The sequence below is a fragment of the Lynx canadensis genome, chromosome E1, assembly GCF_007474595.2.
Source record: "Lynx canadensis isolate LIC74 chromosome E1, mLynCan4.pri.v2, whole genome shotgun sequence".
Taxonomy (NCBI): domain Eukaryota; kingdom Metazoa; phylum Chordata; class Mammalia; order Carnivora; family Felidae; genus Lynx; species Lynx canadensis.
Window position 1 is genome coordinate 2,570,842 of NC_044316.2, and position 137,900 is coordinate 2,708,741.

A 137,900-nucleotide genomic window follows, 5' to 3' on the forward strand; every position below is an offset into this window, starting at 1 on the left:
GACGTCGCAGCCCAGTCTGGGGAGGTCAGTGGAGGCTTTCTGGATCCGGCCGAGACCTGAAGGACCAGGACGAGGGAGCCGAGGGAGGAGGCAGGGGAGGGTAAGGAGAGTGGGGAGGACAGGCTTCCCGTGAGGAATAAATAGCACAGACACTGCAGGGTTGGGGGTGGGGGTGCAGAGAGCTCAGGAACAGAAGGCAAAGCTAAGAGACAGGAGGCGGGGGAGGGTGGGCGACGAGGGGTGTCGAGGCCAGACCAGGTCGAGGGAGGCTTTGTGCACCTGGCTGTTGTTTGTGTGCTGAGATATAGTTCACACACGATATAGTTGCACGCCTTTCCGAGCGTGCAAGTCAGCGTTCAGGGTTTTCCAGGGAGAACGGCACGATCAGACTTGCATTTTAAAGACGTGACTTGCCTACAACGTCCAGAGAATGGACTGGAGGGGGAAGAGGGAGGGGAGAAGAGGGGAGACGGGAGCCCACGCCACTGCCGCGGTCCAGGAGGGACATGGGGGTGGCTGGGACGGAGTGGCGCAGGAGGTCGGAGAAGACGGACCGAAGACAGAATTGTGCGGCTCAATAATTTCCCGGGAGCACGTCCGGGGCAGAGGGAGGAGACAGGGGAGGATGACGAGTGTGCGGGTGGACAAGGGGCTCCGACTGGGGAAGAAGGGGGTGTGTGGTGAGCCGGTGTCGGGGGGTAACTCTGGGGCGCAGATGCAGATGTCCCGATCTTCCTGGCTGCGTGGCTCTGGGCTAGACTCATCGGTGTGGGGACTGTCAGCTGAGTCACTGTTGCCAGATTCAGGGGTGAAGTCACCTTGAGGAATGACGGCGAGGGGCCGGGGGCGGCGGAGGAAGAGACTCGGAAGAGCCAGAGCGGCGAGAGTGACCGGGGAAAATGGCGCCACGGAAGCCAAAGAGAGTATCTGATGGGGGGTTGGGGTAAACAGTGTGAAACGTTCCACGGAGATCAAGGCGAGGACTTGATCGTCCGTGGACGGAACAAGCAGCAAAACAGGAGTCCGGCTTCGGTTGGATGAGGCGTGAACGGCCCGGGGGCAGAAGGAAGCCGACCTCGGAAGGCTCTGTGACCGTGCACAAAATGCGTTCCTGTCTTGAGATTACGTTTCTTTAACTGTAAACTATGAACAGTAGAAATAAGGTTTCGCTAAGGATAGCAGGCATGCGCCAGGGCGCGGTCCCTCCGAGAGGGAGATCAGAGAAGGTAAGGTATGGAAATGTGCCCAGCAGCACGAAAGGCCCTTCGAACAGGCACCCCAAAATGTGAGTTGTCTCTTCCTTTCCTTGTGCCAGCCGCTATATATTTAGTAACACACGCTTCCTGTGGGATTTCCTGAGACTCGGCATTATTCAGCATCCAGGTGACCTCGGTCAAGTTCAGGGAATGGGTCGACCGTATCTGCGACTCACATTTGGTTGCCAGCCCAACAGAAGTGCGCCTCCATTAGGAGAACTGGGTCCAATGACCCGTGGATTGTCTCCTGTGGTTCCCGAGCGGGGCTTATGTCTGGGAAGCGGGACAGAGCCCGGATCGGGGCCAGCTGTCGGGAGCAAGAGAACTAGAACCAGCCCTTTGCTCCCTCAGTTTAAGGTGCCGTTCATACCTCAGGTCGCCGACGCTGTCACCTTGAGTCACCTCCAGTGAACCTCTTGGAAGTGAGAAATGGCCAACAATGTGACTGTTTAGAATACTAGCTCCCAACTATCGAGTGTCTTCGAGTCAGCACTTTCTTAAGTGAGCTCACGGAATCCTCACCACGACCAGGTGAGGGAGGCAGGGGTACCCTGCCTCACAGATGCGGGGCTGAGACCTGAGGGCTAAGGAGTTTGCCCGAGGTCACGTAGTGAATGGAAGAACTCGGGACACCAGGTGCTACCTGACCCCAAAGCTCAAATTCTAACGGGGTTAGGGGTGGACAACTTCATTCCTTGGCTCTGGAATATATTTTTGGAGTTACACAGTTTGGGGATGTAGAATCTTAAAAAAAAAACAAAAAAAACAAGTGATTTTAAGTTGCCAATCGTATCTAATTTAGTCTAAAATTAAAATGACCCTCATTCAGAGAGCTAGATGGCGAGAAGGCCCACGAACGGGCCAAGGGGCAGGAAAAAGCCGGCTTGGGGTCAGCATATACCATGGCAAATCTAGAATCTGAGGGACAGTCAGCCAGGAAAGGTGTCAGGGCAATTCTGCTCCAACAGCCAGGGCTTGACATGACATGGCATTTGCAGCCGGCCAGCCAAGGCACAAGCGTTAAGAATTGTTAAAAGATGGGGCGCCTGGGTGGCGCAGTCGGTTAAGCGTCTGACTTCAGCCAGGTCACGATCTCGCGGTCTGTGAGTTCGAGCCCCGCGTCAGGCTCTGGGCTGATGGCTCGGAGCCTGGAGCCTGTTTCCGATTCTGTGTCTCCCTCTCTCTCTGCCCCTCCCCCGTTCATGCTCTGTCTCTCTCTGTCCCAAAAATAAATAAAAAACGTTGAAAAAAAAAAAAAGAATTGTTAAAAGGGAAGCGTCAAAAGGGAAGAAAGGTTTGGTTTTTGTCGTTTCATACAGGACCATTCCGTTTCCATCACGGTGGTCAATCAAAGCAGGTCTAAAGGAAGCAGAGAAGAGAAAGACAATGGTTTGTGGGAAAGGCAAAGAGCAAGGGAGAGGATTTAGCTAAAAAGCCAGCAATTGGGGCGCCTGCGTGTCTCAGTTGGTTGGGCGTCCGGCTTCGGCTCGGGTCATGATCTCGCGGTTCGTGGGTTCGAGCCCTGCCTCGGGCTCTGTGCTGACACCTCGGAGCCTGGAGGCTGCTTCGGATTCTGTGTCTCCCTCTCTCTCTGATGCTCCCCTACTCACACACTCTCTCTCTCTCTCAAAAATAAACATTAAAGAAAAATTGTTTTTAAAAAAGCCAGCAATCGAAGTAGAGGCAGATGTGAGATCACAGAAGGCAAGCAAAGACCATTTCCAGAAGGGCGTAGCAAGTTAAGAACTCAGAAACAGCCTCTCTGTCGGCAACCAGGAGGCGGTGGATAGTCTGGTGGCAGTGGCTTCAGAGGACCTGGAAAGCGAGAGTGGTCCAGTAGGACAAAGAGGATGCGGCGAAATACACAGGCTTCGTGCCCATGTCTCCGGGGAGCTCTCTCTGATGTTCTGTCTCCTGGAGAGAGCTGATAAGGTCTCCTGCCGGAGTGGAAGGTGGAGGAGGTGTGGCAAATGTGAGGAAGCTTTGGAAAAGTGGCCACGGAGACCTGAAAGAAAGCGGACCAGGGAAAAGGATTTCTGAGCCGGGACGCCGGTGGGCACGGTCATGGTGTTCTCTTCAGCAGCACTCTGCACGCTGGGTGTGAGGGTCACAGTTAGAGGTGCGCGGGCAGAGGCTCAGGAGAGGACACGACACTGGCTGAGATGACAGACCACAGACACTACGTTGGACAGGGAAGGAGGTGAGGACCCGGTAGAGCCCGATGAGGGAGGGACTAGAGTGTCTTATGGGTCCAAGAACAACAGAGAAATGAGCTAGAGGGACAGAAAGTTGTGGGCAATGCGGGGGGGCTTGAACCCAGTTATTTCAGAAGATGTAAGTCCTGAGCCACCTCCACCGGTGTGGAATGGACAGAAAGGCCTCTGGTCAGGGTGTCAGGGGCAGGACTGAGCCCGTGTGAGTCTGTAGTGAGTGAGGGGAAGGATGAGGGCAAGCAGATGCAGCCTGAGAGTGAAGTGCAGGGCTATACAGCCCATAGGAGCCTTGGACAGGGGCCTGTCACCTGACATGGGGGAACCTGGGATCAACTGCTGGTGTAAAGAAATAGATTCCTTTACGTATGTGGTTTCCAGACTTATCTGCCACGTTACCGAACTTTGTAACCAAATGTTTGGTCCATTCTCCTATCTTCTCTCTTTCCATATACTTTTAATTTTTTTTAAGCGTAGTTTTCTTTTTCATTGCAGAACATGTGTTCTTTACAGAAAATTCCAGGTAGGCAAGCATAAAGATGTCAAAACAAAAGCACTCTTATTCCTATCACTCAGCAGAAACCAGTGTGAACATCTTAACCACTTCCTCCTAGTACTTTCCTATCTGGCTGCGATTATACTACATGAATGACTTTATATTGCTTTATGCAACTAACGTTAGATCTTAAGTTGTTAAAAAGGAATCAGGATAGAAGAACAGTGGTTTTCTCTAGAAGGGGCACAGACTGGGAAGACGCTGGAAACTTCTATGGTGGTAGACATATATATTAAAAAAATTTTTTTAATGTTTGTTTTTGAGAGAGAGAGAGACAGAGCACGAGTGGGGGAGGGGCCGAGAGAGAGGGAGACACAGAATCGGAAGCAGGCTCCAGGCTCTGAGCTGTCAGCACAGAGCCTGATGTGGGGCTCGAACTCACAAACCATGAGATCATGACCTGAGCTGAAGTTGGACACTTAACCGACTGGTGCTGGTGCTTGACGTATTTTATATCTTTACCTGGCTGGTGTTCATACAAGACTACGCGTATGTAAAAACTCAAAATGTACACCTGAAAAAAAACCCAACCAAACAAAAAACAAAAAGAAATTAGATCATAAGCATTTGCTCGTGCCATTTTGTCAATGTGGAAAAAGCTTAACAATCACTAAATCTAGAAGAGTATACAGGTATCAGCAACGCAAGAAATGATGGGTGTTGGCAAGGGTCTGGAAAAAGGGGAACCCTCACGCGCTGTTGGTGGGTGCGCACACTGATTCAGCCACTCTGGAAAACAGTATGAAGGTTCCTCAGAAAGTGAAAAATAGAACTACCCTACCATCCAGCAATTGCACTGCTAGGTATTTACCCGAAGAATACAAAAATGCTAATTCAAATACCCCGAAGTTTAGAGCAGCATTGTCTACAATAGCCAAACTATGGAAGCAACCCAAGTGTCCATCGACTGATGAATGGGGAAAGAAGATGCGGTACAGGGGCGCCTGGGTGGCTCAGTCGGTTAAGCGTCCGACTTCAGCTCAGGTCACGATCTCGCGGTCCATGAGTTCGAGCCCCGGGTCAGGCTCTGTGCTGACAGCTCGGAGCCTGGAGCCCGTTTCAGATTCTGTGTCTCCTCTCTCTGACCCTTCCCTGTTCATGCTCTGTCTCTCTCTGTCTCAAAAATAAATAAACGTTAAAAAAAATTTAAAAAGAAGATGTGGTACATTGTAGATACAATGGAATATTACTCAGCCATAAAAAAGAAGGAAATCTTCCCACTGGCAATGAAATGGATGGGGCTAGAAAGCATTATGCTAAGCAAAATAAGTCAGAGAAAGACAAATACTGTATGGTTTCACTACTATGTGGAATTAAAAAACAAAAACAAATGAGCAAAGGGGAAAAAGAGAGGCAAACCGGGAAACACACGCTTAACTATAGAGAACACACTGGTGGTTCCCACAGGGGAGGGGGATGGGGGTGTGTGTGAAAGGGGTGATGGGGGTTAAGGAATGCAATTGTGACGAGCACAGGGTGATGTACGGAAGTGTTGAACGACCGTACCGCACACCTGAAGTTAATATCACGCTATCCTGGAATTTAAATTAAAACTTAAAAAATAAAAAAGAGTACACGGGGGTCCACAGCACTCTTTCAACTTTTCTGTTGGTTTCCTTCCCACCTCGACTCACCCGGTATCCTGAATTTTATGTCATTATTTCCTTGCTTTTTCTTTGCGATTAGTTCCCTTCCACCGAATTGGAAAAATTGGAAAATTTTCAAACCTACAGAAAAGTTGAAGGAGGGCTGTGGACACCTGCATACTCTCTTTGTTCGTTTAAGTTCAAAAGGTTGAGGTAACATAACATCAACCACGAAGAATATCACAATGAACACGTGTGTCCATCATCTGGTTTAGTAAATATAACAATAGTCATATTTTTTAAAGCCTTGTCTGACCTTCTTTTGAAATTATGAAATAGTTCTCAATAATAGGTAAAAATTTTAAAAACCTCCATAACATTTTAATGGTTTCTAAAAATTCACCCATAGAATTCATGATTTCTTTTGAAAAACATTTTTTAATGTTTTTGAGAGACAGAGACAGAATCTGAAGCAGGCTCCAGGCTCCGAGCTGTCAGCACAGAGCTCAATGTGGGGCTCAAACTCACGAACTGTGATGTCGTGACCTGAGCTGAAGTTGGACACTTAACCAACTGAGCCACCCAGGCACCCCTAAAATTCATGATTTCAAAGTGTACAGGTCAGAAGCTTTCAGTATAAGGTTTACAAAATTGCATGGTTGTCACCACTACCTAATTCCAGAACATTTTCATCATGTCCAAAAAGAAATCTCATACCCGCTGGCAGTCATTTCCCCATTTCTTCTCCCCTCAAATTCTGGTCAATCACTAACCTGTTTCCTATCTCTGTGAATTGATCTATTCTGGGCATTTCATGTAAGTAGAATCATACAATATGTGGCCTTCCGTATCTAGTTTCTTGCACTCAGCATGATGTCGGCTAAGTTCTTCCATGTTGTCGTGTTTATCCCTACCTCACTCCTTTTTATGGCTGAATAATATTCTACCGTATGGATATACTGCCCTCTGCTTATCCATTCATCGGCTGATGGGCATCTGGGTTGTTTCCACTTTGGGGTTATGATGAATAATGCTCCCATGAAGATTCACATACAAGTTGTGGTGGGGACACACATTTCAATTCTCCTGGGTGTACACCTAAGATTGAAATTGCTGGGTCGTACGGTAACTCTGTAGTTCATGTTTTGAGGATCGGTCGGCGATCTTCTTGCCCTCCAGGAAGCACCTGGCGATACTGGTCATGCTTCCTTCCAGAAGCTGTCTCCTTGTTCCACGATAACACTATCTGGTGCACCTACCACTCTAACAACTTCTGTTTCTTCCTTTGGCTTCTCTTCTCCCTTGCCCATTCTTCAAAGTACCCCCAAGTTCTGGCCTCTACTCTTCACTTGATGTGCTAACCATTCTTACTGTTTAAAGAGGTACCAACACCTACTAGAACTTTCTACCATGAACTTACCCCCCCCCCCAGCCTGATGGGGTCAACATACTACTCGCTAAGTACTTTCTCAATCAACATAGACCACCCTTCTTCCCTCTATCTGCTCCAAATTTTAGTGATCTTTTGGGGCCTACTTCAAATACAACTACACACGAAAGTTCTTCAGTGATCCCCCTCTCCCTACCAAGATCTTTCTTCTCTGAATTCTCAGATTTTATAGCCCATAGCAATTATCACGACCGCATATTGTTGATTAGTGTTTCTGATCTCAAAGGTCTCTCCTCCCTCCACCTCGCTGATCCTTTGGTCACTAAAAAATTTACAGGCTGCTTTAAAAGATGTACAGTGAAAAAATAAGCTTCCCAGTGTAACTACTACAGTTTCTCGTATATTCTTCCAGGAATATTCCCCAGATATTTACATATTTTTTTTTCTTTCATCAAAGCTATCATTATAAATATGTTCTTCTATACCTTTCCTTTCTTCTCGTTGTACCCCAATTAGTTTTTTTCTTAATTTTTTAATGTTTGTTTAGTTTTGAGAGAGAGAGAGAGAGAGAGAGAGAGAGAGAGAGAATGAAGAGGGGAGGGGCAGGGAGAGAGGGAGACATAGAATCTAAAGCAGGCTCCAGGCTCAGCTGTCAGCACACAGCCCGATGCGGGGCTCAAATTCACGGACCATGAGACCATGACCTGAGCCGAAGTCGGACGCTTAACTGACTGAGCCCCCCAGGCGCCTCTACCTCAGTTTTTAAACTAGAACTGCACTAATGTTTTCAAAAGTTTAATTTCCATTACATCCGCTGATTATACTTTGCTTATGTATTTTTCTCCTCAAAAACCTAGATTAATGAAGAATAATTTCTTTACAGAAATCATACTACTTTTTAAGCCATTTGGTTTCATTTGCTAAGGTGATCACGAGGCTACTTAAATTTGTTTACACAAACAATAAATATTTTCTCATTGTAAAAGTTCAGAATTCTTTAAAAAAAATTTTTTTTTCTTAAACATTTATTTATTATTGAGAGACAGAGAGACACAGAGCATGAGCAGGGGAGGGTCAGAGAGAGGGGGAGACACAGAATCTGAAGTAGGCTCCAGGCTCTGAGCTGTCAGCACAGAGCCCAATGCAGGGCTCGAACTCACGAACTGTGAGATCATGACCTCAGCCGAAGTCAGTCACTTAACCAACTGAGCCACCCAGGTGCCCCTAAAAATTCAGAATTCTAAATAGAGGTAATTATTCCCCTTGACTACTCTTTCCTAAAAGTGGCCACTATTCCCTATTTGATACGTCCAGAATTTAAAAAAAAATTTTTTTTTAACATTTATTTTTGAAAGACAGAGCGCAAGCAGGGGAGGGGCAGAGAGAGAGGGAGACACCGAATCTGAAGTGGGCTCCAGACTCTGAGCTGTCAGCACAGAGCCCGACGCGGAGCTCGAACCCACAAACAGTGAGATCATGACCTGAGCCGAAGTCAGATGCTCAACTGAATGAGCCACCCAGGTGCCCCTGTCCAGAATTTTTTTTTTTTAATTTTTTTTTTCAACGTTTATTTATTTTTGGGACAGAGAGAGACAGAGCATGAACAGGGGAGGGGCAGAGAGAGAGGGAGACACAGAATCGGAAACAGGCTCCAGGCTCTGAGCCATCAGCCCAGAGCCTGACGCGGGGCTCGAACTCACAGACCGCGAGATCGTGACCTGGCTGAAGTCGGACGCTTAACCGACTGCGCCACCCAGGCGCCCCGCTGTCCAGAATTTTTAAAGGCATTTATAGATAGGTTAGATAGATAGATGACAGATAGATAGAAACGTATCTGTAGAAACATACAGCATTTTGTTTCTTTGAACATAAACTAAATGATATGATAATGTATATATAGTTCTGCAGCTTGCTTTTTGCCATTCAGTAGTAAAGAATCTTACCATATAGATGTAAATCGTTTTCTTAATTTTTTTTAATTTTTTTACATTTATTTATTTTTGATAGAGCACAAGTGGGGGAGGGGCAGAGAGAGAAGGAGACAGAATCCGAAGCAGGCTGTCAGCACAGAGTCCGACGCGGGGCTTGAACTCACAAACTGCGAGATCATGATCTGAGCCGAAGTCGGACGCTTAACCGACTGAGCCACCCGGACGCCCCGTTTTCTTAATTTCTTAATTGCCGTTTTCTCATATTTCTTAATTGACTTAGCTGGTCCTCACTGTTGGAGATCTGGGGCATCTCCAATGTTTTGCTATTCTAAGCAACGCTGTAATGAATATGTCTGCATGTTTGACCTTATATACACCCAAGTGCGAGGACTGTTTCTCAGGGTAAGATGGTAGAAGGTGGAATTCTGTGTCAGACAACATGTAACTTTGCAAGTGTCCTAGAGGGGCAGGGCTGGCTCAGTCGGGAGTCAGCGTCATGAGTTTGAGCCCCGAGTTGGACAGACACATTATGAAGGAGGAGGAAGAGGAGGAGGAGGAGGAGGAGGAGGAGGAGGAGGAGGAGAATGAGGAGGAGGAGGGGGAGGGGGAGGAGGTGGGGGAAAGTAGCGGCGGCAGCAGCACAAAAGTGTACTAGACACAACTGAATGGACTATTGCCAGTTCTGGTACAGTTGTAACAGGTAGTAAGTCATATACGTGGCCATCACTTTCACGTATTAGCTCCTTTAAAACCCAAGGGCATCTCATTGGCCTTGACATCGTCTCATCTCATATATAGTAGAAAGAACACCAGACTAGAAATTGGAAGATAGGCTCAAGTCCTGGTTCCGTCCCTACCAACCAACTTGATCCTAGGCACTCCTTTCAACATCTGGGCCCCCGTTTCTGCACCTACAAAATTAGATGGAAGCGATGTTTCCTAAAATATGGTACCTACACCATCGGTAGCGGGCAAGATGCTGTTATTTTCACTGATTTTTGTTTCAATAATGACTTGTATTTTAAACTAAGTTAGGAAGTGATTACCCCATCGAATCAAGGATTTTATAGATATTATTTCTCAGTAATATGAAATTTACTTTATTTTTTTTAACGTTTATTTATTTTTGAGACAGAGAGACAGAGCATGAACAGGGAGGGGCAGAGAGAGAGGGAGACACAGAATCTGAAACAGGCTCCAGGCTCTGAGCGGTCAGCACAGAGCCCGACGCGGGGCTCGAACTCACGGACCGTGAGATCGTGACCTGAGCCGAAGTCGGGCGCTTAACCGACCGAACCACCCAGGCACCCCTGAAATTTACTTTTTAAAGGGTATTTGTTTGGGGCGCCTGGCTGGCTCGGTTGGAAAAGCACATGACTTGTGATCTCGGGGTTGTGAGTTGGGAGCCCCACGTTGGGTACAGAGATTACTAAAAAAATAATAATAAATAATAGAAAAAATTTAAAGGACATCTGTTTAACTTAAAAGTGAACTGGCTTGAAGGAAAATAGCCCTCATCTAACAGTGTAGGTGGTCGGCAAGTAGGGCACATCATGAATAGGATACATTAAGAACTGAAGTTTCTTTCTTTGCCAAATCAAGAGGTTAGATTAAAGCTGTAGGTCCCGGGGGCGCCTGGGTGGCTCAGTCGGCTGAGCATCAACTTCGGCTCAGGTCACCGTCTCGTGGTTTGTGGGTTTGAGCCCCACATCGGGCTCTGCACTGACAGCTCGGGGCCTGGAGCCTGCTTTGGATTCTGTGTCTCCTTCTCTCTCCGCCCCTCCCCAACTTGCGCGTGCGTTCTCTCTCCAAAAATAAATAAATGTTAAAAAAAAATTTTTAAGCTACAGATCCCAGACTTTTGGATTTCAATAACCAGAAAAAATGTAAAAAGAAAACAAAAAAGTTAGTGATCAACATGGAGTTGGGGACTTTTTATTGTCCTAAACACATCAATGACAACAACAAATATATGCCCATCACCATTATTTAAGACAGATATTTAAAATGTTTTGGATTATAAAACAAGTACATGTTGAAAAATTCTCCAGTTGTACAGAAGTATGAAAAGTCATTCCCTTTCTCTGCCTTCATAAAGTCTATTATGGACCTCCTTCCATTAGAAAGGACATTTTTAACAGATTTATAATTAAATACATAAGCATGCATATACGTAACATGTTAATACATATGTTAGTATATGTATTAATAGTATATTATATAGTATATTATATATATAAAATGTATATAAAATTATATATATATGTATATATATGTGTGTGTATATATATATATACACACACACACATATATATATGTGAAATGTATTATCTCAGGGCACCTGGGTGGTTCAGTCAATTGAATGTCCGACTCTCAGTTTCAGCTCAGGTCGTGATCTCACAGTTTGCGGGATCCAGCCCCGTATTGGGCTCCCTGCTGATGGTGTGGCGCCTACTTGGGATTCTCTCCCCGCCTCCCTCTCTGTCCCTCCCCCAGTCGTGCTCTGTCTCTCTCAAAATAAATAAATAAACTTTAAAAAAATGTATAATCTCAAAACAAAGGACAGATCTTCTCCGCAAAGGGCAGGTGGCAACCTTAGCCATTTGGAAGCCACTGGTTTAGATGATCTTCTCTCTAAAATTCCATGACTAAGTCTAGGATATCCTCAGTACTTCCACGACTTCCATTATTATCACCAATCTATATATTTCAAAAGACAATTAGGACCCTCTTTAACACTTCCTTGAGTGGGAAATCACAGATGGCAAAGCGCTTTTTCAGTCCTTTGACCTGCCTGTTCCACGAGCGCACGTCTGTGCTCTACCAATCACTGTCACTGGTTCCCTACGTCAGAGTTGTAACCTGGGGTCCACAGATCTCAGGGTGTTCGTAACACTGTGAAAACATATGTGGTATTTTGCATACACCAGCTGATCCTGGAGCATGAAGGTCAGGGGCGCTGACCCTTCGTGCTGTAGGACATCCGCGTACGACTTTTGCCTCCCCGTAACGTAACTACCAATAGCCTACGGTTGACCAGAAGCCTTGCTGCTACCATTAACGGCTGATTAGCCATGTTTTGTCTGTGTGTTATATACTGTGTTCTTACTATAAGGCGGTGAGAAAATAAAATGGTATTAAGAAAATCATAAGGAAAATACGTTTACAGTCGCGTACTGCCTTGATCGGTACCGTAAGTTTACGTCGCCTGTTTACAAGATGAATCATCTGTCAGTCCCTGCATCAATGCACGGGACTAATACTGGGCGTCAAAAATGAAAACGTGACATATGGTCTCTAAGTGTTTTTGTGCATAAGTTTGAACTTTTAAAAATAGATTTGTGTAATATTTTAAGGTAGGAGATGATAAAATACACTAGTAGCTACGTGTATTTTGTGCATTCATCTAATGCCCTTTTCTTAATTTTGTCGATGTTTCTAGGCCATGCAGTGCATCCCCAAGTTTTCTCAAATGATCCCACATCTCCAAAATATCTTCGATATACTTATTGAAAAAATCCAGGGGCGCCTGGGTGGCTCAGTCAGTTAAGCGTCCGACTTCCGCTCAGGTCATGATCTCACAGTTTGTGGGTTTAAGCCCGCATCCGGCTCTGTGCTCACAGCGCAGACCCTGGAGCCTGCTTCGGAGTCTCTGTCTCCCTCTTTCTGACCCTCCCCCACTCGCCCTCTGTCTGTCTGTCTCTCTCTCTCAAAAATAAATATTAAAAAAATAATTAAAAAAATGTACATATAAGTGGATCCGCACAGTTCAAACCCACGTTGCTCAAGGGTCAGCTGTATACTGTTTTTCTGGGGGAAGGGCTGATAACTTTCTATGAACCAAAAAAAGAAAAACAGAAAACAAAAAACAAAACTAGAAACACTTGCATTGGGTAAGTTTCTTGCTTTGGCTTTAAAGAAATAATCTTCTTATGGCTTAGGAGTCCCTTACAATTTTCTTCTAGTTCTTTCTCGGGGAGGGGGCCCTCCAATTCTGGTTTGCATTGGACAGGCCGCGTGCCTAAGGTCCTTTTTCTCACCTCAATGGTCTTCTCATTAAAAACAGGGACCCTTCTCCTCTGCCAATTAGTTAGTCATATGGCACCTTAACTTTGTATTTGGTTTTTATTTTTTGAAGCACAGAAAGATAGAAAAAGGCAGGGAAGTGGTGTCCACTTGGAAAGCGACTAGCAGCCCAGAGACAGTGAGACATACAGGCACAGAGCCTACAGACAGACAGAACAGACAGGTACGGACGGACAGAACAGACAGATAAGAGAAAGAGAGGAGCCTGAAAACGCAGGAGAGACACGAGAGTGGTGTAGACAGACGATGGCAGACAGACAGGCTGGCAAGGACAGAAAGGAGAAGGAGTGACAGAGAGGCGGGAGAGAGCACCAGGCAGGCCGGCAGGCGTGGAAAGAGAGGGAGAAGGCCGAGCAAGAAAGGAAGAAAACAATAAGGATGGCGGGAGAACGACGTGGGAAACGGCGTTCCATGCCACACCGGGCTCTGTGGCTGAGAAAGTGCGGTCACATACATTACTGCAGGCAGACAGGGAGAACCCAGCAGACAGATGGGGTGATGGAGGGACGCAGGCCAATCAGACAGAAGAGAGGGAAGGTGGCCAATCAGAAGGAGGCTAGAAGGCAGCCCAAGACAGACACTTAGGAGGAAAGACAGAACCGAGAAAAGAGAGGTGAGAGATGGAGGGAGGGGAAGAGGGGAGAGACGTGGACACGGAGGCCGAAAGAGTTAAAATCAGGAGTCCAGGCAGTGAAAAAGCAGACAGGGAAGAATAGCGCATTCTCAGTAAAAGTTTCACCACGGTCTTTCCGAAGGGGCCTGGATGGAGCCTGTGCCTTTGTTTCCCCCCACCTCCCCCCACCCCTTCCCAGGAGTTAGCGTCACCATCTCGGAGGTGGCGGGGGAGAGGACCCAAGGAAGGAAGAAGAGGGAGAAAAGTTTTCGTGAGAAGCAATTTCTTAGACTAGAGGAAGACAGACCCCTTGGACGGGCCGAAGTCAACAGCCTGAGGGTGCTGCTGGGCCTAGAAGGATCTAGAGTCACATGCCTGTAAAGACTTGGGGGGAAGGCAGAGCAGGCCCCCATGCACAGGAGCCTGTGCTGACTAACCGGACCTGTGCGTGCACCTGTGGGCGCTTCCCCGTTTTTTTCTCGCTTAATCCATGGTCGGTGATGAAGGGCCGGGGAGCTGTGCCCTCTCCCAGATAGCCCGGCGTGCAGACGAGGGCCCTTGGGGGGAGCGGCCCCTTCCAGAGCGCGCCGCACTGGCAGGAAAAGCGTGCTTCTAGCGACCGATCAAAAAGACAGGTGCCCGAGAGCAGACTCAAAATGATAAGGAACAAGAGGTGGCAAGCCAGGGGAGGCAGGAAGGCCTATGGACAGACTGACAGAGAAAGAAGCGTCCAGCAGAACTGGGAGAGGAGGAGGAAGGAGCGCGGCCCAAAGCGAGGAGACTTGCAGACGTGCAGCCCCTTCTCTGGAACAACGTCCAAGAAATGAAGAGTAGTGAAGCCGGCCTCAGGGAGAGGAGCAGGGCCCGGGGGAGAGGGACAGGAGGGAGGCTTCCTCTCCACAGGGTACTTGTAGCCCTCGAAAAATTCTGTACGTGTGTGTGCGTGCACGTGTGTACCATCTACTCAAAAGTGGGGGCGCCCAGGTGGCTCAGGTGGTTAAGTCTCCGACTCCCGATTTCAGCTCCGGTCATGATCTCCCCGTTCGTGGGTTCGAGCCCCGCGTCGGGCTCTGCGCTGACAGCGTGGAGCCTGCTTGGGATTCTCTCCCTCCCTCTGTCTCTGCTCCTCCCCTGCTCGCTTAACTCTCTCAAAAGAAATAAATACACCTTAAAAATCAATAAAAATTTAAAAAGCTGAGTGATGAGAGAAGACGAGAAAAGCGAAAGTGAGCGGAGATGTGGACAGCCAAGAGGCCGGCAGGCAGACAGCCGGGCCAAAAGGCAGGCAGACGCTCTGAGGGACCAGAAATACAAGAAGGGAAAGGGATGGCCGGCAGGAGGGCGAGAAGCGAGAAAAGGTAGGGTTGGAGGGGGTGGGGTACGGCCAGAAGGCAGGTAAGGCTTTGGGGCCTGGGGGTCACTGACAGGTGCGGGCAAGAGCGACCAGCGCCACTGACGGGACGCTGATACTGCTGGTATTGAGGAAGCCAAGGGGGAGGAAGCCGACGCGCAGTCAGACTGAAAAGATACAAGCATTAACCAGTGGGATGGCAGCAGGCGAGCGGGGTAGACAGGCGAGCAGACAGACATAAAGGGCGGCAAGGAAAAATCATGAACTTAACAGGCATAAATAAGACGGGAACAAGTAGGAGATAAGAGGCAAACCGAGATAGGGAGCCACGGCAGGGCCTGGAAGGTAGACAAACCAAGAGACGAGGGCTAAAAAAGTGACAGAGACAGGCAGGCGGGGAGACAGATGGCTAGAGAGAGAGAGAGAGAGAGAGAGAGAGAGAGGGGTGGGCAAACAGCCAGAGAAGCAGACAGACAACCAGAGAGAGGAAGAGGCTGCCAGGCAGTCGGGGAGGAGCAGACAGGCGGGCAGGCAGACACCAGAACAGGACCAAGCAGGTAGAGGGGCAGGCGGAAGCAAGGAGAGCAGAGGGGAAACGGAGAGGTCGGCAGGAGAGGAAAGAGAACAGGGGAGGCGGGCGGGCAGAGGGGACACGGACAAGAGGGAGAATGGAGTGAACGAACAGATCTGTCTGCAAAGCACACGAGAGGGTGACGGACGTGTGGCCGGAGATCCACACCTGCAGCTCACGGGCACAGGAGGGCAGGCGGAGGCGCTCGGTGCAGGGGGAGAGGGCACCGAGGCTGGGGGACTGTGGCGCACATGATGTGCAGGGCTGTCCACATACACGTGGGGACACTCTTCACACGCACACATGCGCGCGCGCACACACACACACACACACACGGACCAGAAAGAGGAGGGAGGCAGGCACACGCGGGGAAGAGAGAAGTAAACAGAAACAAGACAGGGCTGGAAAGTCACTTCGAGGTAGAACAGCCTGAGCGGCCAAAGGGACGAGAGAATCAGTCTTGGAGAGAAAACACAGACACACACAGAGAGGCCCACACACAGAAAGAGGGGGACACCCACACGGGCTCGCACAAAGACACCGAGGGAAGGGATGGAACAAAATGGAACAGAAGAGGGACAGCAGTCAGACCCGGGCGCAGGGATGATACAAGAGCGGAGACGAGAGGATTCCAAAGGCCGGGTTCAGAGAAGGCTGGAAATCAATGCTCAGTCTAGTGCGTTAGTGTGTGTGTCCGGGGAGGGGGGTGTATGTCAGTAAAGAATGTTTCAGCCTCCCAAGCAAAAACTGGCAGGGTATTCCCTGTCCTGAATCCTGTCCCCCTTGCCGCCTACCTACCCCTCCCTCGTAAGGTGCTCCTGAACACTGTGGGGGGGGGGGGGCTGCTGGGTGGCTCCAGGGGGAGAGAAATAACCCAGGAGAGAAACTATCCCTCCGTGCCAGGGGCATGGGGTGGGCCTCAAGGAAGGGGCAGAGTGCGATAGAAAGAACCGGGAGGGAGGTGGAGTTCGGAAAGGTGACCAGAAGAAACAAACAAAAAAAGGGTAGAACGGAACCACTGTGCCTCCTTCCGCTAGCACTGCTCAACGGGCAAGTCCCAGGACTTCTGTGATCCAGTCTCTGGATGAGGCAGCTACTTTGGGGGACTCCTTTTCAGGCTCCCACCTGATCCCCCGAAGCCACTGGGGTACAGTGGGAAATCCTGGGCCAACCGAGTCAGAGGGAGACGTGAGGGTAACCCCTACCTCTTTCTCTTGCTCAGTCCCAGTACTTTTCTGTGGCAGGGTACCCGAGTTCCTTCCACTTTACCAGTGTCGGAGATCACGGAGGAAGGGAGGTACACTGCAACGCGAGAAAAAGAGAAAACAATTTCACAATTCTCAGACTTGACTCTTTCCCCCCTTATTCTAAAAATCTGTTCTACCAACCCCTAAATTAATTTCCCAAGTCAGATGAATTTTAAGAGTCCAGCAGTTGGGGGAGGGGGAGGGGGAGGTAAAGCAGCAAAGAGTGAAGATAAAATTTACAACAATTATAAATCACCGAAAAGGCTGGGCAAAGGGGAGAATCAAACATGGACTCCTTTGAAAAAAAAAAAAAAAAAAAAACTCAATCATCGGATCTATTCATATCTCTCCCCCCCCCCAAGTCACTGGGATTTCTATCACTTTTTTTAAAAGAAAGGGGGAAAAAATCCAGTACCGCTCCTCACTTGAAAGATACGTACACAATTAAATGCGTTTTGACTTCAGTGAGGTATGGAGAAACACAGTTATATATAAACATATATTTCATCTTTTCCTTTTCAATGCCTGAAGGGGAAAAAAAAAAAAAAAAAACCCTTCACATCAAACCACTCCCTTCTGAAGTATTCAGAAAAAAAAAAAAAAGCTTTTCTTTAAGAGAAGGGAGGTGGGGAGGAAGAGACTAGTAAAGAAAAGAAAAATATTTAAATCTAGTTGGACTAGTATCTAACTAGTTAACCTTTAACAATTTATGCTGATGTCAGACTGAGCATGAGTACTGATTAATGCCCCCCCTCAAATATTTTTTATAGGGGGGGAGTTAGAAAGAGCAGCCATTTTTGTTTTATGCAGAAATCCTTCATGCCCCCCCCCAACGCGCGCGCGCGCGCGCACACACACACACACACACGCGCGCGCGCGCACACACACACACTCTCACACACACAGTACACAAGGAAAATATCTCTATTAATCTGTGCACTAATCAGTTATGAAAAAAGGGAGAAATTTGTGGGTTTCTGGGTAAGGGCTTGGAGATGGGGGTGTAACAGGGAGGAGAATGGGGGGGCGAAAAATGAAATATTAAGCCAGCCATTTTGTTTTAAAAGGGGATTTTTCCCCCCTCTCCCTTTCTTCATGGAGGGGGTGGCGGTGCTGGGGGGGGGTTGTTTTAAAAATAATTTCAAGGCGGCCATCTTAGTGCCTCAGCTCTGAGAAATATTTCTGAGCGCCCCCCTCAGAATTTAAATATATTTAAAGCAACGGAGAGGGGGGCCGAGAGAAGTCGAAAACTTTTATATATATATATATATTTTTTTAATCCCCCTTTCTTGTTCTCTTGGGAGGAAGGGGAGGGGGGGGAAAGTCTCTCAATTTTTTCCAAGACAATTTTTGGGGGTGGTTCGGCCCCCCTCGTGAGCCGGCGGCCCCGAGGGGGGGTCTGGAGGGGGGTGGCCCGGGGGTTTGGGGGGCTGGGGGAGGCGGTGGGGAGGAGGAGGAGGACGCCGCCGCCGAGGAGGAGGAGGAGGAGGAGGAGGAGGAGGAGGAGGAGGTGGTGGTGGTAGCGGTGGGGGAGGCGGGCGGGCGGTGGGTGGGGGGGTGGTGGGGGGGCCAGAGCCACAGGATGGCTTCCCCTCTGAGGGACGAGGAGGAGGAGGAGGAGGAGATGGTGGTGTCGGAGGAGGAAGAAGAGGAGGAAGAAGAGGGCGACGAGGAGGAGGAGGAGGTGGAGGCGGCCGACGAGGACTACGAGGAGGACGACGACGAGGGAGTGCTCGGGCGCGGGCCGGGCCACGACCGGGGCCGCGACCGCCACAGCCCCCCCGGCTGCCACCTCTTCCCGCCGCCGCCGCCGCCGCCGCCGCTGCCCCCGCCGCCGCCGCCGCCGCCCCCGCCGCCAGGTAAGCGGCCGCCCCGACTCCCGCCTCCCCCCCACCCGCCCCCCAGCCCGAGCGGGAGCCGCGGGCGCGCGAGGCCGGGCGGGGGCGAGGCACCCACCGCGCGGCCGAGCCGAGGCGAATCCGGGGCGCCGTGTCGGGCCCGTGGCCCCGCGGCGGGCCGGGCGGGCCGGGGCGGCGGCGGGCGGCGGCGGCGGCGGCGGCGGGCGGCCGCGGGGCCAGGCCTCTTCCCCTCCCCCGCCGCACCCCTCCCCCGCCGCCGCCGCCGCCGCTGCCGCCCGCCGCCGCCCGCCGCCCGCCGCCGCCGTCTCCGCCGCCGCCCCGGCTGGAGAGCGCTGGGCGCGAGCTGCGCGCGCGGACCGGGCCACTCGGTCGCGGCTTTCGGGGGAGGAGGAGGAGGAGATTTTTTTTTTTTTTTACCCTCGGCGGGGAGGGGGTAGGCAGGAAACGGCCGCGGAGAAGCCAGGGCCCCCTCCCTGGCCGAGCGAGGGACCGCGGAGACCCTGGCGGCCGGACGGCGGCGTGGAGGAGGGGCGCGTGGGGGAGGGGCGGCCGCGCGGGCGCCCCCCGAGCTCCGGCCCGAGTGGGGTGGCACTGAGGTAACGGGGGCTCTCCGCGTGTTGTGGAGCGGACCGTGGTGCCACCCCCCCCCAGGAGTTGGGGAGACGGGGATGGGGGGGGTCGGTGTCCGTCGGACCCCCACCTGCGGGGACCTCAGCGCCCGCCAACTCCGGGGCGTGCGGTGGCACGTGGGGGAGGGGTCGTGTGAATGTTTGTGGGCGGCTGGCGACCAGGGGCAGGTGGTGGCCACACTCCAGGCAGACCACTTCCTGGAGTCAGACCTGAGCCTACCGCCTCTCCCGCCCCCCCCCCCCCCAGCTCGCCATAGGGAGAGCACTCCTTTAAGATTCGGGAGCGAGGGGAGAGTGCCTGAGAAACCAGATGCCCCCAACTCCACCCCCTCTATCTCCAGTCTGCTCCGGGCTCTTTTGTGTCAAGTGCGGGGGGTGGGGGGGGGGTGCCCAGCGTGACCCCGGCAGTCTGGGGTGGCCGAGCTGCCCAGCTGTGACTCTCACGTGGCTGCCATTCACTGTCACTCACTCTCTCGCGGAAACCACCCGCACCTTGATCACGCTGGGGGGCGTGAACTGCCCACCCAGCTGTTCTGCAGCTTGACCGTCACTCAGCACCCCTCCCCCGGGATAAGTCCCCCAGCTCGCTCTGGGCATTTCCACCGGTGGTGGAAGGGACAGACTGCCGCGTCGCATGGGGGGGGGGGGAGACAGCAGTGGCCCCACTCAGACCACCCTCCTAGTGGACTGATTTTTAATCTTCTTGTGGATAGGGGAACATCCTCAGGGTGTTCACATTTTCTGCTTGGGGATGAACGGGGACATCCGCACCCCCAGGCCCCTGGGTGACATGAAGCACAAATGCACCAAACTTCAAGACGTCTCACATCACGCTCTTTGTAAAACTGTCATATTGATCTGCGTGGTTTAGGTAGCAAATGTTCCCCTTGAGTTGAGACAAGCTTTGAGGGAGTGTGGGGTGCCTTCTTGGGGGGGGGCGGCAGGAGACTGCGTGTCTGATGGAAACAGGACCCTCCCCCACCCCAGGCTTGTCTGAAAAAGGGAAAAGTTTTTAGAGAGTTATCCCAGAGAACCCAGGGATTTGCAAGAGGGGAAAGGAATAAAGAATCATGGGGAGGGGGGCGCCTGGGACACAGCAGACGAGCTAAGAAGAGGGAAAGGAAGGATGTCAGGTTGTGTTAGGGCACTGGCGGCTCTCACCTATTTGTACTGCGAACTTGGAATGTGGCATTCGGGTGTCTTTGATCCCGGATTTGGGTACGGGAGAGAGAGGAGCATGAAAGAATCTGAGGTCGAGGTGGGTCTTTGTGTCAGTTCTCCCTCCCCCTTTCCCCCCTGCTCTCCGAATAGCCGAGGAGAAACGTCAAAAAAAAAAAATTTTTTTTTTTTAATTTGTATTTGCAGTGAAAACCCACCTCCCCGCTCTCCCAGGGCTGTCTTACCCTCCCCCTCCCAGCCCTCCGAGTCAAAGGAGTGACCCAGATGCACCCCCCCCCCATGACTTTCTGAGGCAAAACTTTGGGGAAAATATTTTTAGTTCGCTCGTTATTTCTGTCTGCCTGAAGTGTGGGCAAAAGAAGCCTCCTCGAAGGAAATTTGTGCGGGCCGCCCCCCCTCAGCCTTCTCCAGAATATGACTTTGGACGTATCCGAGGTCTATTGTTTTTCATTCTGCTTTGATTCTCACCATTTTGTTTTACATTCTTACCCAAGACCAGTTTGATCCCTTCCCCCCTCTCGGCTCCTTACATTGTTAAACGTCTAAAATAATAGCGCTCGTGTTGGTGGGGGAAGGGAGCAGGAAGCCCAAAAACTCATTTCTTCTCCCTCCCCCTTCTGGCAAGTCTCGAGAAATAATATAACATAATATATAGATGTGATTCCGTGGGGGTGGGGGTGGGGAATGATTGTGGGTGGTGCGGAAAATTCTGGTAGTTTCTTTGCAAAAGGTCTGAAAATACAAACCCACCCCCTGCGTGCAGTACGCATGTGCAACAGACCTATTATGGTGGTGCGTTGTGGGGGAGGGAGGGGAATTTGAGAAAAAATAAATATATGTGTGAGAGATTGATGGCGAGATTAGGAGGGGAGCGGGGCGGGCGGGAGGCGCGGCCCGGGGCCTGGCTCCTCCCGCCTCCCCCCTCCCGCCTCCCTGGCGCGCCTGGCCCCGCCCCCGCCGCGCGCCGCCCTCCGCCCCCGCCCGCTCCGGGCTCGGAGCCGGGGTGTGGGAGAGTCTGGGCGCCGGGCCAGCATTGAGTGGCTGCTGAGACCGAGGTTGGGACTTGGATTTGCTTTATTGCCCTCCCTTTCCTTTCCTCGCCGTTGCTCCCCGCCTCTCCCCGCCGCCGCCGTCCTCCCCCCCCCACCCACCCCGAGTCCGGGAGCCTCCTGCCGGGGCGGGGAGTGCGGTGAACTGGCGGCGAGGTCCCGGGGCAGGTGCCCCCATCCCCGGCGGGGCGGGTGGCGGCCCGGGGCCTCTTCCCTGATGCGGAGCCAGTTGGCCTGCCCTCGCCACCGCCCCGGCGGCCTCCCGTTTCCATGTTCACATTAACCCACGTCTGGGGGGGGGGTGGTTAGGGCGAGCTGGCCACGGGGCAGGACGGCTCGGTGACTTCCTACTCCAGCCCGCAAGCGGACTTCACGGCCCCCCGGGGCCCTTTACGGGCTCCCCCCGCCCCCAGCCCCGTCCTAGAATGCCTCCCTGCACCAGGGGGACACGGGATGTTTTGAGGACAAGTGACATTGAGGAAGGAGGTGCTGGGATCCTGAGGCAGTGGAAGCCCTGTTAATTGTGGCTAATTTCCCCTTGGCCCTTGTGCCACGAAGGATTGTGTGTCCTAGAGCAAGGGGCTGGGCCAGGCCCAGGCCCAGGCCCAGGCTTTCCTCCTGCATGGCTGCCTCGGCCCAGCTGGGACAGGTCTGGCTGGTTAGGCTGGTGCTTGCTGGAGGGGGGAGGGAGGCCATCAGTGTCTTCCCCAGACTGGCAGAGGTCATGAAGAAGGGGGGGAGCATCAGGGAAGCACCCCCCCCCCACCCCGCCCCTGCCTGGGGAGAAAGCCAGGGACCTAGCCCTTTGCAGGTACAGGCTGTCCTCTGGATTTGCGCTCACCAGTATGTTCGAGTGCTGGTGCCTTGGAGGACGCACGTGCAGGGTGTGTCTTTGTCTCGTATCTTTGTTTGGGTCTCCCTCACGGCTTCTGTGTGAATGGGACTAAATTTGGAGACTAAGGGTGAGACCAGGGGACAAAGGGTGGGGCCCCTGAGTTCTCTAAGAGAGCAGGGGTGTGGAAATAGATCTGAGGGAGGGTTCCAGGCTACTTGGGAAGAGGAGGAATGTTCAGGGAGTTGTGGAGACTTTCGCAGGGTTAGGGTGTGACGAAGGAGCCAGACACTGAGGTCCTGTGGGCAAGACGTGAAAATGACTGGCGAGGACTGCTTTTCCTCCAAGGCTGTGTTGGGGTGACAGGAGGCTTGGCGATCGTCTGCGGAAACATAAATAGAGGCCTCCCTCGTGGCAAAAAGGATGTGAGGGCCCCGGGGTGTTAGTGTGAGAACCCAGGTGTCCACCTTTGGCTCTCCCCTCTCAGCATCTGGCTTAGGGAGCTGCCAGCTTGTGTCTCCCCACTCCAAGTGCTGGGGTCAGGCCAGGCCAGCAGCTGGGCATGGCTTCCCCGGTTCCCGGGCAGGATGCCAGCTGGCTGAGCGAGGGGGAACGCAGGAGGGGCCCTGGCGGCGTCTGAAAGGACCTGCCACAGTCAGAGCCCATGGCCTAGAGCCTGCTCCCTTGTTAGTAGGAGGGGAGAGGAGGGAGTGGTTTGGCTGCTCTACCCTCCTGACCCCTGACCTCCCATTCAGAACCCAAGCGCCCCAGAGTACTCGAAGCACTCTCTGTGCGCATGCAGCGAAGGGAGGCAAGGTTTGGAGGAGTTCATGGCCGAGTTCCTGGAGAGTTGGGAACAGAAGAGGTGAGGGAGGGTGAGGTCTAGGGGCTGCCGAGACTGGAGGCTCAGGGTTTCTGGTGCTCTCCGCTCCAAAGATAAGGACGACCTTCGGCTGCTGCCTTCGGCCTTGGGCGTGAAGAAGAGAAAACGAGGACCCAAGAAGCAGAAGGAGAACAAGCCAGGGAAGCCCCGAAAACGCAAGAAGCTCGTAAGTGTCGAGGACTCCCGTCTCCACAGCGAGGCTCGGCAGACCTGTTCTCCGAGGCTCGGCAGACCTGTTCTCCGAGACCCGCGTTACCTCTGGTCCCCATTATGGAGGGCGGGGGGATCCTGAACTCAGGGAGGTCTGACGCCCCTCCCCGCTCTTGCTGGCCTGGAGCTCGTGGATGGCGGGGACAGGGGGCGGCAGGGGTGGGGGTGCTGACTAGCCTCACTCCCTACAACCCAGTAAGAGCCCAGCTGCCCCCGGGACTTGCCTTAGCAGCAGGGAGTAGCAGTTGAGAGCAGAGGCTGCGGAGGCCAACGGGAGCCTGGTAGTTCTGTGTCTTCTTGGTGGCTTGTTTAGTTGTCCGTGCCTCAGTTTCCTCATCTGCCAAAAAAAAAAAAAAGTGGATAAAAATAGATGAGTTACTATCTCCAGGGATCTGTCGGGAAGACGAAAAGAGAGACGGTGCACGTTGTGTGCTAAGAACAGTTCCTGGCACGTGGTGGGACTGGAGAAATGTTATTTTTACTTCCCCTCCCTTAGGACAGTGAGGAGGAATTTGGCTCTGAGCGAGATGAGTACCGGGAGAAGTCAGAGAGCGGAGGCAGTGAATATGGAACCGGACCAGGTCGGAAACGGAGACGGAAGCACAGAGAAAAAAAGGAGAAGAAGACAAAGCGGCGGAAAAAGGGGGAGGGCGACGGGGGGCAAAAGGTGAGTGGGATTCGGGAGCGAGGGGGACAGGCCCCGGGAGCGAGGGAGGGCCGCAAGGAGGGGTGCGCAGTGGAGAGGCTGTACGGGGATGGGCTGGAGAGCCGGTGGGTCCGTGGGATGGTGAGGGCGGGGGAGGGGGGCCAGCGTGGGGGCTGGGGAAGCACCTGCCTCCCAGAAGCTTCGTGTCTCCCAGCAGGTAGAACAGAAGTCGTCAGCGACTCTGCTGCTGACCTGGGGCCTGGAGGATGTGGAGCACGTGTTCTCCGAGGAGGATTACCACACGCTCACCAACTACAAAGCCTTCAGCCAGTTCATGAGGTGTGGGAGGGCTGGCGAGTCCTGGTGACCAGACGCGTTCACTTAGGGAGGCCCTGAACCCCTCTAGAGTCAGATAAAGGCTAAGAAACTGCTCCCCAGAGAAATGCACAGCGCAGACACGCAAAACTGCGCACAGAACTCCAGAGATGTCCCAGACTCCTACAGACCCAGGGACCGCAGGCAGGACCCCTGCACGGGGTGGGGCGGGGGGGGGGGCGGCTGTCATTCCTGCGCTAGGTGAGAAAACTCTCTAGCGACAGAGCACAGCGAGGGCCAACAGACCCAGTTTTCCCGAGTCACTTCTCTCTAGACTGAGGCTCAGAGAGAATATCAGTGTGGCCCGATTGCCTGGTTATCCAGGCCCCCGGCCCTTCCTCAGGACCCCGTGAGCATGGAGAACACATCGCTGGCTGGGGAAGCTGAGCTTCAGTGACTCCCCAAGTAGAACAGGCCAGAGCGGACAGGCCTTCCGGGGAGCAGGCGCTTTAAATAGTGGAGTCCTCTGCGGGTACAGGTCCTGGCTCCGTCTGGGGCCCAGTTTCTTCTTTAATGTTCAGTTTCTGAGTCTGTAAAATCAGCACCGTCACACCATGTCTCTCATAGGGGGTCTTGCGGGGAGTTGCTGGGGTAAAGAAAGCCCAGGGCACTCTCAGGGTCTTCCCCGCCCCCGCCGGCCCCGGCCCCTCCGGGGCGTGTGCCATACTGGGTAGCTGTCCTCGGTACTGTGTCTCCCCTGCCTCACTGCTTAGGACAGTGCTTTTGTGATCACCGAGGTCACCTGTGTCCTCATGAGACTTTAACATCCCACCACAGAGCTCCACCTGCCACCCTTTGGGCTCCACCTGCTGGCACCCATTCATCAGGGCCCCTGGAGCTTACTAGAAAAATGCAGAGGATCTTGGCAACATGCAGTATTCGTTAAAAAATAGTTCTTTCTTAACGTTTATTTGCTTTTGAGAGAGAGTGTGAGCTGGGGAAGGGCCGAGAGAGAGGGAGACCCAGAATCAGGCTCTAGGCTCTGAGCTGTCAGCACAGAGCCCAAGGCAGGGCTCGAACTCACAAGTTGTGAGATCATGACCTGAGCCGAGGTCAGACACTTAACTGACTGAGCCACCCAGGTGCCCCCACATGCAATGCAGTATTATCTTGAGTATGAAAGGCATGATGCATGAGAAAGTGTTTTATGAACTATCAGATAGTCTAAGTATCTTTACTGACATCTTTTTTTGTTTGTTTCATCCTTTGTTATTTCCGCGAATTTGTTTTCTTTTTCCCTTTTTTTATATTTTTTTTCTTTTAAGCTTCTTATTTATTTACTTTTAAAGTGACCTCATTCCTGGGGCACCTGGGTGGCTCAGTCGGGTGGTTAAGTGTCAGACTTCGGCTCAGGTCATGATCTCGCAGTTCATGGGTTCGAGTGCCGCATCAGGCTCTGTACCGAACACTTGCTCAGAGCCTGGAGCCTGCTTCGGATTCTGTGTCTCCTTCTCTCTCTGCTCCTCCTCCGCTTGTGCTCCGTTTCACTCTGTCTCTCAAAAATAAGTAAATGTAAAAAGAAAAGCAAAAAACTTAAAGTGACCTCATTCCTAACAGGCCGTATTTTCGCCACCCAGGAACTCTAGCTCGTTCGCAGACTTGGTTGCTGAGGGGAAATGGCAGTGTTCCCGGACCATCTGGGAAGGTTCCGAGTCTTCTGCTTCTATGTTTCCAGGCCCCTGATTGCGAAGAAGAATCCTAAGATCCCGATGTCTAAGATGATGACCATCCTTGGGGCCAAGTGGAGAGAGTTCAGTGCCAACAACCCCTTCAAGGGGTCGGCAGCTGCCGTGGCGGCGGCCGCGGCGGCGGCGGCCGCAGCTGTGGCTGAGCAGGTGTCAGCTGCCGTCTCCTCGACCGCCCCCGTAGCACCTTCCGGACCCCCCACCCTTCCAGCACCTCCTTCTGCTGATACCCAGCCCCCACCCATCCGAAGAGCCAAAACCAAAGAGGGCAAAGGTGAGGAACTCTTCGCTCAGAACAGCGGTCACCCCGCTGTCCCGACTGCGCAGCCTCAGATTAGAGCATACAATTGTCTCCTTGGCCCTGACTGTCACCGCAGAGACGCTTTCCAGGAAGAGGCTGCAGGGAGACCAGAGGCCCCCGTGACCTCCGTTATTCCAGGGTGTCGTGACCTCTGCTCTTTCTCCCTCACCCCACTCCTCGTTCAGGTCCAGGCCATAAAAGGCGGAGTAAGAGCCCCCGAGTGCCCGACGGACGCAAGAAGCTTCGGGGAAAGAAGATGGCGCCACTCAAAATCAAACTAGGGCTGCTGGGTGGCAAGCGGAAGAAGGGAGGCTCGGTGAGTGGCCCCTGAAGTCCGCTGAGCACTGGAGGGGGGGGGGGGGTGTCCAGGGCTGGGGGTCCGGACGCAGGGGTCCACGAGGGAAGCCGGAACAGGAGCCAGGAGCCAGGGGCCTGGGGCGGGCGGCGGCGTGAAGCCGGCCTCCCTGACCACCACGGGGCTATGGGCAGTATGTCTTTCAGAGCGACGAGGGCCCCGAACCCGAGGCTGAGGAGTCAGACCTGGACAGCGGCAGCGTCCACAGCGCCTCGGGCCGGCCTGATGGCCCTGTCCGCACCAAGAAGCTAAAGAGAGGCCGGCCAGGGAGGAAGAAAAAGAAGGGTGAGGGGTGCTCGCTGTGTGTGGCTTTGACAGCCTGCCTTCCTGCCGTTCGTCCGTGGTCTTCATTTTTCCACGCTGTCTCCTTTATTCAACCCTTCTCTCTCTCCGTCCTCCCTCTCCCCTCCTCTCTCCGTGCCCCGTGCCTCCCCTGGTGTGCGCAGCAGTCCTGGGCTGTCCCGCAGTGGCCGGGGAGGACGAGGTTGACGGCTACGAGACGGACCACCAGGATTACTGTGAGGTGTGCCAGCAGGGCGGGGAAATCATTCTGTGCGACACCTGCCCTCGTGCCTACCACCTCGTCTGCCTTGATCCTGAGCTTGACCGGGCTCCTGAGGGCAAATGGAGCTGCCCCCACTGCGTGAGTACGCGGTGCCCTCGGGGACCCCAGCCCCACCCCCCATCTTCTTCCTGCCCACCCCCCCCCTCCACCACGCTTGGGTTGTTCGGTGCCAGATGCGTGAGGTCCCGGGATCCTGGTTCCTCGCCCCCTCCGCCTCCGCCACCCGAATCCACGGCCTCAGAAACTGAGGCGTCCCGCCCCTTCGTTCGCACCCACCTCCTCTGCGCCTCTAGGGTTCAGGTGGCCCGTCTTGGCCTCTGGCTCCCGGTCTCGCCGCTCACGTCCTTCCTTCCTTCCACCTGTCTCTGTCTGTCCCTGGCCTCCCAGGAGAAGGAGGGGGTCCAGTGGGAGGCCAAGGAGGAGGAGGAGGAGTACGAGGAGGAGGGAGAGGAGGAAGGGGAGAAGGAGGAGGAGGACGACCACATGGAGTACTGTCGCGTGTGCAAGGATGGCGGCGAGCTCCTGTGCTGTGATGCTTGCATTTCTTCCTACCACATCCACTGTCTGAACCCGCCCCTGCCTGACATCCCCAACGGTGAATGGCTGTGTCCCCGATGCACAGTGAGTGCGCCCGCCCCACAGCGTCTACTGGCGGCCTGACTCCTCTCCCCCCTCTGGGATCCAGACATCCAGCGCTCTCCTCTCCCCTCCCCTCCCCTCCCTTGCCCTTTGACTCCCCTGTGGGACCCCTTTTCTCCTGCTCTAACGGTGGGCTGTGTTTGCCTCTGTGTCTCCTCCTCGCGCGTGTCTCCCCCCAAGTGCCCCGTGCTGAAAGGCCGCGTGCAGAAGATCCTGCATTGGCGGTGGGGGGAGCCACCCGTGTCAGTGCCGGCGCCCCAACAGGCGGATGGGAACCCGGATGCCCCACCCCCCCGCCCCCTTCAAGGCCGATCCGAGCGAGAGTTCTTTGTCAAGTGGGTGGGACTGTCCTACTGGCACTGCTCCTGGGCCAAGGAGCTTCAGGTACGAGGCCCCTCCTTTCCCCCTCCTGTCACCCCCTTGGCCCCTGCTGTCACTCGCTCGCCCCTCGGGCGCCGTGGTCCCACACCCCTCGCTCGCCCTCACGCTAGGCCTCTGGCCCTCCTCCTGCCGTTGTCTCCACGTGTGGTTCTCTGGCTCTCCGATCCTGTCCACGTCGGCCTCCCTTAGCTCTCCTCCTTCGAGAAAACCTAGCCTTCCTTAGCTCACTCTCCTTCTGTGTCTGTAAGCACGTGTTACCAGCACCCTCAATCTTGCTGACCTCTTCCCTGCGTCGTTTTGCTCGTTAGGCCCTCCTCGCAAGGCCCTGCCTGTCCTGCCTTGCGCACTGTCCGTTCTCCCGCTTTGGCTTTCCGCGTGTCTCGCCCCCTCTTTCACAGCCCCTTCCCCGGGCCGCTCCCCCCCCCCCCCGGGGCCCTTCCCTGACCCCCCACCCCCCCACTTCGTCCTCTTCGGATGCCGGGACCATCTCTCCCCCGTCCTCTGCGTCCCATCAGTTGGAAATCTTCCACTTGGTGATGTACCGGAACTACCAGCGGAAGAACGACATGGATGAGCCCCCGCCGCTGGACTATGGCTCTGGCGAGGACGACGGGAAGAGTGACAAGCGCAAGGTGAAGGACCCACACTACGCAGAGATGGAGGAAAAGTACTATCGCTTTGGTATCAAGCCGGAGTGGATGACCGTCCACCGCATCATCAACCACAGGTGAGCCTGTGGCCCGTGGGCGGGCCTGCCGGGCTGGGCCGCTCGTGGTGGCGGCCGTGACCCCGCGTTCGTATTTGTCCGGGAACCAAACGCCTGCTCCCGTTGGATGACTCCCTTTGGGCCTGTGTCCTCAATGGGACAGACCAGGAGGAGAGTCCGGGCGGGCGCGACTCTTCTGTCGTCGCCTCTAATCTGATGACACGCGAGTCTGGGTGTCGGGGCATGAAAGCAAACGTGGGAAACGTGGTTTAGCCAGGCCGCTGTTTGTAGTAGCAGTCCTTTCTTGCCGGGACTTGTTACCGCCCGGCGTTATTCTAGGTGTTTACCCATTTCGTTGCTGCCTTCCGCAGCAGAATGTGAGCTCCGTGAGAACAGGGTCACTTGTCTGTTTTGTTCACTGCTGGATCACCCCTGCCCAGAACGGTGCCTCACCCCTCACAGGCGTTCAGTCGATACCGATGAGACGAACGAACGATATAGAAGCCCAGGGATGTTTTCTGATAGTTGATTTTTAAATTTTTTTTGAAGTCTTTATTTTGAGAGTGAGCACGAATGGGGAGGGGCAGAGAGAGAGAGAGAGAGGGACAGAGAGAATCCCAAGCGGGCTCCGTGCTGTGTCAGCAGAGCCCAGCGTGGGGTCTGAACTCACGAACCACGAGATCATGACCTGAGCCGCGACCACGTGTCAGGCATTTAACCGACCGAGCCACCCAGACGGCCCTGATAGTTGATCGTTAAGAAGCCATCCGGAAAAAGTTAGGGCGGTCCTCGGCCATCCTGAGTTCCCCTGCAGTGTCCCGCCGTTGAGGATTAGGTAACATATGCTACGTGTTTGCTGCTGACCGCGTTTGTTAACGATTTCCGTCTATTTGGTCCGTGTTCTTTTTCTCCTCCTGCTCCCCCTCTTGGCCTTCTGCCCCACAGTGTGGATAAAAAGGGGAATTACCACTATCTGGTGAAATGGAGAGACCTGCCGTACGACCAGTCCACGTGGGAGGAAGATGAAATGAACATCCCTGAATACGAGGAGCACAAGCAGAGCTACTGGCGACACCGGTGAGGGAGGCGGGTCGTGGGCTAGAGGGAGTCTGAGGCCGGGGCGCGAACGCTAACCCTCAGGCTGAGCGGAGGTACAGTAGGGACAGGCGCCCCACCTGGCGTGAGGGCAGGGGGAGCCCGCGCGGGGTTGTCCGGGGTGGGGCCGGTAAAGAGGCGGCGTGAGGAACAGAGGGAAGATCCTGAGTGATGGGGAAGAGGGTGCTGGGGCCGGGGGAGGGTCGGCTCCGGAGGTGAAATCTAAGGGGTGATGGTGAGGAGCCCTGGGGGAAAGGAAACGTGAGGAAGTCAGGTTGAGGGGAAGCGGGATGTAGGTCTGGAGGGGTTCAGAAGAGGGCGAACCCTCGAGGAGCAGGCCTCGCTCAGACCCGCTCTGTCCCCAGAGAACTAATTATGGGGGAGGACCCGGCCCAGCCCCGCAAGTACAAGAAGAAGAAGAAGGAGCTGCAGGGCGACGGGCCTCCCAGCTCTCCTACGAATGACGTGAGTCCTCCCGCCTGGCCCGTCTCCCGTTTCTAGAACCACGCTGATGGACAGCTTCCCAGGGGCTGTGGACAGGACTGCCCAGTTTCTGCGAGCTCTCTGAGCGGTAGCCCCTCCCTGCGGTGTCCAGCCTTGTCCCGGGAGTGGCGGGGAATTCTGGCAGTTTGCGAGGAAGCCGCTGGAAGCAGCGGCACGCAGGGCTCTCCCGCCGCCAGCCACCTCTGTCGTGCTGCCGGGGCTGGCTTTCAGGAACGAGGGGGAGGTCCCGGAGACTAGAACGTTCACAGGCTCGGGCCTAGTGGAGGGAGTCGTCGTCCACCTCCACGTCGGTGCCAGGGCGAGGGCGGAGGAGACCAAGGACCCGAGGGGCCCCGACCGTCCCCCTTGAGTGTCCGGACTCCTTGCCTCCGCAGCCCACGGTGAAATACGAGACTCAGCCACGGTTTATCACGGCCACGGGAGGCACGCTGCACATGTATCAGCTGGAGGGCTTGAACTGGCTGCGCTTCTCGTGGGCTCAGGGCACCGACACCATCCTGGCTGATGAGATGGGGCTGGGCAAGACCATACAGACCATTGTCTTCCTCTACTCTCTCTATAAGGAGGTGCTGGATGCTGGGGCCCCCGAGGGGAAGAGCGGGGAGTGGAGGGCCCTCGAGGGCAGAGGATGGCAGGGAGGAGCGTGGCAGCCAGAGGACTGGGGTCACATCCGGACTAATGGTCCCCCCTACCCTCGACCCCCAGGGCCACACGAAGGGTCCCTTCTTGGTGAGCGCCCCACTCTCCACCATCATTAACTGGGAGCGGGAGTTCCAGATGTGGGCACCCAAGTTCTACGTGGTGACCTACACGGGGGACAAGGACAGCCGGGCCATCATTCGGGAGAACGAGTTTTCCTTCGAAGACAACGCCATCAAAGGTGGCAAGAAAGCTTTTAAGATGAAGGTAGGCCCCTCGACCTTGTCTTCTCTAAGAGCCTCAGCTCCGTTATTTCTCTGCCCCAACCCCAATTTTAGTTTCTCGGCGCTCTCCCTCCTTTCCTCCACCTACTCTCACGCTTCTGCTCTCCTGTCCTGGAGACGTAGGGCGTCCATTCTGTCCTCACTGGCCATGTGTTGGTGGTTCGGGGGCCACGTTCAGTAATCCCTGCGTGGAGTCAAAGTTGGAGGACAGGCTGTCTGGCTCCTCTTTGGCAATCACGGCCAGGATGGGGTGTCTGGTAAAGAACAGGGGTGGAGGTCTAGGCGCCTGGGTGTCGGGTGGCAGCCGAACGGACGATGGCTGTGTTGGCAGAGGGAGGCCCAGGTGAAGTTCCATGTGCTCCTGACATCGTACGAGCTGATCACCATTGATCAGGCAGCACTCGGTTCCATCCGCTGGGCCTGCCTTGTGGTGGATGAAGCCCATCGGCTCAAGAATAACCAGTCCAAGGTGAGCGAGATACCCAGAGCTCAGAGTTTTGCTCTACTTCTAAAAAGGAAAGTTCTGGACTTTCTGTGGTCCGGAAGGCAAGATGCCTGGGGACCTCCGGTGGGGAGAGAGGGACAGACTAGGGATTCGGGGCCTCTCATCCTAAAGGGAACCGGAAAAGTGGATACCGTGGTCCAACCACTTGCCACTAACGGGCCCGTTCTCCTGCCTTTCCTTGCCCCACTTTCTAGTTTTTCAGGGTCCTCAATGGCTACAAGATAGATCATAAGTTGCTGCTGACAGGGACTCCATTGCAGAATAATCTGGAGGAGCTTTTCCATCTGCTTAACTTCCTCACCCCCGAGAGGTTTAAGTAAGTGACTCAGCAGGGCGGTCTGCAGAGATGAGAAGTGGAGGGACGGGGAACCTGAGTGGGCAGAGGATTCATCTAAGTGAAGCATGGAGCCTGAGGTCAGGGGCAAAGAACCTGATGGGCATTTCAGTTCCTTATCTTCTTCTGGCTGCTAGCAATCTGGAAGGCTTCTTGGAGGAGTTTGCTGACATATCCAAAGAAGACCAGATTAAGAAACTGCATGATTTGCTTGGGCCGCACATGCTGCGGAGGCTCAAGGCCGATGTCTTTAAGAACATGCCAGCCAAGACGGAGCTCATCGTTCGGGTGGAGCTGAGCCCCATGCAGAAGTGAGTTGAGAGCCGGGTGACCTGGATCCGGGGCTGGGGTTTGGTGGCAGCTTTCCAGGACGTGGCGACCCAGGGCGCCCTCATCACTGCCTCCTTTATTGTGTGTCTTCCGCGCCCTGGTCTTTAGGAAATACTACAAGTACATCCTGACTCGGAACTTTGAGGCCTTGAATTCACGAGGTGGTGGGAACCAGGTGTCGCTGCTCAACATCATGATGGACCTTAAGAAGTGCTGCAACCATCCCTACCTCTTTCCTGTGGCTGCTATGGTGACGCACGCACTGGGGGCTGATGGCGCGCTAGCTCTGTGAAAACGGGATGGCGGCGGGGGGGGGGGGGGGGGAGTGGAGGCGGGGCGGGGGGCGTGGCACGGAGTTTCTGGGAGGAGTGGGAATGTGCAAGTCGTGGACGCTGGATTTGGGCTTTGGGCATTCTGGGCACAGTCAGAACACGGGGACGGGTTTCCTGATCTTCCCCTCCCTTCGCAGGAGTCCCCCAAACTGCCCAGTGGGGCTTATGAGGGTGGGGCACTTATTAAGGCATCTGGGAAGCTTATGCTGCTGCAGAAGATGCTGCGAAAGCTGAAGGAGCAAGGACACCGAGTGCTCATCTTCTCGCAGGTGAGCCGGTCTGTAGCTGTGTTGACCTCGGGCCGGTCCCTTACCTCGGTCCTGTGGCCACCACGGTATGAGAGGCTAGGAGGTCACACCCTGGAGGGCGTCTGGTCTGGCTGCATTCATCTTGGCCTCTGATCCCTGTTCTTAACTAAGGTTGTGGAAAGTCGTCGGCCGGCTTCTTTTAAGCCAAATGGGGAAAGGCGGAGGGTGGGTCATCTGTCTGCTCAGGGTCGTCCCTGGGACTGGAACTGTTTCTTTTTTTTTTTTTTTTTTAATTTTTTTTCAACGTTTATTTTTTATTTATTTATTTATTTATTTATTTTTAAAAATTTTTTTTTTCAACGCTTTTTATTTATTTTGGGACAGAGAGAGACAGAGCATGAACGGGGAGGGGCAGAGAGAGAGGGAGACACAGAATCGGAAACAGGCTCCAGGCTCCAAGCCATCAGCCCAGAGCCTGACGCGGGGCTCGAACTCACGGACCGCGAGATCGTGACCTGGCTGAAGTCGGACGCTTAACCGACTGCGCCACCCAGGCGCCCCTATTTTTTATTTTTGGGACAGAGAGAGACAGAGCATGAACGGGGGAGGGGCAGAGAGAGAGGGAGACACAGAATCAGAAACAGGCTCCAGGCTCTGAGCCATCAGCCCAGAGCCTGACGCAGGGCTCGAACTCACGGACCGCGAGATCGTGACCTGGCTGAAGTCGGACGCTTAACCGACTGCGCCACCCAGGCGCCCCTGGAACTGTTTCTTAACCAGGAGCGGGACAGGAGAGCCCAGAGCTCTTACAAATCCGATGAAAGCGATAGGTCCGCTCTCTGGAAATCTGCAAGGACAGACAGTTATGTACAGATTTTCTGGGCATTCGTAGGTTTCCCCGAAACCTTTTGTGGGTCTCAGAGGAGAATCTCTGCCTCAGGAGACACAATCCTGAGCCCAGCAAGTATGACCAGAACGTGGGGCTTGAAGAACGTGAAGAGGGACTGGGCGGGGGGGCAGCACCAGTGGAGCACGGGACGGGGCTGGCGGAAAGTGGAGGGATCGTGGTTGGGGTAAAGACGGGGCCCATCCTGCTGCTCCGTCATTCCAGACTCCGTCCTCTTCTCTTGGCATAGATGACCAAGATGTTGGACCTGCTAGAGGACTTCTTAGACTACGAAGGCTACAAGTACGAGCGCATCGACGGCGGCATCACTGGGGCCCTGAGGCAGGAGGCCATCGATCGGTTCAATGGTGAGCGGGAGAGGCCTAGGCCCCACTTTGCGGGCAAGGCCCATGCCTCCTGTGCCTAGGTTCCCAGCATGGCGGGCATTTATTTACCACCCCGCTTCCGAGCTGGGGGTGCGGTTGTCTGCGGTCAAGGAGTGTCTAGTTAGCAGGTGCCCAACCCCTTTCTCTGCCCCCAGCTCCTGGCGCCCAGCAGTTCTGCTTCCTACTGTCCACCCGGGCCGGGGGCCTGGGCATCAATCTGGCCACTGCCGACACTGTCATCATCTTCGATTCCGACTGGAACCCTCATAACGACATCCAGGTGGGAACTCGCCTCCTGGAGCCTCTGCCCCAGTTAGCAGGGAAATGTGGGCTCTGGGCAGAGAGTGTTGTGTCCTGCGGTCAGAAAGGAACCTCTCGGGAATAGATGAGCCTCCGTTCCCAGGCACGTGAGCTGCGTCACAGGCCCTGCCACCCCCCGACCCCAGTTCATCCCCACTGTCTCCTTGCCCCTGCAGGCCTTCAGCCGTGCTCACCGGATCGGCCAGGCCAACAAAGTGATGATTTACCGGTTTGTGACTCGAGCGTCCGTGGAGGAGCGCATCACACAGGTGGCCAAGAGGAAGATGATGCTCACCCACCTGGTGGTGCGGCCTGGGCTGGGCTCCAAGGCGGGCTCCATGTCCAAGCAGGAGCTGGACGACATCCTCAAGTTCGGCACCGAGGAGCTGTTCAAGGATGAGAACGAGGGTGAGAACCTTTTCCTGTGGTTTCTGGAAAGCAGCCCCTTGCCCTCACGGGAGCACTTGTCTTCTGAAACCCTTCCAGAAACGCTCCCCTGTGCAGCCTGGGGAGGAAGGTTGGCCTCTCTTCTTACACGGAGGGTTGAAGACAACCACAAATCTCTAGACTCCCGGGGAAAGGGTCTTCTCCCCTTTGAGCTCCTGGGAAAAGGAAGCAGATTGGAGGGCTTTTCACTGACCCTTTGCTAAAGTTCTGCCCGAGGTTCTGGTTGGAACTCAGGGTCCCCTCTCGTTCCCGGTCTCCACCAGGGGAGAACAAGGAGGAGGACAGCAGCGTGATTCACTACGACAATGAGGCCATCGCGCGGCTGTTGGACCGGAACCAGGATGCGACAGAGGACACCGACGTGCAGAACATGAACGAGTATCTGAGCTCCTTCAAGGTGGCGCAGTACGTGGTGCGGGAGGAGGACAAGGTGAGAGGCTTGGGGTCACGACGCTGTGTAGCCCGGGCCACCTCTGAAGGGTAGAGTCCCTCATTGGACCTCGAAGTAGGAGGCTCCCCTTCCGCTCTTGTCTTTTATGTGCTCTCTTCCCGTTGCACCCAGCCAAGGGCAGTAGTGGACCTCAGACAGGTTGTTTCCCTAACGGGCGAGAGCAGACTTTGCGGAAGACTTAGGCGAAGAAAGTACCGATAAACACAGAAGGCGGTGCCGCGGTGGCTCTGGGTGAGAGCGAGAGGGACGCAGAGGGCGCTGGAGGAGAGGTTTAGGAGACAGGCAGGTGGGAGCAGAGGAGAAGCACGTCGCTGGTAAGAAGGAAGGAAGGTGTGCGATGCCCGGGACATTCACGCAGAGTCCAGGAAACCGGGCGGCCGGGGAGCAGGGGCTTTGTCGCGGGGCAAGCACCGGGCGGGCGAAGAGGGAGGCTGCCAGCATTCGTTCTGCTGCCCTCCAGATTGAGGAGATCGAACGAGAGATCATCAAGCAGGAGGAGAACGTGGACCCCGACTACTGGGAGAAGCTGCTGAGGCATCACTACGAGCAACAGCAGGAAGACCTGGCCCGGAATCTCGGCAAGGGCAAGCGGGTTCGCAAGCAGGTCAACTACAACGACGCCGCTCAGGAGGACCAAGGTGAGGACCGCCCCCGACGGAGGAGCTGGAGAGGGCCGAGGAGGAGTCTGGAGGCCGGGGTGCATTTAGAGCGCCGTGGAGGGGCAAGAGGCTGGGAAGGGTCCGCGGGACCTGCCAGGAGGCCAGGCGGTTCATGGGCGGCCTCAGCCAGCTGGTGGCTGCAGAGGCCCCGTGTGGGCACCCAGGGTCCTCGCCTAGTGCAGGACCTGCGGGAGTCGGAGGCGAGCAGGGATGAGGCGAGAGGCGAGCGGCTGTTCGGGACGTGGCCCCCCAAGTCAGACTGCGGCAGTCACCTGGCGTCACCAGGGGGCCCGGGGCCGGAGAAGGGGAGGCCTCCAGGCAGAAAGGGCTTATCCCGGGAGCCGTCGCCAACCACTGTGCTGCCTCCCTACAGACAACCAGTCCGAATACTCCGTGGGATCGGAGGAGGAAGATGAAGACTTTGATGAGCGTCCAGAAGGTGGCACCTGTTTTCCTGATTTTCCACCTTAACCCTTCCTGTTTCCCTCCCGGAGCCCTTAAGTCCCCTGCTTTTGTGCAAACAAGTGCTTTTCTGGAGACGCGGTAAAAGGACGAGATTCCACCGTTAAAACTTGGAGTATGTGAACACATGGGCTTAGATGGCTGGATGAAAAATCGAGAAAGCTTTACATTCCCACGGGTAACCTGGCTCGCATCGAGTGTCTGTTGCCAGGGTGTTAACGTGCCTGGCTTCTTCCAGGCCTGCTGGGTTGGTAGGGCTGAAAGTGCCACGTGACCCAGGCCTTGCCTGGGTTCTGCGTCTTGTGGGCCTGGGGTGCTGAGAAGGACTGAGGGGTGGAGGAGGTGGGGGGCCCACTAACCAGGTCACCCTCCCCCTCCACGCACACACCCAGGGCGTCGACAGTCCAAGAGGCAGCTCCGGAACGAAAAGGACAAGCCGCTGCCTCCCCTGCTGGCCCGAGTTGGGGGCAACATCGAGGTGAGAGCCGGGCCCAGGCCCCCGCGTGTTCCTTAAGGAGAGGGTGAAGCCGGGAGTGGGGGACCGAGGCCGAGTCGCTGAGGGGAAGGACCAAGAAGCGAGATGCCGGAACGCTCACGGCCCGCTGCCCGCTCGCCCCGACCCTCAGGTGCTGGGATTCAACACCCGGCAGCGGAAGGCCTTCCTCAACGCCGTGATGCGCTGGGGGATGCCACCACAGGACGCCTTCACCACGCAGTGGCTGGTGCGGGACCTCAGGGGCAAGACCGAGAAGGAGTTCAAGTGAGTGCGGGCACCCGGGGTGGAGCTGCACGCGAGGGTACGAGCCGTGCGTGTCCGCTCCTTCCTCTTGGCCGCCACGTGATGTGACCTTACTCAACCGATTCATCACGCTCCCCTGCCACGCGGCGTTTTCCGGCTTGGTTTCCTGGGGCGTGGACTCAGCCTGCCCACCTCCCCTCAGCCGAGCCTAGAGCAGAGAGGCCTGGCTTCCTCCCCCACAGGGCAGGTGGTTAAGACAGGAACCTGGCCCCGGGCTGGCCTCGCCTCACATTTACTCGGTAGGGGAGCTGGTGGACAGGATGAAGAGCTGACTGATGGGGCCTAGGAAGGACGCACCAAGGCCACGGAGACTGTGGAGACACAAGGGGAGGGGCGGAGGCGGGAGATGGGGTTTGGAGGGCTGGTTGCGGTGCGATTGAGCGGCCCTGGGAGGACCCCTGGGGGCACCCTGGAGGCACCGTGGGAGTTTAGGGTTCAGGGGATGAGGGTGACATCCTCGCTGGCTGCTCGGGCCCCTCCTGAAGCTCTCCTAACCTGCGTCCCTCCCCACGCTCCCCAGGGCCTATGTGTCTCTGTTCATGCGCCATCTGTGTGAGCCCGGGGCAGACGGTTCTGAAACCTTTGCTGACGGGGTCCCTCGGGAGGGCCTGAGTCGCCAGCAAGTGTTGACCCGAATTGGAGTCATGTCTCTCGTCAAGAAGAAGGTACTCGTCTCCTTGGCCAGAGTCAAGCTGGCCACCTAGGCCCCATGCCCCCCTCTGCCTGGCGACCCCGCGTTCTGGATTCAGGCTGGCGGGAGAGGAGACCCGGACGGGGCTGAGCTTCCTGTGTGTCCGGCGCCCGCAGCTGACCCCTGTCCCCCACGGTCCCGGTGCCCCTCTCAGGTGCAGGAGTTTGAGCACATCAATGGGCGCTGGTCGATGCCCGAGCTGATGCCCGACCCCAGTGCCGACTCTAAGCGCTCCTCCAGGGCCTCCTCTCCTACCAAAACGTCTCCCACCACCCCGGAGGCTTCTGCTACAAACAGCCCTTGCACTTCTAAACCTGGTAACGGGGGCCGGGACGCAGGAGGGGTGGGCAGGGAGCCAGCGCCCCGCGGACAGAGGAGTGGGAGACAGCGTGGGGTCTCTGCCTCCCCCCTGCAGCTACTCCGGCTCCAAGTGAGAAGGGAGATGGCGTCAGGACACCTCTTGAAAAGGATGAAGCGGAAAACCAGGAGGAGAAGCCCGAGAGGAAGATCGAGAAGATGGAAACAGAGGTGTGTGGCTGCCTGGCTCCCCCAGAGAAGGAGACAGTCAAGGTGTCCGGAATCTCTGCTTCATCCTGACCCCATGGTCGTCTTCTAGGCCGACGCCCCTAGCCCAGCCCCGTCGCTTGGGGAGCGGCTGGAGCCAAGGAAGATTCCTCTAGAGGAAGAGGTGTCTGGAATAGCAGGAGAAATGGAGCCTGAACCTGGGTACCGGGGGGACAGAGAGAAGTCAGGTGGGTTCATGGGCTTAGGGCTGATGAGGGGCTTCGAGTGTGGGAGTTCCCTCTTCCGGGGTCAGGGGATGAGGGTGACATCCTCCCTTCGTGTCCCCTTCCCCCTCCCACAGCCACAGAGTCAACGCCAGGAGAGAGGGGGGAGGAGAAGCCATTGGATGGACAGGAACACAGGGAGAGGCCGGAGGGGGAGACAGGGGATTTGGGCAAGAGAGGTAATGGGTGGAAGGACTGGACACCTGCGTCCCTGGGGAATCGGGCGGTGGAGTCTGGGGGCCAAATGCCTGGGTCCTGGGGGCGGGGGTACCGTTCCAGGGCCTGTCTGGTGCAGGGCGGGGTCTTCGGGGCTGCGAGGAGCCCCTGCCGAGGTGTGAGCTCTGCCCCGTCTGCCCCAGCAGAGGATGTGAAAGGGGACCGGGAGCTTCGACCGGGGCCTCCTCGGGACGAGCCACGGTCCAACGGGCGGCGCGAGGAGAAGGCGGAGAAGCCTCGGTTCATGTTCAACATCGCAGACGGCGGCTTCACAGGTGGGGGGCTGTCCCTGCCGCCTGCTCCTCACTGGGATGCGCTCATCCTCGTGGGCACTGTCCCCTCCCGCTGTCCACACTCCGCACCTCCGCCCGGCTGCCGTTCCCCGAGTCCTGACGCCCGTCTCTGTCTTCTGCCCGCTTCTCAGAGCTTCACACGCTGTGGCAGAATGAGGAACGGGCAGCTATTTCCTCGGGGAGACTCAACGAGATCTGGCACCGAAGACACGACTACTGGCTTCTGGCTGGGATTGTCCTGTATCCTTTGATACGAACGCAAGAAAAAAAAATAGTTCTCCCAGCCCGGAGAGGGGAGTCACGGAGAAAGAAGAGTCCGCACCCAGGGAAGGGGGGGCCGTGCCACACTTTGGGGGAGATCAGGTCAAAGGGAAGGAGTGTTTTTTGGTCCTTAAAACATTTTCTTAATGTTTGTTTAAATTTTTGAGAGGGAGAGAGACAGAGCACGAGTGGAGGAGGGGCAGAGAGAGAGAGGGAGACACGGAATTGGAGGCAGAGGCTCCGGGCTCTGAGCTGTCAGCACAGAGCCCGACGCGGGGCTCGAACTCCCAGACCGCGAGATCGTGACCTGAGCCAAAGTCAGACGCTTAACCGACCGAGCCACCCAGGCATCTCGAAAGAGGCGTTCGTGGCGCAGCCCATCCCTGTTAAATTCCTTGACGGCCCCTCCCTCGTCACAGCCATGGCTACGCACGGTGGCAGGACATCCAGAATGATGCTCAGTTTGCCATCATCAACGAGCCGTTCAAAACCGAAGCCAATAAGGGGAACTTCCTGGAGATGAAAAATAAGTTCCTGGCCCGGAGGTTCAAGGTGGGGATCGGAGAGAGAAGGAACAGCGTCGAGGAGGGGGTTGGGTCAGAGGTGGGACCAGGTCTGTGGGGAAGGTTGACGCCGTGAGGGTGGCAGCGATGCCGGGGGCCCAGAGCGGAGCGCGACCTCGTGGCCGTGCTGGGTTGTCACGGTGCATCCCGGTGTGAGGCTGGGGTGCTCTGGGCCGGCAGCGAGGGCAGCGTGGGGCCGCGGCGCTGCCCCCCCCACCGTCCCGCGCTCACCCTCCCGCCGGGCCCCCAGCTCCTGGAGCAGGCGCTGGTGATCGAGGAGCAGCTTCGGCGGGCGGCCTACCTGAACCTATCGCAGGAGCCGGCGCACCCCGCCATGGCCCTCCACGCCCGCTTCGCCGAGGCCGAGTGCCTGGCCGAGAGCCACCAGCACCTCTCCAAGGAGTCGCTGGCGGGGAACAAGCCGGCCAACGCCGTCCTGCACAAGGGTAAGGGCCGCGGCGGCCCCGCGCGGGGGAGGGCCCACAACGCTGCGTAAGTCTTCACCCCGCACCCCTCAAAATCTTCCCACCCCTCTGACCCCCTTCCCCTCTGAACCACCCCCCTCTGACCTCTAACCCCACCCCGACCCACCCGGCCACCCCGTGGTTCTAGCCTCTAGGGTTTGTGCGAGCCAGCCCTCGTCCGCGCCCACTAGCGGTCACACCAGTGCCCAGTGGAGGGACCCTCCCCCCTTCCCCAAACTCCGTGAGACTGTGCCGCGTCCCCTCCACAGGGCGGAACTTCTTCGTTGACCCACACGCCTGCCATACCGCTAATAGCACCCTCTCCGGGGCCTTGGCCTGTGTGTAGCCCCCAAAAATCCTTCCCGCCCCCGGTCCCAGAAATCACGTTCCTCACGTCTCGCTCGCCCCACAAGACAGAAACTGCCACCGTCCCACCCTCTGACCCTGCCCCACGAAGCTTCCCGTTGACCTTCACCCCTTTCTCCCCAAGCCTCTCACCCTACTGATAATAGATTAAGTTCCAAAGCCCTCTAACCATCTAATCCTGTCTGACGTAGTGACTGACTCCTGGCCCCCTTGATTCCTGTTCTAATTCCTTGAATCTGTAATGCTGATCCTCTAACCTCCCTCCCCCTTACATATTAAAACCCTGATTCCTCGAATCTTCGACACCACTTACCACCTCCCACACCTCCTGACTATTTCCTCCCCGTCCTCCCCACCCCCAAAACCTCACTCTTGCAGTATGGGATGTTCTGACAACTCCCCGCCCCGTGTCTTCCAATGTCTTCCCCCCCCCCACCCATCTCCCTTTTCTCCGTATTCCCGTTTCCTTTCCTCTCTCTCCATCTGTGTTCTGGTCTCTCTGATTCTTCACCTGATGCCTTTTCTCCCCCCGCCCCCCCCCGAGTCACTCTTTCTGTCTACTCTGTCATTTCCTTGACCTCTGGTTCTTTGGTATCTCTGACCTCCTCCTCTTTCTGTCTTCCTGACTGTGTCTGTTCCTCTGACTCCTCGTCTTTTCCTGGCTCCACCTCTCCCTTTCCCTGTCTTTCTCTTGCCCCTCTTTCTCCGTGGCCCGGGCCCCAGTTCTGAACCAGCTGGAGGAGTTGCTGAGCGACATGAAGGCGGACGTGACCCGCCTGCCCGCCACGCTGTCCCGAATACCCCCCATCGCAGCCCGCCTTCAGATGTCCGAGCGCAGCATCCTCAGCCGGCTGGCCAGCAAGGGCACGGAGCCTCACCCCACACCGGTAACCCTCGTTGTCCCAACTCCACTTTTCCCCGTGGGCACTCTCCTGCCCACGTTCCCATCGACTCTAGACCGTGCGGAAAACCGCCTTGCTCCAACACGCTCCCCACCCTCGAGGCTCCCTGCGTCTATGCCACGCGCTCCGTAGTTCTGGAGTTGACCCGTGTTCACCCGACGGCGTCTTTTCTCTCTCAGGCTTTGGCGCCTCTAACGTGGGCTTGCTCTCTCTTGCAGGCCTTCCCCCCGGGTCCGTACGCTACACCTCCGGGGTACGGGGCGGCCTTCAGCGCCGCACCCGTAGGGGCCCTGGCCGCCGCAGGCGCCAATTACAGCCAGATGCCTGCAGGGTCCTTCATCACAGGTCAGCCGGGGACTCCTCCCCGCTCTTCCCAGTTCTCCTCTCCGAGCTTCAGCCCCGCTCGGCTGCCCGTTTACTGCTCCGGCCCATCCCGCTTGCGGGCACGTGTCCACTGTTCCACGGAGTGGAGTCGTGCTGGGCTCTGGCCTTCCCACCCTCTGATTTCCCTTCCAATCCCGTTGCCAAAAACCTAAGGCTTTCAGTGGTCCTGTGGCTTGGTCCTGCTTACCCGAGCCTCCCCCGTCTGGGTTACTTCTGGGGAAGAGAAGGTGAAGTCAGGAGGGTGGGTAATGGAGTTGGAACATGAGAGGGGTTCGCCCTCGTCTTCCCACCCCTGCTACCCTGGAAGATCAGAAGGGGCACGAGGTAACCTAGCAGTGAAGTGCTCTGGGCGGGAAGCCATGTCTGGGAGCGGAGTCAGGATTGACCCTTCCTCACCCCCTTCCCACACAGCCGCCACCAACGGCCCTCCGGTGCTGGTGAAGAAGGAGAAGGAAATGGTGGGGGCACTGGTGTCAGACGGGCTGGATCGGAAGGAGCCCCGAGCCGGGGAGGTGATCTGTATAGACGACTGACCGGACCCCAGGCCTGCCCATCACCCAGGCCTCGTGCCCGGGGCCGCCCCCCAGCTCAGGCTCTGGGACCTGCGGCCAATTCTCCACCTTCCCCACCCCTGGGGCCACCTCTGGGCTAGGAGCCCCCCCACCCCTCTCTACGACTCCTCTCTTCAAGAAGGGCCCTTTGTCTCTCCCTCCTCCCGTGCACCTTTCCCACCACGCTTTGAAGGCCATGCTGGTGCGAAGAGGTCTGGGTGGGAGGCGGTTAGCGGGGTCTTCTGAGTCCCTTTCTCCCCCCCCCCCCCCCACCCAACACACAGCTTCTGGATATGTGGTTGTGGGGAGGAAAGAGGTGGAGCCTCCCCAGTCTTTACTCCTGCAGTACGAGCTCCATCCCCTGCGGAGGTGGGGGTTAGCCTTGCCTGGCCTTTAGGAACTTTGTGGGGGGTGGGGGGGGGGACAGCTCTGAAGAGAGGAGGGGGACTTGAGAGAGGGAGGAAGGGAAGAGGAGGGGTGGCTGCATGTTTCCTTCCCTACCCCCCCCCCCCCCCCATGCGGAGGGCGAGCAGTTAAAGGGAGGGAGCCCACTCCCGGTCAGCCTCGGAATAAAGCCTCAGAATCACTGGCTGTTACCTCCTGCGCACCGGCATCTTGTGTTGGGAATCTGCCCCTCTCCCTAGGGACCAAGGACCACCCCCACAGAGAGAGTAACGGTTGGGCGATACTCCCTCAAGCCAAAGAGGAGCTCCCCAATCTGTTCTAGGGATCCGGGTAACCTAGAAAGGGTGGGAGAAAATACTACAGGCCAGACATGGGGGAGCCCCCGGCTCTTGGGTTCAGGTTCTCGGAGGACTTCTGCCCTCCCTCCTGAAGGCCTGAACACGGACTACATTTGAGTGGGTCAGGCAGGGGGCCTCGTCAGGGGGACGACCTTGCCTTTGGGACCAGAGCGAAACGGCGGGGGGCAGGCTGGGGAGACACGGGCATACCCTCCCCCCCAGGAGGGGCCGGGGAGGGGGGCAGTTTGCATGGCGAACCCCTACTTCCTCTTCGCTGCCCCTCACTTTCTTGCTGCCCCCTTCCCAGTCTCTTCACTCCCCACTCCTGGGCTGTCCCCATCCCCTCTTCTGTATCAGGTGTATTGGTTGTACATATAAATTATACTTTCCTTTCTGTGTGCTCTGTTATTTTTGAGTGGGGGACTTCTTTGGTGGCGGGGGGGGGGATAAGGAAAGAAAGGGTACTGCTTTCTGCCATTTCGTGTTACCCATCTGTCTTTTCCTTTCTTTTTTTTAAACCTCCTGACTTCCTGTTTCTTATTGTTTCCTTGGATCACCAACTAAAACTCCGAGGCTCTTTCTCCCACCCCAGCCCTGGTGCGATGAACTCGGTGTAGAGATGGAGGGTGAGGGAGCAGCAGGCTACCGCGCTGCCCTCAGGCTGAGATCAGAGACCAGGTAGGGCTTCCTGGGCAGGGGCGAAGTGGGGGGAGGGGACCGGGCACGATTCCGAACTGCCTCCCGTCCGTCCTTTTCATCGCGCTTCCCACCTTCAAGTTGCTGAGTTCCTGCAGGAGTCGGTAGAGGTCAGTCCAGCCCCGCAGGCTCAGTTCCAAGTGGGGGGCAGAGCACCTTTTTTTTAAAAGGAGTTGGAGGGGTCATACTTGCCAAAGATCTGAACTGCTAGATCTCTCCTTGACACGTACTGTTCGTGACCAGCGACGCTCAGAGGTTGAGACCAGACACTTAGGTTTTGAGGCTAATGTGTTAAAAAATAAAAGATCTACCCAACAAGCATTTATTGAGCACATACTATACATTAAACACTGCTTTCCGCCCTGGGGGATACAAGTCACAAGTCAGCCATTGCTCTCCTGGAGCTCACACCCACGAAAGGCACACACTACCTGAAAACAAAATAACAAGTTGTGCAACAGAGCACCTGTGAAGGAAGGGACCGCATTAGGTGGATGAGAAAGGCCTCCCCAAACAGGGAACATTCAGGCTAAGACAAGGACAGGAAGATGCTAAGATACAGTTATAAAAACTGAGGTTTGATATTTCATAAATTCACATTTTTAACTCAGGAGAAGTGCAACATAATAAGTGCGCACGTGAAAGATTTCTTCAGCAACAGAAAGTCCCTTTACGACCTCCAATAAAATGCAGATCGCTTATCCCAACTGTTTTCAATACTCCACCGCAGATGGTGATAGCCTCGCAAGTCTAGGATGTGGACCGCCGTTCTTAAATGTTTCTATGCGTACAGATCACCTAGGATTCTTGTTAAAACTCAAAAGAGTCTTGGGGCACCTGGGTGGCTCAGTCAGTTGAGCGTCCGACTTCGGCTCAGGTCATGACCTCGCGGTCCGTGAGTTCAAGCCCCGAGTTGGGCTCTGTGCTGACAGCTCAGAGCCTGGAACCTGTTTCGGATTCTGTGTCTCCCTCTCTCTCTGACCCTCCCCCGTTCATGCTCTGTCTCTCTCTGTCTCAAAAATAAATAAATGTTAAAAAAGAAATTAAAAAAAAAAAACAAACACAACTCAAGAGTCTGAAGTGGGGATCCTGAGATTTTGTAATGCCACTGATGCTGCTGTTTCTAAACTATAATTATACTCTCCTAACGTAACTTACAGGATTTTAAAATAGAATCCTGGCATAGGATAGAAGCTGTCCAATTATGGGGCACTAGTTTAAAATTCTGTGATGAGCATCTTTTTTATTTTTTCAGTAGCGACCGTGTTTTCCCTGTGACTGTGACAATGACAGATAATATCACAAGATTAAAATGTGATGCCTTCACCAAATGGCTCTCCTACCCTTGATAGGCCCTAATTGGGTGCCTCAGATAAAAAACGCCCTCTGGACCTTCTGATACCTGCCCTAACTGGTTGAAGGGAGATTGTGAAATGAAGCAAGGCAGACAGGCATCTCAATAATTTTACCAACACACCACTGGGAATGGGGAGACAGGCATACCAGCACTGGGGGGCGGGGGGGGGGAGGGGAGGGGAGGGGAGAACCAATACGTCTTATTTTTCTCAGCTTTCTAAGGTGCCAGAGAGACGGGATTATTAACAGCACACAAAAACCGGCCTCCCCTCTTCCATTATGTCTTAAAAAAATTTTTTTTTCAACCCCATGGGGCACCTGGGTGGCTCGGGCAGTTAAGTGACCAACTTCAGGTGGAGCGCCTCCAACTGCAGCTCAGGCCGGTTCTTGGGTTGGAACCCGGCGTCGGGCTCTGTGATGACAGCTCAGAGCCTGGAGCCTGCTTCGGATGCTGTGTCTCCCTCTTTCTCTGCCTCTCCCCTGCTCATGCTGTGTCTGTGTGTCCCTCTCTCAAAAATAAGTAATAAACATTAAAAAAAAATTTTTTTTCAACCACTGGACACAGAATCGCTAAAATAGGACCTACTGTGCCTCCACGCTTCCCTGGACAAAAGCCAAAGTCACAGCTAAGGAAACAATGTCTCCTTCCCCCGGGGATGTAGATTTTGTTTCCACCTTCCCGGGAACGAGGCGGGCGCAGTCCGCAGAGAGAGGGTCGATTTGCTACAAGCCTCCCAGCTCGGCGTCCACACGCCTCGATGCGGTCCCTCCTGCCCTGGGCTCAGCCCCGGGAAGGGGGACGGGGGTAGCCTTGGCATCCCCCCATCCCCGCTCTAGAGCGTGTCCCGAGAATGCGGCTCCCACCTTTCTTCCGCCGCAGCTTCCAGGCTCCGCCGCTACAGCGTGCAGCGGGTCATGCGGGCCAGGTCCTTAATCTCCGGGCAGTACAGCACTAGGGGGGACAGACGGAGGGTCAGTGGCGGCAGGGGGACGCGGCCGAGGCCCTACGAACCCGGGCGCAACCCCCTCCCCGCAGCCAACCCCCCCACACACACACACTCAGGCGGCCCCTCACCGTTGCTAGGCAGCGGACGCCGCCAGCGGCGCGCGGGCGCCAGCACCCGATGCCACAGCCGCCGGAGCGCGCGCCAGCCCGCGCTCCTGGGTCCCGTCCCCTCCTCGCTCTCCTCCTCGTCGTCGGCGTCGCCGCCTCCCCGCACCGGCCCGCCCGCCTCGTCCGGCTTGCGCTCGGCCCGTGCCCTTTCCTCCAGCCGCGACCACAAGTCCGGGTCCACCGCGACCTCCGCGGCCCCGCCGCGCGGCAGCGGCGTGGGCGCGCGGCAGAAGGGGCACGTGACGACTCGGCGCAGGCGCACCACGCCGCCGTCGCCGCGCGCCGCCAGCTCGCGCAGGCACGCGGTGCAGAGCGTGTGGCCGCAGCGGGCGCGCGCCGTGCCGGGCAGGCGGCGGGGCGCGCGGCCCGCGAGGTTGAAGGGCCGGTAGCAGATGCTGCAGTCCAGCTCGCCCCGCTCCGGAAGGGACGGCACCCTCGCCAGGAGCTGCATGGTGTCCGCCGCGGACTCGAGGGCTTCGCAGGCTCGGCCGGCTCCGTGGGCTGGACGAACAGGCCCTCCTAGTGGCCTGGGTCGACTCCTGGGGCGGGCGCCGCGGCCTCTCGCCGGTTTTAATAGCGACACCCCGCCCCTCGAGGCGTCACCCCGGTGGTTGGGTCGCTCCCCGCTGCGGCACGCGTGGGGGCGGTGGAGGCGCGAAGCCGGGAATGCAGGTGACGGCCGAGCGGGGTAGGTAGGTGACGCCCCGGGTGGCGCGGGGACTGGGCCGGCGGGAGGCACACCACCCCGCTCTCCCCGCGCCTTCCTTCGTCCCCCAACACTAAGCCAGCGCCCCCTCAATTCTGTGTGCAGATCTCTAGGCCCCTTGCGGCGCTGGCCCTCAGCCGCTGGCCCAGGGCGCTGCCCCGGTCTCTGCTGCCCGCTGGGCCTGTTGGTTCAGTTGCTCAGGCTCGTTCACAACCCCACCCGGACTTCCTGCCTAAGTCCATGACACTGCCCATTCTGCCCAGTCTTTAGGGGGCTCCTGGGCAATCTGCACGGATGCCGCCCTCAACTCACTTTATTATGCACGTCCTGCCTGTGTTCTTGTAAGGCTGGCCTCCCAAACTCATTCTCTTCAAACTGCTCACCTCTCAGCTGACATCTCAACTTAAGGAGGCACCTAGATGCCGGGACCATGGATGGCCTTCCTCCTAGGAATGCTGGGAATCCTTTCCTTCCTGAGGAGCCAGGCCTGTCGGACACCCACACACCGTGATGGTTTCAGCAAAGCAGCCCAGCATGAGTTCTGACTCAGGGGTCTGACTTCCCCCCACAGGTAAACAAGACATAACACAGCCCACATTCCCTCCTGGGACCACACCCACCCCAGCTGCCTCCTGGCCCTACCGTTCAGGTTTTGCTTGGAAGGTAATAGCACAGACGCTAAGGCCAGCTGGCTTGAGTTCAGATCCTACCTTGCAGCACTTAGGAGTTGTGACACTTTGAGCAAGTTACTTAACGTCTCTGGGCTGATTGCTCTCCTCGTCTGTAAGATGTGGATAATAATAGTGATGAATTTGTATATGTAAGGTGCTTAGAACTGGGCCTGGCCCACAGGAAACACCATGTGTTAGCTATTTTTATCCCGTGCCCCCAGCCTATGTTGTGTTGGCTTCTCAATACCCAACATCTTCAACACCCATCTCTTTTGATCAATACAGGTGGGGGGGGGGGGGCTGCTATATGCCCATGGCATTTGCTAGTTTTGACAGGCAATGTAGAGCTGCTTTTTTTTTTTAAATTTTTTAAATGTTTTATATTTGAGAGAGAGAGAGACAGGGCATGAGCAGGGGAAGGGCAGAGAGAGAGGGAGACACAGAACCCGAAGCAGGCTCCGGGCTCCGAGCTGTCCGCACAGAGCCCAACACGGGGCTCCAACCCACGAGCAGTGAGATCATGACCTGAGCCCAAGTGGGACGCTCAACCGACTGAGCCCCCCAGGCGCCCCAAGCTGGTTTTGTTTTTTAAGTAGACTGTTAAAGCTCTAAAGGATACTCTTTTTGCGAGGAGGTATATTATTACTTGTAAGCAAATATTTGAGAACTTCTGAGTTGTAGTGTCTTCGTGGTCACTTGGGGGAAGCTATCTACTTACGCCAACGATGCTGTCATAATTCACAACTTTTTTTGGAACTTCTCCTTGGACTGTGGTTCAGAGGCCTCCTCGCATCCTTTCTTATTTGCAGTTGTTGATTACGTGTTAACCATTTCGGGCAGATGTGATTATATAAGTGATTCCGAAGTGTTTGATAGCTAAAGCCTTAGACTCTAAGCTCCCAGACCTTTCCTTTCTCATTTGTCTTCAAAAACCCAAAGTGGTGCTTTCCTTGTCCAAATCAGCACCTCTTCCAGTGTTTCCCACCTCTTTCTTTACCCAGCTCCAGAAACCCAGGTGTCTTCCTTGACCCCACCCACTTCCTTTCACCTTCCTTTGGCAACTTCTCAGCAAGCCCTATAGCTCTGTTAGTCTTGCCTCCTAAATGTCTCCCTGACCCACCTACTTTTTCCCCGCCTAGAGAACACCGCAGCAGTCCCAGCTGCCCTCGTCTCTTGCCCAGACCCTGGGAGGAGCCTCTTGGTCAGTCTGTCCACAGCCATTCTGGCCTTCTCCAGGCTTCTCCCTACATGGCTTACAGTGACCTTCCCAGATCTCAAGCCCAACCAGGTCCTAACCACGCACCACTTCCATTCCTTCTCAAAACCTTTTAATGTCGTGATAACTTAGTGGCCTCACGTTCCTATGTCACGTGACTCTGCTGCTTCTCCCGGCAGGAACGGGAGTCTGTTCCCCTAGCCCTTGAATCTGGGCTCACCTTGTGACTCACTTTGACCGACAGAACATGGCAGAAGTGATGTCGTGGTCCTTCAGAGGCCTTGAGCCTCTGCCTTCATCCCCTCGCGCTGCCCTGAGTCTGTTATGTAAGGGAATTTACCAGCAGATGAGGCCGCGTGGAGAACCGAGGAGTTCCAGCCAATAGCCATCTGATCTCCCCACTCAGCGGACCTGCCAGCTGGATCCAGCCACGTGAGTGAGCCCAGGTGAAAACAGCAGAGAAAACGGCCAAGCTAATTTTGGGGGTGAATTGTGTGTCAGTGGATAACTGATAGGGTTTCCTATTGCCCTTTGGATGAAAAGAATATTCCAAAGTGCCCTATAAGGTCCTGTATGCCCTGAACCCACCCATGTCTCTCAGGTGGCTTCCATTCTCTTTAGACCCTCTAGCTTTGACCTTTGGCATGCATGTTCCTTTCTGCCAGAAAGCTTCTATTCCCCTAACCCTCTTACTTTCATGTGAGTAACCCGCACTCCTCCTCCAGCGCCCCGTAAAGCCTCCTCACCTCGTCAAATACCACTGTAGCCTCAGGTAACACCACATGCTTGCCTCTGGACTTTGACCAACAGAAATTTGTGTTTTTGGAGGGGGGTGCCTGGTTTGCCTCTCCCATCTGTAAACTCCATGCAGGCTGTTCTGGGTCTGATTTTGTTTACTGCTGTATCCCTGTGCCATACCGCGGTGGGACTCGATAAATAAATACTTGTTAAATTAGTGAACAGGGTGCGTGATGAATATAGTAAATGAGGTGTGACTACAAAGGAGGATTTCTTATGACCGCTTTACAGACAGCCTCTGGAGGGAATTCCTAACAGGGTTGTTTGTTTTTTGTTTTTTTTTTTTTTTTTAAATGTTTTGACCAAGGGTTGGGGGAGACATTATTAAAGTAAATGGATAATCCTCCGAGGTAACCATTTAAAGAGAATACTATTTTGAATTTAGAAATCCTTGCATGTTTGTTACAGAATAAATAATCATCACGGTTTAGTCATACGGTTTACCTCCTTGTTTCCGTCAGCCTTCCAAAATGAGTGGGAGATGTTAGGCGTGGATGTAAGTATTCATTAGTGGATCCGGTTGGTTGCTAGCCAGCAAAGGGGAGGCTGCTGACTCTTCTCTTTTTGGAAATGGGTTTTACTCTGCTCCCTCCGCTTCAGGATCAGGAAGGGGCGAGGATGGGTAGAGAGGAGATGGTGAGGTTGTATTTTAAGGCAGGCAAAGCTCATCTCCTCCCCTGTCTTGTGATCTGTGGAACTTTCCGCCCACTTTGTGTCCCAGGGAAATCAGAGTCCTGGGGGGGGAGGGGGGGAGATTAAGGGGTAGTGTCTGACATAATCCCATCTGAGTCTGCTTTTCTGCCACCCTCGTGCCTGATCTTTCACTGGTTTTCTCTTTTCCTTTATGATGCCTCCTTCCCTCCCTTTCTCGGCATCATCTCAACCGTAGACCGGTTTCCACTGCACCGTTTCTTCACCAAATCCCACAGCTTCAACCTCAGAGGAGCCCCTGCCGTTCAGCCACAAGAAAACCACCCAGGTAGTTCCTTGGCACACGTGTGCGTAGCAGGAAAAGGGAAATGAGATATACAAGAGGTGTGGCTAATGTCAGCTTTAAACACAAAGGCATGGGTGTCAGAGGGAGCGGCGACAGAACGATGAAGCCAGAAGGCTGGGTTCTGAGGCATGCAGAGACCGAAGGAAGGAAGGAAACTGGGGCCTGGGGTGTCGGGGCCTGGGTCCCCGGTGAGGGCAGTGACTGGAAGTGACTAGCAACGTGACGTCTCGGTCAGTGGAGAGAAAGCTGATATTGGACTTTCTAAAGGCAGGGAGCTAGGTGAAGGCCTGATATCTGAGACTGAGACCCCTTGCAATTTCAGACACCGTGAGCGGGGATCAAGCTGAGATTTTATTTACAAGTTCCCTGGGAAGTCTTACAGATGAGGGGCCATCATTATTGCTTTAAGATTATTGCCAGAAGGAGGACTGCAGGCCTCCACTGCCGGGTAGGAAATCCTACTCAAGGCTCAAAAGTCTACCCCCGGACATTTTTATGTCAGCCCCACGTCTTTGCCATGACCTAAAGGCTGTCACTATGTCCCCCTCCCCCCGCAAAGCACAGCCCAACTTTTCGGAGAGGCCCCCCCAACCACTTTCGCCAGCACATGCTATACGTATACATCTGCCATCGAATTTCCTTTGATCTGCGTCAGTGCTATGTCACAGTATTTCCCACCAGACCCCCTCTCGGCAAGAGCAAAGTACTGACACTGGTGCTAATTTTGAGCCTCCCCCCCCCCCCCCAATCTTCTGCTGGGAGGCAGCGTCCTCAAAGATGATCATTTCCTTCCCGCCAGGACCAGCCTGGCTGCCTTTGTACCAGATACGGTCACAGCCCCATTTCCTTTGTCCCAGATGACATCACAACTCACTTCTTATTAGGTTATTACCCCTTGATGACATATGAAGGAACACTTTTGAGGTAATCTGCATGTCTCCGGGATCTGCCCTGTTTTTGTGTCTCCCCCTCCCCCGGGCCTCGGCGGCGACTAGGAGAAGAGAGAAGGGAGCGAGACCAAGTGGCAGAGAGGGGATGGCTCGGTAACTCATGCCCGGGGTCAGCAGGAAGGCCTAGAAGGACGCAGCGGGCGGCGGCGCACTACTTGCCCTGGCGAGCCCCGTCGCGGAAGGATATGGCTTTGTTCATGCGCAGCGCTACTCGAAGCCGGGACTCGTTAGTGGGCGGGCCTCATTAGTGGGCGGGGCCTCCCGGTTCCGGCCGGCCGCGGCGTGGAGGGATCCGGGGCGGGAGGGGGGCGGCTGCGGGGAGGCGCTCGTCGGCGGGGGGCGGCGGCCCCGCTGTGGGTGCCTGCGCCCCTCGACGGACTATTTCTTGGAATGCGGTTTGTTCCCCAGAAGCCCGTCTATCTCCGTCACCGTCTGCGGCGTCAGCTGGCTCAGCACCTGTAGGGAGGCAGTGGTGGAGAGGGCGCTGAAGGGCGTACGGTTCGGTTCGAGGGCCAGAGGAGCAGCACAGCGGGGCCAGGTGGCGAGAAGAGAGTCTCAGCCGCGCCCCTGCCTCGCCCTGTGTCCCTATGGGGCCTCTCCTCTGCAAAGTGGGGCCTCTGTAGTGGTTGAGCTCCCAGGTCCATAACGGGTTGGACAGCGAGGCCCTGACTGTTGGGGAAGGGGACAGAGATGGGCTCCGCCTCTGAGTCCCCGGCTCACCTGTATGGCTCCCAGGTGTTCTATCAGCTGCTCTGCACTTGACACCCCCAGCAAGACCGAGCTGACACCCTCGCTGCGGAGACACCACGCTGGGGCCAGAGGAGATAAGAAAGAGAACTGATGGAGAACAGCGGGCGTACACACCTCAGAAGTGTCTCTGGGGAAGAGGGTCCTCCTTAGGGACAAACCAGTCTTGGGTTTGGGGGTTTCCCGGCAGGAGGTGAGGCCCGGCGGGGTCCAGGGCTGGCAGTGTCTCACCGATAGCAAGCTGTGCCACAGTGCAGCCCAGCTGGTGGGCGATGGGAAGAAGGTCCATGACTTTGGCTTGTCGCTTCTTGCCGTCCTCACTCTGCGCTTTGTCCTTGAGCCACTGGTAGCCCTGGGGGCCAGGGACAATGGGCAAAAGGCCACTCCCCCACCATCCAGAGCGGCCCAGATAGCCCAGTCCTGCCGTCCTGAGCCCCCAGATCTCACCTTGATGGCCCTGCAGGTATCTGGGACTCGCCCATCATACTTGCTCGTGATGAGGCCACAGGCCAAAGGGGACAAGGTGACTGAGCCAACACCTAGGAGGAAGAGGACTGGATGTGGGGAAAGGGATCTAGGTGACGGTTAGGCCAAGGGACAGGCAGGGATGGGGGGCTGCGAACCGATCTTGTGGTAGAGCTCTGGCAGCTGCAGCTGCACCTTCTCTCTCTGAAACAGACGGTGCTCCGCTTGCTCACACACTGGAGGGATCAGATTGAACTGTCTGGCCATGGAGTAGGCCTCCTGGGTTGGGGTGGGGAAGAGATGGAGATCAGAGCACTCTTTTCCCTGGGTTTCCACTCCCCCTCCCCCGGTGCAGTGGGGTTTGGAGCAGCCGCGTGAAAGGTGGGAACCAGTCGTGGGACGGGGGGGAGGGGGTAAGCGGGGCGGCATGCTCACCATGATTTCTGCAGCTCCCCATCGGGATGTCCCCCAGTACAGGGCAAGGCCCTGGTCAATGACATAGGTCATGGCCCGCACGATCTCTAGGCACACGGGAGAGAGGGCATCTCACTGTCAGACCCCTGGCATCCAGGACTCCGTATCTGTAGCCCTCTGCCTACCCCACCGAGACCCCAGGCGTCTCTGTGTAATCAGAGAGGTTGGTAACTGCACTTCACCTCCCTCCCCATCTAAGACCTGGGGTCTGAGCCTCCACTGTGCAGATTGGGAGGCCTCCTGAGCAGGGGCTGGCTTCCTGCTGAGAGTTTGAGGAAGTGCTGCTTTGGGGGATCGTCAGGGCTGGGGTGCTGGTTTTACCCTCCATGGGACTATTGGGGTCTGAGCGGTTGGCAAAGACGATGTCCACGTATCCCAACTGGAGGCGCTCCAGGGATCCTTGCAGGCCTGGGGAAGGGGTGGGGAGAGGAAGGTAAGCACTTCAGCCTCAGTTTCCCCGAAGGATTTAGACATTACCCCCTTGCCATGGCCACCTAGCTCCCCACTCCCCTACTCAAAGCCTCCAACTCAGAGTCTCGGAAGACGTTCCCAACTCCTCTGGCTTCTGTACCCAGCCCCGGCAGATTCCCAGCCCCTAACTCTCACCCTCAATGATGTGTTTGCGGCTCAGGCCTCGCTCGGTCTCTGCCCTGCAGAAAAAGATAAGTCAAAGATGAGGTGTGACAAAGATAGGGGACCAGGCCTGGCCTGGTGCCATGAGAAACTGGGACAGCGTGGGTCCTCACGGGCAGGACGCAGACCTGGGGTGGCAGCCGTACCCACACCTCTCCCATGCACCTGCACGCATTCTCTGTAGATCTCCCCACATAGAGTGTGGCGGCCACTTACTGTCCTCCCCAAAAAATCTTGGTGGTGACGACATAGCTTGATCTCCTGGAAAAAGCGAAAGAGAGACAAGCAAGAGAAGGGATGTTGGATGATCATTTCCCCAGCAACCCCTCAAAACACGGTCTCACCTCCATCCTTTGCTCTTGAGGATGTTGCCTAGGGTTCTTTCAGCCCTAGAAGAGAGACAACGCAGAAGCACTGATCCCGCCAGCGTGGGTCAGTTCCTTCCCCTCCTCCCGACCTTTCCCTTCAATGGATTTCCTCTCTCGTAAAGTGGACCATAAGCCAGGAGCCCATTAGGCTGTCAGACCATCCTGGACAAAATAAGAGGGGCTCCCAGAAGGAGGGGTATAGTCCTTTAGCTTTCATTCACACCACAAATATCAGTTGTACATCAACTGTGTACCAAGTTCTGTTCCAGGCGCCACAGGGATAGAAGAAGATGATGAGAGAAGAACAGAGTAGTAAAGTGGGGGGGGGGGGTGGAGACACCGCGTCATCTGGTCTGGTTCCAATCATCTGCATTGCCCTCTCCCTTCTTCGATCCTCTGCAAAATCCCCCACAGCGTCCAAGGCTCAGCTTGGATTCCGCTTCATTTTATTGAAAGTGTTCTCTGATTGCCACAGTCTACGGTCAGCCCTTCTTGTCACTTTCCATAACTTTTATTGACCCAATTGTTTGGCACTTAATTAGGAGCTAACCAACACGTGACAAGTCTTAAATGGTCTCGGCGGACTATTACTTTAGTTTTCCTGTTATTTAACCTTGCGTATCTCCCTGTGTCTTGGGTTTAACCATGTCAACCGTGAGCCTTAGGAGGGTGTGTTGTCATCCCACAAGCAGTGACTGCTCTGTGCTAGGCTCTGCGTAGCTACGTAGGTGACATGAGGAAGAGGAAGACAAATTTCACGGAAGGAGGCACCTCCCAGTTGGGCAGCAAATATGGCTACATAAACCAGTAATTGACAGATTGTGCATCAGAGGGCAGTATAAAGGGCTTTGGGACCTGAGGTGAGTGGTGACCAGTTTGGGGAGCTGGACAATGGCTTCTCGGAGGAGCTGACATTTGGGCCAAGTCTTGAAGATAAGCTGAAGAGTTAGCCAGATGGAGAAGAGGCCAGGGGGATGGGGGGGGGGGGTGTTGGTGAGGGAGCTCATCTAGGGTTTAGCTACTCCCAGCGTGAAGCCATGGGTATGTGACGCGTGGCCTGGCATGTTTGAAAATTCAGCTTTGTAATCCTCACATCGTTGCATATAACGGATGCCCAGGATATAGGTGTTGGTTTTATTTCAGTTTTATTGCACAGGACGCCCTTCGCCCTCTAAGCTGAAGATGAACTTGTTGGGACTACAATTCCCATAGTGCTTTGGGGGCCCCTTGGCCGAAAGGTTGGAAGTTCGCGGTTACAGAATTCCCAAGGTCCCCCAGAGGGAAAACAAGAAGCCCCGAGGTTCTCTTAGCCTTTCAAGGGTAACTTGGCTTTTTCACCCCAGTCCTTACTTTCCCGCTGCGTACACTTCAGCCGTGTCAAACAGGTTTACACCATGCTCATAGGCTACTGTCAGCACGTCCTCTGCTGTCTAAGGAGGTGAGAGAAAGAGATGAAGACCAACCACTGGCCCTCAGGGACCCCCCTCACTGCACTCCCGCCCATGGCAGCTCAGCCCTGGCCTCCACATTCTCCCCCCCGCCCCCCGTCCCCAGCCTCAGGTCCGCCATTCTCCCTGTTTGTTGTCCAAACCGCTCTCCACGTCCACATCCCTCTTTTCTGGCTCCCTCACAGCCCCTGGCCCTGCTTCCAGGTCCCATCACTGATAGATACCTCATCCGAGATTTGAGAACCAAATGTGACCCAGGTGCCTGCAAGAGAGAAGTCAGGTGGGAGGCAAGCCACGAAGGCCCCCTCCCTTCATTCCTCTTCTTTCGAACTCACCTAGGCCAAGACAGGATACTCGAAGACCAGACTTTCCCAGGTTCCTGCAGGATACAGAAGCGGCAGGAAGGGGTGGAGCCTCCATTAAGGGCATATATTCTCAGCCCCCAGCTCCTCTCCTTCCAGAATCAGAAGCCCTCAGGGTATCTCAGTCCAAAGGAACTAGATCCAGTGGGCCTACCGCAATGGGCAGTGCTATGCCCAAAGCCTAAGTGAACAAATAAATGACTCTGGAGCCGATGTCCAGTGCCCCTGTCCCTCCTAGCACATGGGAGGTGTGCTGCCCGGTTTGTATTTCTTCTGCTGGGGTCTTGTGTGCGTTCCAGGCATCTCTGGGATGTGGGGAGTTCAAGGCTGGGAGGAATGTGACAGGCTGATTGTGGTCAGTTGGTGAAATCAGACCCTTAGATAGAAGGTGCTATACCACAGGGCAGACACTGAGGTGGAAGGGGGTAAACCAAGTCAAGTTCAGGCACTCAGGCAGGCAAGGGTCCTTGGACAGGCTAGGCTGATGGGCCCCCAAAACGCAGCTGGGACCACCTGAGTGGACTATGACAGGAAAGGCCAGCTCTGTCTCTTCCTCCCTCCACTGCTGTGGGCTTGTGGAGTCTTGTCTCTGAACCAGAGAGCCCCCTCCTCCCAAGGCCTCCTCACTCAAAGCCAACACATGGAGGAGATCAGATTGCTCAAGTGACAAAGTCAGGTCAGATCAGTGACCTCTGCTCACTCCCAGGCAGGAGCCCCTCCCTTCTGCCCTAATGCAAGTTCTGAGAGCCCAGTGGGTCTCCGAGAAAGTCGGTTATGATTCAGTCCACCTTCTCCACCAAGCCCCTGTCCCTCAGCAAGGGGTCGAGAGATGTGCCCCATGCTTCCAAGAGCCCCACTCCCCTCCCCACCAAGAAAGGTGGCAGGAGACCCAGCCCTTGGGGCAGGGAGGGGGGGTAGTATCTGGGTCAGGCATCCTGAGCAGGCCAGAGTGAGAAGCCGTTTCCTTCCCCCCTCTTCCCAGGACACGGACCCAAGGACACTCCATCCCAGAGGGGGCCCAGCCTGGAGATCCGTGCATCCCTGGACTTCCTGGGGGTATGGAGGGGAGTTCAGGGGCATCCCTTGGCTCTGACAGGACCGGTCAGCCTTGGTAAAGTTGGTTTTCTCCTACTCAGGGGATCGACGAAGACAAAGAGAGAGGGACCGAGTAAGGGAGAGCCCCGGTGAAGGGAAGAAGAGGTGGAGTGAACTGGGATCTTCTTAGCGAAGATTGACGGGTCCTGGAGGCATCCCAGGAAACCTCAGGGGTCCGGAAAGGGGAGCAGATGGGGTGGGCTGCTCGGCCACCCCCATACCTGTATTTCATGCCAGTGCCTCGGCCGGTGCTCTCTCGGAGGGCCCCCGCGGGCGCTGGGGGTCGGGGCACCAGTGCGGCCCGGGCCTTAGGGACCGACCCTCCTCCCCCTGGAGGATTCCCATGCCCCCCGCCGACCGGCCCGCCGTTACCGCCCCCGGGGCCCGGCCGGGGTCCACACAGACGGTCCTCACTGCTCCGGCTGCGAAGGTTCTGCTCGGTACAAGCGATAGACACCTGCATGTCTGCTGGCCAGGGCGGGGGAGGGGGCTCCGAGGGGGCGGGAGGAGGAGGGAACAGGGAAGCCCGCGCGCGGACGGCCGGGGGGGTGTAGTGGCGCGAGCCCTGGGAGAGCGGGAAGGCGGAGGAGGCTGCGGCGGGAGCCGCGGGGCGGGATCGGGCCCACGGGGGCGGGCTGCTGGAGGTCGCGGGGTTTGCGGCGGGAGGGGAGAGACGCGGGGGGCGGCACGAGTGCAGATACTCAGATACGGGGGCCCTGGTGCGGGGAGGAGGGGGAAATGGGTGAGGGTAAAGGTCGAGGGCGGTCCTCGGAGGATGGGCACCTGGGGACGAGGGGTGGCGGTGTAAGAGAGATGCCACCCACCCCAGCCCAAACCGCAGCGGGACCGCTAGGCTCCCAGTAGCGTCGGCAGCGGGCCCAGATAATCAACATGCAGGCACCGCCCCCTCATCTGCATAAAGCCGCCCGCCTCCCAGCCAAGCCCGCCGTTCATCTGCATAAGCCCCTCCTCCGGAGGCTCCGCAGCTTGAATATTCTGTGTGCTTAGCGAAGCCGGGAGGAGGGTGGAAGCCGGGAGGAGGGAGGCTGGTTATCGGAGCCCCTGGGACCCGCAGCAGGTCGGCCTTCCTCGGCACTGTGGGTCTCAGTTGGGGGCGATTTTACCCCTCGGGGTCGTGTGGCAAGGTCTGGCGACAGTTTTGACTGTCACCCCTGGGGTTGGGGGGTTGGGGATGTGCTATCAGCAGCTAGTGAGTGGCGGCCAGGACAAAACGCAGGACAGCCCCTTTGCCCCTAACAAGGGTTTATCCAGTCCAAAATGTCAACGCATATGGTCCCCACTTCTGGTTTGACTTACATTTTTTTAAATTTATGATGGTGCAAAAGCAATAGGCATTCAGTAGAAATCATACTCTGAATTTTGATCTTTCTGGGCTAGTAACATACTGTATGATACCTCTCTCCTGATGCAGGGCTGTGGCAGGAAGCCTCAGCTCCCAGTCAGCCACTGGATCACAAGGGTAAACCACTGATACACTTACATCGTGCTGGTTTTTACTTTCAGTATAGTATTCAGAAAATCACATGAGAGGCACCTGGGTGGTTCAGTCTGTTGAGCGGCAGTCCAACTCTCGATTTCACCTCGGGTCATGGTCCCAGGGTCGTGGGATTGAGCTCCGTGCCAAGCTCCACGCTCTGCGTGGAGCCTGCTTAAGAGTCTCTCTTTCTCTCCCTCTGCCCCCTCTCCCCTACACTCTCTCTCTAAAATAAAAACATAAATAAAAAACATAAATAAATCACATGACCTACTCAACACTATTATAAAATAGGCTTTGTGTTAGATAATTTTGCCCAACCATAGACTAATGTAAGTGTTCTGAGCACATGTGAGGTAGGCTAGGCTATGTTATGATGTTTGGTAGGTGTATTACATGCATTTTCGACTTACGACATTTTAAACTTACAACGGGTTTATCTGGACATAACCCATGACAAAGCCTCTTTACAGGCTCAGGGGATGTGGCCACCCTGGTTAATGCCTTCGTGAGTGGGGCAGGACCCCAATCAACCACTCAAACTGACACGCTTAGGCTGCAAAGGGTTACCAAAAGTTTATTCTGTACTTTTGCAGCATCAGGTAGGAGATAAAACTGGAGAGGGCCTGGTTTGGAGGTGTGAGGATTCCTGCGGGCTTCCTGCCTGGGCCGGGAGGGCACCAGGGAGGGCTTTAGGCTGTTGTCCTGGGAGGGCTGCTGGGGAGCTTGAGGGGGTAGAGGGGCATGCAGTGGGAGCCCTCACGTCAAACAGGTTAGGCAGCGCCCCAGGCAGACAGCGATTCTCCTGGCGGGTGAGGTAGAGTGCTTCCTTCAGCCAGCCCGGGCAGAGAAGAAAGGCAGAGAGCGGACGTAGGAGTCCAGTCGGGAGCGGAAGAGCTCACTTTGCACAGTTTGGCCCAGCGGGCACAGGGGATTCTTCACCACCAGCTCCACATACAGCTATGGAGGGGAAGGGTGTTAGAGCCAGGCTTCGTAACTTCTTATTTTCAACCCCAAACCTAGTATATAACCTCAGGGGTGTGTGAATGCAAAAGGATTAAGGGCTGGGAGTCAAGCCCTTCCTGAGGAGAAAGCAGTGGTGTTTAAGGACATAAAGAGTCCCCAGGAAACTCCTGACTTCAACAGAGCTATGATACAGTAAGATTAGGGCAGGGAAGCGGAAGGAGTCTTGAGGCTCTAAGTGGCCCTGGCTGTTGAGGAGCTTTAGGGGAAGGAAGGGTCCCGGGGGCTGGCACTGACCGCACTGTAGATGTGATGCAGTACATCTCGGATGGGTCCGACGCCCAAGTCAGTATTCATGACAACCTTGATCCCAGTGGGTGTCTCGTAGTAATGAAGTTTGTAACGGCTAGTTTGGAAGGCCAGGAAGCCGTCCTTCCTGCAGAGATGATGAGGACGTTAAGGAATGGGAGCATAATCTCTCCCAAAGAGATACTTTAGATCCCGTCTAGGTGGACTCCCTAAACACCTCATTTGTAGGAGCCTCATTTGGTAAAGACACCTCCCATTTTCACCCCTCAATTCAGCCCCTGCATGCAACCTCTCTACCTTCAGATCTTCCCCCCCCCCCACCCCCCCGTTCTGGCCAGCCCCAGCACTCTCGCTCCAGACTCAGCCCCTCTCTCTCTGTCTCCTTCCCCTCTCTTGGGGTCCAATGTCTCTTCCACTCCACAAAGTCTCCCGCACTCCCAAATTTCCAAGACTGGCCCTCCTTCCCTCAACATCCCTTTTGACTCAGCGTACATGTCTAGCGGGGACATCTTGCTGACAAAGGAGCGGATAGAGAAGAGCATGCCGTACATCAGCTTGTACTCCTAGGGGAGAGGGACAGAGTTAGTTAGCTCTCGGTTGTTGAAGGAGACGGGGTAGGGGTGGGAACCAGCCGGGGTTTGGAGAGGAAGGGCTGGGCTGGGACTGTGTGCGTTTGGAGATGCGAGGTCACCCGGATTGCGCGGGGCCCTCTCGTCACCTCCTCTTTGGGGATCCCCGCTTGCTTCTTGCGGTGCCACTCGCTGTAGTGCAGACACACTCCATTCCGGTCAAACAGGTACAGGTTGTGAACAGTCATCTGCAGGGCAGGGAATGTAAGCCTCGCTCCGAGACCGCCCACAGCCCCGGTGCTCCAGCTTTCGGCCCCTGACTCCCCCAGCTGGCGGGAACCCCTCCCCCGGACTCACCGGAACTGCTCCCAGTGCCCGTCACTAGATACTTCCGGTTTTTTGCGGCGCCCCGCCCAACCCGCTCCCCAACCGCAGTGGCGGGGCGCTAACTCCGCCCCATACTTCCCCCAGCCAATCCGTGCCGCGGGAGCCGCGCACGCGCGTCTTGGGCTCCCGGGCTCCAGAAGCCGTCCGAGCCGCTGCGAGGAAGAGCTCTGGGCTGGTGACGTCATCAAGCCGTGCGAGGCGGGGCTGCGGACGGTGGGCGGGAGGCTGCCAACGGTTTTGAGCGCAGGGAGGGCGGTGAGGGTGGGTGTGGAGGCGTCCTTGGTCTCCCGGACCGGGGCTCAGGGGAGGGGGATAGCCCCTTGTCGACACCGTGGCAAACTGAGGGGGCTGAGGTCCGGCGGTGTGGCGAGGAGTCGCGAGGGGTGGTCGGGGTAGAGGATCGCAGGCTAGGCTTGAGGGCGGCGTACCTTTTAGAGACGTCTGAGGAGGTGACCGAGTGTTTACGAAGTTTCTCTCGGGAGAGCGAGGAGGGAGGGAGGCTAGGGAAACTTACTATGGTTTTCTTGCCAGAAGGGGTCGGAGGGGATATACAAGAGGGTTGACCGTGGGTGGAACAGGTGCATGGCGGAGGGGTGTGAGCCGGTGGGGAACCTGAGGTTCCTGCCTCTCTGAGACCGGGACCAGGTGAGGGGCACATAAGGCGGCTGGAGGGAAGTTAGGCCCTTACTGGGTTTGCGCCCATTTCAGTTTGCACGTTGAGTTCAGTTGACCCGTGATGGCCGGTGCCAGAAGTTGATCTACAGCTTTCAGCCCTCCAGGGAACTGCAGGGGTGCTGTCGCTCCTCCGTCTTCTGTCCCCACCCACTCCTTGCTGCACCCTCCTTTTCCACCGTTCCCAGGAGCTGTGGAAGGAAATGCTTTTGCCCTCTCCCATGGCCTCTGAAACCGCCAGAAACCTTTCCTCTAACCAGAAAGCCTCCATACCGTTAGTCACCAAGGATCCTGGGCTTGGAGCCTTCCTCCTTTCTCCCAAATCTTCTTCTTCCGTGTACTTCCCCCCCTGGCCTGTCCTACAGCAGGACCAGAAGTTCCCAGCTGTACTGTCTGCAGTTGTCTCTTCCTTGTACCCATGGCGACATCAGCTACGGTTCCCAGTTCACCCCTCCGGGCTGAGGATCTCCTGAGTGATTCATCAGAAGCCCCTGGGCTGAACCAAATGTCCTCTGAGGTGACCTCCCAGCTCTATGCTTCTTTGCACCTCAGTCGCCAGGCAGAGGCCACAGCCCGAGCCCAGCTGTATCTGCCCTCCTCCTCCCCACCTCCTCATGAGATGTTAGATGGCTTGGCCCAAGAGCTGAGTCGCAGCTTGTCAGTTGGATTGGAGAACAACTTGAAGAAAAAGGTGAGAGAGGTGTGTCTTGGGGACCTCCAGGGTCTTGGAATTGGAGGTGGTTAAAAAAAATGGCTTTGCTGAGATTTGAACCCCTCTTGTTGGATTTCACATTGCTTTTTTTTTTTTTTTCCCAACGTTTATTTATTTTTTTGGGGACAGAGAGAGACAGAGCATGAACGGGGGAGGGGCAGAGAGAGAGGGAGACACAGAATCGGAAACAGGCTCCAGGCTCTGAGCCATCAGCCCAGAGCCTGACGCGGGGCTCGAACTCACGGACCGCGAGATCGTGACCTGGCTGAAGTCGGACGCTTAACCGACTGCGCCACCCAGGCGCCCCTCACATTGCTTTTAACTAGAGTCCTTTATGCTCGTTCCTGGGAGCAAATGTTTATGAGGCAGAGAGTGGCCCAGGGACACCATACTTGGGGAAATTATGAAACTTAACTAGTGTTTTTTGGTCAGAGACACCTGCACTGTGCTTTGATTGGCCCCCCGGGCACTAAGAGTGAGGATAAGGACAGCAAAACGTGCTAAGCTCCTCCCAGCTCAAAGCTATTTTGGTTGTATGGTGTAAAGTTTGGCATCTAAATCATTAAAACACAGCCTGATCAATCACACGTGCTACAGAAAGGATAGTTATGCGTGTTGGCTAGAAAAAGTGTCGTAAACAATTTGCAGACCAGTTGGGTCTCTCGCCACGGACTGTACGGTCTTCGGAGAAGAGGTTTGCTCTCTAGCTGACAAGCGTCCTCACCAGTCTTGTCTTAATGTGCCTAGTTAATTCATTCCCACTACCTGTCTGGCTTCTGCAGACATTTGAGTTGAGTCAGTTCTGTTTTTCTTAGCTCTCCCAGGTGCCGGAGTAAAAATTCTTGGGTTGGCGGGGCGGGGGGTACCGGATGCCATCTGCCCTGGCGGTAGGTCGAACATAGGTTTTTCAGTGTGCATCTGATTTTCATGTTGCTTTTTTTTTTTTTTTCCCCCTAGGATGGTTCGAAGCATATCTTTGAGATGGAAAGTGTTCGGGGTCAACTTCAGAGCTTGCTCCAGACCTCCCGTGATACAGCCCATCGTGAGTAAACCCCTTGACCATGAAGAAGTGCACAGACGTAAGGGGCGGGAGAAGGTGGAGAAAGGAAGACTCAGGTTTCAGGAGAGGCTCCGGTTCTTTGGGAGAGGGGCCAGAGGAGTGGGTGCAGTAGAAAGGAAGGCCCTCTCCTCTCTTCTCCTTCAAGTGGTCCCTGTTCCAAAGTCTTACCTGACCCTGGCTCTGGGGTCTCTCTGGCTGCCTGCAGGGGACCCCCTCACTCCAGGTGCTGGCTCAGAGAGACGAGAAGAGGACTCCTTTGACAGTGACAGCACAGCCACCTTGCTGAAGTGAGTCTCCCTTGGGTTCTGCTCACTTGCTTGCCTGGAAAGCCAAGTGTTCCGTTCCATAATTCTCTCCTTCCTGCTTCTGAACCTCTTAAGGCCCTAAGATGCTTGTCCCTTACCTTTCAGTTTTCATCCTTTCTCTCCTGGCTTCTAACTCCTTTACTTCAGGAACGTGGGCATCTCCTGCCTGGTACCTGGCTTTCTCCCAGGTATCTTCTTCCCCCGGAAGAGTTGGCTTGTTTCTGCTAAGACTGTTACTGCGGGGAGCGTGGTGTGCAGGAAGGAGCGCTAGAGAGTGAATCACAGGACCTAAGTGCTGTTGAGGGCCCTGTCACTGTCTAGCTCCGTGACTTTGGGCAAGTCTCTGGCCCTTTCTGAGTTCCAGTTTCCACGTTTGTAAAACGTCACAGTTGGACTAGGGGATCTCAGAAGCTTTCCCCACCCTGACATTCTCTACCTGGTTTGCTCAGCACCCGGCCCCTGCAAGACTTATCTCCGTCCAGCTCGGCCCAAGCCCTGGAGGAGCTGTTTCCGCGCTATGCCAGTCTTCGGCCAGGACCCCCGCTCGATCCCCCGGATTTCCAGGGCCTGAGGGATGCCCTGGATTCAGAGCATACCCGTCGCAAGGTGAGTTACCGAGGCTTCCTTTTGAAAGCAGCGACGATTAGAAATAGGCCGGGTGCTGAACAGGGCTGAGGGTTAAGGGCCTGCAAGCCGAGACTTTGCCTTCAGGGTGGTCGTCTTTGACCATCTGACCTAAAATGGCACATTCCTCCTCCCGGCGTTCAGTCGGGTTGCTCTGTTCTTTCTTTCATATAGCTGCTTACCACAGCCCGGTACATCTCATTTCTCCCCTCTGAAATCTAAGCTCCACGAGGGCCATACCTTATCTCGTTCCGCCCTGTCTTCCTAAGGTCTAGAACATGCCTGACGCAAAGCAAAGCAATGTCCCATAAGCGCGTGGTGAATGAACAAGCCTCGCTAGCTTGTGCGAAGGCTTTGCAGTTGTCGGTGACCTAGCAAGCTTTATCTCCAGCCTCTCTGAGGTGGGCAGAGAGAGGGACTAGGCAGAGGAAGCGTCAGAATCACTGGTTGTGTTGTCTCTTCCTTGATCTTAAGTCACTGGGCATGGATGAAAGGCTTTCTCCTGTCTTTGCCGTGTTTCATCACTGTGCCCGATGAACTTCTTGAGGCAGGAGTGACCTCCCACTCTTTGCCGTGTGGGCTGTCGCGCTGCTACCAGAGGGTTCATGGGAATTCTTCTCGGGAGAGCCAGGAAAAGGAAGAGCCCGGAAGCTAAGCCCCTGTCTCCTGAGATGGTAGGGGAAGGCGTTGGAGGCTTCAAGTTTCCTGCTCCAGAATTCCTGATTCTTCTTCTCCAAACCTCCTCTGTTCTGGGGACCCAAGCTCCCTGTGTCCAGCCCGTTTTCACCGAGAAAACCTGGGAAGTTTGATGCTTTGGTCAGCTTAGGGACGGTCACCCCCACTTGTCACCCTTCTTCCCAGCATTGCGAGCGCCATATTCAGAGCCTCCAGACCCGAGTGCTGGAGCTTCAGCAACAGTTAGCTGTGGCTGTGACTGCCGACCGCAAGAAAGATGTTATGATCGAGCAGTTGGACAAGGTGCCAGGGGGGCAGAATGCGGGCGGGGCTCTCCACGGGGGGAAGAGTAAACGGGGTGGCCGGCCGGCATTTCTGTGCTCACTCTGGGAGCTGGGGCCCGGTGTGGATTTCCCGATCCTGGGAGAAGGTGGCTGTTGACCCCGCTCCTGCGGGCAGAAAGAGGGCAAAACAATGATTTTGAAATGCCATCTGACTCTCCTCTCCTGAGACCCTGGCCCGCGTGGTGGAGGGCTGGAACCGGCACGAAGCCGAGCGGGCAGAGGTCCTTCGGGGGCTCCAGGAGGAACGCCAGGCAGCCGAACTCACCAGAAGCAAGCAGCAGGAGGTGGGCAACCTGGATCAGATGGCATTAGAACCGGGGTCACAGATTGGCAGGTGGAAGGGGGTTGAAGTAGCTCCGAAGCAGGGTTCCCGACCGATTGAGCCAGGGTTGCAGAAACCGACCTGCTCTCTTTTCACCATTTTTACTGTCAGAATTGCCTCATCTGTGTCTTCCCAGCTTTCCCCACACCCTGTGGTCTTCTCTTTGGCCCTCAAGTCATTTAGTTAGGTCTTCTTTTTCTTTTTTTTATTAAAAAAATTTTTTTTAATGTTTATTCATTTTTTGAGAGAGAGAGAGAGAGAGAGAGAGAGCGCATGCGCAAGTGGGGGGAGGGGCAGAGAGAGAGAGAGAGACACAGAATCTGAAGCAGGCTCCAGGCTCTGAGCTGTCAGCACAGAGCCCGACACAGGGCTCGAACCCATGAACCGCGAGATCGTGACCCAAGCTGAAGTCGGATGCCCAACCGACCGGGCCACCCAGGTGCCCCAGGTCTTACTTTTAAAGTCTATCTCATTGACGCTTTTTGAACTATGAGTTCGTCAGTTCCCCTGTCTTGTGTCCCCCTGTCCCTGAAAGACAGTAACCCACCTGGAGCAAAGCCTTTCTGAGGCCATGGAGGCCCTGAGTCGTGAGCAGGAAGGCGCCAGACTGCAGCAACGGGAAAGAGAGACGCTGGTGAGAACGCTGGACTGGGTTGATTCCGGTGGAAGCCGCTAATTACTTCTGGAGGGGTGCTTGCCGTTGGCGGGTTGTGGGAGCTGCACTGGGGGAGTGTTTCCCAAAGACTGATCTTAGAACACTTGTTCTGCAAACAGGGCTCTGCCACCAAGTTAGCTTAAGAGACTCGGCAAGTTATTTCCTCGTTAGAATTACCTGGGGGATTACTTTAAAATGTAGATTTCGGGGACCCACTGCCAGGGGTTGTGATTCAGTAGGCATATGGTGGGGCTGGGAGCCTAAATGTTTTCAGCAGTTTCCTAGCTGATTTTGCTCAGCCAGGCTTGGGAACTGTGGTGTAGGGCATGGCGAAGCCGGGTGTGGGACAAGACTCCGTCAGGTTTCTTCCTGCTGAAGTGACAAGAGGATTACCCACGTGAACGAGCAGCCAGGTTTGGAAGTCACCGTGTGCATGACATGTGCCTGCTACGTGCAGGCTGGTACTTGTCATCTTTTAGTTTTTTTATTACTTTTTTTAATGTTTTATTTGTGAGAGAGACAGAGAGAAACATGAGTGGGGGAGGGACAGAGAGAGAAGGAGACAAAGAATCCAAAACAGGCTCCAGGCTCTGAGCTCCCAGCTGTCAGCCCAGAGCCCGACACGGGCTCGAACTCTTGGACCGCGAGATCATGACCTGAGCCGAAGTCGGCCGCTTAACCGACCGAGCCACCCAGGCGCCCTTGGTACTTCTCATCTTAACAGGCTTTGTCCAACAGTATGGGTGACGGGTGCTGGTTGGCTAGGACATGACTTTGCGGGCTGGATTTTCTGGTCTCCGTGGAACTTCTCTTGATGATGATAGTGATGGCTGTTGTGTACGGAGCGCTCACCGTGTGCCGGGCCCCCGTGCTAATTACTTCCTGTGCGCTTTGCACCGTAATCCTCACGAGGTAGACCCTGGCATGATGCCGTTTTGCAGATTGAGACGCGTGCCTCAGAACGCATAGGAAGGGACAGATTTGAACCCAGATGTAGCTAATTCCGGAACAGAAGCTCTTATTTACTATATCCTAATCCCGTGGGCTGGCCAACTGCTGTGTTTCTCGTGGACGTAATTCTCAGGGCGCTGGTCCTCTGTGTGGGGCGAGGGGACAGATTGCTGGCGTTGGACGGGCTCGTAAGGAGCTTGGTTTCCCCTGGGGCCATAGGAGGAGGAGAGGCAGGCTCTGACCCTGAGCTTGGAGCTGGAACAGCAGCGGTGCCGGGCTCTGCAGGAAGAGCGGGACGAGGCCCGGGCGGGGCAGCTCAGTGAGCACCGGCAGCTGGAGACACTGAAGGTGGCCCTGGAAGGGGAACGGCAGGCGTGGGCCGAGCAGGAGCGCCAGCTGGAGGAGCGCCACCGGGCGCTGCGGGACGACGTGCAGGCCCAGCTGGAGCAGGAGACGGTAAGAGTGGCAGGCGGGGAAGAGGGAGCAGGTGCGGGGCAAGATAGCGGAATGAGACGCGATGTCGGAACGTGGCGTGTAGGGCACTGGCACGGAGAGCGCAGGGCTGTCGCCGCGGGACGAGGCTGAGGGTGTTAGGCCGGCGCGAAGGGCTGGGGGGCGGCCACCACGCGGAAGGCAGAAGGGTGAGCTGGAACAGATGAGGAAGTAGTCACGTGTGAAAGGGAGAGAAGCAGCTTGGGTTTCAGCGTGGGGGAGGCTGACGCGGGGCCAGGGGTAACGGGGCGCGGGGACACGCGGCGCGTCCTTAGGTTTGATGTCCTCCCGCAGGGGAACACACAGAGGGAGGCGCAGGCAGCGCGGGAGGCCCAGCAGCAGCTGGCGCTGGCGCAGTCCGAGGTGCGGCGCTTGGAGGGCGAGCTGGACACGGCCCGGAGGGAGAGGGACGCGCTGCAGCTGGAGATGAGCCTGGTACAGGTCAGGGGGCGGGGCGTCTGGGGCGGGTTTCCTGCTTAGGGGAGGAGGGTCTGAGGCACAGGGACTCACGACTCCCAAGAGGAGCCCTGGCGAACGCTCCTCCCGGTTTTAACCAGAATTTTGACCTGAGCTTCTGCTTTTACAGCAGCTCCCCCCACCCCCAATCACAGGATGCAGTGCCTGGTACCCCAGGTGGTACTAAAGCCCGTGTGTGCCCCGGGTTTCTTGCCCACACGCACCTGCCACGGGGGTTCCTTTACAGAGCAGTCACAGTAAGAGACGAGCAACAGTAACTCATTATAAAGTTGAACGCTCATGGGGCGCCCGGGTGGCTCGGTCGGGTGAGCGTCTGACTCTCGATTTTGGCTCAGGTCAGGATCTCGGGGTTCGGGGAGTTCGAGCCTCGACTCGGGCTCTGGCTGACAGTATGGAGCCTGCTTGGGATTCTCTCTCTCTGCCCCTCCAAAATAAAAAAAATTTTTTTTTAAATTGAACACTTCTAAGTACGTACTGTAATAAAGTCATGTGAATGTTGTCTCTCACTTTCTCAAAGTATCTTAATGTCCTGCACTCACCCTTCTCCTTTTTTTTTTTTTTTTTTTTAATTTTTTAAAAAAGTTTACTTTTGAGAGAGCATAAGCAGGGGAGGGGCAGAGAGAGAGGGAGACACAGAATCCAAAACAGGCTCCAGGCTCTGAGCTGTCAGCACAGAGCCCGACGTGGGGCTCGAACCCATGAACTGCGAGATCGTGACCTGAGCCAAAGTTGGCGCTTACCCAGCTGAGCCACCCAGGCGCCCCTCACCCTTCTGGTGAGGATGGGGGAATGACAAAATGCCCCGGGATGGGGTGAAGGAGGTGGATGGCACAGGCGTTGTGACACAGTGTGAGGCCTCTGTTGACCTGACGATACTGTCCGAAGGGGGATCACCTGCTTCCCGACCGCGGGTGACTGAAACCGCCGAAAGGGAAACCATGGATGAGAGGGGACCACTGTGTGTGTAAAATGTGTGTTAGGGGAAGATTAATGAGGATCTGAGACCAGGTCAGTCTGCGAGGTTTTCCTTATTAACGGTTGACCTAAGGGGATACACCCAGTTTCTCCGTCAGCCAGACCTGTGTTTGGAAAAACAAACTCCTTTCACTTTGCACCAGCCGCTTGAGTTGGTGGACTGACCGCATGGAAACCAATGTCATGAACGACCAAGGGTGTTAGTTCCGTTCTGTAGCTGTTTGTAAGCTGCTGTCACCTTCTGACCTGGCGGGTGTGTGTTCACTGAGCCTGCCGAACGGCCCCTGCACAAGCTCCGTGCTGGGAGCTGGGAGCAGTCCGGGCCCACAGGAGCTCGCCAGCTAGAGCGGGAGTCTGTCTGGCACACAATTCTCGAAGTAGCATGCTAAGTGATAGTTGAGGGACAGGAGAACTACTCTTCACTCGGATGTCGTCTCGTTAGTGAGGTCTTCCCCAACCACGCTGAGTGAAACGTGCAACCTCTCACCGTCCTGTTCCCCTTCCCTGCTTGATCTTTCTTCTAGTACACTACATACTGTACTTTAAAATCTTGTGTATTTTTTGAAGGCAAGGGTTTTTGTGTCTTTGTTATTGAATCCCAGAATAGTGCCTGGCTCTAGTACTATTCAAGCCCTTGATTTCATATTCTTCTATCCATTTTTTTTTTAGGTTTATTTATTTGTTTTGAGAGAGAGAGAGACAGAGAGAGGGAGAGACAGAATCCCAAGCAGGCTCCACGCAGAGCCTGGTGTGGGGCTCAATCCCACAAACCATGAGATCATGACCTGAGCCAAAATCAAGAGTTGGATTCTTTTTTTTTTTTTTATGTTTATTTATTTATTTTTGTGTGAGAGAGATCGAGCAAGCACAAGCAGGGGAGGGGCAGAGAGAGAGGGAGGGAGACACAGAATCCGAAGCAGGCTCTGGGCTCCGAGCCACCAGTGCAGAGCTTGGTGTGGGGCTCGAACGCACAGACCGTGAGATCGTGACCTGAGCCGAAGTTGGACACTTAACCAACTGAGCCACCCAGGAGCCCCGAGAGTTGGATTCTTAATTGACTAAGCCACCCACGTGCCTCTGTTCTATCCATTACTGAAAGGGAGGTGTTGACGTTTCTAGCTATTACTGTAGAACTGTCCATGTTTTCCATCAAGTCTGTCAATTTTTTCTTTATATAATTTGGGGTTCTGTTAAATGCATATATGTTTATATGGTTATGTCTTCTTGATGTAACTGTTTTTTTGGCTTAAATTTTTGTCTGATGATAACATAGCCCCACCCTAGCTCGCTTGGTTGCTGTTTGCATGGACTATCTTTTTTCATCTTTTTATTTACAACCTCTTTGTGTCTTTGTATCTAAAGTGAGTTTGTAATCCAGACAACGTATGGGTGGATTACGTTTTGTTTTTTAATCCATTCTGCCAGTTTCTGCCTTTTAATCGGAAAGTTTAATCCATTTCCATTTAAAGTAATTACTGGAAAAGAACCACTTATATCTGCCATTTAACTATTTGTTTTCTGTATGTCCTGCTTGGTTTTTGTTTTTTGTTTTTTCAATTCCTCCATTACTGCCTTTCTAAGGTACATTGATATTTTGTGTACCATTTTGATTCTCTTCACTTTTCCTTTTCTGTACATTTTAGAAGTTTTCTTAATGATTACCTTGGGATTACAATTAACATCTTAACAGTAACCCAGTTTGAATAATACTAGCTTTAGTTTCCATAGTCAGTGATCACTGTTGCTACACATCTGTGTCCCTCTGCTTTCGTGGTGTTATTGACACAGATTTATAATTACTGTTTTATGCATCCGCCTTTTATATCATATAGGGGAAAAAAGTTCCAAACTGAAAGTACAGTAATACACGGGGCGCCTGGATGGCTCAGTCGGTTAAGTGTCCGACTTTGGCTCAGGTCATGATCTCACCGTTCATGGTTCTGTGCTGACAGCTCAGAGCCTGGAGCCTGCTTCAGATTCTGTGTCTCCCCCCTTCTCTCTGCCCCCCCCCTCTCAAAAATAAACATTAAAACATTTTTTTTTCAAAGAAAGTACAGTAATACAGACTTTTGCATTTACCTACATAGTAACCTTTACCACTTTTCTTTATTTATTCATATAGCTTCAAGTTACTGTTGAATTTCATTTCATTTTAGTCTACGGGACTCCCTTCAGCATGTTTCTATAGGTCAGGTTTGCTAGTAATGAGTGCTCTTAGCTTTTGTTTATCTGAGAATGCCTTAGTTTCTCCTTCATTCTTGAAGGATTTTTTAAAATGTTTACTTAGGAGAGAGAGGGAGAGAGAGCATGTGAGCGAGCAGGGATAAGGGGGTAGAGGGAGAGGGAGGGAGGGAGAGAGAGAGAGAGAGAGAGAGAGAGAGAATCCCAAGCAGGCTCCACACTCAGTGTGGAGCCTGACACCGGGCTTGATCCCACAACCCTGGGATCGTGACCTGAGCCGATAGCAAGAGTCAAGATGCTCAAGTGACTGAGCCCCCCAGGAGCCCCTTGAAGGATTTTTTTTAGTTGACGGTTGATGTGATTTTATTTCAGCATTTTAAATATATCATTCCACTACCTTCTGGGCTCTCTCACTTCTTACAAGACCTCAGCTGTGTTACTGAAGTGCTTTTGTAAGTGACAAGGTCCTTCTCGCACTTTCTCCGTTTGACTCTTGACAGTATGACTGTGATGTGTGGTAGTGCAGATCTCTTTGAGTTCATTGTGCTTAGAGACTGTTGAGTTTCTGGAGTGGGTGGATTTATGTCTCTTATCAAATTTGGGAAGTTTTTGGCCATTTCTTCAAAAAAATGTTTTTCTGTTCCCTTTCCTCTCTCTCATCATTCTGGGACGTCGCTGTTGCAGATGTTGGTATGATGTCCCTCGGGTCCCTCAGGCTCTGTTCATTTTTCTCGGTTGTTTTTTCTTTCTGCTCATTAGTTTGGGTAACTTCAACTGCTTATCCTCAAGTTCAGTGGCCCTTTCTTCTTCTTGTTGAAATCGGCCATTGAGCCCCTTCAGTGAATTTTTAATAGCTTTTATTTTTGAGAGCGGTTTTATGTTCCGGGCAATGTTGAGCAGAAGGCAAAGAGACTTCCCACATCCCCCCTACCTCCGCAGGGACATAGCTGTGTCTGTACATGGTCAACATCCCCACTAGAGTAGCGCGTTTGTTACAATCCATGAATCTACACTGACACGTCATTATCACACAGAGTCCATAGTTGACATTAGGGTTTTCTCTTGGTTTTGTACATTTTATAGGTTTGGACAAATTTATAATGACACGTATCCACCTTTACAGTATCGTAGTTGGTAGTTTCACTGCCTTAAAAATCCTTTGTGCACTGCCTGTTCATCCCGTCTTCCGTCCGACCCCTGGCAACCACTGACCTATTTACTGTCTCCATAGTTTTGCCTTTCCCAGAATGCTATACAGTTGGAATCAAATGGCTTGTAGCCTTTTCAGACTGGCTTCACTTAGCGCTCTGCATTGAAGTTTCCTCTGCGTCTCTTCAAGGCTTGAGAGCTCGTTCCTTTTTAGTGCTGGATAATATTCCGCTGTCTGGCTGGACCACAGCTCATTTATCCATGCACCTGCTGGAGGACATCTGACCGCCTCTGACTTCTGGCAGTTATAAATAAAGCTGCTGTAGGGGCGCCTGGGTGGCTCAGTCGGTTAAGCGTCTGACTTCGGCTCGGGTCGTGATCTCACGGTTCGTGGGTTCGAGCCCCGCGTCGGGCTCTGTGCTGACCGCTCGGAGCCTGGAGCCTGCTGCGGATTCTGTGACTCCCTCTCTCTCTGCCCCTCCCCCTACTCGCACTCTGTCTCTGTCTCTCTCAAAAATAAATAAAACGTTAGAAAAAAAAAGAATTAGGGGCGCCTGGGTGGCGCAGTCGGTTAAGCGTCCGACTTCAGCCAGGTCACGATCCCGCGGTCCGGGAGTTCGAGCCCCGCGTCGGGCTCTGGGCTGACGGCTCGGAGCCTGGAGCCTGCTTCCGATTCTGTGTCTCCCTCTGTCTCTGCCCCTCCCCCGTTCATGCTCTGTCTCTCTCTGTCCCCCAAAAAATAAATAAACGTTGAAAAAAAAAAAAAGAATTAAAAAAATAAATAAAGCTGCTGTAAACATCCGTGTGCAGGTTTGGGCATGGACCTAAGTTTTTAGCTCCTCTGGGTAAATCCCAAGGACCGTGGTTGCTACATCATACGCTAAGAGTAGGTAAGAGACCACCGCACTGTCTCCGGAGGGGCGGTACCCTTTTGCCCTCGCGCTGAGTGAGCGTTCCTGCTGCTCTACACTTTCTCCAACATAGGTTGTGCCCAGTGGGTGTTGGTCATTTCAGTAAGCGTATGTAGTGGCATCTAAGGAAATTTTCGTATCATCGGTTGTACTTCGCAGCTCCCCGGGTTTCCGTTTGGTTCTTTGTCATCACTTATGTCTTTTTAGTGAGGTTTTCTATTTGCTCCTATATCATTCCGATTTCAGTTTGTTGTCCAAATAGTTCACGGAGCATACTTAAGACTGTTGACTTAATGTCTTTGATTAATCATTCCAGTGTCTGGGCTTCTCCAGGAAATGTTCCTGTCAGAGTCTCTTCTTCCTTTGTCTTTTATTTTTAAGCAATCTCCACACCCAACATGGGGCTCAAACTCACAACCCTGAGATCAAGAGCCACATGCTCAGGGTACCTTGGGTGGCTCAGTCGGTTAAGCGCCTGATTTTGGCTCGGGTCATGATCTCGTTGTTCGTGGGTTTGAGCCCTGCATCGGGCTCTGCACTGACAGCATGGAGCCTGCTTGAGATTCTCTCTCTCTCTCTCTCTCTCTCCGCCCTTGTCCCACCTGTGTGCACTCTCCCTCTCTCTCAAAATAAATAAAAAGAAAAAGTTACCTCCTCTACCAACTGAGCAGCCAGGTGCCTCTAATTCCTTTTTTCCTTTGAATGAGTCATATTTTCCTGTTTCTTTCTACATCTTGTAATTCGTTGTTGAGAACTAGACTTTTTTTTTTTAATGTTTTTATTTTTGAAGGAGAGAGAGAAACCGAGCATGAGTGGGGGAGGGGCAGAGAGAGAGGGAGACACGGAAGCTGAACCAGCCTCCAGGCTCTGAGCTGTCAGGACAGAGCCCAGTGCGGGGCTTGAACCCACCGACCGTGAGATCATGACCTGAGCCGTAGTCGGAGGCTCAACCGACTGAGCCCCCCAGGCACCCCAAGAACTAGACATTTTGAATATTATAATGTAATTATGGAAATCGTATTCTCTCTCTCCCTGGATTTCTTTTGATGGCTACAGCCGTCCAGTTGTTTGGTGACTTTTTCAAATTATTTTTGCAAAGTCTGTATTTCTTGTTGTGTGTGGTGACTGACAATTCTGTTCTGTTATCTGTGTGATTAGCCTGTGACTTGACAGATTTTCTTAAATGTCTGGATTCCTCTCCCAAATAAGTATATACGTCTCTTTAAATCTTTTTTTAAAAAAATGTTTAACGTTCATTTATTGGGGCGGGGAGGGGCAGAGAGGGAGACACAGAATCTGAAGCAGGCTCCGGGCTCCAGCTGTCAGCACAGAGCCCGACTCGGAGCTTGAACTCATGAACTGTGAGATCACTGAGCCGAAGTTGGACGCTTAACTGACTGAGCCACCCAGGCGCCCCTCTTTGAGTCTTATAACTGATGCCACCAGGGAGGCCTCTGCAGCCCAAGGCACGCAAAAGAAAGGTGTTCGTTTGGTCTGGTTCCTCAGGGAGCCGTCAAACTGATCAAAACACACAACCCCACGTTTTTGGAGGACGGGGTCCTTACTCCCCCCGCCCCGCACTTCAGTCAGCCACTCTAGTTTCCCGGACCACAGTTTCCCTGGCTGCGGAGGGGCTGAGCGCTGGGGGATGGTAGCAGGTTGGCATATCAGCTCTGGTACCAGAGTTCAGCAGCCTCTGCTTTCGTCAAGCACTCTCCTGGTTGCTTAAGTGTCTGATCTGGTTCCAGAATTCCCAAATAGTGGATTTTGATCATTTTTTTTTTCTCAGCTTATTGAAGATGTTTCAGCGGAAGGACCGACCCCTGCATTTTCCTACCCTGCTGTTTTCTGTGACATCACTGTTTTTAAATTCTGTTTCAAGTAAAAAAAAAAAACACCATACAACGTTATTAACGTTCTCTAAAGTCAACAGTCATTTAGAGGGGTTCATGTTATTTACTATTTTCTTTGCTGTTCTAACTTTCTTTGAACTCGGACCTCCTATCTGGATCTTTTTCTTGGTGGAAAAAATCTCTCGTATGTATGTGTATGTGTGTGTTTTCGGTTAGTTATTTTAGTTTGAAAACGTCTTTATTTCACATTCATTTTTGAAGGAATTCCTGGATGTAGAATTCTAGGTTGGTAGTTATTTCAACATAGAGAAAATACCATCCTGACTTTCATTATTGCTGTTGAGAAGTCAGCTACCAGTTGACCACTGTTGCTTTTAAAATTTTCTCTTTGTAGTTTTTATGTTTTACCTGGGTGCATGCATATATATACATACATATATATATGTATGTATATACACATATGGATCTTTTTAGGGATTCATTTGGCTTCTTGAATCAGTATGGTGTCTTTCATCAGTTCTGGAAAATTCTCAGTCATTATCTTTGCATTGCCTCTGCTCCATTGTCTCTGCCATCTGTTTCTGGAACCTGATTAAACCTAATGTACCTTAGCTCTTCTTCTAGATCTTGTTGTTCGGTTTATATTTCCCATCTTTTGTGTTTCATGCTCACTCTGGATAATTTCCTATCTTCCAGTTCACTAATTCTCTGTTCAACCTTGTCTAATTTACTGACTGCGGTTTTAATTGTATGTATCGTACTTTTTCATCTTACAAAGTTCTCTTTTTATCTTCAAATTTTACTGTTTCATAGTTTCTTGGTTTCTGATATTTTCACATTTGTCTTTGATTACTTTAAATAGTTTTATTATCTGTAGATAATAATTTCAGTATCTGAAATGTTTGAGGATCCTTTTCTGTTGTTTCTTGTTCTTGCTGGTTCCCATGGAATTTCCTCGGGTCCTTTTCCTTTTTCTCTCTCCTTCCTTCCTTCCTTCCTTCCTTCCTTCCTTCCTTCCTTCCTTCCTTCCTTCCTTCCTTCCTTCCATTTTTGGTTTAATTTTAAGTAGGCTCCACACCCAGTGTGGGGCTTGAACTCATGACCCTGAGATCAAGAGATGGACCCTCTACCGACTGAGCCATCCAGGTGCCCTGGGTTCTCTTTATTTCTGATCGTATGTTGGAACTTTGTATTTGAAAGATTGTGGGGATAAGTTGAGGCCTGCAGTGAAGATTTGCATTTGCTTCTACCTGAAAGACACTACAAAACCAGGATTTAAACCACATTTTAAAGGTTGGGATTGCTCTATGATTAAAGCTGAGCTTTACTTTCATATAGGCTATTCCACTTCTGTTCACCTTCATCCTGAGGATGATACATACTGGAGTCTCAATTTATTGTGGGGAGGGTCTCCACTTAGATATCAACTAATATGGGCCTTGGCTTTTGATTTCTGTTCATGTGCTCTTGAAAGACAGTCCAGACCGGATAGGCAGATACCTCCAGGGCAAAAGTGACTGTCTACCCTGCTGGCTAACCTGGCTAGGCGCCCATTTCCCTTTGCTTTGGCCTAGTAATTCCATGCTGGTACATCTTTGGTGCTTTTTATATATACATACACACACACACATACATATACATACACACACATATGTACACACATGTATATGTATACATACAGATACATGTACCCATATACATATATATGTATATGTGTGAATATGTACATATATACGTATACATATGTATATGTATATCTGTGTGTGTGTGTGTATGTGTGTGTGTGTGTGTGTGTGAGTATACATACATATACACACACACTCTCTTGAACAACTTCCCCTGCCAGTATTAGGAATGTGAAGATCTCATGCCTGTCTTGTACTCTAAAGTAGCTTGTAAGGTTGGATTTCATATGTATTTCTTTTCTTTTCTTCTTTTTTTTTTTTTTTCAACGTTTATTCATTTTTGGGACAGAGAGAGACAGAGCATGAATGGGGGAAGGGCAGAGAGAGAGGGAGACACAGAATCGGAAACAGGCTCCAGGCTCTGAGCCGTCAGCCCAGAGCCTGACGCGGGGCTCGAACTCACGGACCGCGAGATCGTGACCTGGCTGAAGTCGGACGCTTAACCGACTGCGCCACCCAGGCGCCCTCTTCTTTTTTTTTTAATGTTTATTTACTTTTGAGAGAGCGACAGAACGTGTTTGGGGGAGGGGCAGAGAGAGAGGGAGACATAGAATCCAAGGCATATTCTAGGTTCTGAGCTGTCAGCACAGAGCCCCACATAGGGCTCGAATCCACGAACCCTGAGATCATGACCTGAGCTGAAGTTGGATGTTCAACTGACTGAGCCACCCAGGCGCCACTGTTTGTAAATTCTTACACATTAAAAAAAAAATTTTTTTTAGTGCTTATTTTTGAGAGACAGAGACAGACAGAATGCAAGCAGGGGAGGGGCAGAGAGAGAGGGAGACACAGAATCTGAAACACGCTCCAGGCTCTGAGCTGTCCATACAGAGCCCGACGTGGGTCTCGAACTCACGGACCGTGAGATCATGACCTGAGCTGAAGTCAGATGCCCAACCAACTGAGCCAGCTGGCTGCCCTCATATGTGTTTCCTGAATATTTGATATTTGACGGCCAATGTCCTTTCTTTAACGTTTTTGGAAATATTTAGGCTTTCTGTTTGTTGAATTATTTTTGGCTTTCTGTTTCTGTATATCCATCTAGTCTAAACTTTCTAATTTATCGACTTAAAGTTGTACTTAATTTTATTTTTTTTAACGTCCTTGGCATCTTTTCTACTCTTTCTTTCCTGATACTGCTCTCTTGTGTCATTTCTCTCATCCTTTCTTTTTAAAATCATCTTGGGGCGCCTGGGTGGCGCAGTCGGTTAAGCGTCCGACTTCAGCCAGGTCACGATCTCGCGGTCCGTGAGTTCGAGCCCCGCGTCAGGCTCTGGGCTGATGGCTCAGAGCCTGGAGCCTGTTTCCGATTCTGTGTCTCCCTCTCTCTCTGCCCCTCCCCTGTTCATGCGCTGTCTCTCTCTGTCCCAAAAATAAATAAACGTTAAAATCATCTTTGTTGTAGTTGAATTGAATGAGTTTTCAGAGAATTAACTTTTTTTCTTTGGTTTTATTCTGTTGTTGTTTTAAAAATCTTGTTAAGATGGATGCTTGCTTATTCTTTTTCAGTCTTTTCTAAATTTCTCTATGAGTATTCATTTAAGTGCATCCTACAACTTATGCTATATGGTATTTTCCTTACTGTTTGGTTCTGAATGATATTCAGATTTTTAAATATGATTGATTTTTGACCTCCTGGGTTATTTCCAAACATACAGGCTTTTTCTTTTTATATTTTATTGTTGATTTATAGCTTAACTTTGTGATTAGAGAGCATGGTCTTTTTAATAAATTACGTATGTGTATTCCACACAGCTTTTTGTTTTGGAATATTTCTGTCTCAACGAAATGTTGCATGAATGGTATAACGAATGGCACTTAGATTCACCCATTGACATTTTACGATGTTTGTCTGTTGTCTGGTTCACTGTCCCTCTCTCTCCCTTCCTCCACCCCAGCACTGGAGAGTTTGTTTTAGACATGAGGGAATATGTTAGTACAGATAGATAGACACTGTGATTTTTAAGAGTTTTATAACGTCTCAATGAATGGGTGAATCATAGTTTTCTTAAGCATTTTCCTTTCTACGAGAAGTCTACATTGACTCTGGTTTTTTCACTATTAAGAGCAGCACTGCAGTGAACATTATTGCAAGTAGATGTTTGGCACCCCTTCTGTAGGATAGATTCCTTAAAGTGGAATTGTCGGCCCACAGGCAGTATATATTAAATTTTCCAATAGAAGAATTTAGGGGGGCACCTGGGTGGCTCAGTCGGTTGGGCGTCCGACTCTTGATTTTGGCTCAGGTCATGGTCTCAGGGTTGTGGGATCGAGCCCTGAGTCAGGCTCCGCGCTGAGCGTGAAGCCTGCTCAAGATTCTGTCCCTCTCCCCTTCTTGCACTCGCTTTGTCTCTCTCTAAAACAAAAATAAAAATCAGCTTGTAAGAAGGTAAGTTTTATACGATGTGGGGCTTTCTTCCCCACAATTTTTAAAAACTAAACACAGAAAAGAACGTGTGTTGTTGCGAAGGGTTGATGCAGAATTGGAAACTGTCTGGGAGAGGGGAGGTGGGTGGGCGGCAGGAAGACACGAAGGGCCGTGTAAGCCATTTCAAGCAGCCAGAACTTTATTCTTCAGGCCGTGGGGGGCATTTGGACGGTTTCAAACAAGGAGATAAATTGAGCCCATCTGTATTCTAGAATATTCACTCAGGCACAAAGTGGGAGATCTGCTGGGGCCGACGTGACTGAGGGTGGAGGGTAGAATAGACGTGAGGAGATCAGCGAGACGCGAAATCATACTGAATTACTGTAGTAGCGAGTGAGGAGTAAATTTGCTAGCGTTTAGGAAGTAGAATGGAACGAGCCGGTTGGAGGCGGAAAGAAGCAGGAAGGGGCCTGGGATGACTCTGGGTTGAGACGGCTTGGTTGTTTCGGTGGAGAGCCGTGCCACGAACTAAGGCACGAAATACATCCTAGGAGGGAAAGGACTGAGAGTGGAAAACCAAACAAGCTACATGTCGAATGTTTTATTTGGGGTGTATCCAAATACACATATTCAGTAGGCCTCTGTGTGAGTGGGCTTAAAGCCTGGAAGAATGGCCCAAGACAGATTAGGAAGTGTTTTAGGGTAGAAACAGTAGCAAAAAATATGGCCTAGAGGCCACGTGTTTATTATTGACATGTGACCCGGAGCGTCAGCTGCTGTGTGGTCAGGAAGAAGACCGAGGACCTTTCTGGGCAGCTGGGGCCGAGGAGCAGTCAGAACGGGGTCACGGAGCTGTGGCGTCGGGACCGTGGCTTCGGAAGGAAAGGTGGACGTGGGTGGTAGGTGTTCCAGAGATATCACCGGATGGGCTGAGACCCAACCTCTGTGGGACTTCGGAACGGCTGTGAGCGGAAACGAGGTTTCAGCGAGCGGGAGGAGGACTGTGAGGTGACAAACCAGAGACCACGCCGCAGCCTGATTGTGCTTTAGGAGGAGGGGACGGTGCCTCCTGCCGGGCGCCCGCTGAGCGTCAGGCCCTGGGCCGCCTCAGACACATGAGAGGTCTCGTCATCCTGCCCGGCCTTTCTTTTCGTTACGTGTAGATTTTTCTGCCCGCGGCCCTCTTGACTTGTGTGTGCCACGTGCGTGGTGTGGGAGGACCTCGTGGCCCCGGGAGGAAAGGGGTCCTCTTTGAGTCCTCGTGACAGAAGTCTTGTTCTTTGGCCCTTAGGCATGTGAGGGGGGTGCCGGTCGGTGGGCTTTCTGTCGCCTGGCGCCCTCCGTCCCGGGAACCGAGCCCTTGCCTCACCCTCCTTCACCACCAGGCCCGGTACGAGAGCCAGCGGGTCCAGCTGGAGTCGGACCTGGCCGTGCGGCTGGAGCAGCGGGTGACGGAGCGGCTGGCTCAGGCCCAGGAGAGCAGCCTGCGGCAGGTGGCCTCGCTGCGGGAACATCACAGGTGCGCGGCCCTCACCGGGTCCCCTGGTGGGCACGTCACACGTCCATGTCCCCTGCGGTCCCTCTGCTGGCTCCCAGCCTGCTGGCTGCCTTCGGGCCCGGACCGCGTGTGTCCGGGGCAGAGCTGCCCTCGGGTGAGCGGGGAGGGCGCGGGGGCCCGTAACTGACGGGTGCGACAGATCTCCAGCCCCCCGGCCTTGGTGGGGACAGTGCCGAGCTGTGACCTGTGCCGTCTCCAGAGCCGCCCCGAGGCCTCGAACCTCCTCCTGTGCCAGATCCCTTCTCCCCTCCTGGATTTTTCTGGAAATGCCTCTTCAGTGAATCACCGTCCCGTAAATCTTCGCCGCGGCGTCTGCTCCCGGGGTCCCCGTCCCAACACGCCAGCTCTGTCCTTCCCCCTTTCCCGAACCCACCATGCCTCGGCCGGGCCGGCCGGCTCTCGGCCTGTCACACGCACGCCTTCCGCCTTTTCTCCCTTGATGGCGTTCGTCTCCAGACTCCGTCCTCCTTCCTCCCCCTCGTCCCCCCAGGAAGCAGCTGCAGGACCTGAGTGGACAGCACCAGCAGGAGCTGTCCGCCCAGCTGGCTCAGTTCAAGGTGGAAATGGCGGAGCGCGAGGAGAGGCAGCAGCGGGTGGCGCAGGACTACGAGCTCAGGTACCGTCCCCGCCGGGGCCCTGCCAGCCCGGAGCCCGCTCCCCCCCCCCCCCGCCCCGCCCCTGCAGGCCCGTGGGCGCCGCCACCGGACCCCCGCCGCCCGGCCTGCCGTCTCAGAGGCCGCGCGCCCCCCGTCCCGTCTCTCTCTCTCTCTCTCTCTCTCTCTCTCTCTCTCTCTCTCTCTCTCTCTCGTCAGGCTGGCCCGGGAGCAGGCGCGGGTGCGGGAGCTGCAGAGCGGCCAGCGGCGGCTGGAGGAGCAGCGCGCTGAGCTGGTGGAGCGGCTCCAGGCCATGCTGCAGGCCCACTGGGCAGAGGCCAGCCAGCTGCTCGGCGCCACCACCCTGCCCCCGGACCTCCCGGTGCGCACGGCCCGCCCTCCCGCTGCTAAGTTCTGTCCTAGGGCCTGCCTGGGGGGAGGGGGACCCGCCTGTGTACCTTCTCGAAGAGGAACTGCCTCCTCAGAGGTCTTTTTGCCACGGTCACGGCTCGCCCCTACTGGCCCCTCGCCTTGGGCACGGCTGTCTCCCCCCAGCCGGGGGGGGGGGCGGGGGGGGTGAGCGGTACCTGCTACCAGTCCTGCCGGGTGGCCGCTGAGTTATGACGCGAAGGGCCGAGAATTGTCGCCCAGTCTTGCCCCAGAGTAGGGGAGGGGGGGGTCTCGCCCCAGCCCGTCTTTCTTTTCTTTTTTTTTTTTTTAATTTGTTTTTAATGTTTATTTATTTTTGAGAGAGAGAGTGTGAGCAGGGGAGGGGGGCAGAGAGAGGGAGAATCCGAAGCAGGCTCCAGGCTCCGAGCTGTCAGCACAGAGCCTGACATGGGGCTCGAACTCACAAACCGTGAGATCATGACCTGAGCCGAAATCGGACGCTTAACCGACGGAGCCGCCCAGGCGCCCCTCACCCCAACCCTTCTTATGTTGGCATCTCCTACTTCCTTCTCATAATTACGAGATTTTTCTCTTTAAGCGAAAATATTTTTTGGAATAGACTATAATATGCACGTGGTAAAAACAGAAATCCAAACAGTTCAAGGAGGTGCACGGTGAAACGTAATCTCCATCCTGCCCTGCACCGCGGTCTCTGGGCACGCTCCGCTCTCCCCAGAAGCAGCCTCTGCTCCTGACTTGTGTGCACACCCCGCCCTCAGTGGGGGGGCCTTCCCCACATGGCTGTGCGACTTTTCATTTGACCACGTGTTTGTCGTGAACATCAAAGTCGTTTCCTGTATTCTGTTTCTACTCAGCAGTTCTCAAATACCGTTCATCCATGCCTTTGTGCAGGCATCTCTCTAAAGTCTCTAGAAATGGAAGTTTAAGGTCGAAAATACACATTTTTAACTTTGATAGAAATTTGATAGACATTACCAAACCTCCTCTTATTTGGAATCTTAACTTTGTAATCAAAGCGTCTGGGCCACATCTCGTCTCCTTAAATGCACAGGGCGTTGATCCTTGTTCTGTGTCTGTCTTGTGCCCAGGTCCCCGCCACCAGCCCCTCCAGCCCTGGGCCTCAGGAGCCAGAGAAGGGCGAGAGGAGGCTCTGGACTCGGCCTCCCGTGGCCGTGGCCCTGAAGCCCGCGTTGCAGCAGAGCCGGGAAGCTGGGGCAGAACAGCCGCCGCGGGTTCTCCGCAGCCCCTCCCCAGACCTGAGCCCCCTGCTGGGCCCCCCTTTCCAGAGCCAGCACTCCTTCCAGCCCCTGGAGCCAAAGCCGGGCCTCACTTCGTCTGTTACCTCTGGTAACGGGGGACAGAGTCACTGGGGTGCCCCCTGTACATGCACTGCCTGACTGGCTCCTCTGACCCAGCTCCCTGTCTGTCCGGGCGGGGCTTGAGTGCTTGGTTCCCCAGATGTCTCGGGGACCGTAAGGTGCAAGGAGCCGAAATCCACTCAAGTTGGCTCAAATAAAGGGAGTGGGAACTCGCGGGGATCGGATGTCACTGGACTTCAGGAGAGCTGGCGTCGGGACCAGGGGCGTTCTCCAGGCTGATTTGGGGCCATCCGGGCCCTTGGCTCTGCCTCTCCCCGCACATCTTCCGCTGGTAGACCAGCACTCTCTCTCAGGTCTTGCTCTCATGACGTTGGTTCGCATGTGGGTTTGACCAGCTGTGACACTCCAGCCGATACTCTAGACCATCTTTTTTTTTTTTTAATTTTTAAATGTTTATTTGGAGATAGAGTGTGTGCGTATGCGTGTGAGTGAGTGGGGGGGGGGGGGGGTCAGAGAGAGCGAGAGAGAGAATCCGAAGCAGGCTCTGCGCTATCAGCACAGATCCTGACGTGGGGCTCAAACCCACAAACTATGAGATCATGACCTGAGCCGATATCAAGAGTCAGGCACAACCAACGGAGCCACCCGGGGGGCCCTAGACAACCTTCTAGAGACCTCGGTGTCTCTGTTTCTTGGGTCCAGTTCAAGGAGAGGCGATCTGATGGGTTGGTGACCACTTCTTGGACTGGCTGACCTTGAATGTGGCTCTCCCTGGCTCAGTCAGCTGCGACTTGGGTGGATGGGCACGCTCTGCGTGGTGCAAACATGACCACCAGGTCGAGTGAAGAATGAGGGCCGAGTTACATCAGGATTTAAAATCCAAAAATTGTGTAACCATAATTAAAAAGAATGAGGGCGTGTTCTGGTGAGGGGGACCAGAACATGTCTGTTAATCGTGAGCCATTCTGAGTATTGGTTTCTCTACTTCGAGGAGTTGATGGTGGGATTAATTTATTTAGAGCCTGAGCCCCACAGCTCTCTCCTGTGTCCACACTTTGTGGAACTCAGCTGTGCCACCTGCCAGTCGCCCCCCAACCTTCTCTCTCCAGCTGTTCTAAACGTTGGTTGTCCTCCCCCAGCTGTGATGCCCTCTTACGTTACTGGGCCTCTTTCCTTGGGGGCATTTGGAGGGTTGATATGTGGAGGAGTCCCCTCCCCGCACAACACACGCTGGGCCGGTTCGCTTTCCAGCCGGGGCTTTCTCTACCGCCGGCGCCTTCCACCCCGATCACCGCCCAGAGCGGCCGTTCCCTGAGGAAGATCCTGGATCCGACGGGGACGGCTTCCTAAAGCCGGGGCTGCAGCCCCCTTCCCAGCTGGACGGCCTCAAACATTTTTTGCACCAGGTAAGCGAGGGCCCACCCATCCTACCTCGTTTCCTTCTCCCCTTCCTCATTCTCTCTCCCCTCCAGGAGTCCAGGACTGTGGCTGCAGCCGCCTTTCGGGACTGACAGCTTCTCTCGCGGTCTGTCTAGATTCCCATCGCCTAAGTTCTGGAAGGCGGCCATCCCTGGCCCTTTCTTCCCTCTGCCTCCCTCACATTCCCAGGGCTCTTTCTTCACTGGTCCTCAGGGAGCCTCACTGTCTTGTCCCCGCAGCTGCTGGAGATAGTACCGCAGAGCAGCGAGGCCCCCTCTGTTGAGCTGTTGCCCCCGAAGTCTGGTGAGTGGGGAAGGTGGGAGCCACGGAGGTGCGAGAGCCTAACGGAGGCGAGGCGATAGGGCTTTCTCGGCTCCTGCTCTGTTTCCCGAGCCCTGCGTCTCTTGCCTTTCGCTAGGCCCCCTGACTGTCCCGTCTTGGGAGGAGGCCCCGCAGGTGCCACACCTCCCGCCCCCTGTTCATAAGACTAAAGTGCCCCTGGCCATGGCGTCCAGTCTCTTCCGGGCTCACGAGCTTCCCTCAAGCCATTCACAGAGCAGCGGCCTCCGGGCGGGCTCCCCAGAGCGCGATGAGCGGCCGGGAGGTGAGGAGGAAAGGTGCTGGCTGCGGGGCCTGGGGAGGCGGAGCGAGGGCCCTGGCGTGACGAGCGTCACCGTCGCGCCTCAGGTGGGGACGGGCTCGCACCAGCGCGGCAGCTGATGGATGTGTCGCAGCTGCTACGACTGTACCAAGCTCGGGGCTGGGGGGCTCTGCCCGCTGAGGACCTGCTGCTCTACCTGAAGAGGCAGGAACACGGCAGGTACCAGCCTGGAGGGAGGGGAGGAGGGTTAGACGGATGGAGCCTGGACCCTTGGGAGATGGCCCAGGCAGGGGAGGGAGGGTTGGGTGCTGTCCACCGAGAGGCATCCGTTCTCTTCCGGGGCAGCCGGTGCGGGCAAGCGGAGGCCCAGCCGTCCCCTCTCTTCCTCTGCGACTTGCTGTTCCCGCCACTGTTTGTTCTCCTTCCCGAGAGACTGGGGAATAGCTTTCCCTCCGATGTCGGGGAGCCCCCCGTCCTCACCCTCCATTTGTGTGGCAGGACGGACAGCCGGGGGGATAATGTCCCCAGAAGGAACACGGACTCCCGCTTGGGTGAGATCCCCCGGAAAGAGGTGAGGGAAAGTGAGGCGGGGGCGAGGGGCGTGCAAGGGCCCTCACCGACTGGTTCCTCCCCGGCCGGCTCCTTGTCTGTTGCCTCACCTCTGTTTCCCGTCTGTCTTCTGTAGCGTGGTCTCCCCTTGGCTGGCTGACCGTGGCCCTCTCCATGCACGGTGCCTTTCTGGGGTGGTGGGGAGGCTGACCCCCTTCTCTCCTCCCTCCCCTCCCAGATCCCCTCCCAGGCTCTCCCTCGCCGCCTGGCTGCTGCAGCCCCTAGGACGGACAAGCCTCCCGCACGCAGGAAGGGCGGGCACCCGGCCCCCAGCAGCACGAGGAGTCGGGGGGGCATCTGGAGATGAGCCCCTCGCCCTGTCTGCTCTTCTCCTAATAAATGTTCCAGAGTCTGTATTCGGGTCTCTGACTCCTCGGAATTTGACAAAATGGAGATTTTATAAGAAGCTACTTTGTAAAGAAACCTCATTCTATTTAAGTATGTTTTTTACATGTTACACGTTTGTTTTCTCTTCGGGGGAAAAGACACGAATGCTTCGAAGAAAGCCCGCCTCTGGCTGGCTTTGAGAACACTCAGTGAGCTTAGGCCCGGCGTGTCACGAGCGGAGCATACAGGGTGATTGGCTGTGGTTGGGAGTGGAATTATGGATGATTCTAATTTTCTTCTTCAGACATTTCTATATTTTCCACATTTTCTAAAGCAAGTTTGTATTAATCAGAACAGACAAACTTTTAATAAAAGAGTAAGTTAATTGTATGAAGAGTTTGAGTAAAAATTTGATTCGTGGGGAGGCTTTTGGCTTTGAGGAGCCGTGACCCTTGCGGACTGCGTTAGCAGGGTGCAGACTGACCGTGCGCTCCGGCTCCAGGAGGCGGGTTACAGACTAGACCGCGGGCCGGAAGGAAAAGCCGCTATTGCAAGACCTGCCGCCTCGTACTCCCCAAAGCGAGCAAAGAAACAATATTGAAGAAAAAAAAACGACAGGTATGTGCACCTGGGGGGCCCCGGCCTCACAGCACAAACCCTTAAGGGCACGGAGTAGAGTTGAGCTCAAACTGCAGGACGACACCCGGGGACCCGGCTGAGGGCAGCGAGGACGGCAGTTGCGGCCCTGCGGGGCTGGCCGTGCCCCCTGCGTGTGGAGGGCAGCGCTCACCAGGCCTGAGGGGCGCGAGGCCCTTCCCTCGGCCCCCGCGTCACTTGGTTGGCTGCAGAACCGACGTGAGCGCACACGATTCACGGTGTCGGTCAAACGTGTGGGTCTTGTCCCCGCCGCCACCACGAAGTCACTGTAGCCCCCAGGGGAGGGGAAAGGGAGACAGACAGTGGTCCTCGCCCCGCCCTTCCCAAGCCCCATCTCTGCCCCCCGGGGGAATGTTTGCTCCCGCTGTTTTTTTACCCCAAGTGCATAAAACCAATTTGAACAAACTGTGATTTGTGCCACCCCGTCGCCACTGGGAGGAGGTGGTTCTGTGCCATTTTTCAAAGCTGGTAGAATGAACGCCGAGCCTCACCTCGTTATCTCCTGGGTTCTGACCTGCCACCATCAGTCAACGTGCCCCACATTTTTCTTGACATGAGGGACGGTGTGGAGAATGTTGCCCAACTCTCCGGAACAAAATTAAGTCAGCACGGTGCTGACTTAACCATTTTGTGAGCTAAATCTAGGAAAGACCACTTCCGTTTTTAAAAAGCTAAATCGGACCCACATTAAAAGCCTATTCCTTCACTGAAGGCCAGCAAGGAGGCCGGGGAGGAGAAGACCCACAGACAGGCAGCCCCCCACCTTTTGCTTCCATAATCATCTCGGGAATATTCCGAGACGGGGAAAATGAGAGACTCTGCAAGTTCTAGAAAAGCCCACGTGCAGGGGAGGCGGGTGCAGCCTCTCACTCGGGTTTCGCTTAGTGTGGACGGCGTGTGACGTGGGACTTTGTCTCCTGAGAACTCCCACAGCCCCGTGAGGGTGCGGCGGGGGTTCTGGTGGTGGAACAGGCCGGGGTGAAGACTGAGCTACCCCAACAGCCCCAGGGGTGCACTGGCTCTGGGGCAAAGCGTATCTGCCTGGTAACCGCCCGGAGCAGCGGGGTGGTCCTGCTCCTTGTGGTCACCCGGGGTCGCCGGTTCTTTGGTCTCCTCGCTCTCACCAGGTCAGCGTCCACGGTTGTGTGCTTGAAGCCGCATCGTGGTCCCGTGGGACTCCCAGCTGCCGAGGAGGGCAGAGAGCCACGCCCGGTGTTTTAAGTCGCGTACTTGGAAATGCCACACATCAGTATGGCTTCTAGGTCACTGGAAACAATTGCTGAGACAGCCCGTGTCAGCCCTCGGCGCTGACCCCGCGCGCGGATCAGGAAACCACTCACCCCATGGGTAAATGACCAAGGAGCTCAAGCGTCACGGGGGCCTTGGGGCCACGGAAACTCCGCCCGCGCTCTGCCGGTGGAGGACCCAGGAGAGACTTGGCAGACCCCTCCGGAGACAGTCTGGCATTACCTGGCAAAGGTGGGGACGTCCGCGCTCTAGGACACGGTGAATCTGTCCCCGGAGACGTGCCCGTACGCACCAGGAGAGCAGCACGAGCCTGTGGTGGCAGAAACCTGCCAACTGCCGGGTGTCCGGCCGCAGCGGTGGCCCCCACGCAGCAGCCCAAACGGACGAGCTACAGTCACGCGCATCGGCGCGCATGAATCTTGCAAACGTGGAGCGGGAAAAGCCGGTTGCGGAAGAAAGTGCACAAACGTACGCTGTTCCCGTCACGTTTGAAAGCAAGCGGTCCAATCCGGCGTGGGGGTGTTGGAGCCCACGGGGGTGAGTGGGGGCCCTGACGGGGGGCGGGGGGCGGCCTGGCTCGGTGCTGGAGGTGAGGGGCCGGCAGGCGTGGGAGCGCGGCTGGGAGACGCAGGGCATCTGCCAGAGAGGATGTGCTAGCGGATCGTCACATACAGCAGGCGGATCAAGTCCGGGGTTGCGCTGTGGACAGCGGGGGGGCTGGGATTTTCCCTACGGGAGAAAGGGTTTACAAACGCGGGAAGGGAGAAAACTAGAATTCTGTGGTGTTGGATTGGGACTCAGTGCGTCGGTGTGGACTCCCGGCCTCACACGTGTACAGATGGTTCTGGAAATTCAGAGAGGTAGATTGGTGTGTTATATACGCATTCACATATTCCCCAGCACACCCCACCCCTGCTTAGTTTCCCAAGAGTGTTCTAATTATCACAAAACCGTGGCATCACGGAATAGAAATTCGTTCTCACAGTTCTGGAGGCGTCGGCAGGACGTGCTGCCCGCAGACGCTCGGGGAGTGTCCTTCCTCACCTCCTTCTGGTTTCCACTGCTGCTTGTGAGCGATCCTCGGCGTCCCTTGGCTTTAGACACACGATGCCACTCTCTGTTGTCACGTAGGGTTCCCTGTCCCCCTGTGTCTTCACCTGGCCTTCTTATAAGGCCACCAGTCATTGGATTTAGGGCCCGCCCTGATCCCGTATGACTTCACCTTAACTGATCACATCCACCTTCTTTCCAAATAAGGTCACGTTCAGAGGTATTGGGGTTTAGGATGTAAACATACCTTTTGGGGGGATACGATTCAACCCATAAAAAGCCCGTTAACCATGAACACGCCTAGCATCCGGCCCTTGCCTTTTAAACGCCATTCTGTACTAAAAAGGAAGGGATCCTTGGGGAAATGACCGGTGCCAGGTCTGCATCAGGGAGAGGACGAGGTGAATCCGGACACTCTCTGTCCGGAGATACCGTCCGATCCCACAGGCTGAGGGCTCAGTCCCACATGACTGCCCCCCAGTTCAGAACCAATTGCGAGTAAGTGGGTGCCCAGGTTACCCACAGCTGCCGTCTGATTTGGCTCCAAGTAGGAGGTGCCCATGACCCCCTCGTCGGGTTCCATTAATTTGCTAAGCTCCCAGTCGTTGCCTGGTCTTCCTGGTGAGCGGCCCCCACCGGGAGCCCACCCAGGGTCACCTCAACAGAACCCAATCCCCCCCCCCCCCCGCCACCCAGGAGCTTACAAGGATTCCAGAGCCCTGTGTCAGGAACTAGGGGGCCGAGACCCACATATATTTGTCTCTGACTTCACAATAGTGCTCTTTGGCATTGTTTTTTCTTTTGCTGTATCAGAAGCCTCAAAAAAAAAAATTTTTTTTTTTTTTTTTAAAGGAGGTGTCCTGGGTTTCTCCCTGTCTTCTGAGATGCTCTCACTAGGAGAATTTTCACTCGGTACTGCTTTTTACAGTTTGAACTCCGTTTTTACCACGTACGTGGATTTTCTTCTAAAATTCGAATATAATATCTAATAGTTGAGCGTCAGGGAACAAAACGTCTCATTGTGTCTGCGCTGAAATGATTTAAGGCTGGCTCTGGGCTCTAAAGCCAGGATGACTAACCGCACGGTTTAACCACGCGGTGCGGACCCAGCGCTGGTGGCTGTGGCCGGGCCACATCAGTGCAGGAAGTCGGTGCTGCCGACGTTGATAATCATTTATCACCCCTGCCCTTTGGCTTGACTGAGGAAGAAAGACCAACAGCCACAAATTAAGTGTTTGTGTGCAGCATAATATTAAGGCTCCTTTTGCACTGGGAGGTCTTTGGTGAGGGTTAAATATGGAACATGAATATTTATAGGTTGTATTAGCCCGGGTTCTCCAGAGAAATAGAACCCACAGGATGTGTGTGTGTACGTAACTAAATACGTGTGTATGTATATAAAGAGAGAGATTTATTTGAAGGGATTGGCTCATGCAGTGGCAGAGGCTTGGCAAGTCCCATTCTGCAGGGCAGGGCAGGGCAGGGCAGGGCAGGGCAGGGCAGCAGGCTGGAGACAGGAGCCAGTCGCCATTCGAGAACAGAGGCTGCTGACCGACAAAGCTCCTCCTTGCCCGAGGAGGCAGCCTTTCTGTTCCGGCCTCCGTCTGATAGGATGAGCCCACCTACTGTACGGAAGGCCCTCTGCTTTACTCAAAGCGTACAGACTTTAAATGTGTTATTTATTTATTTTGAGAGAGAGAGAGAGAGAGAGAACAGCAGAGGCCAGAGGGAGAGAGGGAGAGAGAGAATCCCAAGCAGGCCCTGAGCAGAGCCCGACTCGGGGCTCGATCCCACTGACTGAACCGTGAGATCATGATGAAATCAAGAGTGGGATGCTTAACCAACTGAGCCACCCAGGCGCCCCTCAAAGTCTACAGACTTTAATTTTTTTTTTTTTTTGTAACGTTTATTCATTTTTCAGAGACAGGGAAAGACAGAGCGTTAGCAGGGGAGGGGCAGAGAGAGAGGGAGACACAGAATCCGAAGCAGGCTCCAGGCTCCGAGCTGTCGGCACAGAGCCCGACGCGGAGCTCGAACCCACGAATCGTGAAATCATGACCTGAGCCGAAGTCGGAGGCCCAACGACTGAGCCACCCAGGCGCCTCTGACACTCTACAGACTTTAAATGTTAATCTCAAAAATGCCTTCACCGCAACGTCTAGAATAACGTTTGACCCACTGTCTGGGTTCTGTGGCCTAGCCGTGTTGACACATCAAATTAACCTTCACGTAGATTCTGGACCAAAAGATGGTTCTCATTCACGACTGTAGAAAATCTCCCAGCATTTCAGGTTGTCCTACAGCAGTCGTGCAGAGGCGTGTGTATATTCGAATAACCTATCACCTTTTGTTTAAAAAGAGTAGAAAATAGAGAAACACAGCTGTGGATCTTACCGAGGAGACAGTTGAGACCCGCGTGGAAAGCATTAAGTGGGCCCAAAGAAGCAAACCCGTTGCTTTACATGGGCTCCCACCGGGCTGATGCGTAAGAGCGTGCGTCTGTGGGCACACAGTTCAGAACATAACGGTTTTTATGTCAATTGCTTTCACTCAATCTGAAGCCACTTGAGAACAGAGCCTGTGTCCTTCAGCTTTGTAAAGATTTCCAGGCTTAGAGCACATGGCCCGGCAGAGAGTATTTATGTGCTCCGTTGAGGTTTGTTGACTGAAGTTTAAAAATTTTTATATTCGGAGCACGCGGGCGGCTCAGTCAGTTGAGCGTCCGGCTTCGGCTCGGGTCATGATCTCGCGGTTCGTGGGTTCGAGCCCCGGCTTGGGCTCTGTGCTGACAGCTTGAAGCCTGGAGCCTGCTTCGGATTCTGTGTCTCCCTCTCTCCCTGCCCCTCCCCTGCTTGCACTCTGTCTCTCTCTGTCTCTCCAAAATAAACATTAAAAATTTTTGTTTTCTCTTATAAAGCTTGCCCTTTGCAGAAGGTATACAAAACAAAATTATAAGAAAATACAAATTGCCTGAAATTGTATCACCTGGACAATCACATGTTCACAACAACATCTAGAATATAATGTTTGACATTTTCTTTCCATTTTTAACGCACATCCCAGAGGCTTCTTTGGAGCTGATGATTGTGGTGGGAATCTCCGCGTCCTTCTCTGGGGCCTGGGGATTCAGTCAGCTGCTCCTGGGGCCCTCTGGGCTGAGGGAAGCTGGGGGAGGGAGGGTCCTAAGACATTTGTCTCTCTGTCACAGGCAAGGCCTCCGCCCCAGGTTCCTGGGCCTCAGGAAGTCATTCCACCGTTTCTGCTCTGGGTTTCTCCACCTTGGGCTCCACCCCAGGTGTCCCGCAGACTTCTCTGGGATTTCAGATTCTGTCCCCCCCCCCCCCACCTTGAGGTTGAGCCTGGTGTTGGGGTGAGGGCCGGGTGCATTCAGCACACACTCAAGGCCTCTCTCCCCTCCGCCTTCCTGTCTTGGGAGAGAAGAGCTCAGCTGCACCCCATTTGCCAGAATCCTCCCTGATTCCCTGCAGGGCCCTGACTTTGGAAGGTTATGAGCCAGTAGACTTTTTCCCTTTCCGCGTTCACACAGTACCACTCTTTCCCTGAGGCAGTAAATGCAGATACTACATGGGAGAATGAATGAGGAAAGGGCTAGTGTTTAACAGGGAAGATGGGGAAAAGGTGGGTAATATTTCAAAATATTATCCTTCTATGCAAGAGAACGGGTCCAACTTATACCGCGGTGCCATAAAACTTATTTTGAGCCAAAGACTTTTGAGAATTAACAGATGCGGGAAGGGGCTTCGTCTGAACCCACCCTTATCTGACTAAAAGCAGCCTATCTGGGAGGCGATGCTGTCATAAACCCCCTCTTTGGGGTGGCTTCCTTCCCGAGAAGGAGATCAAGCGTGAAACTATCATAAATCCCCTCTGGGGAGGAGTTTCATGGCTTTGGAGGAGATAAAGAAGACCACTGAACCTACATACACAAGCATTATCACAAACTATCTTATCTCCCGCTTTGTTTCCAGAGAAGCCCATTTGTTCCTAAAGAAACCCATTTGTTCTTTGAATAGAAGCCTTTTCCTCCCTTCCCCCTACTAGGTATATAAACCCCTGTCTTTAGTTATTGAGCCAAATTACTTTCTGTGCAAACTCCTGCATGCATACCTGAATAAACTTGGTCTTTTCTCTTGCTGGTTTATCTTTCCTCAGATTAATTCACAGGCCCCCAACACTGAACCTAAGAGGGTAGAGGAAAGGGTTTTTTTTTCCCCCTCCTCAACATGAGTAATGAGTTTAGGGTTTTAGGTAGAATTTGGACTCCAGCTTCCACAGAGGAATCCTAATCTTGGACAACCCACCCCCGTAGAGCATTTTCTATCAAATACCTTAAAAATTATGATGACGTTTGCTTAAAGCTGAGGAAGGAGAGTCACAAAGGAGGCCTGAGGTTTTGGGGAGCACTGAGGCCACCTCGGTGCAGATCTCAATTAATCCTAGAAAAAGAGGTCACTAGTGGGAAACATTTGCATGCAGGCCCAGGACCAAAGACAATGCGGTATTAGGTATGCTTTTTCCAATTTTTTTCCTATGCTTATCTACTTTCGTTTTCTACATAATTGGACTCAGACTTGTGTGCAAACTGTTTTGCACTTTTAACTTATTTATTAGTTAAGTATAAGTTCATATTGTGAATGTGACCATTTTTTTTCAGACCATTAAACATTCTCATACCTCCTAAATTCTGATGGCTACAGAATATTACATCACATGGCTGTCTCCTAACTGTGCGTAATAAGTCCCCTGGATAGTAAGGGTTTCTGGGAAGGTCTTGAAGTGATACATTGTTGTTGCATTGAACATCTCTGTACAGAAATCTTTGTGCTAGGATCCTAGGTTATTCTTTAAAAAAAATTTTTTTTATGTTTTATTTTATATTTGAGAGACAGAGCGAGCAGGGGAGGGGCAGAAAGAGAGGGAGACACAGAATCGGAAGCAGGCTCCAGGCTCCGGGCTGTCGGCACAGAGCCCGACGTGGGGCTCGAACCCACAAACCGCGAGATCATGACCTGAGCCGAAGTCGGACGCTCAACTGACTGAGCCACCCAGGCACCCAATCTTAGGTTCTTTCTTTAGGGTGATTTCCCAGAAGTAGGATTAAAGTAGGGTATACTTTTTCACTTAGCTTTTTATTGAGGTGTAACTTGCATAAAGTGTAAATCTCAAGCTTGACAAAATCTTACTTACGGAAACACCCAGGTGGATGCTGTCCAGACCAAAATAGAGTGTTTCCGTGTCCATCCCTTAGCCCCCTCCCGGTCAACGCTCACCCACTCCCCAGCAGTGGCCACTGCGACCGGTCACCAGCGAATATTCGGGCCTCTCCTCGCACTTCGTTGAACTTCGTATAAAGAGAATCATCAACGCACTCTCTCGCGTCTGACTTCGTTGCCTCAACGATGTCTGTAAGATTCATCCGTGTTGTCGCACGTATCAGTTTGCCATTCCGTCTTTTCTCCCCTGCAGTGGAGAACCCAGTTGTTGGAATCTACCAAACCTGTCCGTTGTCCTTCAACAGACATTTGGGGTGTTTTGGTTTGGGGATGTTACCAGTAAGACCGGCGAACGTTCTCGTACATGTTTCTAGTAGACGTGTGCCCTTATTTCTGTTGAGTATTTGCCTAGGAATGGGAATGCTGGCGGGTCTGTTTTAGTTGACAGCTGAGAGGTGGTTTTCCAAAGCAGCTGAACCAGCTTATACGCCTATTAGTAACGTGTGAGAGTCCCCATTACCCCCTCTCTCACTTGACATTGTCGATCTTTTTCATCTTAACCATTCGGGCTGATGTGTCGTGAAATCTCGCTGTGGTTTTCATTTCCGTATGCATATTTTTATTATTAGCATAGTTACATATATGTATTGGGGTGCCTGGTGGGCTCAGTCGGTAAGCGTGCATCTCTTTATTTATTTTTGAGAGAGAGAGAGAGAGAGAGAGAGAGCTGGGAAGGGGCAGAGAGAGAGGAAGAGAGAGAATCCCAAGCAGGCTCCACGCCACCAGTGCAGAGCCTGATGTGGGGCTTGAATTCATGAACTGTGAGATCATGACCTGAGCCGAAGTCGGACGCTTAACCGACTGAGCCACCCAGGCGCCCCAACGACTGACTCTTGATCTCAGAGTTGTGAGTTCAAGTCCCACACTGGGTGTGGAGCCTACTTAAAAAAATAAAATAAATACATCTTTGTAGAAAATTTGGAAGGTACAAAAAAGAAACCAAAAATTGAAAATCATTCGTATCCCACCCCCCCCCATCTTCTTCCTTCACTGACTTTCCTGGGTTTGGGATGTGTTCATGCAATTTTAAGTCTGTCCTGATTCCCATTCCCGCCATCAATACATGAAAAGCACCTGGGTTTTTTTGTTTGTTTGTTGGTTTTTTGTTTTTCCTCTGAACTGGGATTCAGATTGAATTAGATTGTCAATTTGTTGGGGCACCTGGGTGGCTCAATCGGTCGAGTGTCTGACTTCGGCTCAGGTCATGATCTCACGGTCCGTGAGTTCGAGCCCTGTGTCGGGCTCTGTGCTGACAGCTTGGAGCCTGGAACCTGTTTCGGATTCTGTGCCTCCCTCTTTCTCTCTCCTCCCCTGCTCGTGCTCTGTCTCTCTCTTCTCAAAAATAAATAAACGTTAAAAAAAATTTTTTAATTGTCAATTTGTTGTTTTGGTTCTATTTAACATTTCTTTTTTTCTTAATGAGGTTGGAGCTTTACAATTTTTTATTGCTATTTATTGCACCTTTCTGTTTTCTTCCCTTTGATGAAAGACATTTTTGATCATCACCCATATCTAAAGAATAACATCTAAAAAATAAAAAGCTTATGTGGTAATCTCATGAATTAACAGATATGCAAACATTCTAGATAAAATTTTAACAATCAGAATATAGTATGACTTTAAAAGGAACATACACTTCAGCCATTTCTGTTTTTCCCCCCCACTAAGGCTCAAGTCGTCAATATGATCAATAATGTTATTGGAAAAAAATGGTAAAATCATATAATTATTTCTATAAACGCCAAAAGGGAATTCTTTATTGAAACTCTTCCTGCAAGCAATGAGAGGTTGTCTCTTTAACATCACAAAAGCTCTATTGAAAACCAGAAGTCAAAATTATACTTAATGGAGAAACATGAATTATTCCTCTTTGAAACAGGAACAAGACAGGGCACATTATCAGCACTATTTAACTTAGCTCTAAAAATTCTGACAAAGCTCTTTGAGAAGAGAATGAAAGCTCTCCATAAAGAAGGGGAGGAAATGAAACCATCGCGTCTTGTAAATGAAGTGAAAAGCCCCTCAGAATTACAAGAGCTAATAAATGAAGGGCATCAAAGAAACAAGGTATAACACAAACGAATTTAGGAGAATCTCCATCTTTACAAATGCCCACCTCTTTGTTATTTCTTTCCATTTATCCATTTCTTTTTTCTTATTCTTTAAAAAAAATTTTTTTTAATGTTTTATTTATTTTTGAGAGAGAGAGAGAGAGTATGAGCAGGGGAGGGGCAGAGAGAGAGGGAGACACAGAATCTGAAGCAGGTTCCAGGCTCTGAGCTGTCAGCACAGAGCCCGACGTGGGGCTTGAACCCACAAACCACAAGATCATGACATGAGCCGAAGTCAGACGCTTAACTGACTGGGCCACTCAGGCGTCCGTAAAAAAATATTTTTAAGTTTTATTTATTTATTTTGAGAGAGAGCGAGAGAGAGCATGTGAGCAGGAGAGGGGCAGAGAGAGAGAGAGGGAGAGAGAGAGTCCCAAGCAGTCTCCACACTGTCACCGCAGAGCCCAATGTGGGGCTCGAACCCACAAACCGTGAGATCATGACCTGAGGCGAAATCAAGAGTTGGCCGCTTAACCGACTGAGCCACCCAGGTGTCCCAGCAACCAGGTTTTTTTTGTTTGTTTGCTTTTGGAGAAGGGGGAGACTCTGACTTAGGAAGATCCCCTCCTGGCGCTAACATCCCTTTCCTAACGGCCTTATTGAGTTATTCATATGCCTTATAATTTACCCATCTGAAGCGTACCATTCATGGGTTTTCATTCTATTTACAGAATTGCACAAGAACAGACACAATCAATTTTAGGACATTTTTATCACCCCACAAAGAACCCTTGTACCCTTAGCCACCGCCCCCAACCTTCCCATCCCTCGCTGCTCTAAAAAACACTAATCCGCTTTCTGTCTCTATCTTTTTGCCTGTTCTGGACGCTTCGTACTAATGGAATATACACACCATGTGCTCTGTGAGTGGCTTCTGTCCCTTAGCATAATGTTTTCAAGGTTCATTCCCGCTGAAGCTTGTATCATTGCTTTGTTCCCTTTTTTTTTTTTTAATGCTCATTTATTTTTGAAAGAGACACAACATGAGCAGAGAGAGAGGGAGACACAGAATCCGAAGCAGGTTCGGGGCTCTGAACTGTCAGCCCAGAGCCCGATGCGGGGCTTGAACTCAGGAACCATGAGATCATGACCTGAGCCGAAGACGAAGATGGATGCCCGACCGACTGAGCCCCCCAGGCACCCCCAAGCAGTATTATTCAGAAAAGCCAAGCAACAGAAACCGCCCGAGTGTCCATCACTGGTGAGTGTGTAAACCAGATGAGGTATATCCATGCAGAGGAGTATTACTTGGCTATCAAAAGGAACAAAGCACAGGAGTACCTGGGTGGCTCAGTCGGTGAAGCGTCCGACTTTGGCTCTGCTCGTGATCTCACGGTTCACCAGTTCGAGCCCCGCGTCGGGCTCTGTGCTGACAGCTCGGAGCCTGGAGCCTGCTTCCGATTCTGTGCCTCCCTTTCTCTCTCTGCCCCTTCCCTGCTCTGTCTCTCAAAAATAAGTAAATGTAAAAAACAATTTTTTAAAAAAAATACTGATTGGGTATTTGCGTGTACGTTTTTACGCAGACCTGTGTTTTCATTTCTCAGGAGCACACCTAGGATTGAAACTGCTGGGTCATAGAGTAACTCTGTGGTTAACCTTTTGAGGGATGGCCAGACTGTGTCCAAAGCGGCTGCAACATTTACATCCCCATCCAAAGCAGATGAGGGCTCCCGTTTCTCAACAACCTCACCTAAACCTCTCTCTCTCTCTCTGATTCTAGCCGTCCTGCTGGGTGTGAGGCGATGCCTCATTGTGGTTTTGACTTGCAGGTCCCTGGTGGCCAGTGATGTGTTCGACACCTTTCCACGTGCTTGCTGGTCATGTGTAGGCCCTTCTGTAGAGAAATGACTGTTCGGATCCTTTCCCCCATCTTAAAAGGGGGTTATTTTTCTTTTTATCATGGAGTCCTAGCACGAAAATTTAGAAAGAACAAATTGCTAATTCCCCGAACTGCCCAGGAAATTAGGCTCACGCCTGACTCATTTCCCAACCCGCTTTTGAACCAGACCAGATTTTTTTTCCCTTGACACTTGCATGTTAGCATTCGTGTGGAGAGAACGCAAGCCAGGTTGAGAAGAGGTGTCCTCTGCTCTCGGCTGGCCGAGCCCTGGGGGAGGCAAGGAAAGGTAACGTCCCATAGGATCATTTGAAGAAATAGTACTTAAAAGGTGTCAGCTGATTCTTGACTTTTAACACCGGAGCTGTGTGAGTCTTAGAGCGGCAGCCGAGAGAGCCCCAGGCACAGACAGGGACTAGACGAAGGGCCTGGAGAGTCGATCTTTGACTCAATTAGGCTGAATCAATCTTGCCATTGAGTTCCCAAGGAAATTCAATTACAGGTCAAGTGTAGGAAGCCCAGTAATTGTGGCTTAAGCAGCAGGAATGGCAGGTGATCAATAGTAGCCTGGGGATGAGTTTGACTTCAAAGCCCCTGAATCTCTAGTGGGCAGGAAAGGCGGGAGAGGGGAGAGAGGAGGAGGCTCCCAGAGTCGGAAGGCCAACCGTCCGTCGAGAGGTTTGCCCCAAGCCAAGGGGCCACAGGACAGACGGGGCGCTGAAAATGACACTGCCCCCCATGCCTGCCCGGCCAGCCGCTGACCCGAGTGTGTCACGGGCACAGGGGCCCTCGGTGGGAGCTGAGGGTGGTGGCAGGTGGCCAGAAACGATGCTCCCCAGGCTGGCTTCAGAGGCCGAGGCTGCCAAAGTCGGCCGTGCGGGGAGAGCGCGGTCGTGATGTGGGACTGGAGGCAGCTCCTGGGGAGGAGGGGCTCGCTAGGAGACCCTGTAGCCTGCTCACGGAAGTAGGAGACCGGAAGTAGGAGGCCGGAAGTAGGAGACCGACGGAAGTGCCTGCTTCTTCTGGCCGTGACACAGATCTTATAAGAGGGGCTCTGTGGTTGCATCAAAATCCAGGAGCCGTCAGTAGATGGATAGATTCCACCACCTCAAGACACAAAGAAGGAAAAAAAACAAAACCCAGACTTTAGTGCGACCAAAAAAGAAAAAAAAATCAGAAATATATGGCACTGATATATATTTGGGGGAGACTGGGGTAAAGTGTACGGGAGATGGCGATCTGCTATTTTTTGCTACTGTATGTGAGTCTACACTGATCTCAACGTAGAAAGTGTAATTAAAACTCTGCGAGTAAAGTCAAAAGACACACCACAAGCGGTGGTTAATATGTGCAGCTCATGCCACAGACCGAGGGCTAACTCATATACAAAGAGCTTCCACAAATCAAGAAGAAAAAGACCACCACATCCAACGGTGGGGGGAAAAATGAGCAAAGCAAAGGATGCAAAGAGTTCACACACACACACACACACACACACACACACACACACGATAAAATAAGTTTTTAAGTACATGAAAAGAAGCTCAAACTTGGTCGAAGAGAAATTCGAGTTAAAGCTATAATAAGGGGGTGCCTGGGCGGCTCAGTTGGCTAAGCGTCTGACTCGCGATTCCCACTCAGGTCATGAGCTCAGGGGTGTGGGATTGAGCCCCGTAGGGGCTCCCTGACAGCATTGAAACTGCTTGGGATTCCCTCTCTCTCTGCCTCTCTCTGTCTCTCCCCCCCGCCCCTCCCCCACTCGTGCTGTCTCTCTCCCTCCCTCCTCCCTCTCTCTCTCTCTCTCAAAAATAAATAAACATTAAAAAAAAAAAGAAATGAGAGGAGATGAATGAAAAGAAAAGATGAATGAAAAGGTTGAGGTCCAAACAAAGGTCTTCGTGCAGCATTCTTGGGATTTTCCTGGATACGAGGTAACTTCTCTTCTGTTCCACCAGCATCACAAAATCCTAAACAAACCTGCTTTATTCGCCAGGGTGTGGAGAAACTTAAAAAGCCGGAAGACAAAGATGACTAAAGCCTCCCTGCAAACTGCCTGAGCCCACGCTCCCACAGTCTAATCGGATAAGGACCTTTTTTGGAAAGGGCCTGTGTCCCTGGGCCCCACTCCTGGCTGGGGAGTCAAGGCCATACGCTCACGAGTGGGTGAGACTCTCAGGGCACAGAGAGGAGACGTTTCTGGGACGCGTGGGCATCAAAACCCCGGACGCTATCGTTCCCAAACCGTGGTGAGTCCTCACGGGGGCCACAGTTAGCCCGAGAGGGTTCAGGGTACAGATCATAGGACGAAAAGTGGAAGCTTGGATGCAAATCGCAACGCCTGAACAGACGCCGTGTGCCGTGGTCTTGTCTCCTTCGCCTGAGCGTGTGACGGGGACGGCCGTCGTGTCTGACTGGAGTCTGCTTCCCCTGCCCAGCGTGGTGAGAGGGAACACGCGTACATAGGCGCTTCTGCCCATACCGATTGGTCGCGCTCCATGGGAACCCATAAAATTGCCGGAGCCCACACAGGTCGTCGGTTAGAAACAGTGTGGAAGGGCAGGCGGACGAGAGAAGATTACCTCTGCAAGGAGTGCCCTGTTTCTCGGGGCTCCTGAGTGGCTTAGTCGGTTGAGCGTCCGACTTCGGCTCAGGTCACGATCTCACGGTTCGTGGTTTCGAGCCCTGCATCGGGCTCTGTGCTGATGTCTCGGAGCCTGAAGCCTGCTTCAGATTCTGTGTCTCCCTCTGTCTCTGCCCCTCCCCTGTTCTTTCTAGAAAAGAAATAAATATTTTAAAAAATAAACATTAAAAACAACCACCTTTGTGTCAGAATTTCTATACCGTCTTAACGTTGACGCTTGGCGAGAGGGAAAAACCACCTCAGCTTGACCACAGCCGGCCTCCAGGACCCTGTGAGTCTTTGGCACAGAGGCACAGAAAGATCCCTTTGGAACCTTCCCCTGGATTTTACCTCCCCCCCCCCCGCCACCCCCACCAGCTGCCAAGTACACAGTCGGTGTCTCTTCATGGTCCCTGAGCAGCTCTTCCTGCCCACGGGGTCCTGTCCCCGGGCTTTAATAAAAGCACCTTTCGGCACCAAAGACGTCTTCAAGAATTCTTTCTTGGCCGGCAGCCCCGAACCCCCCATCACCCCGAAACCTCATCACCTCGATGCTTTGAGAGAAGCTCGGAGCAAGAGGTGATCCTGCCTCTTGGGGGCAGTTCCACGGGACGTCTGGACGTGCGAAGCCAGACGTCTCCGAGACCAGTCCTTCTCTGGAACCTAACCAAGTCAAACGGAAGCCCGCAGTCCTGACTGGCCTTGATCTGAGAGAAGGGGTGGGGGGGGGGGGCTGGACTGACTGCTGCTGACTAAGCTGGCCCTCGTAGGTGTGCCGATTATCTTTCTGGCTCCGTTTTTTTCAGGTTACGTGTCCCTGGCCCCATTGCCAGGATGCAAATACCTTATGCAGGCAGGTCTTATGATAACAGTGCTAACACGACTCAAATGCATGGGGGGGGGGGGCAGGAAATGACTGGTCTGGGGAAGAACTGGACTGAGCTAACCATCAGCTACGGTGCCAGCAGCCGAGGCCACATGGAGGACAGAGGTCCTCGCCCGGCAGCCCGGCTGAGCTACTGGACAGGTGCCTCGGCTGCCGGCCGTGCCCGTGAGCCATCTCGGGTGCCCAGCCAGCATCGCGGGGAGCAGGAGAGCTGCCCAGGGCAATCCACAGATTCCTAGAATTACCAATGGCTGTTTGTACTAACCAGACAAGCCGCTAAATATTGGGGTATTTTATTACCTAGTCATCAATAGAGAGAACACCTGTTCTTTCCAGTTCCTGAGGCTTCTAGGATTTGTTTTTAAGTTTGTTTATTTATTTTGAGAGAGACAGACACAGCACAAGTGGAGAAGGGGCAGAGAGAGAAGGAGAGAGAGAGAGACTCCCAAGGAGGCTCCACGACGTCACTGCAGAGCCCGATACGGGGCTTGAACCGGCAAAACCTTGGGATCGTGACCTGGACGGAAACCAAGAACCAGATGCTTAACTCGCTGAGCCACCCAGCGCCCTTATGATCCTGCTTTGTTGAGGCGGGTCCCCACCAGCACTTGGGCTTAGCTCTGTCCTCTGCCGAATCAGAGATCATCCACACTCTCCCCGGACTTAACCGACTGAGCCACCCAGGCGCCCCTCAACTTCGTTTTTTCACCCAGGGGCTCCTCTGCTCAGAGGGTGCCTCCAGCCTCCACATACCCCAGAGTCTGGGGATCAGTTGGGAGTTTGGGGATCAGAGCCTTCCTGACTCCCAGTGCTTTTTCAGCAGCACATCATTTGTTCATCCCAGTCCCTGGTGACAAGGGACCAAACTCCAGCTGAGTCCTCTCCCTGGACCGCCCCCACCTCTGAGGTCATTGCCAGCACTGAGTGCTCATCGCGGGGGCCGGGGAATCTCTCCTCCGGCCTGGAGCAGATCCTGCAAGCGTCTGTCCCCGTGTCTGCATGATACCATTCCGTTTTCTGTGTCTGGGGACGGCCCAGCACCTGTTCACGCAGCTCCCAGAAGCACAGCCTGATTTTGTCCCTAGACCCCTCCACCCTCACCCTCTGTGTCCTCCAGAAGGGCCTGGCTCCAACCTCAGCCCCGTGTGACCGAGTCCCTGCCGATCGTGACCGCGTGGACGACTGACCAAGGTCAGGCCAATGGGAGTCAAGAGACTCAATTCTTGGACTTTGGTCGAAGCCGTCGGGTGAATGGGGTCTTTGCTTGCTGGATGGAGGGCCAGAGCCCGCGGCAGCCACTTTGCCACTATGAGAGGAGAGCCCTTGGGACAATAAAGCCAATCACAAAGGACCGCGAAATCCGAGACGGGTCGTCTACACCTGCAGCTGGCTGTGCCTGGAGTGGGCCCCGTCCCTCAAGTTTTCAGTCATAAGATCCCATGGAAGCTTTCTGATGGGGCCTGTTTGGTCTCCAGGCCCTCCCTGCACCTACCAGGAGAATCCGGTCTAAAAGTATCAGAAAGACACAAAGAAACAATTCTTCTAAAAATCTTCAGACGTGGCCTACAGCTCCCCCTAGTGGAAAACATTGTGTTTTCAGCGTCTGGACCCAAGGCCTTCATTTCAAATCACCGCGTCCCCACAGTCTGTCTATATCTAGGTGACCTGGGAACATCTTTCCTAGTTCAAAAAGTACGTAATTTCTGCTGTTTCTAATCTGGATTTCGGACGTTTCCCGTAATACTTTGTAGCTGAGAACCGTAATCCTGAACAAAACATGTTCGTGGGGCTTTCCCAAAACCACAAAGTGGATTTAGAATGCGCTAGAGCCCTTAGGCTCTCAGCACCGAGGGCTGCCGCCCCCCCCCCCCCAGCTCTGCTAAGCGAGGGGAGAGAGGCGCCCGATGGAAGAGGCAAAACCGGATGTGTGCAAATACCCAGGTGCTTTCACGGCCAAGCTGAAGTGTCATCAGACGTCGGAGAACCACCTTTCGAGTAAGGACGGTCCGCGTCCTGGAAAAGGTGGATGGGGAAGGACAGGCTGGAAAGATCGGTCCCCAGTGGAAAGGAGGGAATACAAATGTACCTAAAATAATCCAGTGAACACCTCAAACATGCCTGCAACAGAAAGCCACACTCGTAAAAGACCTACCTGGTTTGTTGTGTTCCCACACAGTGAGGTGTTATCCAGCCGTTAGAAGGAATACCATTTTGACATGTGCTAGAACATGAATAGACCCTGAAAATGTCACAGCGGGATACATGGACATCATTTTAAAAACCTTGTGATTTATAAGGCCAGCCAAGGAACTCTCTTAGAACATTTTTGAGGACTGTCTTTTTTTTTTTAAGTTTATGTATTTATTGAGAGAGAGAGAGAGAGCGCACGCGCATGCAAGGGAGGAGCAGAGAGAGAAGGAGAGAGAGAGAGAGAGAGAGACAACCCCAAGCAGGCTCCACACTGTCAGTGCAGAGCCCGATGTGGGGCTCGAACCCACGAACCGCGACATCGTGACCCGAGCCAAGATGGAGAGTCTGATGCTTAACCGACTGAACGACCCAGGCACCGCTTGAGGACTGTCTTTGGGTTTCTAACTATTTCCATCCTTAGTTAAGTCCTGTTTCCAGACAAGTCTGCGGTTCCGGTATAAAAAAACTCAGGCCTACCAACGCAAAGGCGTAGTGCTCATTCGTTATAATGAATCTCTTGTACCTCACCGAGGCTTAGGGTCCCGAAGAGGAGGAAGGGGAAGGATAGGGCAACCCACTGAGAGAGCGAGAGCTTAGCTTTTCCTCCTACGGAAGCAAAGCCTAAGTCTTCAGGCGCTGGAGGATAGGGAAGGGGGAGAAGGAAGGTGTGCAGAAAGATCTCAGGCCGGAACGTTCTTTTTCCTTCTTGGTTTGGAACGGGGGGAGTCCTGGCGGGGCAGGGGAACCATCCAGATGGGTATGGGGGAGCTCGTGGACACGGACAGGGATATGTTTCAAACCAGAAGAAGCCCCCCCCCCCCCCACGTCGCTGTTCCAACAGGGATCGGAGAAGGAGCACAGAAGAGGCGGAGGCAGGAGGGAACAGGGAAGAACTCTCAGGATGTGGCGTGAGACAGGGGATCCAGGGCTCCGGGCTTGACACTGAGGCGACGCCAGTCTGCGGAGAAGCCAGTTGAGGCCTGGGGTGGAAGAGGGGAGGCATCGATGGCCATGGGCATGGAGGGGCAGCAGTGGACGCCATGACCTGCCCCAGGCCAGGTGGGACCTGTTGTCCCCAGCACACGCCAGCCCAGAGACCAGCCCAGCCTGGGTCAGGAAACAGCTGAGGACGGCACAGAGACAGCCACCGCTCTCCCACCGTGCCCAGATACCGCCTTGGGAGAGGCGATGAGAAGGGGGGAAGGATAGCCTTGGGGAGAAGGCAAACTTGGAAATGACTGTGTACTTGCTCCAAAGAGAGCGTCTAATCTGGAGGAGACAGACTCCACTAAGCATCACGTTAACGGATTTTCTCCTGCTGCCAGCAGTGAGAAAGGAAGGAAGAAAGGCCAGGCAGACATGAAGTGCCTCCATCATACGCACATCTGAGCGCGTGGAGATTTACAACCCGGCTTCATAAACACGAATCGGAATTGAGAACACGATAAACGCTAAAACACGATAAACCAGGAACAATGGTGGGAAAGGAAACCAGTGAGACATGTGGTTAAGTCTTAACTGCTGCTCCTTAAGCATTTGAGAAAATGCAATTGACTAGAAAGAATCACAAAGACAGAAAAGACTTACTATTAAGACGTAAAAGATATATATATATTTTTTATATATTATATATTTTATGTATTTATATATGAATGTAATATACAATATAATGTTTTTATTATATAAATCGTATAATACTACATGTTATACATAACATATTATTACACATAATATACATATAACATATGCATATATATGCATAACATATAATATACATATAACATGCACATATACATGTAACATTATACATAATATATAATATACTATATATTATACATAACATATTATATAATATATTACTATATGTTATACATAACATATTATTACACATATATAATTATACATTATACATGTATACACATATATAATTATTACATTATATATTACACGTAACATATTATATATTACTATATGTTATACATAACATATATATTACTATATGTTATACATAACATATTATATAATATATTACTATATGTTATACATAACATATTATATAATATATTACTATATATTACACATAACATATTATATATTACTATATATTGCACATAACATATTGTATAATATATTACTATATATTGCACATAACATATTGTATAATATATTACTATATATTGCACATAACATATTATTACACATATATAATTATACATTATACATGTATACACATATATAATTATTACATTATATATTACACATAACATATAATATATTATATATAATATATACTATATATTATACATAACATATAATATACATATAACATATGCATATATATGCATAACATATAGTATACATATAACATACACATATACATGTAACATTATACATAACATATAATATACTAACATTATACATAACATATTATATAATATATTACTATATATTACACGTAACATATTATATAATATATTACTATATGTTACACATAACATATTATATAATATATTACTATATATTACACATAACATGTTGTATAATATATTACTATATATTACACATAACATATTGTATAATATATTACTATATATTGCACATAACATATTATATAATATATTACTACATGTTATACATAACATATTATATAATATATTACTATATGTTATACATAACATATTATTACACATATATAATTATACATTATACATGTATACACATATATAATTATTACATTATATATTACACGTAACATATTATATATTACTATATGTTATACATAACATATATATTACTATATGTTATACATAACATATTATATAATATATTACTATATGTTATACATAACATATATATTACTATATGTTATACATAACATATTATATAATATATTACTATATATTACACATAACATATTATATATTACTATATATTGCACATAACATATTGTATAATATATTACTATATATTGCACATAACATATTGTATAATATATTACTATATATTGCACATAACATATTATTACACATATATAATTATACATTATACATGTATACACATATATAATTATTACATTATATATTACACATAACATATAATATATTATATATAATATATACTATATATTATACATAACATATAATATACATATAACATATGCATATATATGCATAACATATAGTATACATATAACATACACATATACATGTAACATTATACATAACATATAATATACTAACATTATACATAACATATTATATAATATATTACTATATATTACACGTAACATATTATATAATATATTACTATATGTTACACATAACATATTATATAATATATTACTATATATTACACATAACATATTATATAATATATTACTATATGTTTACACATAACATATTATATTACTATATATTACACATAACATGTTGTATAATATTACTATATATTACACATAACATATTGTATAATATATTACTATATATTGCACATAACATATTATATAATATATTACTACATGTTATACATAACATATTATATAATATATTACTATATGTTATACATAACATATTATTACACATATATAATTATACATTATACATGTATACACATATATAATTATTACATTATATATTACACGTAACATATTATATATTACTATATGTTATACATAACATATATATTACTATATGTTATACATAACATATTATATAATATATTACTATATGTTATACATAACATATATATTACTATATGTTATACATAACATATTATATAATATATTACTATATATTACACATAACATATTATATATTACTATATATTGCACATAACATATTGTATAATATATTACTATATATTGCACATAACATATTGTATAATATATTACTATATATTACACATAACATATTATTACACATATATAATTATACATTATACATGTATACACATATATAATTATTACATTATATATTACACATAACATATAATATATTATATATAATATATACTATATATTATACATAACATATAATATACATATAACATGCATATATATGCATAACATATAGTATACATATAACATACACATATACATGTAACATTATACATAACATATAATATACTAACATTATACATAACATATTATATAATATATTACTATATATTACACGTAACATATTATATAATATATTACTATATGTTACACATAACATATTATATAATATATTACTATATATTACACATAACATATTATATAATATATTACTATATGTTACACATAACATATTATATATTACTATATATTACACATAACATGTTGTATAATATATTACTATATATTACACATAACATATTGTATAATATATTACTATATATTGCACATAACATATTATATAATATATTACTACATGTTACACATAACATATATAATATATTACTATATATTACACATAACATATTATATAATATATTACTATATATTATACATAACATATTGTATAATATATTACTATATATTGCACATAATATATTATATAATATATTACTATATATTATACATAACATATTATATAATATATTACTATATATTATATATGACATAAATATATAATATGTATAAATATAAATTATATAATATTTATAAGTAGATAAATACATATATTTTTTAATCCGGAACTAAAATTCTAGAATTTAGAGTCTGGTTGGGGGTGGGATGAGTGGAAAGGAGGAAAGAGAAGTGTCAAAAGCTACACCTGTTAGATGACTGTCATCAAAAAGACAAGAAGTGGTGAAAATGTGGAGAAAGGGGGACCCTCGCACACTGCTGGTGGGAACGCAGACTGGTGCAGCCGCTGTGGAAAACGGTATGGAGGCTCCTGAGAAAATCAAAACTACCATATGATCCAATGTTCCCACTTCTGGGTATTTAGCTGAAGAAAATGAAATCGCTATCTTGAAGAGTTCTCTGCACCTCCGTGTTCATTGCAGCGTGATTTACAATAGCCCGGATGAATGGATCAAAATTCGATACACACACACGCACACCCTGAAATATTACGTAGCTATAAAACAGAATGCAATCTTGTCATTTGTGACAACATAGATGGACCTGGAGGGAATTATGCTAAGTGACATAAATCAGACAGAGGAAGGCAAATACTGCATGATCTTGCTTACTTGTGGAATCTGAAAAAACCCAAAGTTATAGGGGCTCCTGGGTGGCTCAGTCAGTTAAGAGTCCAAATTCGGCTCAGGTTACGATCTTGCAGTTTGTGAGTTCGAGCCTCCCGTCGGGCTCCGTGCTGACAGCTTGGAGCCCGGAGCCTGCTTCGGATTCTGTCTCCCTCTCTCTCTGCCCCTCCCCCACTCACACTCTGTGTCTCTCAAACATAAATAAACATTTAAAAAAACACACAAAGATGCAGATACAGAGAACAGGTTGGTTGTTGCTGGGGACGAGTGTGGGGGAAGGACAAAGGGGGTGAATATGAGCAAAGGATTCAATCTTCCCTTATAAGATAAATCAGTCCCAGGGATGTAAAGCAGACTGGTCACTACAGTTAACAATTCCGTGCTGTGTATTTGCAAGTTGCTAAGGAGTAGATCTTAAAGTTTCTCACCATAAGAAAAAACATTTTTGAAGTTTATTAAAAAAAAAATTTAGGGGCGCCTGGGTGGCGCAGTCGGTTAAGCGTCCGACTTCAGCCAGGTCATGATCTCGCGGTCCGTGAGTTCGAGCCCCGCTCAGGCTCTGGGCTGATGGCTCGGAGCCTGGAGCCTGTTTCCGATTCTGTGTCTCCCTCTCTCTCTGCCCCTCCCCCGTTCATGCTCTGTCTCTCTCTGTCCCAAAAATAAATAAAAAACGTTGAAAAAAAATTTAGTAGTTTCTACACCCAACGTGGGGCTTGAACTCACGACCCCGAGATTGAGTCACATGCTCTTTGGACTGAGTCAACCAGGCGCCCCAGGAAAAGAAATGTTTACATTCTGTGTGGTGATGGACGTCACAGTATCACTGACTGTGATAAGCATTTCAAAAGTGTACATGTACAAGACCATTATGCTTTACACCTAAAAGGAATACAACGTGAGATGTCAACTACATCTCAGTTACAACACACACACACACACACACACACACACAAGCCAAACCAAACTAATACAGTGAAAGAAGAAAGTGGTTGCCCTGTGGCAGGAACTGGGACAGGACTGGCTGCAAATGGTCACCAGAGAACCTTCTGAGGTGACGAAAATGTCCTGTATCTTGGAATCTGAAACAGGCTCCAGGCTCCGAGCTGTCAGCGCCGGGTCGGACGTGGGGCTCGAACCCACAGACCGTGAGATCATGACCTGAGCCGAATCCAGACGCTTCACCGACGGAGCCCCCCAGGCGCCCCTCAACAGCTGTGGTTGAAAAGAAAAACCACAGGGGCGCCTGGGGGGCTCAATCGGTTAAGCGTCCGACTCTGGACTTCTGCTCGGGTCACCACCTTCCCTACAGCGTGGTGGCCTCGGGACAACCAGACTGCTTACGCGGTGGCTCTTACGACCTCACCTGAGCACCACCTCGGCCATAATCACAAGCCCGCCCAGAGCCGGAGGAAGGCAGATGGCACCTCTACCGGAAGAGCGCCTAAGTCACCCTGTGGGGCCCGAGGGTGCTGGTGCCTGTCACAACAGCTCACAGCCCGCCCCCAGGCCAGCACATCCCCTTCCCCCTACAGACACCCCTTTCACAGACGGCACCAATCCAACCTCTAGGGTTTTACCATTGAAATCAGGTCTAGATGCTGGATTCCATGGGGTGCCCTTCACCCATTTCCTGAAGCTCTGGGTGAGGGTGGGGGGGTAGGGGAGTGTGGGGGTGAGGGGGGGCGCTGGTCCCTGTACCTGTCCTGGATTTCAAAAGAGATCACCCCAGCCCCGTGGGGGAAGACAAGGGTTCCCGTTGGACTCTAGCTTTGGGACATTCTTCCGGCACACCCTGAACACTTCTGCAAGTATTAAAAGCCGCGGGGAAACCCGGCTGAATGAGAAAGATCCAGAATCTGCCAGCCCAAGGTGCGGTCTGGCCTTTTCCCTGTGGCCCTCAATGGACTGGCTCTACTACCTGGGGAATTGGGGAATTGGGGATTCCTTCTTCGGTCCCCTGGAACAGCACGGATTGGAACTTCACGAGCCCACTTAATATGCGGATCCCCCCCCCCCATAAATATAGCACAGTACTATAAATATTTTCTCTTTCTTATGGTTTTCTTTCTTTTTTAATTTTTATTAATTTTTTTAAGTTTATTTATTTTGAGAGAGATAGCATGAGTGGAAGAGTGGCAGAAGGAGAGAGAGAGAGAGAGAGAGAGAGAGAGAGAATCCCAAGCAGGCTCCTCATGGCCAGCACGGAGCCCCACGTGGGCCTCGAACTCGTGAAACCGTGAGATCATGACCTGAGCTGAAACCAAGAGCCATCGGATGCTTCACCGACTGAGCCACCCCAGCTCCCCAAGCTGCATCCCTGCTACCCCTTGGCTCATGACCCCTTCCTCTGTCTTCAAAGACAACAGAATAGCATATTCCCAGTTGTCACATTGCTTCCTCGTAGGGTACGTACATATTGTGTAATATGTTATATTCTATATATTGTGTATAATTGGATTCTTATAAGGACACCTGTGACGGCATTTAGGACCACCTGGATCATCTCTTATCCCAAGGTCATTCCCTTTGAATGTTTTATGTACATTCAAACCGAGGAACGCTACTTAAGGAAATGAGGTAAATCTATATCCAAGAACATGGGAAAATGCCCAAGGTATATCATAAAGAGAAAAATAGAAATTAGCAGCGGCGCCTGGGTGGCTCAGTCGGTTGAGTGTCCGACTTTGGCTCGGGTCATGGTCTCACAGTTTGTGAGTTCGAGCCCCGCATCGGGCTCTGTGCTGACAGCCGGGAGCCTGCTTCGGATTCTGTGTCCCCCTCTCTCTCCGCCCCACCCCTGCTCACACACTGTCTCTCTCTCTCTCTCTCAAAAATAAATAAAGATTTAAAAAAATTAAAAAAAAAAGAAATTAACAGCAACAACCAGTCAGAAGATATAACGGGAAACTCTACAAGAGCAATTGAAAGAAAAAATACCTTCCAGAAAACTTAATAAGAAACGCATCGAATCTATTTAAAGAGGAGTTTAAAACTTTTCACAAAGGGACTCTCGAACAAATCGGCCTATATGCCATATTCTTGCCTCGAGAGATTGAACATTATAAAATAGAAATCTTCCATAAATCCATTTTTAAATTTGATACAATAACAGTGAAAGTCGTCGTGCTTTGGAATAAAATCCTAGACGAATTGATTGTAAAGGTTATATTCAAAAATTAATGCGTAGGAATAGCCAGGAAATTTCTGGAAAAGAAAAGCAATGAGACAGGGGAAGGGGGTGGAGAGTAGCTCTATTACTTATTTTGAAATATTATTTCAGTAATGAAAACAGTATGTTACTGGTTCATATTAGACAGACTGACCAATGGAAGTGGAGAGAAAGTCCAGAAATCAATGCAGATAGATTCAGGAATGTCCTTTATGACGAATATGGGGGAGAATTAAATTACTCAGGAAATAAGAACGAGACAGTTGGAGCCAGCAGAAGAAAATCACGCTAGATCCGTAACTGATGGCAGACAAATTCCAAGGGGTCAAAGATTTAAACATCAAAAGTGAAATATAAGTCCTTGAAGGAAACAGTGGGAGAATTTGTTTATAACCTTGGCCTGGCCAAGGCTTGTTAAATAATGACCCGAAATAAAAAAAAATATTTAAAAAATCTTAAAAGACACACGTAAAAACGTGCTTGTCGAAAACACACCCGTGTTAAAAGCAAACAAAACACACCCACACACATGGGTAAAATAGTTTTACATGTTTTTCATGCTTATTTATTTTGAGAGAGAGAGAGAGAAAGGGAGAGAGAGAATCCCAAGCAGGCTCTGCGTTGGTATCACAGAGCCCGACATAGGGCTCGATCTCACAAATTGTGAGATCACAACCTGAGCCGACGCCAAGAGTTGGTTGCTTAAGCAACTGAGCCACCCAGGCGCCCCAACACACTCTGGAAAATACTTTCGCAGATCATATCACAAATGTGTAATTCTCCTAACATTTAAAAAGCTCTAAAAAAAAAAAAAAACTGTAAGAAAGATACCAATAACCCAATAGAAAAGTGGTAAATACACCGACAATTCTCAGAATATGATATACAAATGGCTTATAAACACGCAGGTGGGGCAATTTATTGGAGCAGTGCTAGTCATAGGCAAACAGGTAACTGGTCAACCAGATGATGTGGCCTCCGTTCAGTGGAATACCATGTAACTGTAACCATCTCTTATGAAACAAGACAGGAAAAGACCTCCAAGATCTGTCATCAAAATCAAAGAGCAAAGTATAGACCCGTGCTACCTTTTATGTCAAAGGGAACTGTAAGAAAATATGTCTTATTGGCTTGTGTACCTCGAAGGATCCCCGGAGGATAAATAACAATCTAACGGTGACTGCCTACTCAAAGGGGCAAACTAAGAGGGCACAGGGAGGGGGACTTTTCACAGTATTTTTTTTTTAATTTATTTTATTTTTAATCCTATAAAATGTTAAATGTGTTACCTTCTTATGCAACAAATACAAAATAAAATATTTTTGAGGAGAGAATTGAGAATTACATAAAATGATATATTTTCTTTCTTTTTTCTAACGTTTATTTATTTTTGCGAGAGAGAGAGAGAGAGAGAGAGAGAGCAGCAGAGGGGCAGAGAGAGAGAGGGCGACACAGAATCCGAAGCAGGCTCCAGGCTCTGAGGTGTCAGCACAGAGCCTGACTCAGGGCTCAACCCCATGAATGGTGAGATCATGACCTGAGCTGATGTCAGATGCTTAACTGACTTAGCCACCCGGGTGCCCCTCTCAAAGATTTTTTTTTTAAGTTTTATTTATTTAAGTAATCTATATGCCCAAAGTAGGATTTGAACCCACAACCTCAAGATCAAGAGTCACACGCTCTTCTGATTGGGCCACCCAGGAGTCCCCAAAAAGTTCATTTTCTAATTGCATAGGGAAACACGATCTATTTCCATGTTCCCTCATCACTATTCTTTATGACAAACTGCAGTGTAAGCCTGGCTTTTGCCTTCTGTTTTAGATTCAACGTCCTTTTCTAACTCAACTTGAATTGTTTTTTAAGAATCAGACTCCCCCAGGACTTGCCTGCTACTCTCAGATTCAAGACAAATTGGATAAAAAGTCCTTTCGCCTCATTTAAACTTTAAGGAAACATGGTTTTCCTCGTCTACTGCTGTAGCAATTCCACAAACAGAAACTTCTCATTCCTTCTGTCAAGTCCAAATTTCATGACTTCATGGGGGGTGGGTGAGGGACTAAAAATCCCAGAAGAGGGACATTTTCCCTTCTCTAAACAAGGAGAGAAACCAAGACCTTCCAGAGGGGGAGCTCCACCTGTGGCTGAGGTTATTTATAGGACTTGGATTTAAATTTAATTCTGCCCTCTGGTAACTCCAGTGGCACCTGCTACTTTAAGAGCTGGCCCCACCCTCTACGTAAGAGAGCTGTTTAGCTCCAGTGCGTACAGATCAAATGCAAGTTTAGCAGGCAAGACACGAGAAACACAAACAAGTTCTGCAATGGGTCCCTGGAAGAGGGGGGGCCAGTGTGGTGGCTGGAGTCAGGCTGTGTCACCTGGGCACGAGGACCAGGATGGATTTAAACTATTCTGCCCCTAGAATATAAAATGGGGCGGCCGCTCCGAAAAACATTGCACATATGGTCCAGCCATTCCTCTTCTAGGTACAGACTCAAAAGAATTGAATGCAGGGACTTAAATGGGTATTTGAACAGCCACGTTCACAATAGCCTAAAGGTAGAAGCAAGACAAGAGTCCATGGACAGATAAATGACTAAGCACAATGTGGAATATGCACACAGTGGGATATTATTCAGCCTTTAAAAAGTAGGCAATTGTGACACCTGCTCCAATACGGATATACCTTGAGCACATTACTCTGCGTGAAATAAGCAAGACATAAAAGGACAGATACTATACGATCCCACTTCTACGAGGTACGTAGAGTGGTCAAAGTCATAGAGATTTTGAACGGTGGTTGCCGGGGCTGGGAGGAGGGGAGATGGGGAGTTATTGTTTACTGGGTATGGTGGTTCAGTTTGGGATGATGGAAAGTTTTAGGGATAGATAGTGGTGACAATGAATATATTTCATGCTGTTGGATTGCACACGTAAAAATAGCTAAAATAGTAAATTTTATATTATGCACCTTTTGCCACAATAAAAAAAAAGTTTAAAAAAAGTTGGACAGTTAACCGACTGAGCCACCCAGGCACCCCTCAAAATGTTTTTTTTTAATTTTTTAATGTTTATTTATTTTTGAGAGAGAGAGAGACAGAGTGTGAGTGGGGAGGGGCAGAGAGACAGGGAGACACAGAATCCGAAGCAGGCTCCAGGCTCTGAGCTGTTAGCACAGAGCCCGACGCAGGACTTGAACCCACAAACCATGAGATCATGACCTGAGCCGAAGTCAGACGCTTAACCGACTGAACCACCCAGGCGCCCCTCAAAATGTCTTATTTAAAACTTATTTAAGGGGCTCCTGGGTGGCTCAGTCGGGTAAGCATCAGACTCCTGATTTCGTCTCAGGTCGTGATTTCACAGTTTGTGAGCTTGAGCCCCGCCAGAGTCAAGCTCTGCTCAGATAGCATGGAGCCTGCTTGGGATTCTCTCCCTCTCTCTCTCTCTCTCTTTCTCTCTCTCTGCCCCTCCACTGCTCTCTCTCTCTCGTTCTCTCTCTCTCTCTCAAAATAAATAAATAAACTTAAAAAAATAAGTAACACTTATTTAAAATCCCTGAATATAGTGATCAAGTGTTCACCTCCGTGAGGTCTTAAAACTCTTCATTTGCATTGTATCCCTAGAGCCTAAAACAGTGCCTGTCACAGTGGAAATTCATGAGTGTTTTTTGAATGAATGAATGATTCCTTATTCAAGTTGCTCATGCACAAATAAATGTTTTTCCAAGGTCGTTCCTACAAGTGGGGTTGCTTTGACTCTGCTAAGTGTTGCAAAAACAGTCCACCAATTTACATCTTCGTCACCAATATGAAGGGATTGCGTCTTCTATTTGTACCAACATTTGCTATTCTCACACCTTATTTTTTGCCATCTGGTAGATATTAAGGGTATTTCACTGTTTTATTGTGTACTTCCTTGAATATTAGTGAGGTTAAACATTTTTCCTTAGGCTTTTCTCGTGACTTGCCTGTTCATATCATTTGCCCATTTTTGTAGTGGGTTGTTTATCTCTTTCATATCATGTATCTTTGGGTATTCATCCTTTGTTAATGTTTTGCAACTATCTTCCTGTCTTTGGCTTATGTTTTCTCTTTGTTATATGCTTTTCTGACCAGAAATTTTTAAATTTTAAAATATTTTTAATCAAGTGTGTGGTTTTTGTTTGTTTTTTTTTTTTTTTTTTTTTTTTTTTTTTTGCTCTCTTTTGTTTTTTAGTAATCACTACACCCAACATGGGGCTTGAACTCATGATCATGAGATTGAGAGTTGCATGCTCCTCTGAGCCAGCTGGGCGCCCCCAGAAATTTTAAATTTAATGTTTTCAAATGTGTCAGTCTTTCCCTTTATGGTTTGTACTTCATGCATCTTGTTTGAGAGATCCTTTCCTACTTTGAATTGATATAGATATTCTCTCTTCATCCACACGTTTTTTGTTAACTGTATATTTGGAAATAATTTTAAACTTACAAAACGCTGAAAAGATAAAAAAGATACGAAGAACACTCCTATACCCCTTATCTAGTTCACCTCATTTTAACATTTTACCCATTCGCTTATTATTTGATATATATAATATAAACAACGTAGCAAATGTAATACATGTGATGTATAGTATACACATAGTATTTCTTAACTATTTGAAGGTAAGTTACGTACATTATGGTGCTTTACAGCCAAAATCTTTAGTGTGTATTTCCTATGAGTAGAGAGTCTCCTACATAACTATAGCACAGTTATCAACTTTATAAATTTACATTGATAAAATAACTTTATCAAATCTCCCATTCATATCCCAATTTTGTCAGCGGACATATTTGATGCTGATGTTCCCTATGGCATTTTTATAACCCCATAAGCCACTTAACCCTATAAACCCTATAACCTTATAGCAGTTTTAAAAACCCTATAGTGTAGGGTCCAAGCCAGGAGAAGGTGTTGCATTTAATCGTCATGTCTTTTTTGCCTCCTTTAATCTGGAACAGTTCCTCAACTTTTCTTTATTTGTCTTTTAGAATACTGATGTTTTTGAAGAATACAGTCCCATCCCTGCCCCCCACCCCCTTTTTAGTAAAGTGTTCCTCACTTTGTGTCTATCTGATGTTAGCTCGTGATTAGATTAGGCTTGATGAGAGCACTTTCAGCTGGACCTCTGCACAGCTGCAGTGATGTGCGATTTTGCATCCGCAGTATTACGAAGATTGTGTCTTTCTCAGCGTATCACGTCTGGAGGCTGAATTTGTCTTAATTACCTTTGTCATCCAGACGTTATATTCTTTATCACAGGTAATTTTCACAACAACCTTCAGAGAGATTAAGCAACTTTCCCAAGTTTACCAAGCCAGGAAGGAGGAATTTGAACCCAGGTCTGCCCAAGCCCAGAGGTCTTTGCATTATTTCCTGGGGTTCTGCCTTCCCATAGGCCAAAGGGACGGGTTTCTAGGCACAGAGAAGTGGAAATCGGAGAATCGAGGGTGGGCAGATGAGAGAAAAGGGTATCAGACTGGTTCGGGTTTGGGCTCCGGGGTTCAGACTTTGCCAGCCAAGGGATGGGGCTTGGCCTTGGCTGCCGAAAGTGGTAACAGGTGATTGGAGGGAATGAGACAGAGAACTCCCACCCTGAAACTGGTCACCCATAGGTGTCCAGGGGCACAACTCATCGCTTCCCAGGCTGAGAAGAGTAATGTGGCAGCAGCTTGAAAAGGCGAACCTGCAGGTGCTTTTGTTGGGGGTGGGGGTGGGGGTAGAGGGGAGGGGAGGGGGGCTGTTGAGAGGCATGGAGGAGAATCTGCTGGCGGCCTGGAAGCCAGGACAGCCTCCTCTGTAGGGAGCCCCATCCTCCACCAACTCCTCCCTGCCTGATTAAGGGACCTTAATCAGCTTGAGGAGATTAAGGACTCTGGACAGCTGTTCCCACACCCCCGCCCCGGCCGGGCTGGCAAAGGAGACCTGTGGGAGGGCGCCAGAAGGGGGATCTGCCCCGTGACCCCTCACCCCGGGCCTGGGCCCGAGCCCCGGACTTTCCGGTGAGTGGCTAAGGCCCCTCCGCAGGCACGGATTCGGGTCCCTTCTGCCCCAGATGGATCCAAGGGGGGCGTGGGCATGTCTCCGCTGACCCCAGACGGCTCCGATGAGGGAGGAGGGGCGGGCAAGAGGGGAACAGGAAGCAGGAGAAGCGGGGTGTGGGGGGTGCGGCCATGCCCTTGACTCCCGTAGAGTCGTCCAAGCCAGAGGAGGGGGCTGTGGAAGTGGGGACATGCCCCGGGGTTAGCTGGGCTTTGAGAAGCTGGAGGTTGCGGACAGAACCCTAAGAGAGTTGTGCCCCCCCCCCCCCGGCCGCTCATCCGGCCCTGCTTATGCTCCCAGAAGCCGGCAATGACGGCGTGCGCCCTCCCCGCGGGTGGGTGTCCGGACCCCCGGCGCCGCGCCCCCGCGCGGCGGGTTCCATCCCCGCCCGGCGTCCCCCGGGCCCTGCCGCTGCTTCTGCTGCTCCTGCCGCCCTCCGCCCGGCCCGCCGTCTTCACAGTGGGGGTGCTGGGCCCCTGGGCCTGCGACCCCATCTTCGCGCGCGCCCGCCCGGACCTGGCCGCCCGCCTGGCCGCCGCCCGCCTGAACCACGACCCTGCCAGGGCAGGGTCCCCCCGCTTCGAGGTCGCGCTGCTGCCCGAGCCGTGCCGGACGCCGGGCTCCCTGGGGGCGGTGTCGTCCGCGCTGGGCCGCGTCTCGGGCCTCGTGGGCCCGGTGAACCCCGCGGCCTGCCGGCCGGCCGAGCTCCTGGCCCAGGAGGCGGGGGTCACGCTGGTGCCCTGGGGCTGCCCCGGGACGCGGGCGGCGGGCACGACGGCCCCCGCGGTGACGCCCGCGGCGGACGCCCTCTACGCTCTCCTCCGCGCCTTCCGCTGGGCGCGCGTGGCCCTGGTCACCGCGCCCCAGGACCTGTGGGTGGAGGCGGGACGCGCCCTGTCCGCCGCGCTCAGGGCGCGGGGTCTGCCCGTTGCCCTGGTGACCACCATGGAGCCGTCGGACGTGTCCGGGGCCCGGGAGGCCCTGAGGAGGGTCCAGGACGGGCCCAGAGTCAGAGGTAGGCTCCGCCGCGGGGTGCGGGGAGCGGGGAGGGAGGGGCGCGGCGGCGCGGGCAGCGGGGCGCAGCAGTGAGCCCGGGGTCTCGGTCCCCCAGCCGTGATCATGGTGATGCACTCGGTGCTGCTGGGCGGCCAGGAGCAGCGCTGCCTGCTGGAGGCCGCCGAAGAGCTGGGCCTGGCCGACGGCTCCCTGGTCTTCCTGCCCTTTGACACGCTCCACTACGCCCTGTCACCGGGCCCCGAGGCCTTGGCCGCCCTGGCCAACAGCTCCCGGCTTCGCAGGGCCCACGATGCGGTGCTCACCCTCACGCGGCACTGTCCCCCCGGGGGCAGCGTGATGGACAGCCTGCGCAGGGCCCAGGAGCGCCAGGAGCTGCCCTCTGACCTGGATCTGCCGCAGGTAGAGGCACCTGGGAGGAGGGAAGAGGGGAGGGGGGGAGAGGGGAGAGGGGAGAAGGGCATGGAGTCAACGGGAGACGGGAAGACGGAGGCAGTGGGGAGAGACTGAGAGAGCAAGCTCTACCCGTTCTGACGTTTCCTGGGTAAACAGAGGCGCTGGGCTTGCTTGGGGCATCTTGGTGTATTGGGATTGCTTCCAGAGTGTAGGCCAGGGGACCCCCTCCCCCCCAAGCCCAGCTCCAAGCAGGAAACCCTAGTGAAAGCTACACTGTGATGTCTTGCGGTCAGCTTCAAAGTGAACCCGCTTCCAACACCACTGGGACAGGCAGTCTATAATACACTGCTGCTGCTGTGTGTGTGTGTGTGTGTGTGTGTGTGTGTGTGTGTTTAAATTTTTAAATGTTTATTTATGTTGGAGAAAGAGACAGAGTGTGAGCGGGGGAGGGGCAGAGAGCGAGGGAGACACAGAATCTGAAGCAGGCTCCGGGCTCCCAGCTGTCAGCACAGAGTTTGGGACTCGAACTCCCAAACCGCGAGATCATGACCTGAGCCGAAGTCGAAGTCGGGTGTTCAACCGACGGAGCCCCCCAGGCGCCCCTGCACTGCTGGTGTCCTTAAGAGAACGGGAAAGGAGGACAAAGGCAGATGCGACCTCCACGCCCAGTTTAGAGGTGTTTCCTCTGGGGCTTCGTCAGGTGGTCGTAACTTTTGGAGAGCCTTGACAAGTCTTGCGAGAAGCAGAAAGGACCCTAGGTGGGGCCAGGGGCTTCCATAATTATTTAGATCCACGGCTTACTGCCAGCAACCCCAATACCCAGGATTCCCTGAGAATCCGGAATCCTGGGTCACACCATCTAACTCGAGACCGGTCACAAAAAGGGGAGGGGCCAGGGGCACCTGGTGCCTCAGTCGGTTAAGCTTCCGACTTTGGCTCAGGTCATGGTCTCCCGGTCCATGAGTTCGAGCTCCACGTGGGAGCCTGCTTCGGATTCTGTGTCTCCCTCTCTCTCTCTCTCTCTCAAAAATAAATAAGCATTAAAAAAAAATTTTTAAAGGGGGAGGGAGCTGGAAACCACTAAGATAGGTGGGAATTTAGATGGCAGTGGGCAGTAAACTAACCACCACAAAGACCTTCCTCAAAGGGTTGCACTTGAGAGAGGGCCGTGAATCAAGGGGGTGGGGGTTGGAATATTCCCCGCCAATGCCCCTAGTCTCCTCCAAGAGGACCTGGGGTAGCCAGTGGGAGAAAGGATGGGAATAGTGAGCGAGAAGAGGAGAGCGAGGCGGTTGGGACAGTGGTGAGACTGGATGGGGGGCAGGTGGAGGAAGTGGTGACAAAAACCATCTTCAGCTCTCTGTAACTAGCACAGGTGAGACCCCGGGAGTTACCTTCGATTCCTCTTACCTCCCCCCTCCCACGCTAACCCTAACCCACCCACCGACCCCCCCCCCCCACCCATCCAGACATCACGTCCTGTCAGTTTTACTTTTTAAAAGTCACTTGAATCCATCCTCGTTCTCTATTCTCACCGTCATTGCCCCGGTTCAGGCCACAGCACCTCCGATCTAAAGCCTGAAACAAAATCTCCCCAAAAGGTCTCTGCTTCAATGCTCACCTGCCCCGGCCTTTCTCCACCCAACAATCAGTTCAAGCTTCAGACACCTGACAAATCTGACTGTGTCACACCCCTGTCCCGAGCCTCCCAGGGGCTTCCCTCGCCCTGGATAGATGACGGTCTCTTCAAAGGGCTTGTCACGTCTCTCATGCCTTCCCCTGTCTTCCATCGTCCTTGAACTTCAGCCAGACGGAGCTACTCTGGTCTCCCTAAATGTGCCCGTGTCTCTTGCCTCTGTGCTGCTGGGTGCGCTCGTCCCTCTCCCCTGTCCCTCCCCTCCCCTCCCCCCAGATAACTGACTCACCCCCTCAAGGATGGTCACTTCTTCCGGAAGCCTTCTCCTCCTCCCTCAGCCTGGGTTGGGACCCTCCTTTCCTCTCTCTGCAGCTCCCTAATCACCCCTACCGTCACATGGCACTACCCTAACATCCCTGTCTCCCCAACTAGAAGAAAGGTTCCTTGGGACAGGGACTCTATCTCGTCAATATCTCAGTGTCACCTATTGCTTTACACACGCCTGGCACTGTGAGAGATGGGAACTGGGAAAAATAAGCTTGATCGCCTTGGGGAAAGAAAAGAAGGAAAAATAGAAAATATAGAAGCCAACCAAAAGATAGGAAAGGAGGCTTTTAGGTAAATGAGAAATAATCATATTAAAAATACGAGCAAGGCAACCAACAGGAAGGGGAAGAGAGGAGCTGCAGGTGATGGAGAATAGGAATAACCAAGGTTGAGAAGAGCGTAAGAACCCCCGAAAAGAGGGAAGGTCAATGGGGAGGAGGGGAGAGAAGAGAGCCAATAGGGAGAGAGGAGGAGAGAGCCAATGGGGAGAGAGGAAGAGAGAGCCAATGGGGAGAGGGGAAGGGAGAGCCAATGGGGAGAGGGGAAGGGAGAGCCAATGGGGAGAGGGGAGGAGAGAGCCAATGGGGAGAGGGGAGGAGAGAGCCAATGGGGAGAGGGGAAGGGAGAGCCAATGGGGAGAGGGGAAGGGAGAGCCAATGGGGAGAGGGGAGGAGAGAGCCAATGGGGAGAGGGGAAGGGAGAGCCAATGGGGAGAGGGGAAGGGAGAGCCAATGGGGAGAGGGGAGGAGAGAGCCAATGGGGAGAGGGGAGGAGAGAGCCAATGGGGAGAGGGGAAGGGAGAGCCAATGGGGAGAGGGGAAGGGAGAGCCAATGGGGAGAGGGGAGGAGAGAGCCAATGGGGAGAGGGAAAGGGAGAGCCATTGGGGAGAGGGGAGGAGAGAGCCAATGGGGAGAGAGGAAGGGAGAGCCAATGGGGAGAGGGGAGGAGAGAGCGCTGAGCTGAGGGATCGGGGAAGCACCAATGAGGTGTGAAGGGTCTATGCACGAGGGGCCTGAGCACTGGAGAGAAGCAGTGCAAGGCTAGGTGGGCCAGCGGTGACCCCAACCCTGAGCCCCTACTGCCCTCCCCCAGGTGTCCCCACTCTTCGGCACCATCTACGACGCGGTCTTCCTGCTGGCGGGGGGCGTGGCGCGAGCGCGGGCGGCCGCAGGGGGCGGCTGGGTGTCCGGAGCAGCGGTGGCCCGCCACATCCAGGACGCCCAGGTCCCCGGCTTCTGCGGGGCCCTGGGAGGAGCCGAGGAGCCCCCGTTTGTGCTGCTGGACACGGACGCGGCGGGGGACCAGCTGTTCGCCACATACGTGCTGGACCCCACCCGGGGCTCCCTCCGCTCCGCTGGGACCCCGGTGCATTTCCCTAGAGGGGGAGGAGGACCCGGGCCTGACCCCTCGTGTTGGTTCGAGCCAGACATCATCTGCAACGGAGGTGAGGGCGAGCACCCCAGCCCCCACTGGGACAGTCACCGTGGAGCCTCCACTAAGTGGTGAAAGAGAGTGAACTCTCGTCCTGGAACTCCTTCCAGGTCCTTCCTCAGACCCCTGGCTTGTGCGGAACCTGTCTCTTGCCAAGCCCCCAAAGCCCTCTTGGAACCTTCCTAGCATTCCCAGATGCTCCCTTTTGCAGAACCCACGACCTTTCCCTAGATCTCGTTCTGGGCTCCCATCCACCTTTCCTAGGGCCTCCAGGATTTGACATGACTCCATCCCCCCATAGAGAGGGTGCCTCCCCCTGGCCGCGGTCCTCAGAGTCCCCCCTCTCACTGCCTCTCCAGGAGTGGAGCCCGGCCTCGTCTTTATCGGCTTCCTCCTGGTGGTTGGGATGGGGCTGACAGGGGCCTTCCTGGCCCATTATGTGAGGTGAGTATGGGAGTGGGGTAGGTAAGGGATGAGCCTGCCTGTCCTCCTGCCACAGAAATGCGTCTGTGCAGCAAAGACAGCAGGCTGGGCCCACTCAAGAGTAGGGGAAAAAAAAAAAAAAAAAAAAAAGGAAGATGGGGAACATGGGGTTGCCCTCAAGGGGGTGGCAGACCAGGGGCTGTCTGGTTTGGGGATGACTGCTCTCCCCTGAGCCAACATTATCCCTTGGCGGCCTCCTGTCCTGGACCTTGGTCCCTTTTGCGCAGATGACGTCCTTTCCCTACCAGGCATCGTCTGATTCACATCCAGATGGTCTCTGGCCCCAACAAGATCATCCTGACTCTGGACGATATCACTTTCCTCCACCCGCAAGGGGGCAGCTCTCGAAAGGTGGGAGAGGCAGGGAGGCAGGGGCTATCTGGCAGGGAGCCAGCTCCCCCAGTGTCCTCCACTGTACATCTGTTCCCCTGCCTGGGCCAGCCCTCACCCCAGCCCCGAGGAAGGCCTGGTTTCTGCCCTGGCTCCCTCTCAGGTCTGAGCTCTGGGGACCAGCACCCTTAATGTGCAGTGAGAGGACCAGCCCTGTCCCGGCTGCTCTCCTGGGACAGCGAGAAGCTCCAAACAAACCCGCTGGTTTGTTTTGTAAACTGTAAACCGCAGCGCAGTTGGGAAGTATAATGTCAGTATCGCCTTCCCCTAATTAAGATTTCTTCCCTCTGTAATCCCTGGAACTCAGCCTGACCTCAACCCAGGACTCTGACCCCACAGTATATTCTGATCCCTTGCGTTGACCTCTACCCTCCAGGTGGTCCAGGGGAGCCGATCGAGTCTGGGTGCACACAGCGTGTCAGACGTTCGCAGCGTCCCCAGCCAGCCCGCGGACAGCGCCAACGTTGGCCTCTACGAGGTGAGCCTTACCCCGTCCAGGCCGAGCTCTATTCCTGGAGTTGCGTCATATCCCGCGGGCTCCAGAAAATGGTGATAGGAGCCCAGAATGGGCTCTAGGAAGAGGTCACGGGTTCCCCAAAGGGAGCGTCCGAGAATCCTTCCTGCCCCAGGATTTTTCCCTTAGCCTTTATCCAGATGAGGGCTCCTCAAAGGCCAATCACGGTGGCTCCGAGGCCGGAGGCCTGCCTGGTGGGGGGTGTTCTGGCACCAGCATGCGGCCCGGTGTGGCCACGGAAGCCATCCCCCTCCCCGTTGGGAGCCCCTGGCCCTGCCCCCTCCGTTGATCCAAGACTTCAGGCTACTGAAGGGCGTGGGCCTCCCTGGAAAGGTTGGGGCATCTGGGATGCGGCATCGTGGTCACAAAAAGGACATTTCCAGGACACGGGTTGTTCAGGATGGGGAGGTCCCAGACGGGGCTATCCTGACTCAGAACAGACAGACCCGTGTCCTGGTCCTACCCAGCGTTTCCACCCAATTCAGATCAGACTCAGGAACCGTGAGCTTACAGGGGATGGAAGGAGAAAGTCACGGAAGGGCATTAGGACCTTCACTATGGGTCAGCAAATCTGAATGCTGTAGGATGTTTGGGAATCACGACAGACCCAGAAAGAGCTGAGGGAGCTCAGCTAATCAAGAGCGGGGTGGAGGCTTGGAGCTTCCAGATGTCAGGTCCCACAGAGCACGCAGAGGGTCCCAATATGTCACCTACAGGCCACCGCGGCCACTTGTCACTGGGGGAAGTTGTTGTTAATCATTTGAATGGGCCTACCCTGTGCCTTGAAGAACCTTTAGTGTCTCTTGTCCCACCCACAAAACACATCTCCCAGTTTGGGGGACAATTAAAAATGTCCCCTGTGTATTTCCAAAGGCTCGTTAGGAGTCGACACCAAACCACCAGAATCTCCTGCCAGTGCGGCCAAACCCCTCACCCACGCACGAGGCCGGCTACAGAGATTGCAGGGTCTAAGGCAGAATGACACCGAAGGGCTCCCTGTTGGTTCAGGACGGTGCAGCGGACGGCTGAACCGAGCACAGGCCCTCGTGAGCATGGGGCCCGATGGGACCGCGTTCCCATGGACCAGCCCTACCCACGGCTGAGGACAGTGAGGCTCCGAGCCTGGAGGGGAACTGCCTGTGCGTCACAGTCAGTCTATCATAAAAGCCTGATCTCCCCAGACCCCTGACTCCCAGCACAGTGCTCTCTCAGGGCAACAGATGGTGAGGAGGGCTGTGGCCTCAATGACATTTGTGGTGCTAACGGCTTGCTTACTAAGGCTGTGGGTGGGTGCGTCTGCGTTGGTGAGGACAGCCACGCGAGGGTGGCCCCCATCCCCCCCAGCTGTGAAGTGGACTGACGGATGTCAAACGCTTTGCTTCTGAACCTCTGCGTCACAGGCAGGATGTGTCCTGAGGCAGTAGGCCAGTGGAAACGTGGGGGCTCTGCGACTTTTCACCTCACGGGCTTTTAAGAAACTGAGTTCACTGCTCCCATCTCTGGGGCGCCTGGGTGGCTCAGTCAGCGTCCAACTCTTGAGTTCAGTTCAGGTCACGATCCCAGGGTTGTGGGATCGAGCCCCACATGTGGCTCCTTGCTGAACGTGGAACCTGCTTAAGATTCTGTCTCTCCCTCTGGCCCTCTCCCTGGCTTGTGCGCATGCGCGCTCTCTCTCTCTCTCTCTCTCTCTCTCTCTCTCTCTCTCAAAACAACAACAAAAAACTACTCCCATCTCTGCTCTAGGGAGACTGGGTTTGGCTGAAGAAATTCCCAGGGGATCAGCACATAGCTATCCGCCCAGCAACCAGGACAGCCTTCTCCAAGGTGAGCGTTGAGCCCGTGGTGGGGTGTGGGGTGTGGGGTGGCCGTCATTTCCTTCCCTCTTGGCCTTCTCTTTGCAGCTGGGGACAGAGATAGACCCGAATCTAGGAGAGACCAACAGGTCTCAGTGGAAGTGCCCTCTCCCAAAGCAGGTGTCCCGTTATGCTCTCCCATTTTTTTCTTAACGTTTATTTATTTTTGAGAGAGAGCGCATGGAGGGGGGTGCAGAGAGAGAGGGAGAAAATTCCAAACAGGGTCCATCAGTGTAGAGCCCCACGCGGGGCTCGATCCCACGAACCCATGAGATCACGACCTGAGCCCAAACCGAGAGTCAGATAATGCCTACTGGGCGAAGCGGAAAGCTGGCAAGGAGGCGGTGGCCTGGCTTATTCTGATCGTCCCACCTCGAGGTCCCCCCTTACATCGTGCAGCTTCCGCCTGGCCTCCTCTGACGCCTCCACAGAAGCTCTCGGTCACAGCTGCAGAATGACTTCGGGTCCCCAGACTAAGTCACCACTTAACCTCAGGCATCTAGGATGAAGGGAAGCCCCTCATTGGACCAAAGGAAAGTTGGAAGGGCAGTAGTCACCCGCTGGCCCCCATTTCCCAGCATGCTCGGATTGTGAGGGCGCCTGTCCTGTGGCATGTGCTCCGCTAGGACCACAGTGTGACTGCTCAGTCCCTTCCTCCCTGCCTCGGGGATGTTGGGAGTCTCAGACATGAGCAAAGCAGGCCTGGGCCGTGGCCCGCACGGCCGTGTGTGGCCTCGGGGAGAACCTGCCTGGCTCCTGGTTACCAGTGCAAGGTAGTCTCTTCCCGTATGACTTTAAGCTAAACCATACTCGGCATCTCAACGGTGACCTTTGACCCACGTGTCTGTTCCGGAGAGAGAACTTACCCTTGGAAGAAAGCGCCCCCCACCCCGTGCCCCCATAGACCTTTCCAGTCACCCCTCTCATCTCACCTTCCGAGCGTGGACGCCCCAAACCAGACCTGGATACCCCCACGGTATCCACGGTGCCTCCAGGGCAGAAAATGCCCGTTGGCTCTCTCCCTCTCAGCTCCAGGAGCTGCGGCACGAGAACGTGGTCCTCTACCTGGGGCTCTTCCTCGGCAGCGGAGCGGGTGGCACCATGGCCCCCGGGGAGCGCATGCTGGCCGTGGTCTCCGAGCACTGTACCCGGGGCTCCCTCCACGACCTCCTCGCCCAGAGAGACATAAAGCTGGACTGGATGTTCAAGTCCTCCCTCCTCCTGGACCTCATCAAGGTGGTGGGGGGTGCGGGGGTGGCAGGGAGGAGGGGGCAGGGGAGCCGCAGGGCTCAGGTCGCCTCGTATCCCACCCCTTCCAGGGAATGAGGTATCTGCACCACCGAGGCGTGGCCCACGGGCGCCTTAAGTCACGGAACTGCGTGGTGGACGGGAGGTTCGTGCTGAAAGTCACCGACCACGGTCAGGGGCGCCTGCTGGAAGCGCAGAGGGTGTTGCCGGAGCCTCCCAGCGCGGAGGGTAGGATCCCCCCCCCTCCGCTGCCTCCCGCGCGGACGAGCATCCCCGGGACCCCCGTTATCTCAGGGGCCCCTCCATCCATCCCTCCCTCCGCCTTCGCGTCCTCTCCGTCCCACGCCCACTGCACGTGGCCCCGGCCTCGGTAAAGGTCTCAGGTCTCCGGACCTCAGAGAGGAGAAGGGGACTGGACTGGGGAGGCGGGGGCTCGAGGGGGCGTGGCTTGTGCCCGAGGGGCGGGGTCCTCTGAGCCCCGCTTTGCATAAAGGGCGGGGCCTATTTGTGAGGACGGCGCTTTCTCGGAGACCCGCGTCGGGTTTCTGGTAGTTTCTCCGGGGGATAGCTGCGGGCAGCGGGGCCACACTCGGGCTGGGAGTTGGTGAGTGGGTGCGAGCCTGGGCTTTTTGGTTAGGGCGGGGGTCTGTCCCCAGCGTCCCCAGGCCCTCCCGCATGCCCACGCCCCCTCCCCCGACCCCAGACCAGCTGTGGACAGCCCCGGAGCTGCTTCGGGACCCGGCCCTGGAGCGCAGGGGAACGATGGCGGGTGACGTCTTCAGCCTGGGCATCATCATGCAGGAGGTCGTGTGTCGCAGCGCCCCCTACGCCATGCTGGAGCTGACCGCCGAGGGTACGCTCGCTCGCTCGCTCGCGTCGCGCTTCAAGCCTGCGGCCCGGCAGAGCCTCTCGCCAGACCCAGCCTCTCTGCCCTAAAGCCCGGAGCTGAGGCTTAATTATGTGGGCCTCCCTTATGTGGATCTCAGGGGTCAGGGCCGGGGAGAGCAAGCGTCAGGATGGGAGGGGGCGGCTCTTAGGCTCCCGGACATCAGTGGTTGTCTCTGTCCTCATCCTGGACCCAACCTGCTCCTCCGGCTGAGGGAGCGGGGCTCCCCTCTGGTTCTTAGGGACGGCAGGGAGGCAGCAGTGTCGGGGGAAGGGGGCGAAGGCAGTGGGATCTGGTTCAAATCCGTATGACTTACCATCCAGGAGTCAGCAAGCTACTGGGCCACCCCAACCCTCACTCTCAACTGCGACAAATGTTAGCCTCTAACTGCCCCCCGCGCCCCCCACCCTCCCACCCCCAGGGTTCCTCCCCTCCCTCCCCGCCTCCTTCCGGAAGCTCTGATCGCGGGCTTCAACAGTCAGGCCAGAGTCAGAGGTGGCCTCTGTTGGTCCCCTCTTGCCTCCAGAAGTGGTGGAGAGGGTCCGAAGTCCCCCTCCACTGTGCCGGCCCTCCGTGTCCGTGGACCAGGCGCCCACGGAGTGCATCCAGCTGATGAAACAGTGCTGGGCAGAGCAGCCGGACCTCCGGCCCTCCATGGACCGCACCTTCGAGCAGGTCAGCGGCTGGCATTGGGCAAGGGCTGGGCTGGCCGCTTGTCAGCACCCCGGGGAGGCTTCAGGAAGGCAGACTCGCGGGACCTCTGACCTCCAGGCCGTTTCCCAAGGGGCAGCCTGAGGACTGGGACAGAGTTAGAACGGGGGCTGCGGGGCCCTTCGGAGCCGGAGATAGACCTCTGGGTGGGAGAAATATTTCACTCGATTCGAATAACATTTGAATCGCTTGGCCGGGTGTGGCCACAAGACCCTCGGCCTGGGAGTCCAAACCCCAGTGTCTTGTCAGTTACCAGCTGAGAGCAGCTGACCTCTGGGACACCCCCCCCCCATTTCCCGTATGGCTCCTGGTGTGTGAAGGCACAGGGCCTGGCCTTGGGGGGGGGGGGGCTGATGCGTAAACGATGCGTGGGGTGGGATGCCTGGGGGTGGGCGCGGGGGGCCAGGCGTAAGAGGGCCCCACGCAGGGGTCATGGCAGCCCAGGTCCTCAACAGCCCCCGCACTCCCACCCCGGCTGCCTCCCCCTACCAGTTCAAAAGCATCAACAAGGGCCGGAAAACGAACATCATTGACTCCATGCTGAGGATGCTGGAACAGTACTCCAGCAACCTGGAGGACCTGATCCGGGAGCGCACGGAAGAGCTGGAGCTGGAGAAGCAGAAGACAGACCGGCTGCTGACGCAGATGCTGCCCCCGTGCGTGCCCGCGGGGAGGGGTGCGAGGGGGAGGGCCCGCGGGCGGCCGGGGGCGCGACCTCCACCTAACGCCCGCCCCCCTCTCCCCGACGTCCCTACCTAGTTCTGTGGCCGAGGCTCTGAAGACGGGGACACCTGTGGAGCCCGAGTATTTTGAGGAGGTGACTCTGTACTTCAGCGACATCGTGGGCTTCACCACCATCTCGGCCATGAGTGAGCCCATCGAGGTGGTGGACCTGCTCAACGACCTCTACACGCTCTTTGACGCCATCATCGGCTCCCACGACGTCTACAAGGTGGGGTGTGCCGGAGCGGGAGGGGGGGGAGGGGGGAGCAACCCTCCTTCAGCTCCGCCCGCCCCCAGTTCAGCCCCACTGTCCCCGTCCCCATTTGGAAGCCTCCCCAGGATCCCCGCGCTGCCCCCCCCCCCGCCCCCAGCTTAGGCCGCCTGACAAAGGACAGTCGCTTGGCGGGAGAGAGGTGCTCAGTACCGGGACTTGCACCACCCTTTCCGTCAGGTGGAGACAATTGGGGACGCCTACATGGTGGCCTCGGGGCTGCCCCAGCGGAACGGGCAGCGGCACGCGGCGGAGATCGCCAACATGGCTCTGGACATCCTCAGTGCCGTGGGCTCCTTCCGAATGCGCCACATGCCCGAGGTGCCCGTGCGCATCCGCATCGGCCTGCACTCGGGTACCTCCCGGGCTCTGGTGGCCCCCTCCCTCCCCGTCTAGGGCCGGTTCCGCATTCCCTGGACATTCGTGGGGCGGGGGGGGGGGGGGGGACGGGGGCAGTGGGATTTGCTGTGAAGCCGCCTCGGCAGGCACCCCGTCGTGATTGAGAGGCACCCTTGGGGAGCTGGTGGAGACGATGGGGCGCTAGAGAGTCCCCCGAGGTGCCCGGTGCCACCCAGCCGCCAGCACGGCCACCCACCCTGCGCGTCTCCGCAGGCCCGTGCGTGGCGGGCGTGGTGGGCCTCACCATGCCGCGGTACTGCCTGTTTGGGGACACGGTCAACACCGCCTCGCGCATGGAGTCCACGGGGCTGCGTGAGTGGGGCGGGGCGGGGTCCGGGGGTGGGGGGCGATTCACGGAGCGAGGGGGAAGTGGCTCGGGGAGGGGGACGCGGGAGGGGAGTCCCGAAATCACCACGTCCCCTGTCCCCTGTCGCCCCAGCTTACCGCATCCACGTGAACATCAGCACCGTCCAGATTCTCCGCGCCCTGGACGAGGGCTTCCAGACGGAGGTGCGCGGCCGCACGGAGCTGAAGGTGAGACCGGGCCCCGCCCCCTCCTGGGCCGCAACCTCGGGGATCTTGGGTGCCACTTAGACCTCGAGATCCACCGCCCTCGCCCCAGCCGCCTAACCCCCCACCCCCCCGCCCCGTGTCTCCCCAGGGCAAGGGCGCCGAAGACACGTACTGGCTGGTGGGCAGGCGCGGCTTCAACAAGCCCATCCCCAAACCGCCGGATCTGCAGCCGGGGTGAGGAACCAGCCTCCGGGCCCCCTCTCCCGGCCTGACCCCGCCCCCCGCCCGCCCCTCCCTGAGGCCGCCGCCCCCCTCCCCCGCAGGGCCAGCAACCACGGCATCAGCCTGCAGGAGATCCCCCTGGAGCGGCGCCTGAAGCTGGAGAAGGCGAGGCCGGGCCAGTTCTCCGGGAAGTGAGGCGCGCAGCGCAGCGGGAACAGGTGCTGCCCCCTTGCTCTCAAGCCAGCTGCCCATCTCCCAGGGGCCTCCTCCCCAGCCTTAGGGCCCGGCCCTGCCCGCTGAACTTCCCACCCAAGCCAGGTGTCCCAATTCCTGTCTGAGTGAGCCCAGGCTCTTTCCTAAACCCAGGAATTTTCCCCTGGGAGGGGGGAGTTCTGGTTCTGTCGGTCTGGAATGGCCCAGGAATCCAGACTTGAGAACTCTTGTACTCACGATCTTCTGAGACCTCTCCTCTGACAACCCTCTCGCCCCCACTGCGCTGCATTAACGGGGCCTCCCTGCCAGGCCCCACAGGCTGTGCACTGCACAAAAGACAGAACTTTCGGGAGCACCGTTCGCCAGAGGACAAGATGAATGTTGTCTCTAGCATTCTGTCAGGGCAGAAGCCCTGCCCTCTACCTTCCTTGAAGAAACTGTGATCCATGACCCTCCCCTTCTTAGGTGAACCCCCGTGACCCCTTTCTACGATTTCCCTCAGACACCCCTCTTTCTCTCAGGAGTATTCCGGAAGGTCCTTTTTCTGAAAGTTGCTGCTATGGGTGACCAACAGTCTGGCTGATACCAGTGGCTTCTGTCCGGCTCTGCCTCAAAGGATTCTGGGCCTTTACACCTGCTGTGTGACCTCGGGAAAGTCTCGTGCACTCTCTGGGCTTGGATTTCCCTCATGATGAAATAAGGAGTGGCCTAGGTGGTTTCTGTGCTCCTAAGCTTCTGGATGGCCTGGGTGTATGGGCGCCGGCCCCAGTAACTCTGAGCCCATCAGGAGAGGTGGGGCTGGGGATTCTCCACTTTCCAGGGCCTCCCAGGGCCCCAGGAAGGAAGGTCTGGGGTTGGAATCCCCAACCCCAGAGGAGGCAGAGACCTGCGGTTCCCCCGGAGCAGGGGTTTGTGGCCTGAGGATTAGCCTCTGCTTAGCCTCGATAGTCCTTCCCTTCTCCCGCCCCCCCCCCCCCACCGCGAGTCAGAAACCGGCCCCTTCTGTGGGCATCGCCGTGTCTTGCCCAAGTGCAGAGAAAAGCTGGCTGCAAGGCTCTGGGGAGAGAAGAAGGCAAACAGGCCTCAGCACACCTTTACTCACCAGAACGCCCGAGGAATGGTAGGATTTTCTGTTGAACTGGACACTTGCCGAGCGCACAGAGAATCCTCTCTGCTTAGATCTCTCCAACAGGCGTCTGCAACCACTGCCCGTCCCCCCCCCCCCCCCCCCCCACCGGTCCGACTGAACTTTCTTTTGTGGAACAGCGACGTTCCAGAGCCCGGGCCTTGACACTGTCGAGTTGGGGTGTCCTTCAGCGCCACTGGAGGCCGTGGCAGGAGTTAGTGGCAGCGGCAGCCGCCCAGAGCGTCCCTACAGGTGTAATGAGTGTTCAGTCCCTCCCAGGTCAGCAAGCAGGCGTGGCCAGGGATATAGCGTCCGAGAGAATTTCCAGGTGGAAGGGTGAATGCTCACCACGCACAGTGTGGTTCCCGGGCCAGGGGCAGGGACATGACCTGAGAGCCTGTTAGAAATGCAGACTTGCGGGCCCAGACCTATCGATTCAGAATCCGCATTTTTAACAAGTTCCCTCAGGGTGTTTCTGTGCACCTGAACGAACGTTCACGAATCATGTCACTAAGTGAGCCTAAAAATCTCTAAGATTTCATAAAAACCAGGCTAGAAACTCGCCGAGACTGGTTTTGTTGGCCTATGGGGGAAGTTTTGTTCTAATTTTGAGCTAACGTTTAGCAATCAAGAAATTCACGTTTTCTAAAAAACGTATACCAAACTTCCCTCTTCTCTGAAATCAAAAAGTTCCACTGCTGGCTTTTCTGCTGGAGCTAGAGAGCCACTGATCATTTTCTCTGGGGCTTTATTCTTTAGTTCTAATGGTCCCCACCCGCCAAGACCCAAGAGTTTCCGGATGTCCCTTACGTACCTGCCTGGCGCCCTTAGGCATTTAGCTCAGGGCCCTTGGGAACTGCCACTGGGACTGCAGGTGCTTCTGGAGGTTGTTTCTGCCCGACCTGTGAAATCCACGGCCTAGCAGCCTCCCCGTCCTTCCTAGAGGTAGAGAGAGGACATATAACAGACCTCAACTGCAGCACTTGTAGGTTCTGGTCACTTGAGGTGGTGCCGTAGGGTGAGTCAGTCAGTACAACTTATAAAACATTTTTCGCCGAGTTGGGAGACGATGAGTTAAAGATTTTTAAAAACGCTGCCTGCACGCGCACACAATTTTCTAAATTCTGCACATTCTTAAGCATCTCTCTTCAGATTTTCTCTGGACTTCGGTCCCGGGATGGAGGGCAGACAGCCTCTTCCCAGGCAGCGCCCCCACCCTCCCTGCTAAGCCCCTCCCCATCCCCCACCCTGACTCTTCCTCTCGCCTTCCATCCCACCTGGGGGACGCCTGTGGTAGTTCATGGCCTGTGATTCAGGGGAGCCTCAGGGCAGCATTGACCTGGGAGGAGACTAGCGCGGACAGGCTGGGGCAGGACACTTCCCAGGGGAGGAGGAGCTGGGGCCCCGAATCCAGTTTGGGGTAGAGGTGGAGGCCGCAGGGCTGAGCGCGTCCCTTCCCACCCTCCATTCTGCCTGGTCCCAAGACCCCGGTCGCAGCTGGGCAGATGTGAGCCGGGAGGGGCCTGGTGGAGGTTGGAGAGCTGAGGCCCACCCCAGGGCTCACAGAGCTGGTGGGAGAAGGGCGGGGAAGGTCTAGCCGCGGTCTCCTCTCTGCTCCTCTGCCCCTGTCCCTCAGCCTCCCCCGCTCTGCCCACAGTTTTTCCCTACCTGTCCCCGCAGCTCCCCCATTTCTGCGCAAGCTTCCTTCCTGGGTCCGGTCCGTCTCCTAGAGCCCCGGTACCCTCTGACTCAAGCCCTCTTCACCTGCTCGCTCCTGTTCCTCCAGGGTCCCGGGCACCTCCCAGCCCCAGAGAGCACCTGGCTTGGCCATCAGGCGCTCCCCACCTTCAGACGTGTTTACACTACCTCTGCCAGGTGGCCTGAGCCAGGAGCCCGCGCCTGGGGCTGTCCTCGCCTTTGGGATGGCTCCGTAGCTGGGACCAGTGACGGCCACGGCAGGGCCCTCCCGCGGCTGCGGCTGCTTCCACCCCGTAGCTGGGACTCCGCATCGCGTCCCGGGGCTCACTTGGCCCTTTTTCTCTGCTGCTCCTCAGGGTCTGGGCCGTGCTCCCCCTCCCCACCTGCAGTGGACCCCAGGCACCCCTTTTGGGAGATCTGTGGTGCCGCATTGTGGGACCGTGTGCACTGGGATCTTCTGGGCTGTGCGCCGTGGATGCCAGGCCACGTGCCACGGTGTTGGGAGAGTGGCGGCTGAAATAAAGGTGTGCTTTCTTCCATCTCGTGGTGTGTGATCCCTTTGGCCTGGATGGTCTCTACACCCTCTTCCCTGCAGGACCCACACCTGGGACTGCTAGGGAGGGCTTCAAAGAGGGGGAGAGCCCTAGAGATGCCCGAGGCAGGGGGCAGTGAGCTGCCATCCCGCTCAGGGGGTCTGCTCTGAGGGGACCGGGCAGGGGAGCCCCCGGCTTTTCAGGCTTCGAGAAAAGACCAGGGTCTCTGAGGCTCTGGAAGAGGGTGGTGTGGTCTCATCGTGTGATCGCCGGCGGGGGAGGGGAAGGGAGGTAAGAGCAGTTATTCCATGACCATGACCCATGGAAGCCAGAGTCCAAGACTGAAGGAGCAGGGCCTGTGAATGTAGAAGCTAAGGTCTGTAACAGCAGACCGGGCAGGACTTCACAACCCACATTCCACTTCTCATCCCTCAAGAGCCTGCCGTCGGGCATTCAAGCTGCACAGACCGTCCCAAAGTCACCAGTGGGTGACCAGCCCATTGGTCATCCATTTTCTCTGAGCCCCACTGTCTCTGCCCCAAGCTTGATATTTCCAACATGCTGACTCATGAGGGGCATTGGTTGTGGTGCCTTCCTGTCCTCCCCCAGCCCCAGCCTCAGTCCCCATGGAACCGACCCCAGGCCCTATCCCACCCCCCACCTCCAATCATTCCATTCCTCTGCTGCTGGAATTGCCCCAAGGGCAGGCAGATGACCAGGGCCAGGCTTAGTGCTGAGACACAGCCGGAAGCTAGGTGAAGAAGTTGCCTGTTTCCTCTGGGGTTGCTGAGAGGGCAGGACACCGAGCAAAGATGACAGGGCAGAGCTGATAGATGGGCAGAGACCATGTCTCGCTGCCACTGCTGGAGTCTCTCCACCACTCTGGGCCTAAAGCCAGATCCAGTTGGAGCACCACGGGCTAGTTGTTGGCTTAATCCAGATTGAACTGAGTTTTGTTTTGTGCATCCAGAAGTGTCCTGACACACTCCTCAGGGTTATGGTGGAGTGGGGATGGAACTGGTTTAACAAGCAAGAAAAGAAGAAAAGCCTGGCTTGGGAGGGAGCCGGTGAGAGAAGGATGAGCAACCAAGAGGAGATAGTCTCCACGCCCTTACTCCATCAAGAGTCAGCCAGGGCCCTTCCCCTGTGGTATGACTGGTCCTGAAAACTGCAGTTATGGGGAAGGCCAGGACCGGAAGGGGGAGAAAACGCAAACAGCCTTGTAGCCTCGTCTGGACCCTGGTGCTGGCCCAGCAGTTAGAAGGTGGAGGAACCTCCAAGTCCTGCCTCAGAGACAAGGCACATGAGAGCGTGGTGTGGTCTGAGCTCAGCACAGTGTTGGCCATCAACGTCTTCCAGAGTTAAGTGGCTGGACCTTGACGGGCTGGTTGGGGTAGGACAGATGGCTTCCCTGCTCCCCACGTGGGGAAGGAAGTAGGCAAATCGGGGGAGGAGCAGTTGTGTCATCTGGGACACATAGTTTCCTAGAACTTTTTTCTCAGTCTAGAGACTCACCCCTTCCAAAGCAAAGCCATTTGTCATCTCCGCCAGGGGTATTCGACCTCATCACCCATCCCTAAGCCTGTGTCTTTGGCCCTGGACCCAGAGACGGGCACGCTGTCCAAGCATTTCCACATTTTCCACAAAAAGCATCTCCCCATGTTCTGTCTTTAATCCACAGATGACCCATTTGACACACATGAAACCCAAGGCCCCCAGTGGCAAAATGACTTGTCAAAGACCACATGTCTGGCAAATCTTGAGATCAGGCAGCAAACCCAGGAGTTCAGACTCTGGGCTTTGGGGTGCCTCTCAAGGGTGCTCTGGAGATGTCTATCTGACAGGCAGTCCTGCTCCTTGCCCTCTTGATTCTTTTTTGCAAACACACGATTTAAACTCTGGATCAATGTCTTTGGAATCAGATTATTAAAGAGTCTTGGCTCAGAGGTGCCT

General features: G+C 53.4%; 6 protein-coding genes, 2 long non-coding RNA genes and 1 other non-coding gene across 26 annotated transcripts; 5 read left to right on the top strand and 4 right to left on the bottom strand.

Moving 5' to 3' along the window:
- Window positions 1-2,847: 2,847 nt before the first annotated feature.
- Window positions 2,848-17,385, bottom strand: LOC115501065. Its single transcript, XR_003964714.2, has 3 exons — window positions 17,238-17,385; window positions 16,756-16,852; window positions 2,848-3,261 (listed from the first exon to the last, which is right to left on the bottom strand). It is a non-coding gene; the product is annotated as an uncharacterized LOC115501065 (long non-coding RNA).
- A 974-nt stretch (window positions 17,386-18,359) lies between these two features.
- Window positions 18,360-44,370, top strand: CHD3 (chromodomain helicase DNA binding protein 3). 14 transcript variants are annotated; one of them, XM_030295907.1, is made up of 40 exons: window positions 18,361-18,656; window positions 23,282-23,394; window positions 23,935-24,105; window positions 24,299-24,423; window positions 26,135-26,418; window positions 26,631-26,761; window positions 26,935-27,085; window positions 27,247-27,443; window positions 27,753-27,986; window positions 28,185-28,388; window positions 28,901-29,112; window positions 30,037-30,168; window positions 30,552-30,651; window positions 31,065-31,256; window positions 31,396-31,596; window positions 31,945-32,082; window positions 32,313-32,434; window positions 32,590-32,763; window positions 32,891-33,032; window positions 33,252-33,383; window positions 34,499-34,616; window positions 34,790-34,914; window positions 35,111-35,342; window positions 35,645-35,811; window positions 36,293-36,470; window positions 36,865-36,930; window positions 37,346-37,431; window positions 37,580-37,713; window positions 38,273-38,417; window positions 38,598-38,760; window positions 38,859-38,971; window positions 39,060-39,195; window positions 39,309-39,410; window positions 39,591-39,722; window positions 39,872-39,980; window positions 40,421-40,553; window positions 40,815-41,056; window positions 42,118-42,281; window positions 42,515-42,641; window positions 43,092-44,370. In XM_030295907.1, the coding sequence occupies exons 1-40, from the start codon at window positions 18,380-18,382 to the stop codon at window positions 43,330-43,332; spliced, it is 6,345 nt and encodes a 2,114-aa protein (XP_030151767.1). In that variant the 5' UTR covers window positions 18,361-18,379; the 3' UTR covers window positions 43,333-44,370. The 14 variants fall into 14 exon arrangements, with proteins under 14 accessions (XP_030151780.1, XP_030151781.1, XP_030151767.1 ...); XM_030295908.1 differs by having other exon boundaries at window positions 39,594-39,722; XM_030295909.1 differs by having other exon boundaries at window positions 27,250-27,443.
- On the top strand, window positions 37,847-37,986 carry LOC115501919. Its single transcript, XR_003964969.1, has one exon.
- Window positions 44,371-46,505: 2,135 nt separating the features above from the next.
- On the bottom strand, window positions 46,506-47,591 carry RNF227 (ring finger protein 227). Its single transcript, XM_030295931.1, has 2 exons — window positions 47,102-47,591; window positions 46,506-46,978 (listed from the first exon to the last, which is right to left on the bottom strand). Exons 1-2 carry the CDS (start codon window positions 47,589-47,591, stop codon window positions 46,923-46,925), a joined length of 546 nt encoding a protein of 181 aa, XP_030151791.1. The 3' UTR covers window positions 46,506-46,922.
- Window positions 47,592-47,793: 202 nt separating this feature from the next.
- LOC115501066 lies at window positions 47,794-50,880 on the top strand. The gene is made up of 3 exons (XR_003964715.1): window positions 47,794-47,832; window positions 48,237-48,417; window positions 49,913-50,880. It is a non-coding gene; the product is annotated as an uncharacterized LOC115501066 (long non-coding RNA).
- A 987-nt stretch (window positions 50,881-51,867) lies between these two features.
- KCNAB3 (potassium voltage-gated channel subfamily A regulatory beta subunit 3) lies at window positions 51,868-58,688 on the bottom strand. The gene is made up of 14 exons (XM_030295930.2): window positions 58,292-58,688; window positions 56,949-56,992; window positions 56,838-56,875; window positions 56,516-56,595; window positions 55,142-55,186; window positions 55,014-55,058; window positions 54,771-54,814; window positions 54,486-54,572; window positions 54,126-54,211; window positions 53,849-53,969; window positions 53,673-53,764; window positions 53,457-53,577; window positions 53,199-53,287; window positions 51,868-52,934 (listed from the first exon to the last, which is right to left on the bottom strand). Exons 1-14 carry the CDS (start codon window positions 58,531-58,533, stop codon window positions 52,857-52,859), a joined length of 1,212 nt encoding a protein of 403 aa, XP_030151790.1. The 5' UTR covers window positions 58,534-58,688; the 3' UTR covers window positions 51,868-52,856.
- A 1,428-nt stretch (window positions 58,689-60,116) lies between these two features.
- TRAPPC1 (trafficking protein particle complex 1) lies at window positions 60,117-61,846 on the bottom strand. Its single transcript, XM_030295932.1, has 5 exons — window positions 61,764-61,846; window positions 61,556-61,654; window positions 61,330-61,400; window positions 60,826-60,964; window positions 60,117-60,525 (listed from the first exon to the last, which is right to left on the bottom strand). The coding sequence occupies exons 2-5, from the start codon at window positions 61,652-61,654 to the stop codon at window positions 60,397-60,399; spliced, it is 438 nt and encodes a 145-aa protein (XP_030151792.1). The 5' UTR covers window positions 61,764-61,846; the 3' UTR covers window positions 60,117-60,396.
- Window positions 61,847-61,933: 87 nt separating this feature from the next.
- On the top strand, window positions 61,934-87,431 carry CNTROB (centrobin, centriole duplication and spindle assembly protein). Of its 5 annotated transcripts, none has more exons than XM_030295927.2 (19): window positions 61,934-63,165; window positions 64,135-64,219; window positions 64,443-64,524; window positions 64,992-65,148; window positions 66,028-66,144; window positions 66,353-66,469; window positions 67,043-67,141; window positions 68,333-68,569; window positions 68,900-69,046; window positions 81,590-81,723; window positions 82,253-82,378; window positions 82,575-82,737; window positions 83,855-84,113; window positions 85,337-85,491; window positions 85,744-85,807; window positions 85,923-86,108; window positions 86,192-86,324; window positions 86,604-86,656; window positions 86,893-87,431. In XM_030295927.2, the coding sequence occupies exons 1-19, from the start codon at window positions 62,884-62,886 to the stop codon at window positions 86,937-86,939; spliced, it is 2,643 nt and encodes an 880-aa protein (XP_030151787.1). In that variant the 5' UTR covers window positions 61,934-62,883; the 3' UTR covers window positions 86,940-87,431. The 5 variants fall into 5 exon arrangements, with proteins under 5 accessions (XP_030151787.1, XP_030151784.1, XP_030151788.1 ...); XM_030295924.2 differs by having other exon boundaries at window positions 61,935-63,165; window positions 86,604-86,676; XM_030295928.2 differs by having other exon boundaries at window positions 61,935-63,156.
- A 32,237-nt stretch (window positions 87,432-119,668) lies between these two features.
- On the top strand, window positions 119,669-133,608 carry GUCY2D (guanylate cyclase 2D, retinal). The gene is made up of 19 exons (XM_030296283.1): window positions 119,669-120,374; window positions 120,471-120,775; window positions 123,826-124,177; window positions 124,524-124,608; window positions 124,896-124,998; window positions 125,414-125,515; window positions 127,295-127,375; window positions 128,434-128,640; window positions 128,724-128,880; window positions 129,356-129,505; window positions 130,065-130,213; window positions 130,742-130,905; window positions 131,009-131,201; window positions 131,424-131,598; window positions 131,856-131,954; window positions 132,082-132,176; window positions 132,304-132,389; window positions 132,479-132,595; window positions 133,112-133,608. The coding sequence occupies exons 1-18, from the start codon at window positions 119,669-119,671 to the stop codon at window positions 132,570-132,572; spliced, it is 3,303 nt and encodes a 1,100-aa protein (XP_030152143.1). The 3' UTR covers window positions 132,573-132,595; window positions 133,112-133,608.
- The last annotated feature ends 4,292 nt before the right edge of the window (window positions 133,609-137,900 follow it).

Coding starts and splice junctions, on each gene's coding strand:
- CHD3 (XM_030295907.1), top strand. CDS start 18,380: ATGGCTTCCCCTCTGAGGGACGAGGAGGAGGAGGAGGAGGAGATGGTG. Junction 33,033..33,251: donor TCTTTCCTGTGGCTGCTATG/GTGACGCACGCA, acceptor CTCCCTTCGCAG/GAGTCCCCCAAACTGCCCAG. Junction 38,972..39,059: donor TCGAGAAGATGGAAACAGAG/GTGTGTGGCTGC, acceptor GTCGTCTTCTAG/GCCGACGCCCCTAGCCCAGC.
- RNF227 (XM_030295931.1), bottom strand. CDS start 47,591: ATGCAGCTCCTGGCGAGGGTGCCGTCCCTTCCGGAGCGGGGCGAGCTG. Junction 46,979..47,101: donor GCGTCCGCTGCCTAGCAACG/GTGAGGGGCCGC, acceptor TGTCCCCCCTAG/TGCTGTACTGCCCGGAGATT.
- KCNAB3 (XM_030295930.2), bottom strand. CDS start 58,533: ATGCAGGTGTCTATCGCTTGTACCGAGCAGAACCTTCGCAGCCGGAGC. Junction 54,573..54,770: donor CCGCAAACACATCATTGAGG/GTGAGAGTTAGG, acceptor CCCCTTCCCCAG/GCCTGCAAGGATCCCTGGAG. Junction 54,212..54,485: donor CCCCAATAGTCCCATGGAGG/GTAAAACCAGCA, acceptor CCGTGTGCCTAG/AGATCGTGCGGGCCATGACC.
- TRAPPC1 (XM_030295932.1), bottom strand. CDS start 61,654: ATGACTGTTCACAACCTGTACCTGTTTGACCGGAATGGAGTGTGTCTG. Junction 61,401..61,555: donor CGGGGATCCCCAAAGAGGAG/GTGACGAGAGGG, acceptor CCTCTCCCCTAG/GAGTACAAGCTGATGTACGG. Junction 60,965..61,329: donor AAGATGTCCCCGCTAGACAT/GTACGCTGAGTC, acceptor TCATCTCTGCAG/GAAGGACGGCTTCCTGGCCT.
- CNTROB (XM_030295924.2), top strand. CDS start 62,884: ATGGCGACATCAGCTACGGTTCCCAGTTCACCCCTCCGGGCTGAGGAT. Junction 68,570..68,899: donor CCCAGCTGGAGCAGGAGACG/GTAAGAGTGGCA, acceptor GTCCTCCCGCAG/GGGAACACACAGAGGGAGGC. Junction 85,492..85,743: donor TCAAACATTTTTTGCACCAG/GTAAGCGAGGGC, acceptor TTGTCCCCGCAG/CTGCTGGAGATAGTACCGCA.
- GUCY2D (XM_030296283.1), top strand. CDS start 119,669: ATGACGGCGTGCGCCCTCCCCGCGGGTGGGTGTCCGGACCCCCGGCGC. Junction 125,516..127,294: donor CCAACGTTGGCCTCTACGAG/GTGAGCCTTACC, acceptor TCTCTGCTCTAG/GGAGACTGGGTTTGGCTGAA. Junction 129,506..130,064: donor GCTGGAGCTGACCGCCGAGG/GTACGCTCGCTC, acceptor TCTTGCCTCCAG/AAGTGGTGGAGAGGGTCCGA.